Source organism: Sesamum indicum, linkage group LG8 (genome assembly GCF_026168435.1).
Source record: "Sesamum indicum cultivar Baizhima isolate 11 linkage group LG8, ASM2616843v1, whole genome shotgun sequence".
Lineage (NCBI taxonomy): Eukaryota > Viridiplantae > Streptophyta > Magnoliopsida > Lamiales > Pedaliaceae > Sesamum > Sesamum indicum.
The window spans coordinates 23,870,382-23,982,501 of NC_142664.1; the positions used below are offsets into that span (position 1 = coordinate 23,870,382).

The window sequence follows — 112,120 nt, forward strand, 5'->3', positions numbered from 1 at the left end:
TGATTGTTGATGAATATCGGTTTAATATGGGGCAAACTTTTATAACATTATTATATTAAGATCTAAGAGTTCGTGCCCATCACCATCATAAATTTTTATAATGTAAAGTGATAATTACATTTATAGTTCCTGACCTGTAGTCTATTTACACAAATTATTCGTGTCTTTTGAAAAATTATATATATACTCACAAAAATATTAACATTATTTAAACAAACTACTCATCATTATGTTTGTTTTTATTTTCAGTCCATCTTAGCGATGCGTCAAAAAATACTCAATGTTTGGGCTCGTTACGTGACACCTTATCTTTGTATTTTTAGCTCATTTGGCCCGTTCCCAAATGCAATCCAAACACTCACAAATATATATACAACTAGTACAAAACATGTGCCAAGGCACGGAGAATATTTTCAATTTTAATCGTGACTATAAAAATAAATATTTAAGAATGCATAATTATAAGGTTGAACAAAAATTAACTATATATAATAAAACTACGTTTATGTAGTGGTTCTAATTAAAATTAGATAAAATATCAATTTTTTTAAATTGAATGAGTTATTATAATTATTTATGAAATTGTCTAGAAAATCATAATAGATTCTTATACTTTTCTTAATTTAAATCATGGTTTGCTTATGTTATATTATTATTGGTGGAACATAACCGTGGTTCACTTTATATATTTTGTCTTTTATAGGTGTTGATACCTTGATGTGTGCTATTTATATGGTACTTTTCTAACTGCAGATACAAAATATCCCAATTTATTTCAAAACGATATTTTTTATTTTGTATTTTATTTCATTCAACGATTCATCCTTATTTTAAATATCACACAATTTACCATCAATATGTCCAACATATCATATAACTATTATTAAAAGAATGTGTCATTGGAACCAAAATTAAAGTTAGTTTATCCTTAACCTCAATGTGAGCTTATATCTAAAACAAAAAACAGATAAACATTACACATTGCAAGAGCATTATAATTCTGAACAATTGTAAAAACTCTCTTCCAGTTACACTGTTTCCCCACTCTAACATATTAGGATTTGTCCCTATTTGTTTTATATTAAATACTTATTATTTCGTTTATGCCAAGTCACAGAAGATATGTATTTTAAATTTATTAATAAAAAATTACAATGATTAAGAAATCCTGAACAACCAAGTACAAGTCACAGATGATATGTATTTTTTATAAAATAAACAAAATATATTTATGAATTTTATAAAATTTTGAAATATTAAAAATAAATTTACAATAAATAATCTAAAATTAAAGTTAAAGTTATTAATAAGTATAAAATTAGAAATTGTGTTGAATATAAAATTAAATTTAAACTTTTTACTAACTAATTATAAAATAATAATACTTTTTTGGATATAGAAATACATACTTTAAAATAATAATGAACATGTGCTTCAAAATAAAAATAAATAAGGTAAATAGTTACTAATAAAAAATAAAAAATCATTTCATTTCATTAAATAACAAAATAAAAGTTCCAAGAAGACTACTACAAAGAAAACATGTGTTTTAAGAATAAATAAATAAAACTTATAGATAATTTAAATTTTAAAACAGAATCAGTATTTAATAAATAATTCAAAGGTAAAATAATTGAATAAAAAAAAGAAGACGACAAATGTTAGGGATTTATTTTGAAATGTCATGACAATATCCTTTATTGGTACTTATTTTAATGCAGTGCTTCAACAAGTACAAAGAAAAATGTGAATGTGGAAAGAAAATTTATCATTATGTTTGTTTTTATTTTCAGTCCACCTTAAAGATGCGCCGAAACATGCTCAATGTTTGGGCTTGTTACGTGACACCTTGTCTTGGTATTTTTAGCTTATTTGGCTTGTTCCCAAATGCAATCCTAGCACTCACAAATATATATGCAATAATATATATAATTCAGTTCACCAACAAATATGTGGGATAAGGCGAGTGCGCCAATACACACAGTGATTCTCTGAGATGTAAATTATGACCCCAACACGTATTGCACCGATATTGAGAGGTAGTGTTTTTGAAGTTCACCTTGAGGAAGCCAGGAGGCGGACAAACCTAGTGAGACAAAGGAGCAACAGAGGTCATTGACCTCTGCGGATAGAACACAACGATGAACGACTGAAGAAAGTTGTAGGTAAAATGCCATAGCATGAAAGAATTTCATAGTGCAATCGCCCTCAGCCATCCTATTGACTTTACTCTTCTGTTTCTATTTGACTACCTCATCCCTCAACATAGCATTCAACTTCGTCCGCAGTTCATCATATATCTGCCTGGACCCCTCAATGCGACGACTTTATCTCATCCTCTCCAATTTTCGCTCAATCCATTATATACATTATCTAACACCAATGAAGGATCTAGTCTTCCAAGACATCAAACTGACCCGACAATTATCAATATTCCATAGTGCCATTTCTAGATCCGAGTCATCAAACAACCAAGCTTGTCATATCACCTTCTCACACTCATTCATTGAACCCAACATGCTTCAAAGTGAAATGGTCTGGAACGGGGTCCTGTACAACTAGTGCTTTGAGTGGATAGTATGACTAATGACTAAAACTAGAACGTGGTCCAAATATAGTGAACTGAAGTGGAATATTGCTGGTGTGGAAATATTAGGCCTAGAATTAGGGAACAAATGGCGTTTTGGTGGGTTTGGGGTTATAAGTAGGAATTTCTCTCTCTCTCTCTCTCTCTCTCTCTCTCTCTCTCCACATCACAATCCTATGTGTCATGAAAATTTTATTTTTTACTTAGTCAGACAAATCCACATATGAAAACCTTAAGAAACGCCACCTCAGCACGTTTCGACCACATTTGAGAACTCTAGTGGCCAGAGTCCTCAAAAGAATAAAAAATAATCTAATGTCACTAAATTGCCACCTTTGCATTTGTGTGTCCTCAAAGTGCCACCCTTACTATGTTGGACCAAAGTTGCAATTTAGCATGTTCATGCTTTTCACCAATCGAATTAAGTTCTATTAAAGTCTGCTTCATTGCATCAAAATTCCGTGTTGTATGTGACATAAGGCGACCAATTCCAGTGTGAGACCATGATGCGGGTTACTCTTACTTCAAGCCTTGTGCGAAATTATCACCCCTCTCATCCTCTTCAATTAGAGCCAAAACAATGTCTTTTTCAGTATTTCCCAATCTGTATACCCCTCTATTTAAACCAAAGAGATGAACTTTGAGTTTAGCCTAAAAGGGCAACACATAGAAAGGAAACAAAGTGTCTACAGGAAAAAAAAACAATTAGACTAGGAAAACGAATAATTTAAGTGTAAAACTATTCTTATTTCCAGTCCTCCTACAAACTTTCTTTATGAAATAGACGAAAAAAATTATGTGCAAATCATGTGGTCGTTTCCCTTATTTTAAGAAGATGATGGTTATGTAGCTTGTATTTGCTTTTTTCTATCAATTTCTTAATAAAAGTTGGCAGGAGGACAAAAAATGTGACTATTTTACTAATTCCATGAGCAATTGGGATTCAAATTGTGTTGTACCCAGTCTATAGAATGAGAAATATAATTTTCCAAAAAAAATCAAAAGAAAGGCAATTTATGTTTTCAATAATCAACAAAAAAAAATATTTTAAAAAATAAAAATTCAAGATGTAATTAATACAAATTTCTAATAATTTAAGTGAAAAAAAAAGATAGGAAAATATTAAAACAAAAAAGAAAAAGAAAAAATATCTAGAAAGGAAAAGGCTAACTCAACCATAGTTAAGTTAACAAAAAGAGCCGTAGCGGCCCCAGAGTCTTTCATTCATCCATTCTTCTCTCTCCTCCCATTTTCCCCTCTCTCTCTCTCTCTCCCCTCCGATCCCCTGTCGCCACCGCCACAGCTCGTCTTCGTTCCTACGATCGATCGGACGACGCCGTGAAACACTTCCTTCTCCGTCTCTGTCGTTTGTGTATATACATACTCTTTCTTCATATTTACATTTGTTCGAAATTGTAACTCCCCCAGATCGAAGCTTCGTGCAGATCCGTGTCCTGTCGCTTCCTCTCTTGGTTTGCTCGCTCTCTTTTGTTCTCAATCTTTGTGTTCTTTACGTCTTGCTAATGTTTGTTCGTTTCAGTCTGTGTGAAGATCTAATTTTGATTGGAAATTGGAAGCGAAAACCGAACTAGGGTTTCGATATTTGGCAACCGAGGTTTTGAAATGGCGGTTAACTGAACCGCACATGGACTTATATACACTGTTGAGAAGATATGTCCGCATGGATTCAATTTTTGTTCCCTCCTTCTCGAATACTGCATGCCGCTGAGCATGCAAGAATGTTATGTAGGTTTCATAATCTTTTGGACTCCATTCGGATTTGTGGAAAGAGCGAGTAGTTCGTTCACTGGCAATGGGAAAACTATTCCAGAGGCATGGGTAATACTTAATCTGTGTGCGTGTTGAGCACAGTTGAATTAAGCATAGTAGGATTAAATGTCCTCCAAGAGATTACTGGAGTCTGTTCAGTCCCTTTGAGTTAGCAAAAGAGTAGCTTAATGCAAGAGTTTCGGTGTGTATGGTAGCGTGATGTGGGAGAGAAGGGGATGAGTTGAGACCTATATAGTTTACCTATGTGATGCGTGAACAGGATATTGTTACCGCGTGGTATAGGGTTTGTCCAACTCCTTCAAAGTTGAATGGATATGAAATTCATGTCTAGGATTGAATTATCCTCACCTACCATTCTCTATCAGTAACTTGCTATGAAGTGTTGGAACTCCAAATCCTCCCCAAACTTCCCTACCAAATACATGCCTAAAGAGGTGGGAGTATGGATGGGTTCATGACCTTTGGAGTTAACACCTCATCAAAGCGTGCAATCAGTTCTCTATGCACTCGAGCTGTCTTATATGATATAATTGACCAAGTGGTGCTACTTCTCTACTGTAGTTGTTCTTATTACCTTGTTCTCTTCTTAGAAGAACAATGTTGGTTAGAAACTTAGAAATGGAACTTTTTATGTTAGTATATCTTTTTTAAAATATCCAAATTTGTGATGTGTAAAAAATTATTTAAAACTACGATGAAATGATATGAACAAAGAAAAAGAAAAAGAAATTATCAAAATGTATCTGATGATGGGACATGGTCTTCAACATTTAACTGATAATATGTTGCTCTAGAATTTTTAGATGAAATTGTTATGGGGTAGCACGCCAGGTTTTATTCACTTTTTTATAAGTTGTAATAATGAATAAGATTTGAGAGTTTGTAAAGTGTTGGGGCATTAAGTCTTATTTTGCTTTTGTTGTAGCCTAATCTTTGTGATTGATCCTTTCTAATTTATTGCCTGTAGAGTTTTCTGTCATTGCAATTTTCTTCTTGTCTTCTTTCAATTAGAATCTTTTTCCTGACCTAGATTTTGTCTTGACTTGACCTTTAGGCCACTTCATGCTGTTTGGATGACATTGGCACTTGTGTCAGACGATGAATTCAAGTATGCTGGCTGGAGAGCGAAGGTATGTAATGATCCTCAATAACAAGACCCCCTTTGATAAGTTAAGGAGGAGCCTTTCATTCTTCTTGCTTTACCAAAGAAAAGTTGGGTTAATATCCCCCAATTACTGCTGGTTGATCTGTGCATTCTCCTATTAATATAACATGCTGAAGCAATCCATACAACCCACGAGGAAAAAGAGCATTCTATAAGAGAAAACCTAAGAGTAATACTGATTACAAATGGGGCAGCACTTGAAGAAAGAAGTTTGAAAAAGACCACAAGTATTACTCTGATACCAACACCATCAACCTGTGATAATCCTATCATTTGGTACTTTTGGCTAGCAGCTAGCCAAATCAATTTTATGTTTGTTAATGAAGTATTTAGTAGAGTTGTGGTCTTCATCCCCCTTTCACCCCTGATGGGATGGGGTTTTTTTTTTTTTGGGATGGGGGGGGGGGGGGGAAGGGGTATTCATAAGGGTTTTATCTGTTAGGAGTTGCAGTTCTTTCCTTAAATGAGTTATTAATACTGATAAATACACGAAGTATAAGAAAAAAAAGGATGGAAAATCTCAACAAATTGCAGCTGCATTTATGTTCTGTATCTTGATGTTCCCGTTTGTCTTTGAAAACTGATGCCATAGTTAGGGCAACAAGATTTTTCTTTCTTCATTGTGATTCAGCTCATGAGGCTGTATGTAGAAAAATCTAGTAAAGAGGTCAAACATTATTTTGTCTCTCGTGTGCAGAAGGTTGTATGTATGTATTTATGCCTCTTTTTACATGTAAGATACTTGGGAGGTAATCCTTTTCTCGATATGAGAGGCTTGATTGATTTGACACCTTTGTTTAACTCAAATCAAATAATCATTGTGGAGAGGACATTTACAGAAGCAACTCTTTTGTGATACCAGGACCGCCTAGTTAGATATTTTGCCTTAAGTTAGAGGGCTCTGCGTTAATCTTCTGTGGAAAGAATTGACTATTGGGTAAATAAAATTTTGTATGATAATATCTTTTCTTTTCTAAATGTATGTGCTCCTATTTAAATTAGGATATCCTTGAGTTTGTTAACTCTCTTTGTGGGTATCCCGACTCTCTTTCTCTCCATTTCTCGTGTGTTTTGTCCTCTCCTTCATTTTGGCTTTATTCTTTTGAATGAGATAGATGGATTGGATTCCAATTTTTGTTATATACCTTGTATATAGTTTATTGTAAGACACCATTTTGTAATTCCTTAACTTGTTCTTTTACATCTGTGCAATATGCAGTCCCATTCAGTAGGGCTCTATGTTACTTTATGCACTTATTTCATGCTGTCAAGGATTTTTATGGTTGTACTGCTCCTTGATCCTTGTTCTTTTTCAGTATGAAATGATTGTATTGAGTTTTGATTCCATGTTGTATGGTATAGCACTTAAAAACCGTGTATTATATTCTACCTTTCCGGGTTATCTTCTGTAGGTAGCTGCCATTTTTAATTTTTTGTTGTTTCTTTTTTCAAGATTTGTGTGGAGATTTACTTTGTGTGTATTGCCTTGCTAGTTTATATGATATTGGAGAACATGTTGGTGCCCCTTTTTTCTTTTCTGTATCAGGATTGCTGATTTTAGTGGTATGACCCAGTGGTTTATGTTTACTTTCTTTCTTAGATGGGCTTCTGCAAGAAGGGGTGGCATGACTGTTTTAGGAAAAGTTGCTGTTCCAAAACCTCTGAATTTGCCGAGCCAAAGGTACTTGTATTCCTTCTTTCTCCTTTTCCCTCTGGCTTCTCCTGTCTTTCTAAGCTTTGTATTTTTGGGTGTTGCTTTCTGAAAATGTGTCATTTTATTTGAAGGTTGGAGAATCATGGTCTGGATCCCAATGTTGAAATTGTTCCCAAGTAAGTGCTGAGTGGTTCTTTATTGTCTGATGCAGCATCAATGTTACTTAGTTCTTTAAATTCATGCTGGTGCAATTTTATTCAAGAGAAGCTTCTCGATTGTCAGAAGCATCCGTCATGTGCTACTTTCAGTATGTTTTTTGTTTAAACTGATCTCGACTTTGTTCCTAAATAGGGGTACTCATAGTTGGGGAAGCCGCTCATCTTCCTCTAGTTCAAATCCGTGGATCTCTTCTTCGTTGTCACCAAATGCTGAAGGGGGTAATGTTTCACCCACTCATCTCAGTGGCCGCCCTTCATCAGGTGGAAGTGGTACTCGACCATCAACTGCAGGTAGTGATAGAACGTATGAACCTGCTGCCAGTGCTTGGGGTTCAAATTCGAGACCTTCATCAGCTTCTGGGTCACTGTCCTCAAATCAGACACCATCAGCATCATTGCGCCCTAGAAGTGCAGAAAACAGGCCTACTAGCTCCCAGCTTTCAAGGTTTGCGGAGCCTGTGCCCAAAAGTTCAGTAGCATGGGGTCCAAGTAATACTGCTGAAAGATTGGTAGGATTTGCTATCTTTGTCTTTAGTTTTCATCACTCTACACACTTGCATTGTATGCTAATAAAACTTACTCACTGAGTTATTCTCCTTAGGAATATATTGGATTTATTGTGGTTATCCATGTTCATGGTATATGTATCACCAATTGTAGTTTGTACAATTGCATGTTTATAAGCAAGGCATCTGAATACCCTGGTGGATCTATCCAAATTGTGCTGCTGCATGTTTTGTTTATGGGCTAAATGTGGGTAAACTTGCAGGGTGTAAAATCCTCCAAGGAAGATGGTTTCTCACTGAGTTCTGGAGATTTTCCAACTCTTGGTTCTGAGAAAGACAATTCAGTGAAGAATATTGAATCAGAAGGTGGTCATATGCACATTAATAACTATGCATCTTTCATGATTCACATTCAGTGTTGCATTCAAATTTGTCTCCATAGTTATCGTTTGTGTGCATTTACAGTGCCAATATCTTGCATTTCTGGTCCTAAATGACCTAAATTAATCATTTGCTTATGATGACATACTAAGTTTAGAGGCTGTTGACTCTGCTGTTTGATTGAGTTGGGAAATTCCTTTAAATTTGTGTAGCTTTTATGATGTGAAAGCCTGTTGCTGTAGCCTGGATCATTTCATCCGTGAACCCCAATTATACTTGAAAATGAGAATCGCCTTGATTATGCATGGCAAATGGGCAGGTCAGGTTGAACCACAGTGGTTTGGGTATGGCATGGGTTGGTAAAAAATTAGTTCAAGAACATGGGCCCAGGAACAGGTCCAATGCAAAAAAGAATAAAAGTAAAAGAAAATTATAGTGTTAATTTTACTGCTTAATCCATTTCTTATCTTGTAAGTATATCTTAATCATTTTTCTGTCTTAACATGATTAGAGATGTGAAACGTGTCTTAGAATTTTGTAAAAGTAAAAGAAAATCATAAGAATAACTCTTTTGAAAAAAATAAAAAAATATTAACTTTTACAAATTTCTGGGTTGACCCGATTTGTACCCATTTCAGATTCTAAACATAATAGGCCCGACTCAACCTAAAACATGTTGGGCTGGGTGTGACTGATGGTCCTTGCCCATCTTTCCATCACTGCTCTTGGTTATGTGACTGGTATTTGTGGTTTGCCTTTCCCTGTCATTTTGGTTGTTGCTAGTCTTGCTCATGCATGTAAATGAATTTTGAGGTTGATGCTTGAGAGCTAAATGTAAACATATGATATACTGATCATTGGCTGACTTTCGTGACAGATCATGGTCGTCCTAGCTCAGCTTCTGGTAGATTTGCTCAGTCAAAAGAGGATACAAAATCCCAGGCTGGTCTGTGCACATCTGGCTTCTGAATCTCTGCCACTAATTCACTTCTACAGAAATATGCTTAACAATGTGCTTCTTTGAGTGCAGATGTAAAGCGTGGAACTGTGAATACATGGAGGGCAGATGGTTCCCGCAGTGCAGAGGATGATATGCACCCTAGCATGGAGAAATGGCAGGGGGATCCCCATCAGTATTTTAATTCCAACACTGCTCCTCAGCATTTCGACGCATGGCGTGGCCCTCCTATGAATGGTCCAGCTGGTGTTTGGTATGGGGGCCGTCCCCGTGGTCCTGCATTTGGAGCTCCTGTTGCTCCTGGTGGCTTTCCGATGGAACCATTTCCTTATTATCATCCTCAAATTCCACATCCGCCTTTAGCAGGTTCACAGCCAGTTCCACCACCAGGGGGTGGTCCTAGAGGACCCCATCCCAAAAATGGAGATTTATACAGGCCACAGATGCCTGATGCCTATGCACGTCCAAGTATGCCATTTAGGCCTGGCTTCTACCCTGGCCCCCCTGGCCCAATGGCTTTTGAAGGTTATTATGGACCACCAATGGGGTATTGCAACAGTGAACGGGAAATCCCATATATGGGCATGCCAGGCCCCCATGTTTATAATGGTTATCCAGCCCCTGCTCCCGATATTGGTAATTCCCACGGCAGAGCTGCTGGACGTGGTCCTTCTGGGAAAGGATTGCCAGAACAAGTGGAAGCTGATTATTTGGAGGATGCTAAAGGACCAAAAAGAGTTCCTCTAAAGAACCATAACGAACGTGACCAGAGAGAGGAAGGAGATAATCGGGAACACAACATGCAATCTAGTGTTGCATATCCTGGAAAAAGCCGTCTTCCTATGATGCCCTCCAGAAAGAATGAGTGGGGGGCTGAAGAGGACACAGAAGAAGCTACATTTGCCAAGAGGATTGCACCAAATGAGAACTCTTCCCGCAGTTGTGAATATAGGGTTCATTCAGCAGATGGTATGAAAGTGAAGTCATATGAAGGCGTGGGCAATTTGAAAGCAGTTAATAATAATTGGACAAATAAATCTGAAAGTATGTCATCATTTCCTCCTGAAATGCCTCAACTGCTCCGAACTAGTGAAAGAGATTCATCAATACCAGCCACAACCAAAAATTCAGCTCTCATGCACAAAATTGATGGTTTAAATGCAAAAATCCGTGCTTCTGATGGACGGAATGATGCTCCAAATACTTCTCTCAGGGAAGAAGAAAGAGATGGGTCTCAAATGGTGGATAGGAAGATCAATAATTATAATGGTGATGATGGAGATACTGCTGGATCTTTTGAAAGCACTCCTATTTCTGCAAATCATGTCTCGGTCCAACGTGAAGTGATTGTTCCTGTTGGTGATAAGCCAATGCAGCCAACAACCATTGCATCTAGGTCTGCTAAGAAACATATGGTTATGCTATGTTTGAGATCTATGCACCCTTCCTTTCCCCCCATCTGGAATTACATCTGTGCCCATTGCTAAATTACTTTTTGATCTTACAGGAGATCATATTATGGTGGGCAGGGTCGAGTGGATCATCTTAGCAAAGGAAAGTTCAACAGCCAGGATGCTGATGGATGGCGTAGGAAGCCCCTGACGGTTGAATGCTCAAGTGGAGCTGCAGTCTCAGATGTGTCTGCACCTAATGACCCTGCACATGGCCCTAATATTGTTGTGGATGCTTCTGAAAATCCAATGGTCAATCCCACAGGGAAGATTGAAGGTGATTCAGTTGAAACATCTGATTCAACTGATATTCAGGCACAGGTTTGTACTATACCTTTGTTGCTTTTGTTCCGCACTTGGTGAGTGACTCTTTTAGTTTTCCTGTGGCTTATCTTTATGTACTCAAGCAGCGTGCCAAGATGAGAGAGTTGGCAAAGCAACGTGCCCTGCAACTACAGAAGGAAGAGGAAGAAAGAACAAGGGAGCAGAAGGCCAAGGCATTGGCCAAGTTGGAAGAACTGAACAGGCGAACAATAGCCGGTGAAGCTGCAAACGGAAAGGCTGAAAGAACCCAGTCCATTGCTGACAACCGAGAACAAGAAGAAACACATACACTTGGTGAACTGGTGACGGTTGCTCCCAAGTTCCAACAACCTGGCCATGATCTCATCACCATTCCTAATGTTATTGTTGTAGACAGAGACAGTAATGTAAATCAGGCTGGGGAGTCTGTTGAAGTGTGCAGAAACTTGCCCGGGGGTAAACAACAAATGGGTTCACTGGAATCTAATTTGTCTTCTCTCCCTGTGCATGAAGATGCTCATAATGGCAGTGCTAAAAAGGTAGCATCTCAATTGAATGATGGAGGCATCTCCAGGCACAAGCGAGCAGGCTATAAGCAGAAGCAGAATAGTTCTTTGCCGAAGAGTTTGAATGAAAAATCTGCATCAAATGTTACATCTGAGGTGCAGAAAGATGATACCCATGCAGCTACTGTTGATGTTACATTGTCTGAGGGTCCTTCAAGTGAAATCAAGCTAAGTGAGTCAAATCTGCCCAATTGCTCCACTACTGTGGTTGAGCCATCTGTGCTTCAAAAAAAGAAAAGTAATAAGAGTAGTAAAAATAAGCCAAAAATGGACGAGACCCCAGCTGTTCCTGTTTTACAGCCAGTGATGCCAAACATTAATCCTGGAAAGGAGTCAGTTGACAGTAGTGAGTCTAAGAATTCTGTGTCGAATTCGGATAGCTCTGTATCAGCAGTGATTGAGCCTGATAGAGGGGTGCAGGCTCAGGAGGTATGCTCACCCAATGAAGAATCCCAAAGCAGGGTATCAAATCAGTGGAAACCTCCTTCCCGCAGGATGCCAAGAAGTCAACAAGCTAATAGATTTGTCGAGAAGCCTCATGGCAGTGATGCTGTTGTATGGGCTCCTGTGCGCACGCAGAACAAGGCTAAGGGTTCTGTTGAAGCAAGTCAGAAATCTATCCAGGAATCAGCCAATCCAGCAAAGGGTGATAACTTGGCACAGAATAGTTCGAAAGGCAAGAGGGCTGAAATGGAGAGATATGTTCCGAAGCCTGTCGCAAAGGAGCTGGCTCAGCAAGGAAATGTACCTCCTGTGTCATCTTCAATTACCGTGTCCAGATCAACTGAGGGACCTGGAAGGGAACAATATGGGTCAGACACTTCTGCAGGTCCATTGCCTGTGAACTCTGCAACTGGACATCTCGGGTCCAGTGTTGAGATTGAGGGTGATGGCAGCCATAACAAGCATAAAAAAGATCATGGGATGTGGAGACAACGAGGTTCAACAGATGCATCTCATACAAAAGGTGCGCATCTTGGGCCATCTCCAGTGTCTGAGCCAAGCAAAGATGTTCAACAATCTAAGGAACATGTTCAACTAGTAAAGAGTGAAAAAGAATTAGGAAATGCTGAAACCAAGAATTCAAGCATAGCCAACACTAGTGATGGCTACAATATGTCCAATAATACGACCACGGCTACAGTGAGCAAATATCCCTCTGTGAAGGATCAGGGTGCCACAGGCAGAGGAAAGAGACATCTCCCTAGGGCCCCAAGAAGCACTGGAAATAATCCTGATCCTGAGAGCACATTTAGTGGTGAAATTGAAGGCAGTCATATGCACTCTGCAGCAAGTGACTTCAACCAGACAGATAGACCCCTAGTTTCAAAAGAGAATCGAAGTATTGGGGAGCGGACATCATCTCATTGGCAACCCAAGTCTCACTCAACTTCTGCAAATAATCAGCATGGAAACAGAACTCCTGGGAGTGAATTTGTGACCACAGAAACCAACAGGCTCACAAAAAAGGATCATCCTCAGCATAAGGTGCAAGTTTCCGCTCAACATGATAAGGATAGTGGCATCATTAGTCATAATGTGTCAACTCAATCCGCCAAAAGTAATTTGGCTGAGGATTCAGTTGGGGGCCATCAGCAAGAGTTTGACAGAGAAAAAAAGCCTGCTCCAGCAAGAGGAAGGCCCTATTCTCCGAACCAAGATCCACTTGGCTCTGGTGAATCACCTCCAACTGCTAACAGAGACGATCAGCTCGAGCGCAGTATTCCATCAGGATATAGGAGGAATGGAAGGCAAAACAATCGCTCTTTCAGAGGCCATGAATCCCGTGGAGATTGGTCATCAGGGCATGATAACAGGCCCCACAACGTACCTCCATTTCGGGATAATAGACCGAGACAGAACCTGCACTATGAGTACCACCCAGTTGGTGCCTTTAAGGGAAACAAGTCTGAGAAGGCTGAGGAACCAACTGATGGAGGTGATAGCATGGAGCAGAGGCACAGGGAAAGAGGCCAGAGCCATTCGAAACGTGGAGGAAATTTTTACAGGCGTGGTGGGGTCCATGTAGACCCTGGTCGGGATTGATCGAGAAGTCAGATTCGAGTACCTTTTCATCTGCTGAATCCAATCTTCCATATTCATTGTCTTTGCTTGATTAGGTGTATATCCAAGTATTCACCCGCTTAGATATGATCTATGTCTCAACTTTCAGCTAGTATCTGTTGACTGGTGACACGTGCATTGAGCAGGATTAGGGAGCCAGGTTAGGGCACACCATTGAGGGATGTGTTGTGTTAGATCAAAGATATCAGACGCGATAACCAATTCTATTATTGTAATTCATTTTGATAAAACTGTTACGCGGTTGCGATCTTTTAACTTTAGCAAGTGCTACAGTTTGTGCATCAGTTGGATGTGTGCCCCTGTATAGCAGGCAAAGATGGAAGTCGAATGTGCCGATCGTAGCTTCTATTCCATATTTTGTCTGGACCTTTGTGCTTGGTCTGTCTTTTTATTGTCCACTGATTTGCGGATTCTCTATGCCTTTTTGCAAAAGCTTTTTTTTTATTTACTGGTTTGCTCATAAAAATGAATTTGTTTATTGGTGTTGCTTAAGTTGAATTTGGATTAGAGGTTTGGGTGTAGGTATTGGTGGAGGTGAGTCGATTCGTGTAGATGATGCATTTAGGACTGTGTGGGTTGGGTTGGATTTAGGCTTGTCAATGACTAAGGTATTATTCTACCATACTCAAAACTTAACTTTGAGATCCATACTCCTATCCAATGTATGAAAGGCCCTCTCCTGATCTACACTCGTGAAATTAAATGAATGGATGAGTAGGATCTAATACTTTAAAATACTCGTTAGTATAAGTAATGGCTTAGTACTTTAAAATATTCATGGGTATTGATATAGTAAGTCCAAAGTTGTTTCTCTATTCTAGTTTAAAATTATTGCATCTGTAAATTTTTAGTAAATTGATCGGCTAAATTTATTTATCATTTAAAAAATTTAAATAGTATAAAATTATTTTCTTACATATTTTATTTATATTAGTTACTTATTGAAATTTTGACCAAATATGCTAGAGCTTTTCATGTTATTCCTTAATTGTTCAAAATTAATTTTAGTGATCAAATTAAGCAAACTTAACTTGACATTTAGAAACTTAATTTTAGTGATCAAATTAAGATAAATAAAATTTGTTTGAACTCAAATGATTAAATTCATCAAATCAAAGTTGAATGCAAATGTAAATTCAAATGATAATTAAGAGACCTAGATGAAAATAGATATATTATACTTAATTTCATTAACTTTTACCAAATCTTATGTCTTCATTTTTATTTTGAGCTTGTCTCGACTTCATAATAAATTAATATTATTACTTTATTATTTGGATATGTTTAAGATTCTTATTTAAAATTTTATTAATATCAATCCGTTATTAAGACAAAATCAAGTTCATTATCTAAATTTCTCAAATTGAACATATTGAAATTTAAGTAATTAGTTTTAGTTTATCGACGGACAGATCATGAAAATTCACTACTAATTAATTTAATAACATACATTATTTGACTTGAATGTAAATTTAGAATTCGAAAACTTTTAATTTTTTAAACATGTTGTAAAAGAAAATAAAAGAAAAAAAAATTATTGAGTCTCAAATGGGTTAGATCCAAGCCGTACCCAATTTTTTTTAGTATAATTTGAGTTTAAGTTCGGCCGACGATACACGCACAATATGATAAACGTATGGTATGATATGATGTGTTTAACATTTTGAGGTATTAGAAGATACATACATACATATAAAAATAAACAAAATATTACAACTCAAATACTGTATTAAGATAGACGTGAGGCAGAGCCACCAATATATACACAAATTTCTTTTCTTTTTGTTTTTTTTCTTCCCAGAATAAGAAACTTTTAAACATAATATTCTAAATAATTCTCCTCAAAAAGCCCTAATTTCACAGTTTTTGTTCCCTTCTCTTTATCCCAATCCTCTCTCTTTCTGCTGCTAAGTCTATCTCTCCACTCTGAAACCAGATATCCTCGTATTCATCATCATTTGCTGCAACGCCTCTCAGACTTCATGGTAAGCGACAATCACCAGCTCTCTCTCTCTCTCTCTCTCTGTAGGTATATTTATGCTGTCTGCGCATGTTTTTGTGTAATTTGGGTTTTCGGATGACTGGTGGTGGTGGTCTTGCTAATTTTGAGAATTATTGTTTGCCCCAAGTCGGAAAGGAACTGTGCTGAGTGATTTGCAGGAGGGAGCTTTTGGAAGTTGCTTTTGTTGTATTGGAATAGTAGTCTTGGGATTTTACCTTTTGAAGGAGGAATTGTTGTTTTATGAATTTATGCTTTTAATTTTATGAATGTCTTGATTCGATAAATTCTTCTCACCTGACAACAACAGGTTCAAGTTTTTCTTTTCTGGGTTCACTACTTTGGAGCAAATGTGAATTCAGTGGGAAATGTTAGTGTGCATTTGGTGTAGATGATGGCATTCGCAACAAACCACTTGAAGGTAATGATGACTGTCTGTCTCTTTATTTCAGTTATAAATGCTAAAGATGTGCAGCGCAAATATTTTCACTCCAAGAGTACGCAAATCATGGAGTTTGGTTATTTGGTATGTAAATGATTGTGGATGCAATAAGAGGTAGAGATTATCCTATTTGTAGAATTAGAAAGCTCACTTTAGGTTTTTGATTGAGGTGCTAGATGGTCTTAATCTTGACTTCATCTTGACCAACTTTGACCTTCCAAGATTTAACATATCTACTCATTACGATGGTAAACGGTATGTAACTTAAATTTTCTGGTATAGTTAGTAGCTTTATGTAATATTATATGACAATCGTCATAACTCTACCCTATGCTTTTCATGGGTAAGCAGCATTGATTTTCTTTCACCCACTCTATAAATGTAGATCTCTGAATTCATTTATTGAACACTCACATTTTCAATAACATTCTGCGTATTTCTTGGCTGCTTCTCTGTTTAGATTTTCATTTACATCAGTTGCTTTATTTCCTTCATTGTTCTGTCAACTATACCAAAATATTCACAAGCCAAAAACATTCACAAGCCATCTCAGACAATTCTCTTCCAGTGGCTGCTTCTTTAACTGACTCTTGAATATGCCACTGGTAACTCTACTTGTTTTTCTATGGTCTTTCTGAACCCACCCTCCTCAGAGAGAAGTTCCAGTCCTTGATGGATATTCCATGAAATTCCATGCTTCAGTTCTCTGCTGGCTTCAATTTCCAAAGAATACCGACCATTCTGAATTAGCTCCCTAGTTCTCTGATCCTCAATCTCTTACTTGCATCTGATGATTACTCAAATGGAGCTACATAGCTTGAGATAGAAGATCATAAAGTTTTGGTCTGTGAAATTTTAGAGGTTCTTCGACCTTCATATTTTCACTTGCACTTTCATCCTGTTTCTAATAGATATATGACAGATATCTTAATGACCTGATGATATCTTGTGTACAGTTTATGTCAAATATCTTATGGAGGATCCTAGTTCTTGATTAAAATCAAGACATACACAATAAATTCTGTCCCCCAGCTTCTTTTCATTTGTTCTTATTCTCTGAATCACCTAGTCCTTTCTGTTTTGTCGCCAAATTTAAATATGAAATAAATGTTCTTGGTGACTTCATTCAGGGTTGCTGTAGCTCTTTCCCTTCTGTGCCCTCATTGTGGAACACACGGAACAGGTTAAAACATTCTATACCAACATCCCACACAGTCGGGAGAAAAGATGGATTTATCTCTTTGAAATGCAGATCTTGTTCGAGGTGAGAGATTGTGCGTGTATAAATTTTAAGTTCATTTGTAATATATGTATCCTGTGTAAGTTTATATGTGCATTTAATCTATGTCTACGGGCATTTCCATTTCTAGAGAATCCAATAATTTGGAAGTTAAGTGCCTTTTAGGAGAATCTGCATTAATTGGCTGCTGTTTCTGGTGAAATTGGATGGGATTTCTTCCATGTTGCTGACCTCTGTGGAAATCATTGGGATAAGAACAACATGTGTTGCTCATTAATCCTTCTTGATGGATAGGATATTTATTTTTTAATTAATTTGAATAATATTTGACAAGTAGAGCAGACTATGTATAGAAAGTGATATTTAAACTATCGATACCAGCTTTGGTAGCATTATAACTTTCTAGAGGCTATGATGGTCGAAGTGCATCCATTTATTAGGATTTTGTCATGAAATTTGACTTCAAGTGTTCTGTTATTTAATTCTAGCACAAGTCATCATTTTTCTGGCTCAAAGTTTATGTTGGATAAAAAGAATGACTTGGGGCTTCTCTAGCATCTAGTGGGTTTATGAGTGGATTGACCAAATATTACTAAGCCTCCACCCATTAAGCTATATGTCAAGCTTTTGTTCCTAAAATTCTAATAATTTGCATTTTACACAATGCTATCTTGGAAGTTATATTACTTGTTAGTGATGTTTACTTTTTATGAAATTGAATGTTCATCTTGGATTTCAATGTTGATACTTCAATATGCTGTTTTTTAACTGAAACTGATTGAATATCTTGCTTCCAGTATAGGAGGTTCACTTTTCCTTGAACAGAAATCAAAGTTACTTAAAATATCAGCTTTCAAAGGCAGCAGTCTAAATGATGATTCTGGCGGCAGAGCTAATGGCTCAAAATCCCCAAAGAATGCGGTTAAAGTTTATTATTTGCAAAATAAGAGTGAAGAGTCCTCAGTGGAATCTTCTAAGGTACAGAATGTTGTTCCTGCTCCTTACACAGCAGAAGATGAGACTACAACCAGGTCTCTAGCTATACAGAATTTATTTAAAAACTGGTTGACGTTATTATGTACACCAACACAAACGCACACAATGGAGGAAGTTCTTGAAGAACCTTCTTCTGCGGAAACATCAGAAATGCCAAACACTTTACAAAAGCAAGAAAGAGGTGAAGTTTTGAAGGCAGTTTGGTGCTTCATTTGGGGTTTGGATGCATCAATAAAGATACCATTGTTACTGTTGTAAGTGTAATGATTCATCTCTCTTTCTCTTTGAGTGTGGCTGAGTAGGTGTACCCATTTGTAGACAAATGTGTTTGCATGGACACTGCTTTTGTTTTGAGGAAAAACCACGGAGAGTATTTAGAAGTGAAGGTAAAAAAAAGGTTGACTACTGAGGTTGATATTTATGTGTTAGTATGATTTGCAGTTACATCAAATCCACCAAAATGATCAGAAGAGTTACCGTCGTTTTTTTTATTGCATGAAATTGTTCGAGATTTTTGGGTGTGAATTATGTTGATATCCCTTGTCGAGTCTTTTGCTCACATTATTTCTTCCAGTGCTTTTCATGTGCTACTATGTTGTGGATTTTGTCATTTAATGTTCTAGGCCCTAATTGGACTTCATTTTTTGGTTGTGTTCACAAACTAAACAAGTTTTTCTGAGTTATTTTGCTTAATAATCGAGATGAGCAACAAAGGATCTTTACTTATGGTTGCTTTATACTAGCTTCCTCTTCCAAACTTGGTGTTAAATTTTAGCTGTAAAGCATTTGTCAAAGGTATAAACACATTTCTCGGTTACATAGGTAATGTTATTTCTGTCTTCAACCTGTCATTTTGCTCATATAGACGTACATTAACATTTTCTCTCTACATTACTCCACCGACACCTTGTGAAGATTTGTTGATGACTTGCTCCATGTTGTGTTTGCAGCACCCCTCTGTACCTCGCAGTGAACCTCGTATATGGGTCAAAAGTATCTAAAGAACTGACTCCCCTTTGGATTCTTGGGCCATTAGTGATTGCTCTTTACATAAAGATTTTTCGAGCAATATGTGTGCTCTATGCATTCAGCTTCAAGCAGACCATCAAAATAGCGAAGAGTCTTCCTGCCTACCACTTGCTGTTGCATGATTACATTTTCCATGGGAAGCTAAAAGAAGCCATGAAGAAGCACATATTGCAACCTGTGGAAGATATAAAAAGCATGGACTACATTTTGGTGATAAAGGATCTGCAACGGTGGTTGGTCGAGAGATACCTTGACTTTATCGAATTAATATGGCCGTTCTACTGCCGAACACTAAGGTTTCTGAAGAGGGCAAATCTAATATAGCGCCATGCCATCTCTACTGACGAAGGAGCAGGAAAACGTAGAAATCATTTCATTTTTTTTCCTCCTGTTATCTCTTTTCTTGGTTTAAGGTTGTTGTGTTTCGTGAATATTCATTCAGGGTCTACTGCTGAACCCCTTTTTGGACTGGGGTTCTTACCTCGAGCAGTTAGAGAGGATTGCAAACTGAAAAGACATGTTATAGTCAGCCATCTCCATTGAGTTCCAGGTTCTCTTATATCTTAAATTGTTCAATTCTTGTTTCAGTAGGGAGCAACTCAATTACATCCCCTCTGATCGTACTGTTCTAAATATGAAATACTTGCATATGCATATCTATTTTTCGTGGGAAATTGATTCTGTTTTCTACCAGTTGTTCTGTATGGTGTTTGAGGAGGATTGTGTTCCCCTCCTTCAATTCTTGCCATATATTTTTCTGTTTCCTTACTTAGAGATTGTTTGGCTTTACCTTATAATGATTGGGAGCCTATATAAGATGTTAAAACTTATTGATTAAAAATTTTAAAATGAGCTTATAATTTTTATTTTTTTTCAAAAAGATGTCGAGAGTTTATAAGTTTATAGAAAAATAAATAAAGTAAGCCATATCGAACGGAACAAAAAATTTTGTTTATCAAAATTTCAGTACGTCAAAATAACGTATTGAATTGAATTTCGTAGTTCGGTAAATAACCAAATTGTTGTGGTTTGATTATTTTACAATTATCAATATTAAATATCAGCATCCAACAAATACTAACAACAATAATAATCATAAATTATTTATTAATATCAGATATTATATCTAATTAACACTTACTATGAAAATAAAAATAACTCATATATTGATGGAATTCAAACTCACGATCTTAGAATCATAGGACCTCAATTTTAGCGATTGAATTAAGCTTATCATCAGCTTCATTTATATTGTATGTAGTATCTCACATGTGTCATCCAAATTCAAAAACGACCAACTAAAAAGCAAAATGACAATTTTTTCGTTTCATTTCGAGTCCAATTACAACGGGGAGAGAAACTTTGCAATGTAAAAATATACTTGTTGTGGGAATCAGTGTAATTTCGTAAATTGAAATTTTATTTTGTGATATAGCCAAATCTCAAGAAATTATTATGTAATTATTCCATATGCTATAAGTACTTGATCATTAGCACAACGATCTTGATTGATTTGTTATAACTTTTAGACTTTCACCTTCTATAAAAATTCATGATTTACACCTAAACCTCTTTTGTTAGTATTTTGACGGAAAATGCTAATATCAGCAAAAATATATATATATATATATATATATATATAAATCTACATTATATTTATATCCTAGCAGAAGGGAGTTAGGTCTAAATGAAAAATTTTCAGTGAGGATGCAAGTGTAATTCAAAACTTTTTGGGGAAAAAGTATAATTTTATATTTTCAAAGGGATTTAAGTGTAATTCACTCTAATTTTTACTATGTAATTGGTATTCTAAATGTTTCAATTCCTGAAAGGTTGTTAGTAGCTGAAAATATGACCAAATTTCTCACCACCCTCACCTACACACCTTTGTCAATATCATTAATGTGGGCAGCAAAAAATAACAATAATAAAAACAATATTAATTTGGAGGAAAAAGTAGTTGATAAAATTATTATTCACTATATTTAATAAATGGTCCGTAGATAATTTTAATTAATATAATTGTTTTACTAATTTTATTTAAAAAATAATATTTGTTACTCAATTTTTGAAATTATTTTTCAGTAATACTTTTGTAGAAAAAAAAAGAAGTGTAGACCTTATCTTCTCAAAAGATTGTGACTGCACATCATTTTCAGGAAAGATAAGTGAAGACATGTGTTTTATTTTACATTTAGGAATATGTAAATTGAATTTATTTTCTCACACAAATATATGAACTTAATTCATTACATTTGCTAATTTGAATTTCAATTTATTTCTACAAATGCTCAATTGAAAAGATTAGAGGGATGTTTGCAATAATTTTTATTTTTGTGGTGGAAATACGTTGTAAATAAAATCGTAAATTCAGATTTAATGAAAATTAAGAGTGTTCGAAAATAAAAATAAAAAGAGAACTGAAATTGGAATATTTGGGCAAGCAATTTCATATCTACAATTTTGCAATAAACTGCAGAGCTGATAGGGAGTCGTTTTTAATTTTTGGCTTAAATCAACTTAATTTGAGCACTTCACAAAAATATAATTCTCAATTTTATTTAGTAAAAAACTGATAAGCACTTAATAATTACAGAACCACATCTGATCTAACAACAAAAGAATTGGATAGTTTGTGTAATATTGTTGATATTTTGGTAGGAATATATGTGTAATTTTCTAAAAAGTAGGGTGGTTTATATAAATGATGTTGATGTTTTTTGTGGATGTATGTGTAGTTAAAAAAAATTATTGTGAATGTAGCTATTCCTAACAAAAAAATGTCTTTTTATGATGTAAATATATAAAATAAATATAATTAAAGTATTTAAAACCATTCCAACCCAAAATTAAGTAAAAATAAATTCAATTTCAATAAATTAAAAACAATAAGAAGTGTTTCCGTAGATAAAAATAAAAAATAAAACCAAAAGGCACAAGGAAAAAAGGTAAGCCAAAATGCACATGAAGCACTCGCACACTGTGGACGGTTATTTCCACACAGTCCCTCCCTCGTATCCTCCGCCCCTCTGCCCTTCCCCCCCATCATATAATTCTTGTTTCTTCCATCCAATTTCTCCCTTCATACACTTCCCTTCTCCCTTCGATCTCTCTGCTCTCCGGCTACCCAACCTGTTTCTGCAAGTTTCAGACACCCATTTACTTGTTATCTTCTTGAACCGAAATGGCTTGTTCTGCGACCGCCAAAATCATCCACAATCCTCTGTTACTCAGCTCTTCCAGATCTGCCGAGAAGTCTGATTCTTGCTGTAAAATGTTGGGGCCCTCCTCCTTTCTTGGCTCCACATCTATGAGCAAGAAGCTGGTTTCTGTTAACAAGGGTGCTTCTCGTGTCAGCCGCCGATCCGCCAATGTGGTTGCTGTCTCCTCCGATGTTGTCAAGGAGAAGAAGCTCAAATCCAGCTCTGCTGCTTCCAGCCTGGTATCTATCTTTTTTCCCCCAATTTCTTTTCTTTGTGCATTTTGCTGAGTGTTTGTGCTCTTTATTAGGTTGAGTACTTGTGATGGGCTTTTGTTGTCTTATTGATTTTCCTTATGTTTTTGTTGTTGCATTTGCTTGTGGTCTTTTAGTTAAAGTTTGGGAGGGAGGGAATTTTGTTGAGATCTTTCTTTTTCCGCCTGTTGTGTCTGGAATTTGTTCTTGTCTTCAGACGATTGTGATTGAATTGCTGCATTTCTCTTATATGAAGAAAAATTAGATTGGGCTTAAACGTTTTAAGCTATAAAGTGATAAATTGGGTGTTTTTGCATGTAGTTGATAACGAAAGAAGAGGGCCTGGTATTGTATGAGGACATGGTTCTGGGAAGAGCTTTTGAGGATATGTGTGCCCAGATGTACTACAGAGGCAAAATGTTTGGATTTGTTCATCTGTATAATGGCCAAGAAGCTGTATCCACTGGCTTCATCAAGCTCTTGAAGAAAGAAGATTGTGTGGTTAGTACTTACCGGGACCATGTACATGCATTGAGCAAAGGTGTCCCGGCTCGTGAGGTCATGAGTGAGCTCTTTGGCAAGACCACAGGTTGCTGCAGGGGCCAGGGTGGCTCGATGCACATGTTCTCCAAGGAGCACAACCTTCTAGGTGGCTTTGCTTTCATTGGTGAAGGCATACCTGTCGCAACAGGGGCTGCCTTCACTAGCAAATACAAGAGAGAAGTTTTGAAGGAGGACTGTGATGAGGTGACACTAGCGTTTTTTGGAGATGGGACTTGCAACAACGGTCAATTCTTTGAATGCTTGAACATGGCTGCTTTATGGAAGCTTCCCATTGTGTTTGTTGTTGAGAACAATTTGTGGGCAATTGGGATGTCCCATTTAAGGGCCACCTCTGATCCTCAAATTTGGAAGAAAGGTCCGGCTTTTGGAATGCCTGGGGTTCATGTTGATGGTATGGATGTGTTGAAGGTGAGGGAGGTTGCAAATGAGGCCATTGCCAGGGCTAGAAGAGGTGAAGGACCGACTTTGGTTGAATGTGAGACCTATAGGTTCAGAGGACACTCTTTGGCTGACCCTGATGAGCTACGTGACCCTGGTGAGCATTTCCGAATCACATTTACCTTTTTCATCCTCATTGTTATGGTTTCTCAATGTTACATGCGGTTTAGTATAAGTATTGGATTGTCCTTGACATTTATGCTTTCTGATCCGGCTTATAGGGAATTCTTCCTCATATATGGTGTATGAAAATTATTTCCCTGTTACATGCTAGTAAATGAACAACAAGCCTCCTGAGATAGCATGGGATGTGAATCTTTGTGTTCTGATATGTTGTGGCATATAGATGCACTATGGCCATTACAAGTATCTTCAGGGTTTATCTAATCTGTAGAGAACCTAATAGATGCTTGACAAATATCTTTGCACGATTTTGATTCAATGTAAGAATTATTGAGAGGCACCATAAACTTGGGACTACTTACATCATCAAGTACTTTACTTTCCACTCTAATTGGGTACAGAAGTTCAGAATGCCGTGTTATAACTAATAAATATTTGTTACTTTGGCAGCTGAGAAGGCCCATTATGCCACAAGAGATCCCATCACTGCGCTGAAGAAATATATACTGGAAAACAACTTAGCAAGTGAAGCAGAGTTGAAGGCCATAGAGAAGAAGATTGATGAGGTAGTTGAAGACGCTGTTGAGTTTGCTGATGAAAGCCCAGTTCCAGCCCGCAGTCAGTTGCTAGAGAACGTATTTGCTGATCCCAGGGGATTTGGAATCGGGCCTGATGGAAAGTACAGATGTGAGGATCCTAAATTTACCGAAGGCACTGCCCAGGTCTAAACTCAATTTGGAAGTGAAAACCGCCCGCACAAAGATAGTTCTTTCTTCTTCTTTTTAAATTTATGGTTGCCGGTTGCCTGCAGTAGATAGTTCAGTTAAGCTGCATTTAGTCAACATGGACAAGCTCTAGTGTTTGTCATCCGCGGTTTTGTTGTCCATCCATTTCAATGTTTTTAAATGTTGTCTCCTGTTTCTTTATGGTTCTCATAGTTAACTGTATGCTGAATGCTGCTTGATATATATCAGTTCTTGTGTTCAATTTCCTCTCAAAATCTCTACTTCCGTTCCATCCATGCATATGTTTATCAAACACAATTCGGTAATGATTTATATCAGTATTATAGTTCATATTTCATTTAATCTATACACATCGCTGTCTATACAAGAACAAGAAAACACATCAAAACAAAATATGTTCGACCAATTCTTACTAAAATATTCGGTTTTTGCAAGAATTAACAACACTTGAAAATATTTGCAATACTAACAATGATATATATAAATATGATGTTTCCCTCTAAAAAACATCATTTTTCCATTGAAAGTTTTGTCGTATGGACGCTCGAAACCAAAGAAAGAGATGAAAAATAAGTTCTTCGACTCGAGAAGAAATGGACGATTGTCAAATGTAGTAGTAATACCAAAAGGCACTGAATATGTATTTTCTGCCCAAGATTGCAGCTTTCAGACAGTCGACTGGTGTGGGTTTGTGAAAAAGAACAAGACAGAAAGAACAAAACAACTGCTTTCTTTGTTTCCCTCTCTCCCTATAACCCCCGTACCTCGGATTCTCCGAAATTCCACCGTTTTGGCAAATATTCCTTAAAATCAAATGGGTTTTTCTTTATATCATGAAAATTCTGTCTTTTTTGCTTCTCAATAGTAGTAGCAGTAGTTGATGCTGCTTCTTGTTTGTGTTTGTGAGTTGAGCTTCTATTTTTACAATGAGAATGAATTGTAAAGAAAGTCGTAAGTTTAGAAGACCAAGTAGATTAACTTTTAATTTCGTTGTTTCCTATTCATGTTTATGATTTATACACTAGAAGAATTATCACATTTAACTACGACTAGTTGTCATGATTAATAACAAATAGTCGCAACAAATAGTTATTGACCACGATCATGCAATAGTTGTTGGCCATAGTTTCTGAGATGGTGGCTAAAAACTATGACAAATATTTTGATCGTCACTCTTAGCTATAGCAAATAATTTTTTCATCATGGAAAAATTAATTTTTTAAATCGATTTTATTTAACCATAGTTAATAGTAGTCATTTATCATGATTTTCAACCATAGCCACTAATATTATAGCCAATAATAAACTTTTCTTTTAATAATAGTTCAACCACCCTAACACAAAACAACTGATTTTTAAAATAATTTCTAGCATTTGTTTCATAAAAAGGATTATTATCTTTGAATTACTTCTTTTATGCACTTTGAATTACGCCATGAACTGTACATATAAAGTGTAATACAAGATTTAATATTATTTTACAATAAATCTGGTTCGAATTATTTGTATAGTGGAGTTGTTTTTCCAATTGACAAAGGGAACTATTTTTTTTAAGAGATCTATTTAAAAAATACATCACAAGTGCCCGAAATTTTCTCCTCCTTAAGTTTTGAAATATCAAGAGAACTTGCGGAGTTATTTGCTTTACAGAATTTTTGAAATGGTCTCAAAATTAGGGAGTTCAACATTTTTGGTTATTTGTTTTACTGAATTTTCAAAATGTTCCCAGAATTAGAAAGATTCAACATATTTAATTCTATGCTTTACGAGATTTATGGGACTAAATATGTTGAATTTTTTCAATTTTGAAATTATTTTAAAAATAGAGGACTAAATGTGGCAAACCTCCTATTCTATAGGAGTAAAAGTATAATTTTACCTAAATAAGTCACTAATTCATATATATATTATAAAATACTTTGTAAGAGTTAAGAACTCCATAACTATTTTATAAAATTTAAGAGATCATTACAAGATCTTTTAAATAAAGCCATATGAAATTACTTTTGAGGAAAATTTGCAATTTAAACCGTAACTATAGGGAAGTGGCAATTTTAGTCCTATTGGACTTGAATAAGTCGTGCATTTTTAAAGAAAACGATACATTAAGAAAAAAAATTATAATTACATTGAAGCTAAAATTTGGGGCTCACGTGAGAGTACATGCTAAATTCCAAAAAGACTTACAATTTTCAACGAATTTTTTTCTTATAGTTGTCAATTTAATTTCAATAAGACTAAAATTACCACTCCTTATAATTGTAGAGCCAAGAGGACAATTTACCCTATTTTGGACTATATATATATATAATTCTCAATCTTTTGACATGATTCATTTGTGGTTTCTACATATGAACCCCAACTAAATACTAGAATTATAAATCATCATGTTCACAAGAGTAATACATAGTTTCCTACATACCAAATGTATGCTGCCAAATAAAATCTAAGAAAGGTCAAAATATGACAATATTTATGCAAATTCCGACCTCTTAGAAACAGCAAATCAATGGCACACTTTGAATAAAATGTACCCTTAATAATACTCAATTTGTGCAAAATATGGCCTTGCTGCTCATTCACATACATATCGCAGCCGGATGGAAGTTTTTTGCACATGATGAAATCTAACAAAAATTAAGGTTTTAAGTTCTTGCATTCTATCTTCGAATATATAACTCAAATTAACAACATCGACATGTCGAATACATGGTTTAAACAAACAACAACATATCATATATCGTGTAAAATATACCCTAAAACACAGGAAGAAAAGACATCATGAATTAGAGCATCTTTGTTAGAGACAACATCAAAATGTACAGTATCTTCTAGCATGTTGTAAAACTGAATCCAGTTCATGTAATATGTACATATATATAGCATAATTACAGCTGTTGTTGGAAGAAAGAGAGATGCAGAGGTCAAAGAAAACTGAAAAGGAAGCATATATGCTAAATGGGAAAGCAATTGAAATCAGAAAAAGGAAGAGGAGGCTGAGAAAAATGAATTGAAATGAGGGCTGATTTCTTGCTAGGGTTTTGGTCTTATTTATATACAGAAGAAAGAGAGTGCAAGTTGTCGGAATATACTTTAGTTGATGCTAAGGTTTGTGGGAAGACGGGCAAACGGGCAGCCAAGTTGGGGTACTGCCCCTACATTAATATTATTGAATAAACCAGCATACATTTACTATGGATACGTTTCGTTCATTTTATATACCGCGATCAAACAAAACTGATACGAAAGCTTAACTTTTAACTACGGTTAATCAACACTTGTCGCACTATCGTGGTTAATAAGTATTTGGCATCATATTTTACTTTTAACTATAATAATTAACCATAACAACAATTATATTTTTTCTAGTGCCCATTACTCTTGTCGCATAATCAGGGATAGAATTTGTTGCTTTATATTTTGAAATTAATCTTTTCTAGACACCATCCTCAACTGCATTTCTTTTCTTTAAGAAAGAAGTATAAGTTTTTGTTACGTTTAATGAATTTGTCTGCTGCTGAAAAAAAAGCCTAGAGAAATTTTAAGGTTATATATGTAATAGTTTGTTACGTTGTTGAAGATGCAAGAGATAAGGCTTTATTTGTTTTGATGTTCAGAAGGCTATAAATATCATCGTTTCTCTGTCCATAGATCATATGACTAAGAGCCCCAAAATGGCAACTCAAGGCACAATATTTGGGCATGCAAATTATCCCATCATTCTTTTTTCTTTTAATTATGACCCAAGAGTTGAAAGTTTGTTTTAAATTATGAATGTGTAATCTCCTATGAGATTATGAGAGTAAATTACGAGTGATCTTGAAATATAATATCAAGAATTTGATGAGTTAATGCCAAAAAAGAAGTGGAACCTTGTGGTTGCTTTTTCCATCTTGATAGAGAGTTTTGATTTTTGCTTTTAACTTGAGCTATTGTGGATTTGTTGTATGTATGCAATGTATTTTTCATCGTGACCTGAAGACTCCATTTATAGGTATAAGTTAGGATTCTTGTTGAGCTTTAATATGGATAAAATAAGCAAGGCCCAAAACAATAAAACTGACCCAAAGTATTTTAAGAATGATATGGGCCTACTAAAGTAAAAAGGCCTAAGGAAGCCCACCAACTGATCAGCAGAAAGTAAGGGATGAGAGATACGATGCAGCATCGCCTTGACAAATAAGTTATGTCCATACAACTAGTCTTAAGTATAAAGACCCATCATTTAAGATGGTCAATATAACAATTCAAGAACTTATATTTACTATTCACTACAATATACGACCTACTATATAAACGATGAGCACTCATGCTGATCAAGTCCAACACGTGCTGCTTTATGCAGGTCCCAAGCTCATTGTCGAGCCTAGACATCATATGATAGATGATCTTTGAAAATCGGACCCCATCAAACTTGAACATCATGGATCTTTTCGGATAAATTATTCTTCTTAACAGGCCACACGCCCAAACATATCTTGGCCCAATAGTCAATCCAAAATAAAAATATAATTTGTATTTTATCTAGGATCAATTCATCAAAATATATAAAAAATACTATAAAAAATTGGTACGAATTTATTCATTTTAAAATTATGTAAAACTTAGATTTATTATGATCTTTAATTTAAAATTTAATTATTAGTCAATTTATTAAATATCTAATTGATAATTTATTTTTTAAAAAAAAAAGTCAATGTCACACCAACAATATTATGATTACGTACGCTCAAATTTTATGCGGAGTGCAAATCTAACCAGTTTGTGTTCGCTGTCGAAAGGAAGATCCAAACAGTAATTAAAAATATATATTAAGGGCGCGTTTGTTTCAATCTCCAAATACTATAGATATCATCATTATGATGGCCCAAGATATTTGGGTTGAGCCCAGTTTACGAAATTTGGAGTTAAAGGTATTCCAATTAATGGGCCAGGCCCATTTAGCAAAAGCCTTATACAAATATAAGAGAATATGAGGTTAGGGTTTTCTTCTCCCAAACCCCGCAACTCTGTGGCGCTATCTTCATCTCTCCTCTTCACTCGCACGCTTGGCACCCAATCAGGTTTTGATCTATCTCTTCGTTTCTCTGTGTGAGTGTGGTTTTTTTGGCGTCTGTTGTTGAGTTTTGGTGGTCGAGTTCTGTCTATGAATCTATCTAGCAAAGTTAGGGTTTTGGATCTGAATTTATTGCGTTTATGGCTGCCATTATTTATAGGATTCGGTGTTTAGTTCTGGATTCATTTTTACGAGATTGCTTTTGAGGCAATTTGAATCTTTTGGTTTCGGTGTTTATTGGATGCAGGTTTTTTCTTTAGGAGAGTACCCGGAACTTTTGTGTCAATTTATTAGAGGCAATGGCGTCGAGATTTTGGACTCAGGTTTGTTCGGCTATGAGTTGAATATTAGTATCGTGTGTTTCTTAATTATGTTTCTATATTTGAGTTCTTGTTAGTTAAGTTTTGATTTTTTGAATTCCGACTTTCATCTGAATTCTGCTCTCGCCTATTTGCATTAACTTGGAGTTTTCGTCTAGACCTCAACTTTGGTCATGATTTTTGGTCTTATCAGAGATGATGCAGTTGTGGTTTATTCTACTTTTTTGCTGATACAGATGATTATAAATATGTTTCTATTGAAGTGAAATTCAGGCGTGGAGAAGGGATTATTGTATAAAATCCACAAGTCTTATACATGAAATTTTAGTTTTGCTATATAGTTATGTTCTTTTTTCTTTGGGGATCAATAGGGTGACAGTGAAACGGAAGAGGAAGAGAGTGATTACGATGAGGAGGAAGAGAGCGTGGCAGTGGAGACAACCACAGCCACAGCTGCAAGCAGATACTACTCTGGCAATGCTAGTGATAGCGATGATTCTGATGGGCAGAAGCGTGTTGTCCGACGTGTTAAGGACAAGCGGTTTGATGAGATGTCTGCAACTGTTGATCAGATGAAAAATGCAATGAAAATCAATGATTGGGTCAGTTTGCAAGAAAGTTTTGAGAAGATCAATAAGCAATTGGGGAAGGTCATGAGGGTTACTGAATCTGATAAACCTCCGAATCTCTACATTAAGGCTCTTGTGATGTTGGAGGATTTCTTGAATCAGGCTTTGGCCAATAAGGAGGCAAAGAAGAAAATGAGTAGCAGTAATGCAAAGGCCCTGAATTCAATGAAACAGAAGTTGAAGAAGAATAATAAGCTTTATGAGGACATGATCAACCAGTGTAGGGAGAAGCCTGACCTGTTTGAGGAAAAAGTCGAGGATGAGCAAGAACCTGAGGATGAAGATGAAGATGAGGATGAGGATGATGATTTTGACGAGGACCCAGCAACTCTGGAATCTGAGGAGAGTGAGGACGAAGAAGAAGCTGGAAAGGAGGCTGGTGAGAGTGGACCTGGATGGGAGAAGATGTTGAGCAAGAAAGATAAGATGATGGATAAGCAGTTCAAGGACCCCAGCCAAATTACATGGGACACTGTAAACAAGAAGTTTAAGGAGGTTATGGCTGCCAGGGGTAAGAAGGGGACAGGCAGAATTGAGTTGGTTGAGCAGCTCACTTTCTTAACGAGGGTCGCAAAGACCCCTGCCCAGAAGCTTGAAATCCTTTTCAGTGTTGTCTCTGCACAGTTTGATGTTAATCCAAGTCTTAGTGGACACATGCCAATCAATGTATGGAAACAGTGTGTGCAGAATTTGCTCAAGATACTTGATATTTTAACACAGTACCCAAATATTGTGGTTGATGATATGGTGGAGCCTGATGAGAATGAGACCCAGAAAGGAGCTGACCACAGTGGTACAATTAGGATCTGGGGTAATTTGGTTGCCTTCCTTGAAAGGGTTGATGTGGAATATTTTAAGAGCCTTCAAGTTATTGATCCACACACCCGTGAGTATGTTGAGAGGCTTAAGGATGAGCCCATGTTTGTAGTCCTTGCCCAGAATGTCCAGGAATATTTGGAACGGGTTGGGGATTACAAGGGTGCGTCAAAGGTTGCTCTTAAACGGGTTGAACTCATATATTATAAACCGCAGGAGGTCTATGATGCGATGAGGAAACTGGCTGAGCAGGAAATTGGAGAAACAGAAGAGTCTGGAGAGGAAAACAGAGCTGTGGAGGAAAGTAGGGGACCACCTGCCTTTGTTGCTACTCCTGAGCTGGTGCCTCGCAAGCCTACTTTTCCAGAGAACAGCAGAACCTTGATGGACATCCTTGTCTCACTTATATACAAGTATGGTGATGAAAGGACTAAGGCCCGTGCAATGCTCTGTGATATATACCACCATGCTATCTTGGATGAATTTTCAACATCACGCGACTTGTTGCTTATGAGTCACTTGCAGGATAGCATCCAGCATATGGATATATCAACACAAATACTTTTCAACAGAGCTATGGCGCAGCTTGGCTTATGTGCATTCAGAGTTGGGCTTGTCGTTGAAGGCCATAGTTGCCTTTCGGAACTGTATTCTGCTGGCAGGGTGAAGGAGTTGCTGGCACAAGGCGTGTCTCAGAGCCGATATCATGAGAAGACTCCAGAACAGGTACTGCATTTTTCTCATGCCCACTGCCCATTTCTTTATTTCTTATGGTATTGTAGCATGTTGAAGATCACTCACACTTGTTAATTATCAGTATATTTGTCCCCAATATCTTATTCAGAAGTAATGTAATATAATTGCCTCTATTTATGCATGTGCAAAACATGGATGAGTTTCTGATCTGTTATAAGCTATATATGCGTCTTGTTACCTTTTTGCAGTGTAGCTGAACTGTCCATGAGTAAAGTTGATGGATTTTTGTGCTGCTTTTAGAATTTTGAGTGATATGTTATGCAGAAGTTGGTTACCGTTCTATTAGTGGTGAAAAATGTTCCCATTCTTAAGATGCATCGAGACCTAGGTTATTATGTAACAATTCCATTTGTTTAGTTGTTATTTGGAAATAATGTAAAATAATTGCCTCTATTTTTATGCATGTCCAAGACATGGATGAGTTTCTGATCTGTTATAAGCTATGTATGCTTCTTGTTCCTTTTTGCAGTTTACCCGAACTATTCAAAAGTAAACTAGATTGAATTGCTGCTTTTAGAACTTTGATGGATATGTTACGAAGTTTTTTATCATACTATTAGTGGTGAAAAATGTTAGCATCTAGGTTATTGTGTAACATTTTCATCTGTTTAACAAGATTGTGCTTAATAATTTCCCAAACCTTTGCAGGAGCGCCTGGAGAGAAGGCGTCAGATGCCTTATCACATGCATATAAATCTTGAGCTTCTTGAAGCTGTACATCTGACTTGTGCCATGTTACTAGAGGTCCCTAACATGGCAGCTAATGCGCATGATGCCAAACGTAAGATCATAAGCAAAACTTTCCGAAGGTTACTTGAAGTGAGCGAGCGGCAAACGTTCACTGGGCCTCCTGAAAATGTTAGGGACCATGTAATGGCTGCCACTAGGGCCCTGAGGCAGGGAGATTATGAGAAGGCCTTTGCTGTTATCAAATCTCTTGACGTTTGGAAGCTGCTCCGCAACAAAGATAACGTTCTCGAGATGCTCAAGGCTAAAATCAAGGAAGAGGCTTTAAGGACCTACCTCTTTACATATTCCCCCTCTTATGATTCACTAAGCCTCGACCACCTCTCCAAGATGTTTGATCTATCAGATGCCCAGACTCACAGTATTGTCAGTAAGATGATGATCAATGAGGAACTCCATGCAAGTTGGGACCAACCAACACAGTGCATCGTTTTCCACGATGTTGAGCACACAAGACTACAGGCTTTGGCTTTCCAGTTGACAGAGAAGCTCACAATCCTGGCAGAAACCAATGAGAGAGCAATTGAGTCGCGGATTGGTGGTGGTGGATTGGAGGGCCTACCTCTTAGGCGGAAAGACGGGCAAGATTATGCTGCAGCAGCTGCTTCTGGCGGTGGCGGTAGGTGGCAGGAATTCTCTTTTTCGCAGGGCAGGCAAGGCAGCAGCGGTGGAAGAATGGGATATAATGTCGGTGGAAGATCCTCAGCATCAGGCCTTGTGGGTGGTTTCTCAAGGGATCGGCAGGCACGATCTGGCGGTTACCAGGGCTCACGAAATCAAGATGGGCCAGGTCGGATTTCAGGCACCAGGGGTACTCAGATGGATGCTTCAACCCGGATGGTTAACCTCAATAGAGGTATTCGTGCTTAGATAGAGTAAAACTAAGAGTTTTTGTATCTGGACTTGTAGTTTCATCATTTAAATCCATCATTTTGGTATTTCAATGAGAACTTTGACTGTACAACAGCAAATGACTTTTGAGTCTACCCTCTGTTTTAATTTATAAATTTCGGCGAGACACCTATTTTGTACTCCCTCAATTACCACCGATATTATCTCTGCAGTAATTTGACATAAATTTTTTGGTTATATTTAAAGATATTTTGTATCATCCACTTGAATGATGTTAGAAAGTGGATTATGCTAAGTAAAGAGTGGTTGCATTGGATGCTCTTACACTTTTCCTGAATCATTAGACGTTATTATGTGCAGCATCCTTTCATATCACTTGTGTTTGTTGAATCAATCACAAAAAATATATATTATGTTTCAGTCTGGATCGGACTTGAATTTGTTATGTTGCATCTCATATACCCCTTATGCTTCATTGAACCAAAAAAAAATAAAAGGAAAGGATAAATATGGGGTCATATTTTATATGCCTCAGCAATTATGTGCTGAGATTGGCTTCACCTTTGTTGTTATATCTTCCATAATTTTTGTATGATATATTTATACTAATACAAAAAAAAAAGTCGCTCCATACTCACAAACGGTGATTAATAATACCGTCGCATTAATTTTTAGTAAAGTCAAAAATACTTTTCATGATATAATAACTAACTTATTTAATTTTCAAATTTTACATTAATTGATAAATTATTATTATTTTCTTTTTTTCTTTTTATTAATATAATATATTGATTTATATATTTTACTCTTATTTATAATATATTTTAAAATATGAAGATTATTTATTATATGCACGTAGGAAAAATGTGTCAGAACGGCAAGTATAAATAAATTCAAAATGTATTACATGGGATGGTACATATGTTTTGTGGAATACCAAGATGAAAAACCAGATCAAGATAAAAAGAATACAAACTGCTACATTTCTGCTCTCAAAGTCAGAAGTTTCTCTCCGTTGCTTTGCATTAGATCCTTAAGAAGTTTCTCATCAATTGAAATGTGGAAATATATTACCTTCTGCTTTTCTTTCTCAACTACATGAAATATAGATTAAAATTGCCTTTTATCCTTGTATTATTTGGATCTTTCGAAAAGTTGCAATGATCAACAATCCTGCAACAGAATTTTGAAAGATGTCAGTCAGATCGTTTCTGAATTTTATATTTAATTTTTGAAAAATCAAAATGTTTGTTAGATTCATCGTTACTTCTTAATATACGATAGAAGTATCAGTTAAATAGTGTAGAAGTACTAAAAATGTGACCTTTAACATCTGTACCTGCTAATGCAACCTCTGAAGACCATTTTCTCCTGTATGAAAATGCACCTGAATGGACTGCATTACAGACAACTTCAGCTGTTAGGATTCAGGAACACATGACAACCTTAAACAAGAGAAATACAACAAGTACTTAACATTAAAATACATTGTATTACCAGAATCACAATTAGAAGTGGAGTTCCAGCTCCCACACATGCACAGATCACTGTTTCCATCAATGTCATAACCACATGTTCCACCGGTGGCTTCGCAGGCCCGACAGAAGTCCTCACTTCCTTGCAAAGAGTACTTCACTTGAATCCCATAGGCCCATTCGTCTGGGCCGCTTACTTTTATGGGAGCCAAGCTGTATGCACTGCTGTATCCCTGGCAGTCAAGCCTGGAGAGGTTCACACTCCTTATGGTCTCATATGGCATTGCACAACAATCAGGAGGGCCCGAACTGTATACCGGGCCTACTCGTCTCGGGCTGATTATCTCCCAGGCCGGGCACCCATAGTACTCCTCACACCCTAGGCCCGAGACATTTCTACATGGCAAGTGCTTCCCCGGGAAGCCTTGGAAGAGCGGTGATTGGGCCGAGCAACCTAATAGCATGAACACATTGTCAGGGGTTGGGTTCAAGTATGGAGCCCGCCAGGGCTCGACCACGAATCCGTTGCCCCGGCCTCCTAGAACGATGGCGTCACAAGTGGACATATGGGGGTCATGTAACACGAGGGAATTGTATGCATAGTCTATGTCCAGAATGCGATATGAGCCAGAGCTAATGTGGAGCATGAGTACGTCATTGATGCAAAACAAGAGTTCTCGAAAACCATGGTGGCCGCAACCCGGTTGGAGGGCGAAAGGATAGTCAACTGTGAGGTTTCCGCAGAATGACCGACACATGTTGCCGTGGTGGCCATAGCCGTGTACTAGGGATACTAGTACATGCAATGTAATAAATAGAGTGGGCAAGAGGAGGCAAGCCATGGGTGGAAGTGAACGACTTGGGAAATGAAATGGAGGATTTTGAGATGGGGATTGGAGGAAGTAATGATACTTTGCTTGGGATGTTGTAGAAATGTTTTAAGGTCAAGGGGATCTGCAAGATTTAAGGCTTTATTGGCATGTTGTGGGGAAGAATCTGAGTGAATTGTTTATGGGTTTTCGCTGGTCTTTATGAGGTTTCTCTTGCAAGATTCTGCTGACTTTTGTCTGTATGTTTGCTTTAATTTGCTTTTGAGGGCTGTCTGAAGATTTTGAACGAAAGTTAAAATGCTGCAGAATTGCTTTCTGGTGAAGCAGAAAATGTTCGTCTACTGGAAGTGGGCCACTCTTATTTAGGCATTATGCTAACAAGATACTCAGATTTGAAAGGAAAGAAACCTGCAAATTTGTCGTCTGAATCTACAGATTTTGGTAATAAAATGCAGGTTTCGAAAATTTTGGGTTTCATGTTTCAAAAGAAACCAATTCATTGATGAGAAGCATTCTAACGGGCCCAAAAATATAGAGTTGTCCGTAGATAAACGTGGAAAGAACACAGTACCCTGTTTACTTCAACAAGCAAACGTAGGACAAATAAAAGCAACATAGGAGAAACATCACAATTAAACTTGCTTCAAACATCTGCTCAATCAATCAATGCCCCTTATAACATATATTACTATCTTATATTTTGTATTGCCAAACAACAGACACAGGGAATCAGTTGTCCAAGGGCTCGAGTTATATTAAATAGTACAAAGAGAACCAAGGGCAATAAGGAATTAGATGCGTATAGCATTACTAAGTCAAAGGTCGGAACTGCTGCCCCATCTTGTTCACAGGATCACAGTTCCATTTCTGACGTATCAATTTGCAAAACATAGCCGCAATACCATAAACTCAGCGAGTCAAAATTCATATTTGGCAGGCGACTAGTGGCTGCTTATCAGTATAAAAAACTTTATCCCTTCACCCTCAGCTTCACAGCCAATTCTCCATTCTAAACTCTTTCTTCTTCCTGTTGAATACTTCAGGAGAGGCAGTGGAAGTTGAGAGTCAATCACAGCTGGTGGAAGGCAAGGAAAAATCTTGTTTGAGAAATTGTTGCATTCATGACTCCTCATTGCCTGTCGTATTATACAGCAATAGCACTTAGATTTTGCTTACAAAGTCCAAAACTATATCTTAAAAGACTTCAAAAAGGAAATGAAAATGAAAATATCATGAAATGACAAAATTACCATTGCCATGTTTTGTAGATGTGTTCAGCTGTACCTTCATGGCCATTCGTTTGACAGCTTGAGCTGTAATTGATTCAAACAATGGTAATGTTTCTCAAAGGAAAAGCAAAAAAGAAAAAAAAAAATTGAACATATAGTGCATTAAGTAAATATGTTTCTGTTATAATTTCTTCTGACCAAAGTCCATCAATGAAATTGAGGATTGCGTACTGACTGAGGACGGGAAATCTACTCAGAGAGAAGCATAGTACCAAAAGGATTATTCAACAAAATAAACTGTTTGTTTTATGCCCCATTTTTCTAGTAGCATATATAAATCTAGCAAATACTTGGCATACTCATTGAGAGTGATCAAAATTAGTCATAAGCTTAAATATTTAAGAAACAACTAACAACTCAGCTTTTCTTTCATGGGATTATTTAGGGAACTTCACAGAATGCACATATTTATCGGATGATTGAGAACAATGGCCTTATCTTTTCTGTAAAACTACAAAACAAATAGTGCAATTTACTCTTCATGATAAATTTTTTTCAATTTGAACTCATTTTCACCTTTAAACTTTCTTTTCTTATTTGCTCTTCTCCTCTTCCTCTCCGCCTTTGTTAGCTCTGTTTCTTCTTTAATGTCTCCTTTGCCAGAAAATACTTCTTCAGGAGCGAGCATAGTTGCATCAGACACCGCCAGAGGTGCAATCTGTAAACCAAAAATGTTGTTACAAACTATTGATTGGATATATTGATTAATACAACTTTTTTTAGAAAAGAAAAAAAACTGACTAGCAGAATATTTACCTCTTCCATTGCTAGGGCAGGAACATTTGCTTGTATTGACATATCTTCAATAACCTGTTCAAGTTGATAACATACCAATAAAAATTCAATATGATGCTCTGGATGCCGAGCAAATTCTAGCATAAGATATAAAAAGCATTACTGGTTTTGGAGTAAAGTGGAAATGAGATAGAGCATCCAACTTCACACACAGTTTCTTGAAGAGCATACTAGCCTGAAAATGTAAAGAAAGTAGAAGTCGTTACATCACTTGCTAAATTTATACAAAGAGTCAAACAGTTTCAGTGAAAATATTGGGAAAATCATCAATGTACATACTTCTTTCTTTTGTTCATCGGAGAAAGATAATGCGGTAGACACGAGGCCAGTTTTCTGAGCATACTCATCCTGTATGAAAGTAGGGGAAGAGAAGTTGCTCAGTCTCCATAAAATACAGATGACAAGGAAACCTGGTCAAGTGGTTAGAAGAAATCTCTATATTCCAAACAAAAGCAAAAAAGTTATACAAAATTTATTCATATCCCTTTTGAACTATAAAAACTCACCTCATAAAGTTCAGCAAGGCCCTTTTTGCTCTTATTTTCATCCTGCAAATTTTGTAGTTGATTTGATTAGGAACAAACTTAACTGGATAAGAGAAAGTCATCACTCAGAGGTAGATGATTACCAACTCCTTTTTCTCTCTTGGTGCCTTGCTTAATAAAGTAGGTGGCTTCTGGACATCATCGAATCGGCCCTAACAAACGGTCAGTAGGATGTAATTAATGTTCATTCCCTCGGAAATAATAAGAGAGAGAGAGAGAGGGAGAGCCATAAGTACACTTATTTATTTTCTAAAGTTAACAAGAAAAATTAAAGATCACAGAAAAATCATAACACAGAAACGTCTGATACCATAAAATTTGTCGAAAATGCAATAGGCCGAACATCTTGCAAAATATGCATTAATAACAAAAGACGAACACACAAGAAGAGATGCTGCAAAACACATAACCAACATCTCCCCCTGCCCCTCTCCCTGCCAGAAAAAGGACAATGATGCGCCTTGAAAAATCAATTCCAAAAATTTATTTTGATAACGAAGCCAAATGATGTGGTATTGGCAAGCACCCCCAAAAACAAAAGAGTAAAAGATTTTTCCATCCACTTTTAACCCAATACTCCTGAGTGCATTTATTGGTGGATGTTGGGGGCTGGTTGTTTGGTGCACTCTCTTCTGATCATTCAGCCCTTACCACAGTCATTCAAGTTAATCTCATGAAAAGAAGCTAATAATGACTGGCAATGATTCTGAGAGAGACATGAGGTAACATGGAGAAAAACAGTTTCTGAGACGCCAAAATAACGAAATGTAGAATGCTGCAAAATCATTTAATATACCTCAATTACACGTTTCTTTATTAAATCTTCAAGAGATGCAGTGACCTCTTCTGTGATTACTGGAGCTGGTCTCACATTGTGCTCAAAATCTAGATCAACTTCCAGAGCACTATTTTTTGGTCTTTTAGCAGCAGTGACCTGACATCATACAAAGCAATGAATATCCAAAAAAACCCCTATGTCCTAAAGCTTAAGCTGATAGCGTAGAAAACATACATAGAAGTTGAAAAGTTTACCTCGCCTTGCATAGTCCATGTCTTTGGTTCCAGATTTGCTTTCTCCATTTCCTCTATCTCAGAACGGAGTCTCTCTAGCTCTTTTTCATGTGTAGAAAGACTTTGTTTCTTCTGTAGAAAATTAAAAGAAAAGGAAAAAGAAAGAATAAGTACATGAATTAACACAAACAAAAAGAAACAATACAGCAAACAGCTACATGTAGATCATCAAAATTGTTCCTGTCCCATACCACCATGCAGACATGAAGTAATACAAATGGACAGAGGTGGGGATGCTGAGAAAACATGGATAACCTGATTGGCATTGTCATCATTAGGTTCATCCATATCCGAGTCATCTGATCCACCAAAATGTTTAGGCTTTTTCTTTGGGCCAGTTCTTTTACCGCCAAAGAAGTCTTCATATCTGAATCCACAAACAGATTGGTATTATATCTCTAGATATGTAAGCATACAACGAAAAATCAGACACGGCACACATTCAATCAAAATTCTGCAAATCCTTGAGTGCATTAAATGGCACCACATCTAACCAAAAAAATAGCTAATAGGTAATGGTCACTGTGGGAATTTACATCTCTAAATAAAGAGAAATAGGGCTATTGGTCAAGTATGAAGAACACCATCACTAACCTCCACAGCCAGGCACATAGGTAAGAAGTAATAGGCTCTCCTCATCTCAAACCTTTACATGCAAATTCTTTACAGACTCATTTCATTATTATTTGTTTTTCTCAACCAATCCTGATGACATGCTTACAAATTCGATATCATATCACAGAGAGTGTAATCAAAAGAGAGCAAGAAAGGAAATGTATGACCTTGCAGTTTCCATCTTCTTCCCATCTTCATCATCATCATCTTCGTCGTCATCAAGCCCCATAAGTCCAAGCTGTCATGGTAATCAAAAAAATAAAAAGTTCAGTCCAAGATTCCATGCAATTACATGACACTAGAACAATCTCACAGCCCACCAAGCAAAATCAAACCCGATTAACAATCTGAAAGAAACTCATCGTCTGACCCTTATAATTTGCTAGAATTGCAACTTACCTCATCATCCTCTTCTTCACCATCCTCATCCTCCTCGTCTTCACCACCATCTTCATCTTCACCCTCCTCATCCTCATCCGCAGTTTCACCTCTCTTCCTCTGATTTTTCTTCTCCTTCTTTAGTCCATATTCTCTTGCCTCATCTTCCACCAGATACTTCTCCAATTCCTTTATCTTCAAAAACTCATCCTCCACTCCATTCACATTTTCTCTCTCAACATTCTCCATCTGTTCGTCTTCGTCGTCATGTTCATCCCCTTCTTCTTCTTCTTCTTCTTCCTCCTCCTCCTCCTCCTCATCATCATCATCATCATCATCATCATCTTCATCCAAACCCTCACTTTCACTTTCTTCACCCTTTATTTCTTTATGTTCTCCATCCTCCTTCACATTCTCCTCCTTTCCATCAGCTCTATCCAAATTGAATTGCTTCCCGATTTCCTCCGGATTCTTCTCGAAATTCCTGACGTGACGTCGGAGCGAGGACAGCAAAGGCTGCGCCTGGAGGTCGATTTGCTGCCATATCTGCTCAGCGTCGAAGCCTTCAGTTAAGAGTTGACCGAATGGGCATTTAGGAGCGTAAGGATTGAGAGATGAGAATAAGTATTTCGAGGCTAATCGAGCCGCCTTGGAGAGCTCCGGCGACGGTGTAAGGTAGAGCGGCGGCTCCGTCGACTTCAACCGGTGAAGCGCGTCCAAGCCAACGGCTTTCGCACCGTCGTCAGCGGCTGAGGGCATGGCGGTGGTAGTAGTAAAGGGGGAGTCTTTAGGGGTTAGGGTTTAAGGAGGAAAGAAGAATGAATGACTACTAATGGCAGACCGGTGCGCGTGTGTGTAATATGTCCGATGTGAAAAGGGCCAAATTGGAAACAACAAAAAATAAATATTTGGTTTCTTGAAAAAATGAAATCAAATAAATAAATTTATATAATTAGTGAAATTTTGGGTTAAATTTAAATTTTCTAACCAAATCTTGTTTTAAAACCCTTTTATTTATTTATTTTAAGTGCTACCATAAATAAATTTGAGAACATCTTAAAATAGAGTAAGAAATAAAATAGTCGATTTATAATAAATAAAAAGCAATATATTATTTTATTGTTCTAATTTGAGTAAATAAAAGTAGAAGCATCTCATGGCGAGTATAAAGATAATCAATTTATTAAAATTGTATTTGGATTGATGAGATTGAACTACGAATTTCAAATTCATAATAACAAATTATTTAAAGGGTGTTTGGCTTATTTAAAAATTAAAATTTATAAAGTTCAAATAACTTATAAAATATTTCTACAGCTTATTATACTAAAATAAATTCACGAAATATTTAGATAAGATATTATTATAAAGTTTACAAAGTGTTATTGATGTCAAAAAATTTATAATTAATTTAAAAGAATTTGTTAAGGTGTTACTTTTTTTTAAAGAGTTTATAAGTTCCTAATATTTTATTTTCAAAGCTTATAAAGTTATTTTTAAAAATAAATAAAATAAAATTATCTCACACTTTATAATATATTATAGGGTAAATTACAGTAGACTCTCATGAGATTTATCATAATCATAAATACCTTATCGATATTTATAAAATTACAAATATCCCCTGAAATTACTAGTATCATAACAAATACTTCCATAGGATAGTTCATTGTAAGAGTACTTGTTAAAATATTTGTAACTTAATGGAGGTCATTGTGATTTTGTAATATTTTTAATAACACTTTCATGAAAAATTGGGAATATGATTGGCGACTTCGATAACTTTTTATATTTTATTTTTTTAAATAAAAGGAAGCAAGGTCCGTGACTCGAATTCTTATATTTTTTTAAAATAATATATACTCTCCCCTTCTATTAAGTAGGGTTAACAACGTTAAAATAATAAAAGAACTATTAAATTTTTATTTTTAAAATATGATAATTGTAATTAAATATTATTTATATATAATATAACTAAAAACGGTTTATATACTTTTTTAGTGATTGATACTTACTTGATATATTCTATAACTAAATATAATTTATTAAAACATATTTAAATTAAATAATAATTTAATTTTGTTATTAATATATTTGTTACAATAGATTTTTATTTATATTTATATAAATATTTGAACCTGAAAAGTTAATTTTAGCATATTAAATTTTGTATTGTGATTTGTTAATTTAAAACTTAAATTAAAAATTATATATATATATTAGATATTTCAATGTTTAGTTAATATACTTTACAAATAAATACAATTCATTAAATATCATAAAACTAAACAATAAATAAAATTAATCAATAATATATAACTTATTAAAATATATTTAAACTAAAATAGTGCTTTTTTTTCCTTATATATCAAATAAAGGGGTAAAGTAGACATTTGAAAATATAAATAATGTCAAAAAATGTTAAAAATAAAATTCATTATCATTTTAGACGTGTAAAATGCACCCTCCATTAATTTCTAATATAAAGATAATTTTTTGCCTATAAACATAACACATGGGGTATTGCACTAATTTCTTAAAACACAATGGGGTATTATGCAATTTATCTAAAATAATATTGGTAACTCTTTTCAATACGAAAAGAAGGTATGGAGGCGGCCCACTCCGGTCCATCGCTTTCCCCATTAATCGTGTGACCTGCCGAAACAAAGTCATCTGTGGCCCACGTGGTGCCGCCCAGCCGTTTTTACTACTAAACAGTCCGCCTCACATGTAGATCATGTGCAATAATAAAACTTTAGGATGATTACATTTTTTTTTAAATAAATTGATGTAAATATACATAGATTTATGGTAGTCTGAGAAGTTAAATTTAATGTTTTTTAAATTTATTTTTTTCAATAAATATATTTATTCAGCTTTTTTATAATGCCGGTAAATTTCATTAATTTTACTATCGAAATTGGTCTATTAATTGATTGACGACAATATAAATATTTTAGTTTAAAAGTATTTAAAGAAAAGCAAAGTTAAAAAATGACAGTTTTTATTACAAAAGGAAAAAAATAAAAATGAAAATTGGATATTGACTGCTCTCCATCTCCCTACCATAGGTGTAGTCATCCATCCATCAAATTTTTCTCCCCAACTAGAATATAACGTGATCAGTTATACAAAAAATGTATTATACTTATTATATACATAATGTATATTTTAATAATAAAATTAATAATATGATAAATATAAATATATCATATTTGTTGTGATTAGTTCTTTGAGTGGGAACGATGTCGACAAACAAAATAATATATTAAATATATTTGAATTATCTTTGGGATACAACAGTCCGATAATGTTGTACGATTCTAATTCACTTTGAACAAGTTGTGGAGTCCAAAAACCTGCCAGCAAAGACACCATCCTACACTTAATATAACTAGGATAATTGCATGTAAAATATTTTGTATATGTGTGTCAACAAGAAAAATGATCCCCTTTTATAAACGTAGAAATCATCCACTATTTTAATATGAATTAATGAACAATAATATAATAAGTTAAAGAGATAGTGGGTATATATAAAATATGTGTAAATATGATGTAATATGGAAAGATTGATTATATTGAAAAAGAAATATTACAAATAAGATGGTTTGGGCACAAACATCCACTAGCACTGTTAACCTCAATGCAATTATGTTACCAGGTCATAATTATGGGACTAAAAATACGATTAAATCAAGTAATGAATTGTAAAAATTGGTAGGGCTGAAGCCTGTTTTGGTTATATTGTTATTTTTCAATTTATAATTTTTGAAATAATAATTAAATTGAAAATATGTTTGTTTATACATATTCTTGTTGAAAATGTATTGATTTGACACAATAATCCAATATAAAATGCAATCTTATTAATTAATACAAACATAATATCATTTCACCCGAAAATTTGTACAAAATTGAAAACTGAAAATAAAAACATAAATAAACATATTAAATAATTAAGTGTTTAAGAGCCTATAATCTCCTATAATATTTTATTAAATGTTTAAGAGCCTATAAGCTCCAAAAAATCATTTGACATTTTTTTTAAAGAGTTTATAAGATAAAAAAATAAGATACTTTCGATCTTATAAACTATTTCAAAAAGTTAAGTCATCGAACTTTTTTCAAACATCTTATATATAAATTCTATAAAATTAATATTTCACAAAATAAAAATATTCTCATTATTTTTTCTACATTAAATTTCTCTTTTTTTTTTGGTAAATTTATTATTAATTTATATATTTTATTTTTATTGATAATATAATTTAAAATATAAAATGTCATGTTAATGTAAATTTTCTGAAAAAATCAAGAGAATCCAACTAAAGCAAAATCTAGAAAAGGAAAAATGAGAAAGCAAGATTTACCAGTTTGGTGAAAACGAGAAGAAAGCTGACAGACAGACAGACAGACCGACCAACAGAGAGCGAGTGAATGAGTGAGAGAAAGAAAGAAAGAGAGACTTAGAGAGAGAGAGAGAGAGAAACCAAAAAAAAAGATTGGAGAATATGATGATTTCTTCAACAACGACGAGAAGTCATCTTCTCACTCTCCCTCCATTCCTTCTCACATCAACAACACCAATACCAACGAATGGAATCCTTCTTTTCCCTATTCGAAACGACAATCACAACTCCGACCCTCCTACTGACACCATCCCCTTTCATTACTGTTGTTATTATTGTGGTTGGCACCATCAATTTCGCCCTTTTCTGTTGAAACAAGGGCTGAATTTTTTTTAGGTGTAGTAGTCGAGATTCTTTGTGGGTTATCTGAATTTGAGGTGATTGTCGTGTGTTATTTATTTACCGGTTTTTCTTGAGTCATATGATTTGTGTGAAATCATGGGCCTTCTCATATGTAATCAGTTCATTTCTGGTTAGGATGTTGGAGTTGATTTTTGAGGATGTTGATCTGTTTCTTTTTGTGGGGTGTTCTATTGGGTTCTTGAAATTTGTTTAAAAACATAGAGGGTTATGTTGATTTCTTGATGATTGTAAAAGTTCCAAGGAGAAAAATCCAAGTCAAATCAGGACCCTGCTGGGATTATTACTTTGATCGTATCTCTTGATCTGAATAAGCTTATAAGTAAGATTGCATTTTTGGATATTGCTGGGATTGGCACTTGGATTGTATTTCTCATGTGATTGTAGTACTTATTCTTATACCAGTTAAATAAGATTACCTGTCATAGAGAGATCGTGGAGATTGTTTTCTAAGTACTATTTCAGCTTTTCGCATGCTGAAAATCTCATTTTTCACCATCAAGATTTATGTTTTATTGCTTAAATGCGTCTGAATTTGATGGATTAGGCTATGATTTTCAGGAAGATGTTAGGGGGACGAGCAGGAGGAGGTAATGAAAACATGATATTCCCTGGGTTTGTCGAGGAAAATCGTGTCCATGCTGATACCAATACGTTGCCTCAGTTCCACTTATTTGGAAATGGTGAGGACGTTTAAAGCTATGTTAGAACCATAAGATCGTGATGCTAAATCTCTAAATGCTATTGATGCAGCTGTTCTTGATATTATTGCTTGAATGCTCACATCGTAAATAGTCTGTGATTATTTGAAAGCACAAATACATGATTTTTTATCAGTAAATGCGCTCTTCCTCTCATCAATACCTTGTAACTCTAAAAGAATGTTTGATCGCTGCCTTTCCCATCATTGTGGTTACCAGAAAAAGCTGATAACTCACTAGTTTGTATACTTGTTAGTGGTAATATGATCAAAATGTCTCTGTTACCACAAATTAAAGCCAGTTGTGCCTGTGTGGCAAATGGGTTTAAGTTAACTATTTGCAATTTCTGTTAGAAATCAAATTCTTCTTGTAATCTTGACTTGATCAAAAACATCTTGAGCGACCTTGTCCTTTTTCTCTGAGTTTTGCAAAATAAACCACCAGAAAACATGAAACCTATACTCTTCTTATTGTAAATTAATTTCACTATGGGTGTAAAAGATTCGAGCCTCTTAAAATTTACTAGCTCAAGCTCGTTACTGACCAATTGAATATGAGCTAGGCCTCATCTCAAGCTCAAAGCAGAGAATTCAACTTGAGTTCAATTTATTTGCCGTAATTTGCCAATTTGTTAGTTTGTTTAACAACTGGTTTCATGCTGCAATTGAGGATGCTTGAAGAATTTACTATCTGTTGGGAGTATGAGAATGCTTGAAGAATTTCATTATCTACCTCAACTTACATGTAGCCCTCGGGAGTATCTGATTCTTAAACGTAATGTTTGATGAGAGTTGAGACATTAAGAAGGAAGTAAAACTTGAAAATAGTCTCCCACTTTTGAACTTTTCATGTAATGCTTATCTCCTTCTTTGCCCTTTTCTGTTTCTCCTTTTGATTATTGTAGACTGTTAATATCTTACTTCCAAAAATATATGGCAATAGAGTATAGGAAAAAGAAACTGGAGAAAAGAACTTGGATGTTAGGCGACAATGAAATTGAATTACTGGTTCCATATTTCTATTTGTTTCAATTAATAATACATGAGATCCGACGACAATTATTTATGTTACAATTTCATATGTTTTACTTCCATATTCTCTCATTCTTGTCCTTTCATTCCTTATAGTTTTCTTTCAATGTTCTAGAATCTTATGCAGTTCCAATTCAGTGCGGTGGTGGCATTAGCATCCTAAACGGTATGGGAAACGAGCATACACCCACTGACAATCGGCCCACCAAAAGAGTAAGGGAAGAGGAACCTGTATATAGAAAGCAGAAGCTTGGCATGTCATTGGATTGCAACGTTCATCGAGACGATGCTGGCCATATTGGAAACTTTTTAAATCCTAATCCTGTATCAACTGGGCTCAGACTTTCTTGTGAGAAAGAAGAGCGTAGTTCCTCCATTACTTCGACCTGTGAGAACATGACGAACACCCTTCCTGGTGTTCTTTCACTTGGTAATGCTGTAAAATTGGAGATAGATCGACAGATGGAAGAATTTGGCCAATATATTACACTTCAGGTATGGTAGTAATGTTCAATGAATAATGCATCCTACTATTACCGTTGAGATAGTTACTAGTGATATTTTCACTGTCATCTCCTGGGTTAGGCATATTATAGAAGTATCCTTCAGATTTGCAAAATTATTCCCCATCTCTTAGATCATGTTTACATTACAGATTCCCTCTAGATATAAGATAAGCAACTCGGAATGTTTAAAGTAAAACATGTCTGCAGGGGGGGCATGTGTAATATTTCCAAATTTGAGGGTCTCTTTATTAAATATATCTCAGGGTTGTCAGTAAATTATCTTACTTGAATTGTGACTATCAAATGATGTTCATCTCAAGATCCGAAGATTCAATAGTGTATTCTATTCGTTTTATGTTGGCACCGTCTCTGTTCTCAATCACTATCTCCACCTATATGAGTAGGAAGATAACATCTGGAAGAGTGTAAGCGAGTTAAACAAACGGCATACAATTTCTTTGTTGCATGCTCTGGAAAAACGAGTCAGCACAAAGCTGCACGAGAAGGAGCTCGAAATAGAGAATATAAGCTGCAAGAACAAGGAGTTAGAGGACAGAATAAAGCAAGCGTCAATGGAAGCTCAGTCGTGGCAATACAGAGCAAAGCACAATGAATCAGTGGCCAATATCCTCAAAAGCAATATTCAGCAGCTCATGGCACAGGGGACGGCCCAAGATCGTGAAGGAACCGGTGACAGTGAGGTAGAAGATGCTGTTTCTTGCACAAATCACCCCGAAAATCAACAACTCCAGGACCATCGGCTACGATGCCGAGCTTGCAATGGTAAACGAGTCTCGATTCTATTGTTGCCTTGCAGACACTTGTGCCTGTGTGCCGATTGTGAAGGATTCGTCAACGTATGCCCCGTCTGCCAGGTGAGGAAGTCTGCTAGCGTTCCTGTATACATGTGATGGTGAAAATATCAGAAGGTCATTGATTTCTTCTGTGCATTTTAAGTATAAAAATTACAGAAAATATCAGCACCGCGAAATCGAAAATGTATTAAATAAGTATTAACATTGTGCAACTATTCTTGAGGATAATTATATTTACATCCTTTGAGTTATGTTCAAATTATAGAAATGATTTCATTTCCTGGATGCATTATTGATGTAGGACATTAATGTAATTGTTCAAATAATATGAATCATAGTTAAGGGGTAGGGGTGTTAAAAGTAATTATTTCTTATTCCTGTTCAACAGGTTATGATTCTTGTCTAATATTTTACCAGCTATTGATGCAGAATGCTGAAACCAAATTTGTGATTCATTACATCATCGTTCAATACCGTTATTATATCATCTATAAAAAAAATATTCATATTTATAATGCCTCATCCTCCCAATTAAGCAAAGGGTTCTTGAGTGGTTTTCAATTTGGTTTTGTATGTTACTTTTTGCATTTCACCTAACTTTCACATCCACTTCTCTTTCTCACTTCCACCAACCCCCCACCCCCCTCATACTCAAATTATGCATTATTTAAAATTTTAATTCAGTTCTTGATTTTATTTAATTGATATTTGAAAAAACAATTTAATATTTATAATTTTATTAATAAGTTGCAAAGTCTATAAAATATTGCTTATAGTATTTGGTTTAAATCAATTTAATATATAACCAGTTCAAAGACATAAATTGTAAATAAAAAATATATTTTTTCTTAATTTATTTTCAATATGAAGAGAATAATGTTTCAAATAAGCTCGCGCAAACACGTCTTCTATATTAGATTTAAAAAGATAAAAATGGTATAAATCAATTCGTGTCACACACAATACGAATTCTACAGCATGAATCAATAGGAAATGAGAACTCAAAACACATTTTTTTTCTTTTATTAGAATTAGATTCGACAATACCAAATCAATTATATTATATATACTATTATACTTGTTATATAATTATTTATATTTTTAAAAAAATTACGATCATATATTACGTTCTGTGCACAACTAATTTAATTTTGATACTATGAATTTTAAAAATTATTCTATGTTTGTCTTCATTTTCTCCCTATTCAAAAATAGCTAAAAGCATTTAGAATGTTTTAGAAAATACATTGTTCATTGAGTTTTAACTTAGCTTTGTTTATTTTATATTAATTACAAAATACAAAATCAAATCTATTAAAAACATCAACAGAACAATACATTTATATTTATTCATTTTCTATATTTTTCAAAATAAAAAAGTATTTAAAATTAAAGTAAGGATAAATCAGAACAATACTTTTAAGATTTATTATAATTATAAATACCTCTGTAAAATTAACAACGATTCTAACAAATATTTTTCACAATAACTCATTATAGATAATTATTTATTGGATTGTTTTTAATTTTGTAAGAATATTTATAATTTTTTAAATAATAAAAATATATTTATAATTATAATAAATTTAGGAGTGCATGTATTAATTTGACTTAAAAAGCAAACATAATGATTTGAGACAGAAAGAAAACACCCTTAACAACCTACAAAATTCCGAGAATATCCCCACATATACATACAAATTTGTGACTCTAATACCCTCCGCCACCAACTCTTCACAGTCCTTCACATTTCTGCTCTCCTTGCTTCTTGGCGGAGCCTCCAACGTTCCTCACCCCACACCCCCCCCACCACAATATATACGTACAGCTTTTACATACATTCTTCTCTCTCTAGCTTCTCTTCTTGATCTGAGAACAAGATGCAGAGCTCGGCGATTGCATTCTCGCCTTCTCTCTCTCTTTCTACTAGTCCTCGCAAGCTCTCCGCTCGTGGGTTCAACCCCCTCCCTGTCTCGCCCCCGGCTCAGCATCGTTTCAGCAATGGGCCTGCTTTGTTTGCGTCGACCCGGAGAGTGAGCCCGATTACCTGCTCGCTGAAGCAGAGTGGGTGGATTTCCGGCCCGAATCCTGCGGTCCCGGAGCCTGAATCTGATGGAGTTGTCGTCAGGGCTACAGCGGAGAGTGCTGGCGCGGCGGAGACACCGGGATCGAAGAGCTTCGCTGATACGTTGGTGCTTGGGACGCTGTTCGGGCTTTGGTACCTTTTCAATATCTACTTTAATATCTACAACAAGCAGGTAGTTATCTTGTTTTTTCTTTCCATGGTTTTTTTTTGTGAACTGTTTTTTCTTTGAGCTGTTGCTTTTGTAAATATGAACGATATAGTTATGGTTGTTTGTTGCTTATTTCAGCCAGTGTAAATATGTGTCATTTCTGTAGTGATTGGTAGTCTGTTTTCGCTTGAATCTTCGATTACGTAAATATTTGGAGAACTGGGACAAGAACTTTACCTCATATCTGCGATCTGTTGTTGTTTTTCTTTCCAATGGTACTAGTTCTTGCGGCTTTCACAGTTTCAGAGTTTGGAATGTTGTGAAGTTCTTTCTGTGATGTGAAGAATTGTATTATTACTACTCTAATTTATAAACAACTGGAGTTTGTAAAAGCAAAATGGCCTTTTCGGAGGTTTTAGCATCCTGCTTTATGTTGATAAGAAGTTGCTCCAGTATCTGTTTGGTGCCACATTATAACTTTGTGCAAGAAGATGGTTTTGGGCGGAATAGTTTCCATTTTAGGAGATGAAATGATATTTTGGGATGTCCAGAAAAGGGAAAGGAACTAAAACTTTTGGGATAAAAGGAGTATTTGGTAAAACTGAATATACGTTGGAGTCGGATATGATTTCAAATTCAAATTGACAATTCCATGCCAACAATGAGTTAAGTGTGACATTCCTTGAATATTGATGTGTTATGATGATGCTTGTTTGTAATAGGTTCTCAAAGCTTTTCACTACCCAATGACGGTCACCCTTGTTCAATTTGCTGTTGGAACTGTGCTTGTTGTTTTCATGTGGACCTTCAATCTCTACAAGCGGCCTAAAATCAGCGGTGGCCAGGTATGCAAGACCATCCTGGAACACTTTTTTATTGTTTTCACATTTAGTTTAATAATCATGAAGATGAATTACGAACCGTTTGTCCAATATTGGCAGCTTGCCGCAATTCTTCCACTGGCATTGGTGCATACCTTAGGCAACCTGTTCACCAATATGAGTCTCGGGAAAGTTGCTGTTTCATTCACCCACACAATTAAAGCTATGGAGCCTTTCTTCTCAGTTGTTCTCTCTGCTATGTTTCTAGGGGAGGTGAACTATCCATTTGCCCTAAAGTCTTTTCTATATTGTTTAATAAGCTAAATGACAGGATGGCTATATGGAGCCTCAATCACATGGGAAAACTCATCTGTTGAAGCAGGCGCAAGAATATAATTTCTTAATTGTTAAAACTATAGATCTCTAAAAAAATTGACATTGGTCCTGTTATGCTGTTGAAACTTTGTTATTTAATTTCCAGTACAATTTGGGTGATATGATATTTATTATCCTTCTGTCCTGATTTGTCCTGTGAAAGTTTTGAAATGGACCTATCATCTTGTGAATGTTATTTTTCTATTCGTGGGAAAGAATGACGTTAAGTTTGGTTGGCTACTTTGCTTCGATTATATTATGTTGGTTGATTTATGCTATTGTTGTTATCTTATTTTTCCTTTTGACCCCTTCTTTTGCCAGTTTCCCACGCCATGGGTAGTTTCCTCTCTTTTACCAATTGTTGGTGGAGTAGCTTTGGCATCAATGACTGAGGCCTCCTTTAATTGGTAAAAAACCAACATGCATTGCTGGCAGGCAATTACTGTTTGCCATTATCTTAAATTATTTGATAATAAGCGTTCATTCTATATTTTCACGTGGAGCTTATATTATTTTCATTTTCTGAAGGGCTGGGTTTTGGAGTGCTATGGCATCAAATCTAACAAATCAATCTCGCAATGTGCTTAGCAAAAAGTTTATGGTTAAGAAGGAGGTATATTTTGGACTGGCTTTTATGTATCTGAGTCCAGGAGAATATTATACTTTACAAGAAATATTTCCGGGCAATCTCTTAGGGTTTTTCAATTTTTTCTTGGTTTCAATCGCTTTACTGGAGTAGATTATTGCAAAATCTGTTTGTAGCACTCAGGAAAGAAAAGAGGAAGAGACCAGCTATTTTTATAATGGAATTTAGAGAAATGGTGCTCCGCTTATGTTTCTCTTCGTGCAGGAATCCCTGGACAACATTACTCTTTTCTCAATAATTACTATTATGTCCTTCTTCTTGATGGCGCCTGTTGCCATTTTCGTGGAAGGCGTCAAGTTTACACCTTCACACCTTCAGGCTGCTGTAAGTAAATTTTGAGAAAGAATCATAACTTATTTGCTACTCACCTTTAATGAAAGAGATCTTTTCTGTGGCTGAATTCTTTACATCTTTTCTGTTGGCAGGGGTTGAATGTCAAGCAGCTTTACACTAGGTCTCTCCTAGCAGCTCTCTGCTTTCATGCATATCAGCAGGTACCTGTCAGAGGATTTCTTTTTGTTGTATTAATCATAGCATAATTTCTAGTGGATAGCAGCATCCATTTAGCAATACCAAGCCTTCATCATAGTATATAAGCTAAATACTCGTAACAAAGTGCAAACCATTATTTATCTGGTGTACATCTGATACACTACATGTGCATCCAGAGTTTCAAGATTCAAGGTAACTTTCTTTGCATTACTGAGAATTTTTTTTCACTAACATTATGAAGGAATTTCTAAAAACCGAAGTTTTAGATTGAAGCAACTATGACCGTAATTCGACTTTTCAAATGCTGTTCAATTTGACAAAATCGGGAAGTCTCTGAAGATATTTGAACTTCTGTGAAGACTAAAATTTTGGTTTCTTTTAGAGGTTTGTTATTGTGCAGAGGAGGACTAGGTTTAGGCTTTAGACCAAATTCTGATGCCAAATTCTTTCATTGCTTAATGATTATTTATGCATTTATTTTTTGCTTGCTGATTGATTAGACAACAATTTATAATTATTGTAATCCTCTATATATGCATTGCATGTTTTTGCTAATGGGAGAGGAATAGCAGAACTTGATTTAGTTCGAGTTCATTAACTTGCATGCTATGATGAGTCATCTATCTTTTCGTACAGTCAAAATAACATGAAATTGTTCTCTGATCCAACTGGAATAAAACATTTAGAGGTTGCACTTGAAAAGACTCTCTAGCTAACTTGATGTTTCCAGTATTCTTGATTTATCATGCAAATTTAAACGTGAATAACCACGAAATAATGCTTCTCATCGCAATGGAAATCCTGATAACAGTTGTTTTATGCAGGTCTCTTACATGATATTGCAGCGCGTATCTCCTGTAACCCATTCCGTCGGCAACTGTGTTAAGAGGGTGGTCGTGATTGTCACCTCTGTCCTCTTCTTCCGCACACCCGTTTCACCTATCAACTCTCTAGGTACACCAGATTCACCTTTCCTTCTATGAATGTGAATAGTTTGCTTAGAGTCTTAAATCCCATCTCAGTTCTCGACTCGTATGTTTCTTTGATCCAGGTACTGGAATAGCCCTTGCTGGAGTGTTCTTGTACTCCAGAGTCAAGCGGATTAAGCCAAAGCCAAAGACGGCTTGAAGTTCTTAATGTTTAGAACAAAATTTTGTTGATGATCTTATGTTGTTAGACTAGAAAAAAACCATTGTTGTTAAAACTTCTTGTTGTATGTTAGCTCAGAACATGGGATTTTTCTGGGATTGTTGCCTGTCTTGGTTATTACTTGTCCTCTCAAACATTCTTTCATGGATACCCATAAATTTGTAGTTGCAAGGTTGATGATCTCATGATGTTGTCTTCTATAGTGATTGTGCTTATGCCTATGCATATTAAGAAAGGTTTTAGTTTCAAAACAACTTTTTCTTTCATAAATTTTAAAATAATTATTCATTTAATATGATTCTCTGATATCACTAATCTTCAGTTAATTTTGTCAATTTATAATTTCATCTAAAATTTTAAAAGTTTGGACAAAAAGATAAACTTAGGTTTCAAGAAAAAGTTTATTATTTTACCTAATTTTTCTTTTCTAGTTGTTTGGGAGACAAGAAAAAATAATTAAGAATGTTTCAATTTCTGTAAAACATTTGGGGTGTTGTATATTATTTTTATTCATATTATATTATACTAATACAAAATCAAACATATTCAGAACTTCTCAAAACAAGCATATTCATATGGCTTTCTAAAACACTACATACATTCCAAAAAATATTAATGCTTAATTTCTGTTGAATTATGTAAATTGACATATTTGCATCAATTGATATATCGACCACCTCCGACTCGAATAGATTTTCTATTCCAAATTTTATTGCATGTTATACTTCATTTAATATATATATATACTGTGTGAATACTTTTTTTAAATAAAATATATAATATTATTTTTATAAACATGGCGTGTATATATTGAATATAATAGAAGATGCAATATGATTTGAAATTGAAAATCGAAATTTAGAATTTGAGTGGGTTAATACAAAGTAAATTCTTCATCTTATTGGTAAAATTATAAATATTAAGTTGTTTTCTCAAATACCCAAAATTTTGATTTTTTTTTTACTTTTTATTTTTGTTTCCAAATGCTTCAAACTTTTACCATTATTTAACTTATAACTTTCTTTACAACTTATTTTTTTCGGAAAAGTAGAAGCTATTGCAAATACCCCTTTAATAACATCGTTTCTGAGAATTTTGTGAAGTTCATATAATGTCTATGATTGGATTAAATGCAATTTACCCCTTGTGATGGCGCAATTGAGTAATCTACTGATATAAAGAAAAAATAGCAATTGATCTTCCTATTTTTTCAAAATGAAGCCAAAACAACCCCCCACCCAAATGTGATTTTATATGTTTCACGTGCTTTTTTTTTTTTAATTATAAAATAATATTTATATCTTTATTTTAAAACCATGGATTCGTATTTGAATTTGAGGTCAAAATTTGATCAACATATCAATGGTTTAAATTTTAGTTAATTCGAATCAATTGTATGAATTTAAACAAAATTTTATTCTTAAAAATTATACAAAAATTGCAAAAAATGCACATGCATTACACGGTCTCCGTAAGAGTGTGTTTTCTGCTTATTTGAAAAAGATAAAGAATTATTTTCTAAATGCACATGCGATTGCAATTTGCTCATTGATGATGTCACATATTTTTATTACATAATAAAATATATAATTCAAACCACGACCATCCACCGAAATGTGATATTTTTGTAATTTTAAAATTAAAATAAATCTATAATAATAGGGGAGGATGGTATATTATTAACCCATGATAGTTTGTAATATTGTTCCAAGAACTTCATCATAACAAGTTTGCAAAATAAGAAGACAAACACATCAACAAACATCAACTCCTTAAACGATCTCACTCTCCTCGCCACTCACTTTAGATTTCATTCTCAGACATCCTAAAACACCATCAAAGACCAAACTAGTACATTATTATTTCTTCCAAGATTTTGCTTTTTCAAATGCTCAGACCATCCCACCAAAGAAATCAACCTCTCTCCTCACTTCACACTGCATCAATGGAGGCATATCAGGCAGCAAACCCACATCAAAATGATCATCATCATCATCATCAAATGTGAACTCAGGAACCTGATCATCAAACTCAAATTCTTGCGCCATATTGTCATCTGGGAAAACCTCGATTTCTGCATGCTGTGGCGCAGTCACTGCATCAGCAGCCGGAGTTGGCTCCACATTTTTGGACCGACTATTGCTCGTTTTCTCCAAGTTAAGGCTCTTGATGTAGTTCTGGAGGACAGAGCTCGGCTTAGGCCACTTGGTTCTGCATTTCCGCCTGGCGAACTGTCGCCTCTTGGTCGCATTCCAGTGGTTCTTGATTGAGTTCTCAGTCCTTCCAGGCAGGCTTTTCGCGATTTCTGCCCATTTGTTTCCCACTTTTGCATGAACGTCGATCAAAATCCTGTCTTCCTCCTCCGTCCACATCTCCTTCTGAACAAACCAATTCAAAGCAAAAAGAGAAAAACGTATTCATTAACCGGATACTTTGCATACATACACACAATCTTGAAAAAAACGTTATGTACGTGAGAGAATAAAAGCTAAGCCATAGAAATTTCAGCCTGTTAAAGGATGCTAAAAATCATGCGCGACTTGCGGTAAAAGTTGGTTGATGCGTTTGTCCGTATTCAAGAAAAGGTTCGAAAGAGAACGTCTCTATAGTAAAAAAAACGTTGTTGTCCAACATGGAACTGGCGTGTCAATTTTTCCCTATTCGTGTAATATCATATCTAAGTGACAGAATCTAGTGCTTGATATTTGAATCCTCTTTAATTTTTCTTGAAATATTAGAATGAATGCAGTTCTTGAATCAGCAAAAACATAATAGCACGAGAAATTAAGAGAATTCAGAGCCAAACTTTGATGTTAGGCCTAAGATGGTTGTGCCATCTCTCCCTGCACTGCTTGCCGATCCTCCCCTTCATCATTTGAGCGATGTTAGACCATTTTCTCTCACCGTATTTCTCCACCAGAAGGACTAAGACTCTGCACGTCACAACATAAATCACTCAGACTTTAAACCAACAACAAATGATTGAAAAATTAAAATATTCGAATAAATTTAATCCCATGTTCTTTTGTTTTGTTTCATTTCCTTACCTGTCTTCTTCAGCAGTCCACTGCCCTTTAGCTGCTTTGGGGTTCTTCCGGCCCTTACCACCCTTTTTCGCCGTTGCAGATGCAGTCACACTGTTGTTACTGTTTTTGCTTCTTTTCTTGCCATCTTCTTTGTGACCGCCTATGTTGTCAGCAGTCACACAGGAGCCCTCATCAGGAACAGTAAACCTTAAAGGCCTTGCATCATTGTACTTCAAGGCCCTCTCCATTTCCATCAACGACTCATTCCTGTCTGAAAAGTTCAAGAATCCACCACCTTGAAGATCATGCATGGCTGCACCAATGCTGTAGTTCTCATCATACGGCTTGAAATCATATACACCAAAATCCGTAGTACAGCCATGGAAAAAGGGATCAAAGGGATCATAGCCGTTGGTTTGTACACCAATGTCTGGAATGAACGACGAAGCTGTCATGGGAAAATGGACATGGTTTTGGAAATCTTGAAGGTTGTAACCTTTTGAGGATAAGAGATTGTCTATGTAGAAGTCATCATCTAGTGTTTCTAGTTTCAAGTTGATGCTGGAAGGATGAAGGGTATTTTGGTCATTTCCGGGGTTCGTGTCCGACTCCATGGGAGGAGCTTGGGAGCACAAGAAAGAAGGAAATAATGTTGAAGGATGTAAGAATTTGCAGTGATGCAAATCTTTGTTGGAGGCTCTTCACATTTCAGTTAAATTTTGTATTTATTGAGGATGTAAAAGGCATTCAATGTGTTGAAAATTGTCACGGGCCGTCGATCCTTGGGTAGATCTAACGGTTGATATTGCAAGCGACTCTAATTGTCAGTAAACTTTTAGGGCTTATCTGGACGTGCTCGTATACACACCTCAAATTCATATTTACATAATGTACACATCGACTTCAGATAATTTTTTTACAAAATCAACAGATGTTGTTTTTCGATCCTAAAAGTTATTGATATTAATTTTAATTAATCAACAAATCGAGAAAAAAAAACACTAACTTACCAAAATTGAATAAATTAATATTGATAATCCAAGTACAGAGTACAAAGTATGGTAACAATTGAAAACCTATACCAGAATTGAGCTACATAGGAACAAATTTTAGGCATATTGCTGTGATTTTATTGCTTGAACTGTATAGGGCTATTAGCCTCTTAATTTGATTTTTGGAGTATGAAAATTAAAGAATTGATTTAAATAAGTAATTAAATATGTTACCTAAATAACATTTATTCAGATTGCTAGTCAACAAAGTTAAATTCGAGTAATATATTATACAGATAATGTAAATTTTTAAATCTTATAAACACTTTTCATTAGGAGATACATGTAATATGATCAAGCATGCATAAATTTCATTTTCACACTCATAAAAAGATCATATTACAATAAAAAATATCAAGAAATATTATTTTCTTAACCAATATTATTAATTTCGTCGAGTTTTTGTAAAATAAACCATGGTTTGTGATTAAATTATCCAACCTATGATCTGCATCTGTACATCGGATATTATTTTCAAAAATAATATTCGAATTCTTTTTTGTTTTTTGCTCAAAGATATTATCTGAGAACAGTTGTTGCAAGATTTATGGTATTACTATTACTTGTCCAGGTAAGTAAGCTGTGAAATAGAAATAAAACTATATATATATATATATATATTTCATTTTTGAATAATTTAAATAAAGGATACTATCAATTTAATTTGATTGATTAATTTGAATTGTGTGATTCAAATAGAAGTATAAACATACTAATTAGTAGTAATTAAATATCGTAACTGTAGCACTATCTTTGGTCATCTCTCTTTTTTATTGTGATACATTAATTTCACAATTACTTATTACTATTCAAAGTGGTATTAATGCAAATATTAATTGCAAATTTAGAATTAATTCATTAAATTTGTTAAATTTTGTCATTCAAGTAGCTACTCATGAGCCATATGGAGTGTCAAATATATCAAAAAGTGAAAAAGATGAAACAAGAAAATCATGTCAAGTTAGTACAAGTTTTAACTATTAGCATGGCATCAGTGGAAATACCACATGCAAGCACTCTTGAATTCTTAGTATAAACGAATGTACCAGGGCTCGGTCAATGCGTGTGCATAATTTAAATTATTATACTTACTTAATTGAACGGAAGAGAATGAAAATAAAATGAATAGTTGATCAAAGCTATAAAATAAATAAAGATTAAATGTGTACGAATAAAAAATATTAATAGAACTTATTAATAAAAGATAATATTTGTGGAAAAAAATACATATAGTTTAGGGTATTATAGTTAATCTACATACTATTAGCATGGCACTGTTGTGGAAATACCATATGCAGGCAAGATTTGAATTCTTAGTAGAAATGTAAAATCTGTTAAACCAGGATATATAAATTTAACTATGTAGGTTTCAGTATGATTCATCAACTCTCACCAACATGGACCAGGTTCTGACAATCTCAAGTACCTGGTTATTTATGTTCCTTAATGACAACAAAAGGTGTGGTATGAAAAGATAAGAACCATACTTCAAAGGATGTGAGGGTAAATTTAGTACAAAGCACAGTCGCAATCTTAGACAACATACACAGGAGATACCTGTAAAAAACATAACAACATCAAGGTATTTGTGTTCAAAGAGTATAGAATTTGCTCTTGCCAAGTCCTGAAGAGGCCTAACCTTCACAAGTATTTTGCTTTGTGTTGAGATATCAAGCTTCAGACTCCATAGCTGCAATGGCTACATCAAGGAACTCTTGGTTTGCTGTCCCAGGCCTCTCTTGCCTCAAGAAGATGTGGGCAATACCGTTGAGCCAATACTTCGACTTGTTCAGCAAATGACTTGTTTCCATGTTTACCTATATGCAGAACCATTTGGTTCCAACGTTTCCTACATATCTCTCCAGATCTATTGTCAACAAGATTGTCCCAATCCACATCTTCCATGCATGTTGCGTCTAAGCTATATAGTGCACTTATCAGGCGATAGTCATCAGTGTCAGCCCATATACCTTCAGCTACCATAGGTGAAGTTAACTGTTTGTACCACTTAAGACAGCAAGTTGCTTGAGGTCGAGTTGACAACTGATCACTGATTGCTGTCCAACAGATATTGTCCCGCAACATCCCATGCTTGGATCTCTTCTCTTCAAAAACTTTTGATTGTAGGTCAGTATTTACCAGATCAAATAATTCCTGATACTCTCCCTGAGACCAATTTCCTTTTTTTCTGTTGGTCAATTTTATTCTCCGCCAAGTATCCTTCACATGCCATCTATGTTTCCCAAGTTCATCTGCCAATGCCCTCCACTGGTTACCGTGCTCCTCCTGGTACTTCAGAATCTCATCATACTCTTCTTGAGTCCATTTCCGGCTCTCTGACCTTCGAAATAAAACTTGGGCACGGTAATAGATAGCAGTATATGGTCTGTATGGTATGGCGGACCCTATTTCTTTCCAGCAGCCTTTCAACTGAGGGTGCTTCTTACAGTTCAAAACCATGTCTAGACCTTCGTCCCCCAAGTCATGGTCGGCTATGTACTTAAAAACAGCCTCTTTAACAATCTCATCCTCTTCACGCGTGAACCGCTTGCCTCTGACAAGATCGTCTTCTTCATAATTCCCCCTATTGGTATCCAAATCACCAGGTACAGGGAAAACCTCATCCTGGCCAGAAAATCTAACTTTCTTATTACTTTTGTTAGGTGTAGGATCATTTGAACCATTTTCTACTAATTTGGTCTTTTTCTTCTTTTTTTTGTTGCCAGATTCTAATCCATTATCTCTTATGTCATCAGGACCATTTTCCGCTGATTTTGTCTGTTTCTTCTTTCCTTTGTTGGCATGTTCCACCTCATTACCTCCTATCGCACCAGATCCATTTTCAACTAATTCAATCTTTTTCTTCTTTCCTTTGTTGGCATCTACAACTTCATTATTTTGTCTCTCATCAGTACACATAAGACAATTGCTGTCATTATCTGCAGAATATTGTTGATCAGCAGTTTTGCTCTTCTTCTTTCTTTCGTGTTCCTTTGTGACACTTCCATCATAGTTATTTGACAGGGTATTGCCCTCAACATCTTCTGGCATGTGTTGCTGCTGCAGCGAAGATGAATTACCTTCATCATATTCTTTCCCTGCCCTTTTCTTCTTCCCTTTCATGCCAGCCTTCACACAGGAATCCGCTACGTGCCCCTCATTGAATATTCCAAGCACTTTTACACTGTCATTTTCATTGTCCACCGTCCTCCTTGAATCGTCCCCAGTTCCAGAATCCAGCTTAGCCTCACTTTTCTTGTCATACTTACTCTTTTCTTTCTCCCTTTTCCTTTTCTTCCTTTCAACCAGATCCATATCATTAACTTTGCAATGCTCACTGCCTGTTCCCTCTCCTTTCCCATATTTTCCTCCCTCCTTCTCAATATCACCATCTCCACGGTTTCTTAATGCTTTCTGGTTCTTCCTCTCTTTTTTAGCTTCTTTGTGACTCTTCTTTCTAGAAATACTTTCTCCTTCAGGCAGTTTTTCACTCTCATTACCCTCAACATGTACAGTATTACCCCTCTCAAATCTCTCATCCTTAATCTTCTTCTTCTCTCTTTTCTTCGTCTTCCTTTCAACATTACCCATTGCATCTCCACTACCATCCTCACTATAAGTACCAGCGAATTCACCTTCTCTTGCACCCTTCTTCTTGATTTCTGCCTCAGCATCTGTAGTTTCTTTATTTTTGTTCTTCTTCCTTTTGTCCCTTTTATGATCCCCCTTCAATTCAGCAACGTCTTGCTTCTCAGACATTTGAACATCCTCAATTGCCTTCATCGTACTAATACTCTGGGCATCCTCTATCCCCATGGTTCTATTCTCTTCATTCTTTTCAACTTTCTTAGCCTTTGCTTTCTTCCACTTCTCCGTTTTCCGGGTCAAATTCTCGACTGCCCCTTCTTCATCCATGCCTAGCCACCACGCATATAATTACTATAAATTCAGGAGTACAGAAACAAAAGAAACCAAAGAACTCAAATGAAATGCTGAAGGTCTCTCCTTAGAGAAATCAATCCTTTTACAGGAATAAAACATATTCAAGTTCCAATACATCTTCCAGAATTTGTAAAGCAGCCAAGAACTAAGATAGATAATTCTAGCACAGCAAATTATAACATTGATATCGCCAACTCCAAAACCCTATAAGACTACAAGAACAACAACTCACACTAACTACACGTCAAAACCACAGAAACAGAGAAAAGGCACCAAACTGCAAATCCAAATCAATACAAGAAAAGCCTAACAAATACTAATAGGGAGAAAATTAAGGAAAACTCAGGGAAATATGTTTCAATTACATACCATGTGCTGTGAGGGCGGAGGGTTGGGGGGGGGGGGGGGACCTCAGTCTCACAAGAGAAGAGATTCAGACGAAGTATCACAAATATACTTAATAATTTTTTCACCTCTGGAACCGGAGATGATGGCTGCCGGAAGAGAGCAGTTCTCACTCGTCGTAGACGGCGCACGGAGGAGATTGTAATCCAGCAGCGGGCGGCGGTCGGCAGAAGCGAGCAAGAGACGTCTCACTGTCTCAATCTAATTTGATCGGATTGGGCCCATCTTCTATTTGGGCCCAAACAATTTTTATTCTGTAAATAAAGCTTGGCCCATTGGATTTATTATTGGGCTAAACTTCAAATTGAAATTCCAAATTTATAATATTATCTAATTTAGAAAATAAAGCTGGGTGTTCACCCTTCCCTAAACTAATAAAAAATATGATTTCATATTCATTTTTTATCTTTTTTTTTTTTTTTTGGGAATTTAGTATTTGATTCGATTTTACTTTTTCATGTTGACTTATCAAAATCGTATAGAACCCCGCATATCATCTTTTTATTTTATTACTTAATTGTATATATTAATTACTTTTAAGGCTATATTTTGTTATTTTCTCATTAAAAATTAAAATATACATAAATAATTAGTATGATTAATTTTTAATATTTAATATCTAACTGTTTTGTATTACTATTAACTACAAACATTGAGACGGGTTTCAATATATCGTTTTTAATATTTTTAATATTTTTTTGTGCATGCGCACTAAACGATAATGTTTTGAAGTACAGTTATTTTGATTATTTCGCCCATTATGGTGGTAGACACTGGGTACAGTATTTTTTTTAATATTTTATATATTTATTTATTTTTATCATGTGCACATGAAAAGACAATGTTTTCAATTTTGTTAGTTTGAAGTGCGGTCGTTTTGGTTGCTTCTGTCCTTGTGGCGATAGCCGTTTACTACAGTATTATTTTGTGGTACAATGATACTTATTATTTATTTTTTTCTATCATTGTCCATAAAAATTAACGTCATTTTCTACTTGGTTGAATTGAAGTGTAGTCGTTCTGATTATTTCGTCCCTTTTCACGATTACCATTTTCATAAATCAAATACATTACTTGGTTTAATATTTGATACAATATTTTGGTGTTCAAAATCTTTAATTATTTGGTTTCATTCAACCTTTTTTTTAAATAAAAGGCCAATTTTCAATCCTATATTAAAAAGAAAAATCGACACATCTAATATTAAATCGAAAAAAAATAAATAAATATTGAATGGAAAGATTTAAAGTTATTGAAATTGAATAAATTAATTGGATCAATGATAATATTTGATATACTAAAGTTTTAATTATTAAAAATTCATTTCAATTTTACCTGATAAATGGACCCTATTTTCAGGCCCAATAGAAAATGGGAACATTGGAAGCCCAATCCTATGAACCAATCACATTCCTCCAATCACCCAATCAACCTACAGCCACGTAACTCAGCCACCGGCTCACACACATCGCGATAAGCTTGAAATAGACCCCGATTCCCAACATACGGGGCAGAAGACTATCGATTGGATTCTCGGAATCAATTCAAAATGCTGAGGCACCTGACGAATTCGACTGTAGGACGGCGTCTGCGGTCGTCTGCGGCCGCCGGCGGTGCTGGACTCCGGCGGATGTACCACGAGAGAGTAGTGGATCACTACAATAACCCGAGGAACGTCGGGTCATTCGACAAGAACGACCCGAGTGTTGGGACGGGACTCGTCGGGGCGCCGGCGTGTGGTGACGTCATGAAATTGCAGATTAAGGTTGATGAGGAGAGCGGTAAAATTGTTGATGCTTGTTTTAAGACTTTCGGCTGTGGTTCCGCGATCGCCTCTTCCTCTGTTGGTATGTTGAGTGCTTGTTCTAATATAAGCGTTTTGGTTTTTCTGAGTTTCAAACTTTTGTTCATGTGTTGCCGATTGGTCAATTAAAATCTGGAGGTTAGGTGAGGGGGATTGTGTTTGCTTCTGGTGGTATACAGTTTGTAAGGAAAATTGAGCTGCAAGTCTGATATATTGGTGAGCTCATTGATGAATTTTTGCTTCGTAGACTTGAGTGATTAAGTGGAGAGGTGATTCAGGGGATTGTATTCTTATTTGGTTGATTTAGCTGTGATGAAATTGTTGAGCTTAAGGTTATGGTCTTTTGAAAAATAATGTTGTAGTGGTGATGGGTTGTAAAAGCTTTATGAGTTTATGTAATTTTATCTCAATTCGAGTGTTAGGTATGATTAAGGGGAAAACATTTTTTGATTGCTTTTCCTTGCAGTAACTGGATGCAGAGTAGTTGATGGTTTTGATTATTATGTGTTTATTAGTTAACGGCATTGCTAAAAGATGCACATGACATGGACGTGGTCTTGCCTTGGTCCATGGATTTTGCTTCTTTCCAGGGGAGAAAAAATAAATGAAAGATGTCATTAGTTTGATTTCTCTGGTTTTTGGTATAAAAATGGAACTTTGCCTGTTTCTTGGGGCTACTGTTGCCTCAGCTAATTCTTTCTTCTTTTCTTTCCATCTGGCATCTGGTGCCATATGAGTTGATTGTACGTGTGTCACTGTGTCTATAGTTTGCTATTAGTTTACTGCATTTTCAACTGTATCTGATCCTCTGAAAGATGTACTTACAGTTGCAAAGAATCCATATTTTGTTGTAGTGTAACATAACTTGCTTCTGAGTCATGTTAGACAGGCATGGTCTTTCGTGCATCAACTGCAGATTTTTATATTATTCTCTTATTGCTGTTCTCACTTTGTGTCAAACTAGTCTTGCTAAGACAATGTTTTTTTCCACTTTCAGCAACCGAATGGGTGAAAGGTAAACAAATGGAGGAAGTCCTGTCAATTAAGAATACGTAAGTCATACTCCTTCCTGATTCCTTTTGATGAATACTTAGTTATTGTTGTATTTGAGGTATCCTTTAATTATTGTGTTGTTGCTTCATTTGTCCCCTCTGGTAATGAGAAGCTTCACTCTATAGTTCTGTTTGCCTTTAAGTTTGTGTTTCAAATTTCATGTTGGGGGTAGGGATTCTGGATATTAATAGAGAGATACAGTTAACCGTGTTCTCTTTGCGGAGTTTACAATTTGGGAAGTGGGTTTTGGGACTGTGATAGTTAAAAAGTTGGTTTTGTTTCTAAAATCTACATGGCTATTATAACTTTCTTAAGGGATAGAAGACAAATGTTATTGTTCAGATTTTACTTATGTAAACACGTCATCGACACTATAAAGACTTGCTCAAAATTTTCATCGCATGAAACGCGTTATGTAGAAATAACCCTTTGACCACATAAGGGGGATAATCCTAGTATTGCAAGTTTTCCCAAGTTTCAGAATCCATTAAAGGGAATATCTGTTTTAATGGTTTATCCTATCGGTATTCTTCAGGGATCTACATGTGTTCTGCTTGTTCCTAAGAAATCTGAAACAAATTTATTAGGATTACAGTTTAGCAGAAAATTTTAGTTTGTAGTTCTTATGATTTCCTGTACCTATCCCTCTGAACGATAATGGCTATGCAGGGAAATCGCAAAACATCTGTCTCTTCCACCAGTGAAATTACACTGCAGCATGCTTGCTGAGGATGCAATTAAGGCCGCCGTGAAAGATTATGAGGCAAAGCGATCTATATCAAATAGGAGCCAAGAGGCTGCACCTGCGGAGAAAGCTGCTGATGCTTGAGAATGTGCTTTAGATATTTTCAAGCGGTGTTGCTAATCACGTCACAACAATATTTGTATTTTGAAATGTGTTAATGTACTCATCCTTACTCATCCTTGTCCCTTCCTCATGTAATATTTCAAGTAACATCAGTTAATACATATGATTTTGCATTCCTTTTTTCTTTCGTTGTTGAGCTGCTACTCCGGAGCTGTATTTTCTCCATGTTACATGGTACAAGCAGGCTAGATTACTTTGAATATGTTTTTATGAGACTTTTTCTCTCCACTCTGAGAGGTCTTTTGGATTTTACATTGTTTAAAGTCTGGTGCAAGCAAACCCTTAAACGATGCTCGTGCTGAATAATTTTACACTCTGAATCTTGTTATTTGTTTTGTTGTACAGATAAACTGGTCAATTTCTCGACAAAGTGAGGACTGACTCACTGTTCATAGATGTACAATCAAACAGATTCCGCTATCACGGGGTCTTTTACTTTCTCCCAGGTGCTGAGCAGCTGAGGTAAAATTGCGACTCTTCATTATTGCTTCTTGAAGTCTTAATGAAAGAATCAGCTACAAGCCTACAATCTACATTGTCAAAGTGTTCGATTTTGCACTATTTAAAGAACGGTTAATAAAAGAATCATCTAGTCTAGAAATGGGGTCACCAAACTGTTCGATCAGAAGAATAAAAGAATCAGCTAATCTTGAAATCGGGTCACCAACTGTTCGATGAGAAGTATTAGATTAGAATTGGACTATATCACCAGCTTCCAGCTGCAGCTTTAGATTAGTGCTCCATGAGAGCTAACTGTTAACAGAAGCGTCCCAGTTGGATGAGCATCACACTGATATCATCTTTGGAGCCCCTGGAAACTGAGAGATCAACGAGCTTTCTACAGGCGGACAGCGGCTGAGGCTTATCAATGTTTATGCACAACTGCCGGGCTATGTCTACTGCTTCCTGATTACTTACCTGCAAAGCATCACAAGTGCATTCAGGATAACAAAAGATGCTTGTTTTGCCCTACTGAAAGCAATTAATTAGGTAGAGAATGTTGGAGCATTTAGTAAAAATATCGAAAAGGGTGGAAAGTGTATACAAATGAATCTGTAATTACTAATCGTTTTTGACTAAAATCTCAAAAGCATTTGATTTTATTGTTTGTGTGAACTTTTCTTAGTAAAAGAGTCCCGAGGAATTTTTCTGTAGTAGAGTTGAATTACCTTATCCCATAATCCATCAGAAGCAAGCAGAAGAAACTCATGTTCTTGTTCAAGTCTGAGGACTTTAGTCTCTGGTTCAGCGGTAACCCATTGTTTAAGGTACTGATCTCCAATGCCTCTAGACACAGCCAAAGATCCCAGTACTCTCCAAACACCATTCCGGCATTCCACAAAACCTCCCTACACGTGAATATAGCATCAGAATCTGCTTATCTTTCGGAAAAAACTGTGCAAAACAAGCAAGCAGAAGATGCAACAACAACGTAGTAATAATACTAGGATGTAGCTGCTCACCAATGTCTCGATCCTGTCCCTCTCATCCTCCCGAGATGGGCGGTGATCGGAAGTGAGCGCCTCGGCCACCCCTCCTCGGCTAGAGACAGCCCGGCAGTCGCCAGCATTGGATACCACTAGGTTGCCTCTTATAATGAGTGCTGTCACGCAGCACGCCCCGCCTCGTTGATCTCTCTTGAGAAACTCGGAGTCTGTGGTCAAGTAACCACTCCTTACAGCCTGCTGTATTTCGTCATCAGCAGCAGCATCGTTTTCCCTTCTTTTGATTTCATCTATGATGTTCTTGTTTAAGTTGTCTGCTGCAAACTCAGCAGCTTTTGAACCTCCATGCCCATCGAAAACACCAAAGCATGCCTACAATATGACACTGAGTATCAATATCATCTCTTCCATAGTTCTTTCATGAAAAAACATTAATTAACTCTAAGGTCAGCTGTAAGATCCAACTTCCAGAGTTTCTGTCAAAATATACAAGAGAAACACATGTTTCCTTAAACATTAGTTTACCACTACTAGCCTACTAGCCCACTGTAGTTATTGTCTCAAAGACACACACACACACACACACACACACACACACACACACATATATATATATATATGAAGAAGCTCTAATTTGAGCTGGACTTAATCAGCCCAAATTCAAATATATGCATATATTAATTATGAAGTTACTCGGCTCAACTCCCAAATTCATGTATAACTTAAAAACTTGACAGCGACAGAAACCAAATTTGAACAACATTTGTGTCCAGATGGACTCGGTTTATTTACAATCCTACCAACTGGAAATAAAACCTTAAGAAAATTCGAGAAAAAGAAAAACAGACAAGAATAAGAGAAAGATTACCTGGTTGGGATCACCATGAAGCCCAACAAGAGCAGAGTACCTATCCTCCATCACATCCCTCCTTCCCTTTTTGCAACACACAGAATACCCATCTCCCTCCACCTCCAGCACCTCCTCCGCCACATCCTTCGCCTCCTTCTCCTCCAAGAAAACAACCGGAATATCCAGTCTCAGCGGCCTCTTCCTCTTCAAGACCGCCGAGGAGGAGTCTCCGCCGCCAGCTAGAGCCTTGATGAGGCCACTTGGCTTGTGGAGGCGAATAAGGCGGGGAGAAGAAGAGGAGTTGGGGGAGCATAGTGAAGATGAGGAGGAAGATGGGGAAAAGACCGGTGAGCTCGATATTGCAACTGTGCAAGACGACATCTCTTCTAACGTTTGTTTGTTGGTTTGATTTGAGTTTGGAGAGGAAATCTTGTTCCTCTCTAACGTTCGAATTTTGGTGGGTTGGGGTGGGGGGAGGTGGGTGGTTTTATAGTCGGAGCGGACCAATAGTTGAGAAATGATAACATTTTTCATTACCTTTGTACTGAATTAATATATACAAATTTTTATGTTAAATAAAACAAATAATTATATATAGACTTCCTAACCTATAACTTGTTTACACAAACTAACAATATTTTTTAATAATTGTTTATACATCTACTAAAAATGTCAATATCATTCACATATATTTTATATTTTTTAAAAAATTACACATACATCCCACAAAATGTCAATATCGTCGTATAAACTACTCTATTTTTTTACTATCATAGATGGTTTTTTGTAATTATGCAAAAAAATGAGTAATTTGTATAAATAAATTATATATTAGATGTTGTAAATATAATTATTCCTAAATCAAATAGAAGACATAATAATTTTTTTCTTGAATCGTTGAGGAATAATTTGATTTTTCTTTTATGAATTGCACTTTCATTATATTAAACACATACAATTTTTTAAAAATAAAATAGTTGATATAATATATATCTTTTTAAATAAAACATATTCCTAATAAGATTTTTTTGATATATTAGAATATTAAGTCCATAGTAAATACAATAGGATTTGTAATATTGAAAAAGTCGTGTATTATTGAGTAGTAAGCCGTAGTTTATCATATTCTTGTCTCTTTCTTTTTTGTTTTTGTGGAAAAGAAAAAAGATATATACATTTCATGTTGTACTCTTGACGAAGTCTAAACCTTTTACCTTTTTATTTATTTAATATACTTTTTCGAAATTGATTAAAGAATTAAGTTGATGAAGTCAAATTAGGTTTTTGATTTATTAAATTGAATAAAAAGCAGCGAGTAGTTGATTCTCTGTTTGATTATATTAATTTATAGTAGTTTGGAGGTTATGATCTTAATTTTTTCAAAATAATAATAATAATAATAATAAAATCCAATAAATCCCAAAAAAAAAAAAACATGTCCTCCCGAATCAGGACAAACACACATATTGAACCGAAATTGAAAGGAATGTTAGTTCTAACAATTCACAGTATTTATTTGCAGGCAGTATGGTCACATCACACTCACAGGCACAATTTGTTGCAATCATCAGACCAATAAACAAATTCACCTGAAGAGAACTACTTCTGTTTGCAGAAACAACTGCTGAGGCTACAGTTTTCAATAACATGATAAAGACAAAAGTCAGAAATTTACATTTTACACAATAATAATCATTCTCCCATGAATGAGAATTTTCAAGCAACAGATGATGGAAACACAGAAGGGCCGCCACCTCCAGAATCGTTGCTGAAGTGATTTTCTAGATACCTTGCGCTGCTTGGAAGCAAGGGTGGGCTTGAAAAGAAGATGAAGTAGAGACGAAGGTCATCCCTATGATTTTCGGCTGCTCTTTTCTTCAATACCAGATTGTGTGAACCTCAGTCTTAGGACTTGAAGAACATCCTCGACTTTTACTCCTTTCCGGGCCAGCAAAACCATGGCATGGTAGAGCACGTCTGCCATTTCTGAGGCTGTTCTAGATGGATCCTCATTCTCCTCCAGCGTTCGGCATAACTCATCCGCCTCCTCCCTACCAGATAGGCATGTACTAAATGTTTAGCCAACTTTTTAGCTATTTCCATATCATTCTTTGTGTATGCAACATACATCAACTCTTTAGCTTAGCAAAGTACATCAAAGCAGAGAAACAAAGAAATGAAACTATCCAAGTTAGAAGTCCAAATACAACAAAATTTGACAGAACTGTTATTTACTTGTCAATAACCAGGAGCATTTTTCATCGATAAACACACATGAAAAACGCATTAATAAAGCAAACCATACCTTATCTTTGAGCATAGTAACTTTTCGTCAAGCAATAAGCGCTTCGTCCAGGATGGTTTGCCTTCTGAGTTTCCTGATAATTCTTCTTTTCTTTTGGATATTGTTGATTCTAACGAGTATAAAGTTGTTAACACAAGTCTATTGCCATCAACCTACAAAAATAAAGAAATTAGAATATGTATAGTTCCACATACTTGCACTCTCCAGAAGGATATAATTGTTCAAATCTGACAGTAAGAATCAGTAGTAAACCGACCAAAGTGGACTTGAAATGCATTACCTCTGGATCTTTAAGGGAATCATCAACTGAAGTGTAATAGCAAGTCTCAGCTCCAGTGTGACAAGTTGGCCCGTCAGGCTTCCCAAGATAAATTATCTGGCAGGCAAATCAGATTATTAGTTTATTTGATAATAACAGACAATACCGTTTTAATGGTTCTAGGTTTGGGGAAATGGCATGAAACTCACAGAATCGCAATCACAGTCAAGGAAGATATCATGAACATTGATAAAATTCATTGAGGTCTCTCCCTTTGTCCACAAACTTGATCTCGACCTGCTGTAGAATGTTGCCTTTCGCGAGGAAATGGTCTTTAAAAGGGCCTCCCTGTTGGCAAACCCTTGCATTAAGACAGCCCCCGTGTCAACATTTTGAGCTATTGCCACCGCCAGACCTTTGTCATCCCATTTGACACTATCCAACAATGGATCAACCTATATTAATATAGTTCGACAGAAATGTAAAGATCAAAAACAAGAAATAAGTATTGTTTAATGATCATTTTAAGATCTCCAACATCACTCCACATCTCTGTAGGGGAGTGTTTATAATATAACCAATCATACAGGTGGAGAGAAAGTTCACATGATATTACACTATAAAACGGATAGAAATAATGCCTAATAGAACATTTCATATGTCAAATAAGCGGCACCAATAACTCTTAAGCCTTCTGCTAAACATGTATGTGTCTTCTTTAAATGTTGTGTCCAGATGTAGCTCATATAATCATTTGATTTGATCATCGAGCAACGATGAACACTTCTTCTATACCAGACATTCAACGGTCCACGCAACCAAGACACAGTAGACACCTGCCTATGTCTGGTAAAATTTACAGAGTAGCACTATCCGGAAGTTACAAGTAGGGACAAGTCAGGCAATGTAACATGCTTACAAAAAAAGAAAAACTCGAAGCTGAGCAAAGTGCGAACCCAGTCAAGTAGTAAGTGAAGTAAGCTCAAGCTCACAAGTTAAGAGCTAATATCCCAAGAGACCTACACTGACATGTCTCAAACAAATAGTAAATAAAAACAATGCACATTCTTTTCCACTAAAAAATGTTTGTTTGCCAAAAATGAAAGAGTGTAAACTTCATAAATATGGTGTTCAGATGTAGCTCAAGTAATCATGAAGTATGATTATCAAGCAACGATGAACACTTTCTTTTCTATACCAGACATTCAACGGTCTCCGCAACCAAGACAACGTAGACACCTGCCTATGTCTGGAGAAATTCACAGTATTCAAAGGTTCAGTATGGATTTGGAAAGGCCAGACAACACAAACAAGCTTCTCATCACAAATAAACCCACACTGAATCATTTTCAAGCTACATTCAGGAGCAGGTCCACTCAAACATTACTTGAAGCAAACTCAAGCTAACAAGACGGAACAATTGATCTTGGTAATAATTGTTTTCAATCAATTTGTCCAATTATGTGAAAATATTTTCACAAATATAACATTAAAAACCCATGAAAAAAAATCAGTTTTTAAAGCCAGAAAAATGTAGCAACACTGCCAGCTCAATTTGGGGTGGTAAGGTTGGAATAAATCTCAAATCCAAAAAAATAATTCAACCGAGTCCATCTCAAGCCTCAACATGCTGTACTGGTTAAGGACCTTGAGGTTGGGTGTGAGCTTGAGCCACGACTGACTCCAGCACATAGACTCAAGCTTAAACATGAAACATTTTAGCTATTATTAAGCATAAACGATTGTCTTCAATAACCTGTAAAAAGAAAAAATAAGAAGAAACACATCCCTTACAGAGAATAATTCTTTAAGTAAACTAGACATTCTAATACAAGGAATATGGGGTCCAGATGGAGCTCAAGTAATTATGAATCTAATTCATTGAGAAACGATGGACACCTCCAAGGGAAAGCACAATGACAGATGAGAAGCTCATCTGTCATCTGCCTTCCCTATCTTCTATTTCCCAGATATGTAACAGCATTCACCATAACAAACTGGTGAACACCTGACAAACATCTGGTGTTTGAACCCAACATGCGAGTGTGAAGAATGACAACATGCGAGTGTGAAGAATGACAGAAACAGAGAAAAAATGCATACAGGAGAACTAGGAACACCAGGCTTAATAAAAAGATCCCAACCAAACATTTTGTCCATCACCAAGCAAATACAAATGCACCAACAGCCCAACATATAAAAATGTACAAGTATCCCTGAAACAATCAATAATATAAATACAAATTGTAGATGTTGCTCAATACCGATAACAAATAAGTGACAGTGTAACTTGATTATGGACACAGCACACGCACATGAAACTGAGAAGAGATATATGTGATTTATGAGCGGATAAACAATAGGTTGAACCATCCTAAGATCATAACCAGAGATAACGGCTTCAGAATGAAGGTCAAACACTCCTAGAAAAAAAAGATATTGCATCCCAAAAAATGCAAACATTACAACTAATATACCTTAGCTTCTAAACACAAAGCTGGTTCAGAAGTTCCAAGGGAAACATGTATAGGAGAAAACCGGGCACAGAGCCGGGTAGAAGAGCAAAGGAGGCGACATTTTGAAGAAACTTTTGGGAGCTGAAAGCAGTTGGTGTATGGAACTGCCATCAATCACGAGCTTCCCTGAAATGAAAAACAAATAAATTAACGTGAATAACAAAAGATAAACGAATATTCATTAACATATGCACCACACATTGCATCTCGCTGCAGTATTATGATTACACTGATAATACTTCAAATGCAATAATGTCAGGCTCGCAGAACTGGGACCGTAAAAGAAAACCAATCGGCGACGACCCAAAATATCAAAATGACAGCACAGTATTCAGCCCGACATTCTCAGATCTGGGCCCGTAAATCTTCGCATTGCACATATTAGAATCCTTATCAGCTACACATATACAACAATCAAATAAACTGAAAAAGAACCCAGCAATTGATATCAGCTCCCATTCTTTTTTCTTGACAACAATAACACAAAGGACATTTCTTCAAACCTAAGAAACAAAGCCCACCATGCTCAAAGCTAACTCTGTACGAGAGCACACTATACCAAAATGATCATCCATGAAAAGCAAGAAACGACAATTTTCTGCAGAAAAAGCTACCTTTCTGCCTAGAAATAATAGGCCTTTGCCGACGCTCTTTCTCTGATTGTTGCTTTGCAGCAAACCTGTAGAGAATGAGACTGGAGGGATTCTAGGGTTTGAAATTATATACAATCCAGTCACTCTGAGTTGGTTCCTGCCAGTAGGATTTGCGGCATATATATACACCAGAATTAGGGTTGCGGAAGGTGATCTTTTGACCTAACCCTGCGGAAAAGGGCATTTAAGTAATTCTCCCTACCAAGGTTACCACCTCCAAATTAAATTCTTAAAAATATAAAATTACAATTATTTATTAAATTATGTTGCCAAATTATCTTTTTAAAGTTATGCAATTTATTGTCAAGTTCATTATAAATACAAATAATAAAATAAATAATATAAATATATAATTTAAATGATGTTATATAAAAATAAATGGACGACAAATAATGTAAAACTTAAAATTAAATTTATCAATAAATATAAAAATAAATATAAAACTTCTTTTACTAACTACATACCTAAAAAAATGAGCGAATCATATGATTAAACATAAGTAATGATACAAAATTTAAATATGAATTAAATAAAAACTAAAAACTATGATTTTATTAACTGGCAAAATAAATTTAAAAGATATAGATAATCCTTTTTCCATTAATACACTATGTAATTGGATTGCTATCATATGTTTAAGATTTGGGACCATCCCGGGCATTTGGTCTAGTGGTATGATTCTCGCTTTGGGTGCGAGAGGTCCCGAGTTCGATTCTCGGAATGCCCCTTTTCAATTTTTTTATATTATTTTTTTGTTATCGACTTTGATTCTTTACCATTAATCATAACATGACTTAAACATCATATACTCAAGTATTTATAAACTATTCATTGGTACAACCTTCGTATTAATAAATAGAATTAACCCCATAATTATATCAATAGCAATGTCTTTATCTATTAGACAATATTAATCTTTTTTAAATTGAATGTTGTTACTTATTGAACCAACAAATACTGGGCTTTTTGAAATTGTATTGAAAGTTGTATTAAAAATCAATGAACAAAAGTTATTTATACGATCATATTCATTTATGTTTTGATGTACTAATTAATTATCCACTACTTACTATTTTACTCTATTGTAGAAACAAAAATTACAGTTGAAAAAATATACAAAATATCTTCAAATTGGGCGCGAGTATCTCACTCTCTTTAAGGAGATTTTAGGCCTCTGCGCCAAATACTCTCACTAGTCTAATAAGAGTAATCTCGACTCGTCCCCTTCAGGAAACAGCAGTCCGATAACGTCATATGACTCTAACTCACTTTGAACAAGTTGTAGAATCCAAACAAAACTCGACAAGAAAATAACACTTTCCTATATATAATACAACTCTCTCTTGTAGGATAATTGCGTATAGTAATCTTTTATATATGTGTCTGAAAAAAGTATAATGATGCCCCCTTTTCATAAAAATAATCCACTATTTTAATATAAATTAGTAGACAATAATATAATAAGTTACTAGAGATAAAGGGCGTAAATAATTAGTAAATGAGTATAATACTATGGACGAATATGATGTAGTAGAAAGATGATAATGAAGGGATAATGTTACAAATATCAAGGCTGTAATCATCCACCAACACCACTGACCTCAACATCAGTATCAAAAAAATAGAGGAATATTAGGTATAATTTAAATATTAATTATTCAATTGATATTATTAATGCGTTTTGATTGGATATTTATGGATCATATGGGATTTTCTAATTCGAGATACCTTCTTCATTCCCTCTGCGTAAAACCATAATTAAACTATCATTATAAGGGGAAAATACATTTTCAAATGCTTCAGCGTGTAAAAATATATAATGGTAATTTGATTAGTAAATATTTGTTTCATCTACAACAAGTTAGTAACAAATTAATCGGAATAAATATAATTTAATATATATATATTTTTTAGCATCAGTAAATTCGATGAATTTTAACTAAAAAAATGATCTATTTATTAAACGGAGACAATCATAAAGGGTATAATATATAATTTTTCAAATCACGTGAGATCTACGTAATGTTATGTGAAACAAAATATATTATGAAAAAAGAATCAAGATAAAGAAGAGGGAAAGAAAATAACTAACCCAATATTATTTTGAAAAACTAGTATTGTCAATGTATAATATAGATAAATATAAAATTTGAAGTAAGTTATTAATATTTTATTATAAATATAAAATAAAATTTAAAATTCGTCTAGCTAATATTGACATAAGCAGTATAATTTTATTTTAATTTTTTTGAAAAAGTGATGAGCCTACCTAGTTTTTCTCTTTTCTCTTTTTTCCTAACCAACAATTTATAGCACAATACAGAAAAATTATAGCTAAAATTCAATTCTATTTTAGTCAGATATCTTAGTATGTTAAAGAAAATCTCTCTGAATCGAATGTGGGACCGGGGAAGCCAGCCAGCCAAGATACTAGTTAATATGGTTGTACTGATAAATCAACGTGGGCATTTGGTCTAGTGGTATGATTCTCGCTTTGGGTGCGAGAGGTCCCGAGTTCGATTCTCGGAATGCCCCCAACTTCGTTTTATGCTTTTATTTTTGACCTTTTTGTTATAAAAAATTTCGACTCGATCATACCACGGACCAGAGCATGCCCCAGATAGGTCAGAGTGTACAAATTACTCGCCGATATAGATAGTAAGAACATAGCTAGGGCCAGATTTGTACGAGAGCGCGGTGGTGGAGGAGTACAGCCCCCATCTTTGCTTTCTTCGTGTTTCTTGTCTTTTCAAAGGTAAAAATTATGTTTGGAAGTGAAGATTGAGTTTTTTCTTTCGTTTTTTTACTTGATTGAGCGTGTGAAACTGAATTCTTATTTTGAGGTGGGTTTCGGTGTAAATCTACTCTGGGTTATGGGATTGAGCGGGTGAAAGGAATGGATGGGGTGTTCGCGTGTTAATTAGTGTGGGAGGTTGTAGTGCTCAAGAAAGGTGTTTGTTAAAAGGACAAGCTGAATAGTTGAAGTCAAATAAACATTTTCTTTTTTCAAGCACTGGAAATTCTTGGTATTGAGTTCATCTTGAGGGCTTAATGTCTATACTTTTTATTGCAAGTGCGGAGGTTAGACTGGCAAAATTCTGGAAATTGGAAATTCTTTGTCACCGCTGTTTGGCAGAGTTTCTCATTTTCTGGGATCTCTAAGCATCTTCTTCTTCTTCTTCTTCTTCTTTTTTTATAAGTATTTGAAGGTTAGGAGCATTGTCTTGACTATTTATGCTTGGAATATTAGTCAATTTGTACATTTCATATGTCAACTCTTTTGTTCATACAAAATTATGGATATGGATTGGTGTTCTGGTAAATTATAAGTTCTAATACCCTATTAATGCATTTTTTGCATGAATTTCCCAATCTAATTAACATTGTTAGACATTCTTGACTTAGAACTTCATTAGTTATACTTGTTCCTATAACACTGGTTCTCAGTCATTGCATAGTAAGCGGGAATGATGAATTTCACGGCTTCGGTATGTAGAAGGTTAAGTATCAGGGATCTGATGGCGAGTACGGCTGTCTACAATTCTGCCAGTGGTAAAACTTATTTTGCTTTTACTTAAAAGACTATGATTTTGACAGGATAGTTTAAATTGTTAAGTTTTTAATTACCAGTTTAAACATTATAGATGTATCCGGGGAAGGATTGAGCTTAATTTTCAGGCGCTGGGCTACCAAGAAAACAGCAGGTTCCACAAAAAATGGCCGGGACTCACTACCAAAGAACCTTGGGGTTAAAAAATTCGGTGGAGAGGTGAGATAGCACGAAACTGAAGAGTGAAAGATTTTGTTAATTGTACATATGAGTCTTCACAACCAGACACCCTTCCCAGTTCCCCTTAATGATTCAGACAAAATTCTCTTATTTAATGCAGTGATATATGATTGTGTAATCATGCAGAGAGTGATACCTGGAAACATCATTGTTCGTCAAAGGGGAACCCGTTTCCACCCAGGAAATTATGTTGGAATGGGGAAAGATCACACTCTTTATGCTTTAAAGGAAGGCTGTGTCAAGTTTGAGCGCCACAAGTTGACTGGCCGCAAGTGGGTTCATGTTGAGCCAAAGGAAGGTTATGAAATCCACCCTGTCTACACCAGCTCCGCTGCAGCTCCTAAGGTGCAGACAGCAGCTTGAGTTTGTTTTATATAGATGTAAGCTTACTCCTAATGGCAATTTTTTGTTTTGTCCCTGACGCTAGCAACTAAATTGTGAGGCAGATTTATATGCGGAAAAATAAACATATCATTTTTCCTTTTGGTTTATATCTGCAGTCTACTGTTAAAATTACTTTAATGGCAGTTGAGTCATAGAATAACTTTTATTGATATGACGAGTTGGCTGCCAAATTTGCATATGCTTTAGAGAGACTGGAAACATCATTTTGTCAAAGAGGATCTCCAGGTTTGCATCAACAGTGTCATCAAACTAACATGGCTTTTGTTAAGACTGTTATAGTGATGTCTTTGTAAGTTCATGCGACTACTAGTCATTTGATGGTTCACACTGTTGTGTCTTGGATTTGTTAAGGCATTGAATGTTTGGTTACTACTCTAGTTAGGACAGTGATATGCCATGAACTAAGTTTGGATCATTCGGAATGAGTCAATAAGCAGCGACTCCGTTCTCAAGTAAGAAAAGGGAATAATTAGACTAGTTCTTGGTGAAGTGTAGGCATATTAGAAAGGACAGAAGATTGATAATTTCTGAAAATTATATTGTACCTCCACAATCATGTTGTGCATTACATATTTACCTAATGGCCTGCAGAAAATCTGTAATGTAAAAGTTTAATGTTTTAAAATTGAAAACTTAATCTTATTGTCTGATTAAATCTCATGAGCAATCTGTAATAATACGTCTGGTAAATGTTTCTTCTTCAAATAAGTGGTAAAAAACAGCTGAAAATGAAGAATTCAGGTCATTTAGAAGGAAGGAGAAAGAATGCTCTCTCCTCTCTCTCTCATTGTAATTTTATTTATTTTTTATTTTTTTTAATTTTTTATGGACTAAATGAATATTTTTTTATTTTTTTTTTCAAATTTTGTATCTATCTATTCGATATTTTAAAATAATTTTCACACTTCTAGTCCGTTTTTTCAATTTTTCATTTTCTTAAAAACAAGAAGAAAAAATTACAAATGCAAAATTGTGAATTTTAAATGGATCGCAAATGAGTCGAGCTGGATGCGAGTTCAACCGAATCGAGTTTGAATTTCTTTTTTTCCTCTTAAACAAAATTTGGACAATAAAAAAAAAGGGCTATTTGACTATTTAGAATATACTATTCAGAAATCTAAATAAGAGAACAAGCACTAGAAACAAAATATTTATAAGAAGCTCAGGAAGCAATGTGATGAATTATATTAGATCATTATTTATAAAAGAATATTAAAATATACTACATTGTTGATTAAGCTATTTTTATATAATATAAATAAAATATCATATTTCATTATTATCTAACATTACAATATGAGATATTAACTAATAATTCTAATATATGGTGAATTTTGAAACATTTTTCTTGTAGTGGATATTGAAATATAACAATAAATTGCATATGCATTGTATAAGGGACAATTACACCGCTCCCATCTAAAATAATTACACGTAAACTTCATTTGGTCTGAAAATTACATCTAATAGACCTGAGATTTGATCACGTCTAACAAATAAATTTTTTTATTCGTCAAAATTCACTAAATTTATAGATATTAATAAAAGTTGAATGAAAATTGATAATTATCTTCATTGACTTATTACTGATTTATTGCAAGTCAAATAATTTTTTATGACTAATAATATTAATATATACTAGAATTTGAATATGAAATTAATATGATATTGAGTGTTTAATTAACTATATAAAAATACTTAAAAACATAAAAAAGTATTAAAAAAAAAAAACTCATGATTTGGCTTGGGAGCTCACAAACACAAACTATAAAGCTCCACCTCGAATTAAAGTCTGATTCGATTCGTCTTGCACTCCAATTCTACGTTTTTATCCAAAAATTATATAATTTATCAAATATCAAGAATATTAATAATTTTCAAAAATTATGTAGAGTATTCATAATTATACCATATTTTATAAGAGCTCGTCGTAATTTATCCAATAAAAAAATATTTTTATTCAAGATAAGAAACCCAATCCTCTTATGCCGATAAAGGTGGTATTTTTATCTTTATTCTTCTATTAGTATTCTACTATTAATTATTTTTATAATTTGATTTATTTACACTTTCTTTATCCCTAAGCATCGGAATTAGGCAAGTAGCAAAGCATTAATTATTATCATTAAATTATAAATAAAGAGGTCTACAAAAGTAGAATACAATTGTACGCGTATCCATACACGTATATACTCTCCTTATCTCAATTTAGCCGACAATATTTATTTATGCATATTTACCTCCTTACGTACATCTTACGACTTAAGATATGTAGTAAGATTTAATTAATAATCCTCATCGCCTCAAAATTTTAAATACTTTATATATATATATATATTGATGAACAATTATATTATATCATGTAACATAATATATTTAAATTATAATACATACTTTAATATTAGATCGCACGTGAAGAAGTTGGCGTTCGTTATTTATTCTAGTTTATTATTTAAATATGCGTGCATATTATATTTGATATTAGCAGTATTTGCATATGATTTTTGAATAGATATAATAAATAATCTTCACATTTTAAGATATATTATAAATAAGAATAAAATATATAAATTAATACATTATATTTATATATATATTTTTGAAAAATTATAAATAAAAAGTGTATATATATTTTTTTATATTAAAATAAACATTATTTATATTCTTATTGTAATATTTTTTTATTTGATTTTTCAAAAATACCCTTACTACTTCGAGTTAGCTTGCTATATAATTTAATAACTATTATTTTAAAAAATGTTCTTTCTTTTATAAACATATAATATAATATAATTATAAACGAATAAATGAATATATATTTTTTTATTTTGTATATGTATTAAGAGTGTTGGACTACTAGTTATTTATAAAACAACAAGTTCCATATAGTATATTTTTTATGTTTTCTTATTAAAATATCCTATAACATATATGTGAAATAATTACCCATTTGAGGTCATTTCACTTATCACGACGAAGTCCAAACGCCATCGTTTAATGTCCACACAAAAGTAAAACAAAAAGAAATTAATATAAAGTAAAGAATTAATGAAATTTAAAATAGAAAATCCGGTTAGCGTGCGACCCAAATTGCGTATGTCATGACGGAACGTGAACTACTTGTTGCATCCCATTTGCACTTTACAGACGTGTCTGGAAATACGTCAAAGGGCAGAACCGTCATTGCACCTCGTTCAAGATGTGCCACCCACGGGAAACTCTACACTCATCATATCCAACGTTACAAGATAACCGCCCTATACGCCCCCCCCCCCCCCCCACCTTAAACTATAAAATTAAAACCGTCGGCTCATCGAAACAGACTGCCAAAATCCACCCAACACCACCAAAAATATACACACACACACACACAGCACCGCCCACAAAAACCTTTCCAAGAAAACCTGAGGCGGTCTTTTCCGTTGGGCTTTTTCTTGTGATCCCTTTTTATAGTAAAGAAGAAGAAAGTCGGGTCTTCTCACAATCCCACCGCCGTTCCTTAATAACTACACACATACACACACCCCTTCTTCTCCAAGAAAACAAGATTGTTTCTTTCTTAATGTACATGAACTTGGGTTAGGATTCTGTCACACGATCACCAACAGTTGTTATTACTACATGTATTAGGCAAACTTCTCTTTTGTTTGGTATATATTGCTAGTTGAAGTAAGCTTCTTTCTCGACTTGGTTTTGTAAGTTCTTGCTTTTCTTCCTTCCACAATGAGCTTTTTTTTTACTTCTTTGTAGTTTCCTCTCCTTTGATCATACACTTGGAGGTATTTGTTCTTTAGAATCCGTTCTTTCTGTTTGTGGGCTTTGATTTTTTTCCTCTTTGCACAAGTTCTTTTCTTTGTTCGTCCCTTTTCTTGGCTTCAAGAATCATAATCCGAATATCTTGATTTCCTTCCATTAGATAGATTTTTTGCGGCTGTCTTTTTCAGAATCTAGCTATGGGTTTCTTCTTCTTGTTGTTGTTATGAGGACAAAGTCTTAGAGAGTAATTTATTAGTTTTCTGACTATTTTTCCTTTCAAATTAGACCTTTCCCATTTGGCTGGTAAACCTTGTAGTTCCTTCCGCAGTTGGTATTTTCTTTATTGTGGACAAGTTAACTTTCAGCGCAAGGTTCTGTGTTTCTGATATTCCATGTACAGCAAGAAACAAGACTGCGAGTTCTTCTCTCCCTCAATGGGATCAATCGATGGCCATTCTCAAAGATTTCAGTCTTCAGCTCAGAAGAAGAGCACAAAACTCACACTATTTGAAGATCTTCTTCACGGTTCAGACACCGGGAATTCGCATTATGGGCGTAATGCTGAAGATCAGAATCAGGGAGATTCTTGCCCTTCTGATTGTGAAAGTGGGATTTCCGGGGCCGAAAACGAGCAACAAATTGGACTGTCTGGTAATGGTTTGATTAGAGTTGATGATGGGGAGGTGGTTTATGAGATTATCAAGAAAAAGTTGGTTTCAAGCTTGAGTTGTTATGGATTTGATGCTCAAGTTGAGGCTATTCAAAGGAATGATTTCTCCGGAATCACGTGCCGAGCAAAGCTTCAATCTTTTTGTATATATTCAAGAGCCATGGAAATCAAGTGTGGTGGCAATGCCAATGTGAAGTATGCTTGGTTTGGTGCTTCCAAGGATGAGATTAGCAAAATTCTTGATCATGGTTTTGGCCTTCCTATGAATGCTCGAACTCATGGACATGGTGTCCATCTCTCCCCAGTTGATCACCCTGTTGAAAGGTACTATAATTTTTCGTGAAGTAATAGGAATCATGTCTTCGTTAGCATAGTTGGTCTTTTTTTCTGATGTGAATTTACTTGTTATACAGTATGGAATTGGCTTCTCCTGATGAGGATGGGCTAAGACATATGTTGCTATGCCGCGTGATCTTGGGAAAGACTGAGGTTGTTTGTCCTGGTTCCGAGCAATATCATCCGAGTTGTGAAGAATTTGATTCTGGGATTGACAATTTGGCGTCTCCGCAGAAATATATCGTCTGGAGTTCGAGTATGAACACTCATATCCTGCCAGAATTTGTTGTTAGTTTCAGGGCTTCCTCTTCTTGCAGAGGTGAAGACTAGTTTCTAAGTTAGTTTTTGGTTTCTTGATTGTTGTCTTTTATCTGCTAATCTTATGTTAATCCGCAACTTTGTGTTTGCAGGATCTCAAAAGGGCCGGCAACCAACACGACAAGCTAATTCAGATTGGATGCCATTTTCGAGTCTAATCACCACTCTTTCCAAGTTCTTACCTCCTGATGCGATCGAACTGATCTCCAAGAACTACGGTGACTACAAAGTATGTTTTCTTGCATCCTGTCTGATTTAGGATTTACAAAAATTGGAAATATTGTCGACTATGAAGGACATCTGTTTCTAACTTATTGATCTTCGATATACAGAAGCAGAAGATGTCGAGACACGAAATGATTCAGCTGGTGAGACAAGTAGCAGGGGACAAGTTGCTGATGACAATCATCAAATCATACAGGGGAAAGGTATAATGCTTGTTTCTTGCATAAATGAAAGTCTCATTTCTCTTACAATTCCGTTATGTTGTCTTTCATAGAAAAGAAGTTGGTCGAGTAGTTCAAGCCATTGGATAATGCTTTCAGTGGTCGAACAGTTTCGGATTCCACTTTTATCGTCTTATGATTCTTATCTTATTATAGTTACCAATAATCAAAACCTTTGCCATTACTTGCTGTAACAACAACTTGTTCGAAAATCTTCTGTTACAGTAGTGTACCTTGTCTGGGCATCCATCCGAGCTCGAATTTTCATATTCACTTCCATGCAATATGTGTTCTCCCACCAGTCTCATTAAGTATCAAACCAAGAACCAAGTTTCAAAGCGACATGATAATGTTGACGAGTATTGTTCATCTTCGTATTCTTGGACTATGTTTCCAGTTTTATGCCTGATCTTAATCTCAACTCTCAGTTTCCAGATGTTCTTACCGTTCTCCCCTCAAACATGCTGTTTATTATCTGCAAACTCTTTTCACTTGATTTAGGCAACTGATGAGTTCATTTTTGTGTTGGTGTAGATGAATGCATCCAGGAGCGGTAGTTCAAGCACAAGAAATTGAGTTCTCTGCAAGAATGGCTGAGTCGATTGCAACGTTTTCTGAACAGTTGATGACACAAACTAACACAGACAGCATCTCAGTACGTATCGACATTGTAGACGTAGTTGGATCCTATACTGAACAGAGAGAGATCAAGACATCGGAGTATTTCTTTCTTTGTAGCATGTTCCTTTTTCTTGCCATTTTCCATGTCTCTTTGTTTGTTTCTTCTTAATGGACCCATCTCGAGGTATTGCAGATATTGTTGGGAACTTTTGGTCCACGTGTCTATCATACTTGAATTAACTATACGGCAAGTCTGATTAGACTAATTCAATCAAATTTGATTTAAATTAAAAAAAATTATCGTGTAAGACCTCTGTGATGTAAAATTATATAAATGTTAGAAGCGTCCATTTACATTATTTCATATATTATGATATGAAATTATTAAAATTAATGAAATAGGGATATCAATAGTGTTCATAGTAGCACATAGATAGAAATGAAAATATATAAAACCAAGAAGTTCAGGGCCAAAATGTTAACTGGCCCAAAAGGTCCAAATAGTCGGGGGGGGGGGGGGGGGGGTGAAGAAAAAAGGACTGCAAGACCGGTTCGTTGGGAGGGGAGGTGAGAGTGGAAGAACGAAAACAATAATAGCTTTTTTAAAAGTTATTTGGTAGGATTGGTATAGAAGTAAATTTTAAATATTTCTTTTTATTTGGTGTGGGAATAACAAATTGAGAAGAAAAGATTATTTGTTGTAAATTGAATAACTATTATTTGTATTTTGTATTAAAGAATAAATAAATTAATATTATATAAATATAATTTTAATATATTAAATTTAAAATCTTATTAATAAAAATATTTATCAAACAAGAATAAGAATATTTTTTATTAATAAAAATATTCATTGTTGGCTTCGATGCAGTAGTTTTTTAGCGATTTTGTTATTTTTTCTCCTGTGGCTATGGCAACAAAGTAAATAAAAACAGAATAAATTTCTTTTCTTTTTTTTCGGCTTTATACATTTTTCTGCCCAATTTCGAATGGAAACAAATTGACTTTTGAGGGGTTTCATATATATCGAATTTGCTTCTCTCACATCAGCTAAAAATCACTAGAACAATTAAGTGTCAGTCGTCAAAATTAAGACGTGTGACAACCGAAAGAGATGGACTATGAGAATTGTAGAGGAGGGCTACAATTCATCCCTCAACATGAGGGATCGCTTATTAATAGAAAGCTCTAAACTTGCACTCTCTTACATCTATCTATTTTATTACTTCCCAAGTTCACTCATATAAATGCTAGAGCGACCTAAGTGCTAATGATTTTCTTACAAGTTGTTGTTCCTAGAACTTGTGAACCAAGATAAAAGATAAAAATAAAATCAAATGAAAATCGATATCATGTTCTAGAAAATGAAAATTAAATGAGAGCAGTAGATGATTTCTTAATAGCCTCTCCCATTATATGCTACTCTATAATGCTGAAATCATTTTGCAATAATAGTGTTTGTATTGTAGTAGTTAGGAGAACCATTGCTTTCAATACTATCACAATCCCTTTATTGTTCTTGGATTGATGATGAAAAGTGAACTAATTCATCAAGCTGCTTGCTTCGAAAATTATAAATATTCTCCAATTTTAATGTTTGTATAATAATAAGTTAATTTCATTAGTTTTCATTCAATTTTTATGGTGAATTATCCAAATTTCATTTTAGATTATAAATTATAATTTTACATATTTCTTAAAATTTTATAGAGTATTTTACGAACTAATATGTTCTATGAATCACTTAATTACTTTCCACCTTCGTATTTTTTTAACTATTATGGTTTTTTAAAAAAAAAAATCAACAAGGTTAAAATACTAATTTCTACCTCATTGTTTAGATGTTATATAATTATTTTTAATTTGAGAGGGACCTTGTAATTTTCAAACAACTGGAGATATTCGTAATTATTATAAACTTTAGAGAAGGTAGCTGAAATTTATCCTAAAAAAACCAAAACCATCAAGCCATAACTTAAATATTTAATTCATATATACACATAGATAGTATATATATGTAATTATGCAAAACACATAGATAGTTTGTGTAAACATACCATAAATTAGAGAGTACAAATATTATTAGTCGTTATATATCACATAAAGCAACACACAATCTGATCTTTGCAAGTTATGTTATTTAAATGATCGAGCACATATAAAAAAAGATCATAGTCGTGGATGATCACGTTACTTATGTATCTCTACGACGAGTTCAAATAAAACTATAAACAGTTAAATTATACATGATAATATCAGTATTTTATTTTATGACATTATCGTATTTCTATTTAAAAATTTTCCACTTAAATCTATTCAAACGAGTAGTGTAATTTTTTTTTAAAAACCTAAGATAGTAGGATTTGAATGCAAGAAATGGGTGAATTATGGTCACTATTATTAACTTTGGTAGGCCATTTAATGTGTGCCTAGCAAATATATCCAAAGAAAGGAAATTAAGCTTTATTTCCACTATTATGCTCAACCACATTTAATTGTTTTCAACATCATCATCACCTAACCATCAATTTTCCTTGAGGATGTTGAGGCCAACATGAGTAGCATCATAACATGTTTGATTTTTCTTATTTCCACATAAAATAAGTAGAAAAAATTAAAATTTATATATTTATATATATTACGTATCAATAAATATACAAACGTCTAAAAAAATAGTAGTATTTTCTATTGTGAGTTATAAAAAGAAATACGCTTTTTATTCATATTATCGCATATGAGAATCAACAAATTCGACCGTATATTACTTTTGGAATTTTGTTTTCCTTTTTCTTAATTCTTTAAATTGTTTCATAATTTTCATAAGCACAAATTGCAATTATCCCATGAATGGCTACGGTTAATTTGTTTAAACCCTCGAATAATAGAGGAAAATAGCATAAAAGCTTGTAATAATTGGAAAAAATAATTTGAAAAATGAGTTTTTTTAATAGAAAATGTAAAAATATTAGATAGTTGTGAATGATTATTCATTTTCTAATTATGTAATTTTTTTAATGAACAAGTAACCTAAAATAGAGTAATTTTGGTATTGCGAGCGTGTCGAATAACATTTTTCTTAAGCAATCCCGATATTTCTTTTTGAAATTAAGATATACGCTAAAATAGAATAAATAGTAAAAAAAATTCAAATATGTATAACTTAAATTGAATAAGAGTAATCTTAAAACAATAAAATTTAGTTGTTAATTCAAGAAAAAATAGAAAAGATATGTATGCACTACAGTCATTATAAGCTGATCCAAAGAGTAGACAAACCCCTTCCCCCAATACTCAAAACCCCATCAATTGCCCCTTTACTTCCTCACAAAGTTCACTTGATTGAGTGATCACATGAAATTCACCTGTACTTAATTAAAGGGATAATTACATTTACATCCCTAAATTATAATTTGTTTATACAAATTATTTATATTTTTTGAATAATTACACATACACCTACTAAATATTCGACTTCATTTATACAAATCACCCTATTTTTAAAAAGAATTCCACATACACCCCTAAAAAAGTCAACATTATTATACAAACGATCCATTTATGTAATTATACAAAAGACATGAGTGATTTATGTAAATAAATTATAGATCAGAGGGTTTACATGTGATTATCCTTCGATTTAATATATATTTACACGCCAATGAGACCTAATTAGTTGGCAAAGTTGAAACTTTAAAATTATAACATCATAGATTCGGATCTTACTATTGCATGGGTGTTGGTCTATTGGAATAGTAGTTATTGATCAGTTCACTAGAAGAAATATGACATTTCGTTATTGTTAAATAATTACCATGGCTGAATGAAAAAATCGTAGCGAATACTAAAGTAACCACGGCCGCACAATGTCGACAATTAGTAGTTGTTTCGACAAGGAATGCCAAAACATTAGCTACAACTAATATCTATATATGAAAAATGTTTTACCATAAAGTATACCACGAAAAATTTAAGTTTTCGCATCGATTTTGTTTGACTATAGTATGTAGTATTAATTTACCATAATTTCAAGCTTAGTGATTTATTTTGTAAGAAATAAGATTCTTTTTTTTTAGTAGTGGTTATAGATAATTGGTATATTTATTGTCAATATATAATTAAAATTTATGATATAATTATAATCGATTATATATATATATGCATTTTTCAACAATGACATAGTTTAACGCGATATTAATTATTTAACAACTTAATTAGGCAGTACGTCAACTCAAAAATCATGCAAGAAAATGAAATTATTTAATTTTGTCAGTTTGTAAACAATTAAAGTTTGGTTGGCTTGTTGTTGCTTCAAAAATTATTAACTCCATGATTTTCTCTACCTATTTATTAGGTAGACTGACTTAGGCTTGGAAGCAAAAACAATTATTTGTTATATAATCAGGCCAATTTTGAAAAAAAAAATATTTATATGTATCGAATATTTTTCTCATCGCTTAATAGTTAAGATTATACTACATTAACAATGGGGTTTAATTTTTATATATTAGCCGTCATGGCAAGAGCCCCTGTTTATATATAATAAATAATTTTTTATATTTTAAAATATATTTATCAATAAGAATTTGCAAAATTAAAATATAAAAACGATTCGATGTTTAATTTATCCTTTCATTATATATAAACAACAAAAAAATACATTTGTAAGTAATATTTCTTTAATAATACTATTTTCTCATGTTTAAAAAATTTAGAAAAAGAAAACTATAAAACATACCACGATTAAGGAAGACTCTTGTTACAACTTACATCATCAACTCTTCAGATAAAGAATTTGGAAAAAACACACGACCTTATTTCTACGCACAATCCTAAATAACACAGACAATATTTATATAAGGACTCCGATCGCGATGCAAGATCCACACCCAATCATTTATCCTTAAATTTGTTAGAAATATTACGTATTATATGATTTTTCTCCCTAATAATTTAAGTTTTTAAATAAAATGATTATTCAATATGGTATTACAAGAGTAGTTTAGTTCAAAAAAAAATTATTTGACTTGCAATAAGTTGTAATAATTTAATTGATATAAATTATTCAAAAAGAAATTTTGGTTAATATCAGTAAATTTAATTAATTTTGACCGATAGAGGGACTATTTGCTAGACGAAAGTAAAATTCGAAATTATTAAATATAATTTTCTAAATCATAAAAAATTTACATATAATTATATTAAATTTCAAAAAAAGAGAATATAATCATACCAAACTTTAAAAAGGTAAAGGGATTTGGGTAATTAGAAGACAAAAGTAGAGTAACCAAACAATTCTAGAAGCTGCCATGGAAATCATCAATAAACCCTCAAGCTACTTTTTATTATTAATTTATTAGATGCGAAAACAGCAATTTCTAATTTCAGAGATTGGGAAATAAGTAAATTGATTTGTGCGTGTGAACCACACAGCATGCGTTACGTATAAACCAAGCAAACTCATTCTTTTCCTTTTCTCTTATTTTTCTTTTTATAAGAATTGACATTAATTATCGATATTTAATTGGTTCAATCGATAAAAACGAATCAATTCAATTCAATAATCATGTGTTCGATTTTGAATATAACTAAAAATATGTGCTTGTTGGTAAGGCATAAGCAATTTTGTAAATGATTTACGATTCTAAAAATTGTGGTGAAATCAGATTGCTTCAACTTTAGTTTAAGCGGCTGTTTTAGACCAATATATATTTTAGCAAGGGTGTTTGCACATAATAAAATAAGTGCTAATCAATTTATTATTGACAAAAAGGGCAAGAAGAGTAATTTTTATTTTTAAGTTGTTTACATTAAATTAATTTAAACTAAAATTATATACAAATTTTTATCAATTTCTACTATTTGCTAATTAAATTAACTATTAAGTTATTCTTTTAAAAGCTCTAACTTTTAATATTTTTTATATTTATTTTCAAATACGTTGGATGTTACACCAATTACATTCTAATTTTTACCTCACTTGCCCAAAACGCCACCAATTTTGGTTTCCGACTCCAATTATTCCTTTAAAAATAATTAAAAAAGAAAATGTGAACATATGTGAAAGGTGCACCTACAGGCTACAACCATCCCATAAACCCAACCGTTGAGTTAGCCCAAAAAGTCAAAAGTCATAGTCTCCACAGCCCCCCAAGCCACCGACTTCTGTTGCTGATTATCAATTCTACGGTGCCAAGTTCCGCACCTACAAGTCTGCGCCTACACCTTAGCTCACCCAATCACACACCCCTCTTGTTTTTTTTTATTAATATTATTCACTCCAGTCTTTTTGTCTCTGTTACCTTTTCCAAACAGTGAAGATTCAGTACAATTTCCAGAGCCATTTGCATTTTGCAGGCTATAAATTCTCCTCCCCTCATCCCCACACTTTCGATTCCTTTCTTTCTACCAAACACACACAGTACACGCACTGACGATTTCCCCGCCATTGTTGAACTGTAATTTGTTCTTGAATAGGTGTTGTAGCTTGTAGAGATAATGCAGGCGGGTCCAGTAGTCTCGCTCTCCCCCAGTTTCAACAGCTATTCCAACAGTAAACTCGCCGAAATTGCTGCCCGGGTCGCCGGGGAATTCGATCCCGATGAGCTCTACGGTGAGTTTTGCTTCGAGAGGCGACGGAATTCAGCAGCCCAACGAGGTGAAGGAGGGGGGATTTCGGAAAACCGAGTGGCAGAAGGAGAGGAAGGCGAAGACGAGGAGGAATTTGAGTTCGCGTTCGTGACGAGGGAATCGGAACTGTTGTCTCCGATTTCGGCTGATGAAATCTTCCATGACGGTAAGATCCGACCCGTTTACCCGGTTTTCAATAGAGATGTGTTGCTCCGGCGTGTGGAATTTAGGAATGAGAATGAAAAGGAGAATGGCGTCCGGGATTCGGTTTCTTCCAAGGGTCCCCGGGTTCGGCTTCCGTTGAGGAAGCTGTTCATTGAGGAAAGGGAAACGACGGTGACGACGTCGTCGAGCTCGTCGTCGTCGGAGGCCGACGAGCTGGACAGCGTGGCGGCTGAAACGTACTGCGTGTGGCGGCCCAAGGAGGCGGCAGCCTTGACGGAGGCTGAGGAGGAGGAAGAAGATGGGCGGTGCAAGAAGAGCGGCTCCACTGGCTCTAGTTCTAAGCGATGGAAGTTGAGAGACCTTCTGCACAGGAGCCACAGCGATGGAACCAAGGACAACTTTGTTACTTTATCTCACAGCAGCAGCGGGAGAAAGAAGGAAAACGAAACGGGAGGTAAAGAAACGCCGGCGAGTGGCGGGAAAGTGAAACCGGCGGCGCCTCCTCCTCCTCACAATCGGGACGGCGGTGAGAAACAGCGGTCGTACTTGCCGTACAGACAGGACATAGTGGGGATTTTTGGTAATGTAAATGGGTTGAGTAAAAATTTAAAACCCTTCTGAGAATTTTGCCATGTTTTTTTTTATTTCTTTTTTAATGAGTTCTTTTTTTTTTAATGTTAATGTATATGTTTAAAGATTTTTATTTGTATGGTTTTTTTGATAAATATCTGTTACGCAGAAATGGTTTCATATTTCGTAATTTTATACATAATTTTTTTATTTGGAAAAGGAATATTTTGCAAAAACTCAATTTTTACTGTGGCTTAAAGGTTAAGGTCGAATGTTAAGCATCCATGATATGAAGCTTGAATATTTGTCAAGATATTTGGTGAGACTAAACGTGCGTCTTGACCTGTGCATAGATTCCAGCATACCTAAACAACTATGACCAACACATATGATGCATGCACAATCTTTTATGATGGGTTTATCGGTTGTCATCCTTACTTATCTATTTATATAAAAGGAAAAAAAAAGAATAGGTAGAAGTAAAGATACATTGGATAATTTTATCTTTTATGATAGGCTTAATTGTTGGGGTTAGGTGTGTTGTGGTTGAAGAAGCTTCAACTTTACAACAATCTAAATGAAATAATATGATATGGTAGTGACATATCTTATAAGCTAATATTACATACCCAATTTTTAAATTATATGTTAGTTCTATTGCTTTTGAATCTTCAACATTACAACAATATGGATGAAATCATAGCTTTATGGTATTTATATCTTCTAGAGTTGATCATAAACATGAATTATTTTTTCAATTTCTTTTTTAAAGGATTTTATTTGCAACAAAGTGAGATGAATTTACATATGGTACAAGTGATTTCTTTTATAATTTTTCAAGTTAAATTAATATTAGGACAAATTACGTTCATACTTTTAGAGTTATGTTTAATTATACAAATATTAAATAATTTTTATAAAATTATAAATTCACTCGATGATGATGTACTTATAATTTAAGTGGACAGCCCGTGAGATATCGAAACTTATAAGTAAAATTGTGGGATCAAATGTTAAGTTTTTCTCCCTCCTCATCTCAAACTTTGTGCTTTCAATGTCCCAAGCACTAAAATCTGGTCATCACCTAAACACTTTAATTAAAAAGATGATTAGACAGCATAATATAATTCCTCCGTTTTCTAACAATTCAACATAACTATTCGGATTTATCTATCCATATATTGATCATAGGCTGAAAATTTAAAACGTTCTTAAGCTCCAAATTCCGTTTTTCCTTATGAGACGTATTATAAAAAATAAATCTCCACACCATTGACATGGGTATGTGAAACGAGGCCATATATTCATTCTAAACCTTTGTTTATGGACTGATAATATTGATAGATGTCATATATAAGTTCTAAATGAAAAATACATTAATATAGGAAAATTGGGCTGGAATTTCAAAAAGGGTGTACCAAACAATGAGGGTCATACTTTTAGCCGAAATAAATAAATTAAAAAAAATATAGTTATATAATTAAATAAATAAATTAGTTTTTAATATGAGAAGGTGAACTGATTACTTAAAAAGTGGTAGTCTAAAATCAACAGGCGCGTAATGAATTGAAATTTTAGACGTGTGAGTCCAAATAATTGGCTGCATGCCTTCTCTAGCTAATACCACTATAAAATTTTCACTTAAAGCGCTTTTTGTTCATCCACATTTTTCTTTTTTCATTTTCATTATACTAATAGAATAATATTGAATTTAAGTTGCCTTTTTTTTTTTTATGTCTAAATTTTAAAAAAATCTTATTTTTCGTCCAATAAATTAAGTAAAATTCCATACCAGTATACCACATTTATGATTTTGGTCCTATTGTTTATGAAATTATCACATGTAAGTCATTATATTAATATTTTTGTCACGTTTCATTCTTTCGCCTGAGTAATCATGGGGAAACTCAAATAAAAGTCGCGCAGCCATGACAAGTTAATATTAATTGTTACCCATAATTTAAAAAAATCAATACGAAAGCTTAAGACTCGAGCACGGTTAATCAACACTTGCCATGGTTTATATCTAATATTTTAATGCATCAGGAAAAAAAATTACTATTGACTACAATATTGATGACTATGACTAAAAATCCTGGTAAATAACTAATATTAACCACGATTTAATTAACTGATCCTAATAACTAGTTATTTTACCATGGAAAAAAATTATTTTCTACAACTAAGAGCCACGATATATGTTTTAGCCACCATCGCAAAAAATACAGCCAACAACAGTTACATGGCCGTGGTTAATAACTATTTGTCCCAACCATTTATTATTAACCATAACAATTAATCGTAATTAAATATTATATTTTCTATAAGCCGTTGCACATTCATAATTAATTCCTATTTACCATAGTGCTTCACTTTTCGTCACGACAATAAGGTATGGCAAAAAACAATGTTCAATATCTTATATTACTTTTCTTTAATAATATTTCGTTATTTTTTTTAAAAAAATTGTGAATATTTTAGGGTTGAATAGTATAATATGAAATGACTATTTTTGTAAAGGAAAAAAAAAAAAATCATGAATAAGACGCCTCTCTAAGTCTTGGTAAAGTGGCTACTGTATAAGTCATGAAAACCCAAAAACAATAAATAAATAAAGGATTTATTACGTTTAGACCTGTAAAAATATAAAATTATACTTTTCTCTAAAAAAAATTAAAATTATATTTACACCTCTAAAAAATTTTGTATTTATAATTGTACCTTTTTGTCGGAATTTAAAAAAAAAATTACATAATTGGTCTAGTCTTAGTCTTGGTCCTTTTCCCACCAAAATCCAATTGCAAAAGCTTTTAATTGAGGTTGCCTTTTTCATCAAAATAAAATCAAATATTATTTTGAAAAAAATTGCCTTGAAATTTGGGAAAAGTGAAAGTGGCTCCTATGCTTTTCTTCACTATTATCAGTGCCAAATTAGATCTTATTTCTAGTTTTGGTTTGGAAAAAAATTAGTATAGACTGCCCCTACATTCATAGTTTTTATATGAATATAATATAAAAATATCAAATGACATAAGACATAAGTCATACTATCTTCATAGGGAAATTTATACTGTAATACATATTATTTGATTCTAAGAAATTCACCTCATATTAAAAAGGAAAGCCTCATGTATTGGAAAAGGTAAAATTGGTATAATTATACTTTCCTCTCCTGACGTTCGATATAATTACATATAGATTTTATGTGGTTTGAGAAATCAAATCTAGTATTCTTGACGTTTGTTTCTGTCTTACAAATAGATCCCTCCATTATTCAAAATTCACTAAATTTGATGTTATTAACAAAAAAAATGAATAAAAATTCATATTTATCCTCAATTGACTAATTAATGACTTATTGCAGAATAATAATTTTTTTTTTATCAAATTACCCTTATAAAGGTGAAAGTATCCTCCTCATGTGCATTAGGTGTGAAAATGTATAAAAATAATTTGATTAAAAAAATTATTTAACTTGCAATAACTTAGTACAGATTAATCGGAATAAATATAAATTTGTATGCAATTTTTTTTTCTTTATGGTAATATATATATTTTAGGTGTGTTTTATAGTGAAGATTCTTGAATGTTGGAAGGGCATGTGAAGTATGTATAGGATTTTCTCTTTTTGCTTCTTTTGTAGAGTGGAAGCTGAGCACAATTGTTCCCCACATATATACTCCATATCTCTTGAAAACCTAACCAAATCTTTATGAGAGGACCTCTCTCTTTTCTTCATAAATCATATTATATCCACATCAAACACTTTTTTCTTTGATACATATCTATCTATACATATATATATATATGTCGTCATCCATATAGTTTAACTAAAATTTTGAATTTTAGATTTTGATTTCGACGTTACTACCCTCGTCCCATATCCATATTACTTAAAAAATCAAAGAAAATTGATTAACCAAACAAAAAGAATTTCGTCTTTATTGAAAAATTGAAGAAAAAGCTCTTTTCCTAAAAAAAGAAAAAAGAAATAAAAAATTGTTCGAGTATTAGATCATATGTGAAATTCTTGTTCGGACGCAAATTGGTTAAATTTAATTAATCATATGGTAAGTGTAAGCATGATATTCTTGTCGTATGATTGATGTATAGTTTAATGAAAATGATCAATTATAAAATAAGTGTATCCTACTTGCTATATATATATCAATAGTGATGCCCATGTCAAATATTTTTCAAACCCAAAGTTCAAATGTGGCCTGAATCCAAGTAAAAAAAGTAGGCTCCATTCACTCAGCCTAAGAGGCCCTGAACTCTACTGGTCATAACACAATTCTTAGATAGCAAAGGGGTCAGGCTCCTTCTTGGCACGATGAGGCGGAGTCTACAAACAAAGCCCAATTAGCAAGCCCAAACACCAAATAGTACGACAGTTACTGTACTTGAATTCTACACATCAAGACCCATGTCACCTTAAAAGGACTCCAGTTGGGACTAGCTGTTGCAAGTAGCAAGTAACAGATCATGGTTGACTGGATAAGGTTCATTCAAAAGGTTATATCTCTTAAAAAATAACTCCAAATCGTGGATAAATACTATGATGATAACCAACTTGCTAACTTGGGAATCTCTTCCAAATTTCACTGTTAATAGACACTTGAGGCTAGTCAATAGAAGGTGATTTTTTCATTCAAAACACTTTGTCTCTCGGACAACAAGGACACATGCATGCATCTTGCTGTTTTCTGTATTCTATGCTCATAACTCAGCTTCCATTTTCATATTCAAACATTCCATACTCTGTTACACCAATTATTTCATTATTATCTCACATTTTTTAAATTTTATTTATTTTATTTTATTAAAGTTATTTACTGATTTAAACTTTAAAGTGCTAACTATTATTTTGCAAGTTAGTCTTTAAATAAATCTAAAATCTTTTGTAAAGATCCTTTTACCATATTGGACTAGGGTACACTTGAATAATATTATTTTTAGGATAAATTACAACAATTTCCCCTGTGGTTTGGCATAATGACGAATGTTCCCTCGTTGTTTGAAAAATTATAAAATAACCCCCCTGATGTTGATGAAATTATGTAATCCTTGGATGGAGGTATGAAATTATCAACTTTGCCCGTATTGTATTTTTGTTAGATAATTAAATAATTGAATGAGATGGATGAATTTTTTTAGAAAATTATAAAAAAAATTATCCAGTTAGTCCAAAAAAATTAAAAAATAAATAAAATTATAATTTTTAATCTATAAAAGCGTTTTGGTCAGTTCACTATAAAAAATAAATGAAAACTTAACGGATATGGCTAATTGTTAGACGACCATTAAAATATAGGGGATATTGATAATTTTTTAAACAATGATGGAGTATTCAGAATTTTATCAAATTTTAGAAAAAATCATTGTAATTTATCCTATATTTTATATCTATGGATAAGTGGTGCAAAACTTATTTTCAAGTATGGTCCAAAGGGACAAAATATCAAATTTACTATAAACATTTTCGACCCAACAAAACTTTGAAAAGTTAAGCCCAATACATTCTGTATTCTAGCCCCAAATATTTTACTTCAATCTATCTATATATAATAAAATAAAAATATCGATATCATTAACCGCTGTATTTCTATGTATTTGAATACACTTTTAACATTTTAGTTTTCCACATAAAAATTAAGATAAATTATGATTGTATATCTCTATGTAAAAGATCATCAGATTCTTTTTATAAATTATATTTTACTTTAATTTAAAAATTTAGATATATGTATAACTATTTTCTCTTTATCCAAAAGATCTACGAAATCTATGAAAGAAATTAGTTAGTATTTAGTAATATGATTTAAATTTATTTTTTAATCTCATGACATATTTTTATTATTGATTATCATCATATATAATTTTAGATTATTTATCAATTACTCATTTAGGTTATAAAGTTTGAATTACTTATAAATTTTTATTCATTAACTTTTCTAAAAATATAATAGCTTTCGAAAATTTATATAAGTGCATAATTGTTTATCCCCATCCCAGAAAATTATTTACAAAAATTAGTTAGTACCATGAATTAAATTCAATTTTATATCCAAGAATACTTTTAAGTTCATATACTCAATGATCACTTCAATTTTAAATTTTACATTATTTATTAATTACTTAATTTTATATTTTAAAGTTTAAATCATTTATTTTTATTACAAACATTTTTAGTATATATCGTAAAACAAAAGCATTGAACCCATCATATAAGCATAACAATGTAAACATGATTTATACTATTTCTTACATGTCACTAAAAATTTTGGAAAAAATCACTTTTCATCAAATTAATTACTTACTTTAGGAAATGGGAAACTTTAAATTTAAAAAAAAGAAAAAAAGAAATTTGCAAATTCCCCCCCAAGATTTACCGAAATCACAAAGCAACCACCTGAATGTAGCTACAAACTCAAAATCTCAAACTTCATCCGCTGGAAATTACACATTCTTTTCCCCCTTTACCTTCCTAAATGTAAAGCCTAGACCTATATTGCAATAACTAAGGCAACAGTACAGAAATCAATGTGATCATGTGACCTATACAGTTAGGACCATATACAAATGCTAACATGTTTCAACTTTCTTGACAACCTTAAAACAACATCTACTCTAATCTCCTCACTAACTTAAGACCAGCCCCATGAGCCATCTCATACAAGAACATGTCTCAAACCAGCCGACGGCAGCAAACTGGCTGCAAAGTCCCGTGCCCACAAGTCATAGTGCATAATTTCCTCAAGCGAAGGCGAGGACAACGATTCCGACTGATGCCTGTCGCATGTTAGCTCCACAACTTTGAATATGTCCAAGTAACTAATTCTGCAAAAGAGAAACGGGTCGTTGAGAAGTGGTTCAAACTCCAGAGGCGCTAGCATGATGGGATTCTATTACATATGGGCTAAGGACTTGGCAACCAATGGTTTCTAACGAGGTGAAAATGATGTTGTAATCTAGTATTTATAACATTAGAAGTAAAACTAATGTTGTGGAGGAAATCGACTTAGTATTCTGCAGTTGTTACCTAGTTATTGTGTGGTGTGTTTTCCCTATCACTATTATTGCGAACCAAGGATTTGCTTAAAAGGATCAGTTTCTTTCTAGGGTTAATTATGCTGACACCCTGATTAGGTATATTCCATAAGCATTTAAAGAACAAGAACGGCTTACTTCTCGTCGATAAACATTTCCACGGCTTTCTCGTTTGCGGCACTAAGAACCCCCGTCATGGTTCCTCCGGCTCGACCGGCAGCATAAGCCAGATCTATGGACGGATACTTCACATGGTCGGGATTCTTGAACGTAAGAGACCCAAGCCTGAATAGACAATAGATTTTTGGACTTTTACTTAAACAACAAAGCAAATTAAGCATTATCAAGTTGTAATCTCTACACAAAGGTATGGTAATTACTTGCAAAGATCAAGACGAGGCCAAGTGAGCTGGGAGCAGTAAATCCTGTCCGGCCAAGACAAGGTGTATAGAATAGGCAAACGCATGTCAGGCCACCCCAGTTGAGCCAACACGGATGAGTCCTAGAAACAATAAAAAAAAAATGGATGAAATGTTCGTGATGTTCAATTCGGGTATTAAGCGAAAAAGAAATCAAATGCAGCTAATTTTGAAGTATATACACATATTCCAAAGAGCACCCAGAGAATTTAAGGGGTGTAAATAAATCGAGTTGAGCTGGATACATTATTGTTCAAGCATGTTTGAACTTTCATGAGCTATTTGCAAAGTCATGTTTGAGTTTAGTTTGATTATTAGTCAAGTCGAGCTTCAACGGACTTAACCAAATACTTCATACATACTTTATCATTCTTTCAGGTAGAGCTCCAAGGTTAATCAGACACCGAGGTTCGATGACTTTATCAATCAATCTCAGTCAAGTATCCAGGAAGTTGATTTATTTTTGGGCCCTAAAGAATCAAGGGAAGAAGAATATGGATTTACCTGTGTCTCAACCATTGAATGTATGATAGATTGGGGATGAATAACGATATCAATGTCATCGTAGTCAGCACCAAAGAGATAGTGTGCTTCAATAACTTCTAGCCCCTGTAGAACAAAATGAATCACGTAATCTCGATAAAAGATTTCTAGCTCTGCATATCTCTGTGGAATATTAGTGGTGTCTAGAGACTAGACAGGTTACTCGGCATTTAATCAAATAGTTGGGATTAAAGATTGAAATTTACCTTGTTGAAGAGTGTGGCTGAGTCCACCGTAATCTTTTTTCCCATATTCCAGTTTGGGTGCTTCAAAGCATCCGCTACTTTCACTTCTTTTAATTTATCAACAGGCCAATCCCTATTGTCGATAACAATGCCAATGTTAAAGTCTAATTTTGTATGCATCCCTTAAGGGGTTTTTGTAATAGCTTCTTTTTTGTGGTGCAAATAAGTTGTAGAAATCTTTTTCAGTTAAGCAGTAGTAAAAGTTGAAAGTAATTGTATACAAAAGTTAAAAGTGAAATAAAGGTTGAAATTAGAGCGTTGGAAAACTTAATATTTACATTTTACCAAAGTTGGTAATAACATTTTACTTAATTAGAGTAACTTAATTTAAGCGGTCAAAAGCAAAAGTTGAAAAACGAAACCACTCTTTTTCAGCTTATTGCTGACAATAAGATGATAAATGCATTTGCATACACCACCTTAATCTTATGTAAAGATGCAAACAATTCTGGATAATTACATCGGCTCTCCTTGGGAATTAGGCATATCGCCAAAAACTCCTTGGTTTTGCAAAAATAACACTATACTTCTTTAATCACGTTTTTACATTACAGATTCCCATTTAAAGACCATATGGAACAGAAAACATGATTGCAGGGGGTGTTAGCATAATTTTCCAAAATCGATGGGTTTCTAGTAATATAACCAAATCTTAGGGCTATCTATGTAATTATCCTAGATGTTATTGTTGCTACTTTAAAACAACATGTAATATCTAAGTTATCCAAATCTGGCTTCACGGAACGGCATATCTTAAGTCTGACGCAATATGTTTTTTGCTCATTACTAAGATCACATAAAACATGTAGCATATACTGCAGGTCAATAAATGTTAGAATCTTAACGATTTATCTAACATATTCCTGTACCTGAAAGCACCCCCTGAGGCAGTCAAAATGATGCGCCCAAGAGCACCTTCTGGCAATCCTTGTATGCACTAAAGAAACAACTTTCTCTCAGCCCAGAGAATCAGCAAAGGTGGCAAAACTATGAGAAAGAAATTCTAGACAAGAGAATAGTTCCTAGATATATTGAATCTTTGTGCTTAAGATAACTTAGTTCAGACATTATATGCTAGTTATAAACGTACCTGAAATATAGCAGAATGTTCAGAATCTGCAGGAAGAATCTTAACTTTGTGCTTGTGTGCAAGAGGGAGGACAAAGGGACCTCCGGCAATTAGTGTCTCTTTATTGGCCAACGCAATGTCTTTTCCGGCTTCTATGGCAGCCACTGTAGGCTAACAAATCAAGATTAGATGTTAGGTTTCAGATGCATTAAATCATTTTAAAAAGAGCGAGGGTACAACATATGTTTTATAATGTACGATGTACTTGTGTGTTGGAATTCATGGTGACAGATCCTCGTTTCTTGTCAGATTCTAGCAAAGTGAACTATAGACGGGGACAAACTTTTGGAGAAAAGCGTTAGAGTTTACCTTCAGACCGGCACAGCCAACAATTCCTGTAACTACAGTAACGGCATCTGGATGGCGGGCAACCTGTAACGAAATCATTGAGAAAGACCTTAGGTATAGACCGACATCCATCAACGAGAAAAATGCTAATTGTTGGTGAAAGCTAACCTCGATGACTCCTTGCTCTCCTGGAATAATTTCGGGCTTGTCTTCCACATCAGCCAGAGCCTCTTTGAGCTTGTCCAGGAAGGACTCGTTTCGGACAGCAACTAGTTGAGGTTTAAATAACTTTACCTGCAAGAAGAAGTGTCTCAATTGGAAAAATACAGATTACAGACAGCAGCGACGCTGTTGGATTGCTCTTGAGTTAGATTCATCTTGTTCTTCTAACACCATAGTTTCAAGACATATTCCCGACTCTTTTAGATGGTTGTTAGACCACATAATACGGTAACCACAAATGATAAACATTTTCAACTCCCAAAAGGTACGCACTGTAGCAGGAATTAATTATCAAAAACTAATCACCTGATCAGCAAGAAGGGTCACGTTCGAACCAGCAGCAAGTGCGACAACCTTAAACTTGTCGGGATTTTCAGCAACTATTTCCAATGTCTGCAGGACAAAAATTTGTACCAATCAAAAGAATGTCATAGTATAAACATGGTTGTATTCTTGTATGGACCCAATGGCCTAAAGATGATACAAAGAAGAACACAAACAAAAAATTTACTGAGTTTTAGGTTCTTATATCCTTGATCACACACACAGAGACAAAGGAAAAAGCATGTACATACATAGGCTACAAAAGGGATGATGATATTGGAGTGTGGAGCTTGAATCCAACACTACACCAGGGGCAAACTTTACACGTGCTTGAGATGATCTTCTATATAATTCACACAAAAAGTGTACTAGTAAAACCAATCTTGATCGATCGTAGATGCAGGAGAATTCTCCAAACTATGTAAGTTTGCCAACCGATTCTCTAACAATGGAAGTATTATAACTGCAAGATCTTAATCAATAATGTATTTCACCTGAGTTCCAATGGAGCCAGTTGATCCGACAATGGATATGGGCTTCGCGCCCTCCCGACTTTTCCTACTAGGCTCAGCCACAGCCCGGCCAGGCCAAGCTGGAGGAGGCGACTGCCCTGAACAACGGACTCTCTTCACTGCGGCACCACCATTTTGCTTCCTCCTCAGACAAAATTGATCACCTAAAAAATATCCACCAAATTTACATAATCTTCAAAAATTGAGCATATTGAAATGAATAATAATAAATATTCCCATTTTAAGCTCCCCAAATTTAGCATATGTTAAAAAATCAAAGTTTTCACTATAATTATAACTCAAAATTGCACCAGTGAAAATGTAAAATTCATAGCTCCACATATGAACCAAAGTAGAAAAATTGAAGAAAATAGAATTAAACCCTGCACATATTTAATAGAAAATTCCTACAGAATCACACATCAAGAAGATTCTACTTCACAATTCCACATAAATAGCCCTCAGGTTTTCACTGTTCAAGAATTCTTGAAAACCCACGAAAAATAAAACTGAAAAATTAAATTAAACAAACATATATACTTGTAAATCAGCATTGGACAAACCTTGGAGCTTGAGAAGATTAAGGCTGGAACTTGATTTTGAGGAATCCAGGAAATAGAGGGACTTGATTTGAACTGGGTACAACACATTCAGAGCCATTACAGGCCCAGAAACTTTGTGAAAATCTGGTAAGAATTGAACAAGTTTATCTCTTTTCTGTTATTCCAAGAACCAAATATGGTCGCGAGCAAGAATGTATGTTTTCTTATTTGCTCAAGATGACAGTTTAGATAGAGGTAGAGGAAGAGATGAAAGGAGTATTACATGTAGCTAACGTGGGAATGAGCTGTCTGTCTCTATGTCTTGTGGGAAGTAGGCGCTTCAAACTACAAACTGAAAATGACAGCAACCAACTGGTCTGGTTATTAGTTAGGGATAATTACGTTTAAACCCCCAATCCTTGGTATAATTATATAAATCACTCTTATCTTTTATAGAATTATATAAATAATCCTTATTAGTATTTTTAGGCCAAGAAAATGGACTGAATGTGTGAAATATCAATAATACCCCTGTCGATAGAGCCTTTAATTAAAAAAATAAGATAAAAATATCTTTGTTGTGTGACAGACTTGCCCCTAGAGGTATTTATGTAATTACTAAATATTAAAGGGGTGTCAGGGTAATGTTATGAAAAAGACTAATATGGCATAAGTTATTTATTTATTTTATCAATTTTTAGTTTAAATATAAATTACATAACACCATACTTTTTCATCTTTAAGGAATTTCTAATTAAACTCTTCACATTAATTATTAAACTTAAAATGAGCATAACTATCCTATTTTACCACCTTTATTTAATGGAACCTCTATAACAAATTACACCTTTTAATAATTAAAATATAAATTATATTTTTAAATGGTAATAAAATTAATTACTAGATCATAAGTTTCAAATAAAAAATTATCTCAACTTGTAAAAATATAAGTTTATAACTTGAAGAAATTGTCTCCTTTTTTAAATTAGTATCTATTTATTATTCATATCCTCTTTTATTTATAATAAACATTTATTAAACTTAATAAAGTACAGTTTAAAATAAATATTTAAGAGCACATTATTATAATTGATTAAGTTTAGTAAAAGTTAGCTATAAATAAAAATACAGGATAATAAATAATTAATAAGAAAATTTTAAAAATTTTAATTAACACTTAATATGAAAATTTTTAATGATTAAAAAGTGCAATGTTAACTATTCGTATAAAAAATAAAAATTTATATTGCTCTCCCCAAGAAATATTAGTCTGATACTCCCTTTGAAGTTTGGTAATGACAAACACATTCTTGGAGGCATTACAGTCAATGAGAAATCAACTAAATATTTGATCGAGTCAATATGGGTATTTTAATTGACATCACTTTTTTATGGGTCGAAAAATAAGAGAGGGGGAGTCTGTTAACATTTTTATGTAGATGTATGTATAATTATGCAAAAGATAAAAAAAATTTGTATAATTACACAATAAACTAGGAGGTGTAATTATCCTTATTAGTTATGAGATTTTCAAACTTTTTTATAAAAACAACAATTTGTTTCTCTCTTGTTTTTCTGTTTTTGAGTTTTTTGGTAATTTTATGTTCCATGGATATGAATTTTTTCATTTATAAAAAAGGGGAAGATCAAATCCCCACAGATCCATCAGGAAGGATTGCGCCTGTGCTATGTGGCACACCCAAAGTCCCTATACTTGACTTATTGACACCAAGAACCACGGGGCAACCATGTGGAAATCAAACACATAGGTTAAGACGTACATTTAGCCCCATCAAACACTTTGATTATGATATGAATCCACATTGTAGGTATGACAACGTTCAAAATTAGGCCACAATGGTGGGTAGGAATAGCAACGGACTAGGTAAGCTAAGGCCGAATTCGGGTTCAAAAAATTTTAAGCCAACGGGGCTCAATTTTTTGTGTGGATCCACTCTAAATCTATCCCAAACCCTTCCCGGATATTTTTTCGTTAATATAATTTTTAATATACTTATATATAAATGTAGTGTAGGAATTTATTTCATTGGAATGAAAAATAAATATATTAGAAATTTACATGGACGGTAAACTAAATAAAATATAATCAAAATACATACACAACTTTTTCTTGCAATCAATATTTAGTGTTTAAATAATCATGATATGTAAATATGTAGGTTTAAAAAATTTAAATATATATCACGCTGTTACTAGAAACTTGAACTAAAAGTAAACTTAAATTTTCAATACAAAAAATACAAGAAAATGAAATATTTATTTAATTATTTAAAGTGAATAGCTGGTTAGGATCGGGCCCGACACAAATTTTTCATAGGATAGGGAAGTGTACGGGTCTTGTATTTTTTAATCAAATTGGGTCTTCAGTTTGGATAGACCTGTGTCAAATTTATTTTATTATCACGTTCAACAGTTGATGTTATTTTTTGGACATTATTACTGTGACACAAAAAAAACACAATACAAATAAAGAAATAGAACCTTTCAACTTTTTAAACACAGTACAATCTCAACATTGTAGTTATCATACTTAAAGATTTTTACACCTATATTTATATAAGTATTCATATAATACAAACATATATACAAATGATAATATATTTACGGAGATATTGATCTAATTATAACCAAAAAAATACTTTTCTACACAAACATTTTCGGAGAAAAAAAAACGAGAATATATGTAAATAAACCCTTCTTAAAGATTATGGCATTGTTGCAAGTCCAAAACCAAGAAAGATCGGATTCCTTTTGTTTTTTTTTTTTTTTTTTTGTCCTGATTTATAAATACACTTGTTGAGGAGATATTCATATAATTGAGATAAATGTGGGGGAAATTGCAGAAAGAAAAGAGTTGGTGAAATTCAAATTGAAAAGGACGTGAATTACATACACCAACCAAACGTGAAACATGCACTGAATAAATACATAGGAGAATTGTGGGCCTAATAATTTTGGTTTCATGTCTAATTCACATCAATTGATGTACCAATTCATTTAATGTTTTGTGTCAATTTTAAATGCAAAGTAGGGACTATATCAATTGTATAAATAAATAAATAGACAGAGTATTTAAGTTAGAATAAAACGGCTATGGTTTTTATTTAAATTAGAGAGTGATGCCATGAAAAAATTTGTATCGTATGGGTAGATGATAATTTTAATCCTGTAACTTAGGTGAATTAGTATTTTTAGTCCTGTACAAATTGATTTACAGGACTAAAATTATTAATTGATTCATGTGCAAGCCAAATGTAATTTTCTAGTCAAATTAATCGAAAAATGACTAAAATTATTAAGATTATAAAATTATAGTACTAAATTATGAAAATCATTTTGTCGAGGACCAAACATACTATTTCTCTTAAATTATAAATTTCTAATATTTATTTCTTTTAATTTTATAAGCTTATTTTTTGAAAATTTTAACAAACACTTTATAACAGCTTATAAATTATTTTAAAATTTTATAAACTCACACAAACATCCACTCAATCTATTGTTAGATTATACCAGAATCAGAATCAATAGGAAGTGTCTGAAGTCGTGTGATTTGGAGTACTCTACAAAAGACAATTTGATTTATGACAGTACAATCAATGACAAAACATGGGATACAATCATATCATTGCAACCATACTGCAACAAATGTGATCCAGTACTACACAATCTCACATCAGGTGAATAGCTAATGGCAGAATCTCCCTACATAATGGATCACCAACCACTGGTTGTTACAATTCTGTCCAATTCATACAACTGTCGTTGGACTTGTACTGATATAGACGATAATTAGCCAACGGATAGTCCTGCAAGTATATACCTTCGCCTGTTTTCATGTGAAAATGTCAACTGTAAGAGTGTGATATTGGTCGTCTAATACCGACTGTTCTCTTCTGCTTGTATCTCATCACTAGAGGAAAGCACAGAAGTTTTGCCATTAGCCTCCGTGCTGCCACCTGCCTCAGGGATTCTTGTGATCCTTGGCAACTCATCAGTTACATCTGGGGAAGGAGCTAGTAATTGGTTGTCAGTGGTCTGTTCTTTCTGATAAGATGGCTTCTTTGGTTGCCGTATCACTGCAGCTGCTTCAGGCATCACAACAGGAGGTGGCTGGGGAGGTACCCACGACCGCTTAGCAGATTGTTCATTACCCAACACATTGGAAGATCCAGGTTTTTTTTCATTGCCAGCTTCAAGTTCAGTGATTCTGACATTCTTTCGTTGCCACCAAAGAGCAGCATCACCACCACTTAACGGGTTACTTGGGAATTTGTAATTTGAGCTTTTGCTGCTCTCTTGAGTCTGAAGAATGTTGGTGGAGTTGGTCTGAGGTTGACTAACCTCCCAAGGCTGATTGCAATGAGCAGCAGTATCAGTAATCTATTGGGTTTAGATGATTAAGATAACATGTCTTTGTTTTGAACACTTTATGAGATGTTCTTGGGAATTAACAATATTCCAAGTTCCAGAAATGCAGTACTTTGCTAGAGATTCAAAGTAATATGGTTAATAACTCCGAATCATCATTTTTCACTTACTGCAGATGAATATTTGCAGTAGAAGTATGTTACACTATTAATTGGTCAATCTCACAACTAACGACGTAATAGGACCACCTATGCGTTTAATGTCTATATAATAGTAATTTATTGAATTATTTGGAAAAGGTGAGAGATAGGAAATGCTTCTGGGCGAACCTTTGGCCTTGGTGCTAGACGGGGATTTGATAGTGGTTGATTGGGATTTGGTGGCGTATCATTGATCTCCTGATACATTAAAACATGGAAAATGTTTACATGCTAAAGGAGGCAAATTGTTAAACTTCATAGTGCATGTAACAACATTACTGGGGCTGGACTAACCTTGATATTTGATGGTCTCTCTCCTCTTTGTATCATAGTCATGATCTGCAAACAATTCCCACATTAAGGTCAAAAGGAGAAAGAAGAGAAAGGCAAGAATAGAAGATACATCATAGTTCTGATCTGTTCTTTCTTAATGAATAGAAAGTGGAAAGCATATATTTCCAACATAGAGCTCATTAAGATATGATATATTCATATGCCTAATACATTGCTAATAATATTCCCCAGGACCTCAATAGAATCAAAATTAGTTTCCACATTTCCAAATTGAAAGCAATAGGTCAAGGGAACAAGGCATTTTACAACTATCAGCAGGTGTAGTTAATCACTGTGAAAAATTCGAAATCAAAATCCAAGAAAGAAATAGTAAGTGGATAATTTGAGCAAATGCATCTGAGAGCACTGAGCAATACACAAAGTCTTGTGCTTCTGGCTTCTGTTATGGACCAAAAACAGCGAGAAGCTAGATTGCGTATGGAACCATGAAGGTGCAGTCCAGGATTGAGAAGAAAAAAGTGTGAAAGAAATACCTCCATATATGACTTAGGATGAGGAGCAACAGAAGGATCAGCAGGTGCAGGGCGAGACGAAGATCTCACTGCACAGAAAACTCCAATAAATCATGATACAAAAGCTCAACAGAGAATCTAGCAATAGGAGATAGGAAAATGGATGCAAAACTACCTGAATGTGAACCTAAGACCGTCTTTCCATTCGCATAAGGTTGCTGGAAATCATGAAGACAAGTTAGACAATTAACAGTTAACAGCCAAAGAAATTCCAGATCGGACGGAGACTAGAATGTATCTGCCTATACTGGAAAAATAGTGATAATAGCTCACCTTTGAACTGGTCCCTAGAAACCTTTCATCATCGTGTTGCTCTACAACAAGTTTTCCATTTCTACTTCGTCCTGATTTTTATGGAAAAAGGAATTAATTCAAAGAAAGTCCTATATGAGAGGCTCAGCACACTAATGTTAAGTGAAGAAGCTTGACGAGCACAATCTTAAAAAACAGCTAGAGAATGATCACTGGAGGTATTTAAATAGGCACTATTCATTGAAAACCTCACAAAAAGTAAAGTGGGTTCTAAAAATAAAGGTAAAAGTTAGAAAAACTAAACATTCAAACAGAGCGGATATACATCTTGTCCGGAGATATTTTGTTGGCAAAATATGATCTGCCAAATAAGAAATCAGAAATATAAAGAAATTCAGCTGCTTTATCAATTGTGTCCCTGTCTTGCACTCTTTCGCTTTCTAGTAGCATGAGGAAGAACCTCAAGGAAACTTATCTGTGTCAGAATGTACTCGGATATGGATACTACAAGATGAAGCACACAGCAAATAAACTATACACTAAAGGCACCCCTAAAAGAAATAAAAACTTATAATTATAAACATAAAGATGATACTGCTAATAGTACTAATGATAACAATGATGATGATGATGAATAAATATATAAATAAATCAATCAGAAAGTTTAGGATCATATCTACGACAAGAAAAGTGGAAGAAAAACAATGTCTCAAGCAACTGAAGAAAGTGCTACTCCTTACCACCTTCCAACATCTTTATAGCAGTCATCATTGACCTCAGCTCATGTACTTGTGCATTTAACAAGCCCATAAGTTCCTCAAAGCATTTCTTCTCTGCAAAAACCAGAATCAATAACAATCATGGAAGGTGCAAGTCAACAAAAGACAATAATAAACCACATAATATGAGCTAACAAATACTAAGTCAGCAAATACATGGAGTAGAGTCTAGAGCCCGCCCATTAAAAGTCTACCTTCACTTTTTATCATTAACATCTGTCGGCTTGCCTCAGCTACATCAGAAGCTGCGGCAGCGGCGACTTTCGCGGCAGTTGCAGCTTCTTCTGCTATACTTGGTTTTCCATTGTTCTTCTTTAGCAGACCTTCTTCATCTTCTGATGCAACCTTGCAAATCCATGACTTCAACCTGGGAATGATTGCATTCTGCCACAAGCATGTCCACCAAAAATGACACATCAAACTAGAAATATGAGACCATCTGATGGATGTAACTCCTAAAGAAATGCGAAGTGGAAAAAGTCAAAGTCTTTCCAGTTTTATGAGTTCAGGATGGAACTTATAGAGCGACCATCATCAAAGGGGAACTTCCTATAAGTTATACCTTGAAAAGTACTACTGTTCCAGCCCCCGATACAGCCAGGAAGCCAACAGCAAGAATGGCATAAGACCAGTGGAATCGAGAGTCTGTCTCTAGTTTCAAAGTGTTACCCCCAGGTAAAACTGGATTAGACTGCACTACTTGTGTTGGAGCTTGTGTCTGAACATCTGCTGAAGATTTAATCTTCCCATCTTTATAAGGTAAATTCGACAAGATCGGATATAATTAGTGCTTTGATTAGCCAAACAAGGTCAAGTTTTTTCCTTATTATGGCATGCAGACAATCTTCAGCAAACAACAACATGAATTACCTTGATTGGTGACAACTGGCTCAGTCGTTTGAACAGATGGAGTTGGGTCCTATCATTTTTCCGCACCAATTAGAATGTCAGTGCACACTTAGTCCTCTAAGGCCAAGTAGATGCCTTCATATTCAAATTATGAAAGAATGCAGTTAAACAAACAGTTCTACACCAAATTGGAAAAGAGGATCAAAACTCACTGGTAGACGCCGGAAGGCTTCATCTATCTCCTCTTTCGTGAGTCCCTTCCTCTCAAGAAATGACCTTCGATGAATGACTGGTGATCCCCTAACCTTAGGATGTGAAAGAAACTTCACAGCATTTTGCACTTGCTCTTCTCGAATCGGTTCTGAGTTCACAAAAACAGAAGAGGGATAACTCTCTTTTACAACCTCCACCTTAGAACCCCGGCGATCATCAACAGTCGTTTGTTCCACCGCTGGAAATGTAATCCAGGATGGAAGTACATCAGAACGAGCAAGGTTTTGTGCTAGAAAAATGAATGAAGATAAATTCTCTCTTCATATTCATTCTCTAACGGCTCATAACTAAAATGGATCAATAGGCTGCAAAATAAGGTGATAAATAACAAAATACGGCAGATATTCAGATCACCCTACAAACATTACAATGCTAATTTTCATAACATCATACATGATTTAACAAACCTACCGAAGTTCCATACCAAGAAATGCAGCAAACTAAGCAATTAAGCTACCGATCAGAAGTTTGATCGTCCATTCTTAACTAGATTCCGTAAGATGGCTCTAGGAGAGAGAATACATAGATAAATCAAACAAAAAAATTCAGCCAAAATCAAAAGAACTCAACCTGGGGTTTGTGGGTTTTGGTCGGCTGAGCTCGGCGTAGGGTCAGCCGGAGCTGCCATAGCAGTGATTGTTCCTGTCACTTTCGCTCAACTGAATCCTCCCAAAATAGACTAGCATAAAAGAGTCAACTATTTATTAGGAAAAGAAAATATCACTGATAGTCCTTTAAGTTTGGGTTTCATATTACTTTAGTCCCTCCTCCATGTTTGATTTGTACTTTATCAATGTAGCCAATTGTAATATTTCAAAATTCATATGTAAACATAAATAAATATAAGTATTTAATATATATATATATATGTAAAGGAAGAGAGTAATATGATGTTAAATAGAATTAAACAAAATAAATGTCTATGAGTTTAGTAACAA

The 112,120-nt window shown here is 34.5% G+C and overlaps 18 protein-coding genes and 2 non-coding genes across 31 annotated transcripts; 12 read left to right on the top strand and 8 right to left on the bottom strand.

Moving 5' to 3' along the window:
• The first annotated feature begins 3,800 nt into the window (after nt 1-3,800).
• Nucleotides 3,801-14,082, top strand: MOS1 (modifier of snc1). 2 transcript variants are annotated; one of them, XM_011103041.3, is made up of 10 exons: nt 3,801-4,059; nt 5,433-5,508; nt 7,144-7,224; nt 7,329-7,373; nt 7,549-7,924; nt 8,185-8,287; nt 9,180-9,248; nt 9,333-10,656; nt 10,768-11,032; nt 11,122-14,082. In XM_011103041.3, the coding sequence occupies exons 2-10, from the start codon at nt 5,477-5,479 to the stop codon at nt 13,624-13,626; spliced, it is 4,800 nt and encodes a 1,599-aa protein (XP_011101343.2). In that variant the 5' UTR covers nt 3,801-4,059; nt 5,433-5,476; the 3' UTR covers nt 13,627-14,082. The 2 variants fall into 2 exon arrangements, with proteins under 2 accessions (XP_011101343.2, XP_088739471.1); XM_088883345.1 differs by lacking the exon at nt 3,801-4,059 and adding an exon at nt 4,102-4,426.
• Nucleotides 14,083-15,487: 1,405 nt separating this feature from the next.
• LOC105179393 (uncharacterized) lies at nt 15,488-20,064 on the top strand. Its single transcript, XM_088883040.1, has 5 exons — nt 15,488-15,650; nt 15,975-16,085; nt 17,237-17,370; nt 18,144-18,596; nt 19,293-20,064. The coding sequence occupies exons 2-5, from the start codon at nt 16,056-16,058 to the stop codon at nt 19,693-19,695; spliced, it is 1,020 nt and encodes a 339-aa protein (XP_088739166.1). The 5' UTR covers nt 15,488-15,650; nt 15,975-16,055; the 3' UTR covers nt 19,696-20,064.
• A 2,289-nt stretch (nt 20,065-22,353) lies between these two features.
• Nucleotides 22,354-24,937, top strand: LOC105179394 (pyruvate dehydrogenase E1 alpha). The gene is made up of 3 exons (XM_011103006.3): nt 22,354-22,813; nt 23,147-23,924; nt 24,401-24,937. Exons 1-3 carry the CDS (start codon nt 22,556-22,558, stop codon nt 24,676-24,678), a joined length of 1,314 nt encoding a protein of 437 aa, XP_011101308.1. The 5' UTR covers nt 22,354-22,555; the 3' UTR covers nt 24,679-24,937.
• A 4,686-nt stretch (nt 24,938-29,623) lies between these two features.
• On the top strand, nt 29,624-34,060 carry LOC105179395 (eukaryotic translation initiation factor 3 subunit C). The gene is made up of 4 exons (XM_088883756.1): nt 29,624-29,759; nt 30,000-30,075; nt 30,444-32,243; nt 32,922-34,060. The coding sequence occupies exons 2-4, from the start codon at nt 30,052-30,054 to the stop codon at nt 33,888-33,890; spliced, it is 2,793 nt and encodes a 930-aa protein (XP_088739882.1). The 5' UTR covers nt 29,624-29,759; nt 30,000-30,051; the 3' UTR covers nt 33,891-34,060.
• A 696-nt stretch (nt 34,061-34,756) lies between these two features.
• LOC105179396 (wall-associated receptor kinase galacturonan-binding protein) lies at nt 34,757-36,555 on the bottom strand. Its single transcript, XM_088883074.1, has 3 exons — nt 35,370-36,555; nt 35,212-35,268; nt 34,757-35,045 (listed from the first exon to the last, which is right to left on the bottom strand). The coding sequence occupies exons 1-3, from the start codon at nt 36,187-36,189 to the stop codon at nt 34,996-34,998; spliced, it is 927 nt and encodes a 308-aa protein (XP_088739200.1). The 5' UTR covers nt 36,190-36,555; the 3' UTR covers nt 34,757-34,995.
• Nucleotides 36,556-36,829: 274 nt separating this feature from the next.
• Nucleotides 36,830-41,696, bottom strand: LOC105179397 (U3 small nucleolar ribonucleoprotein). The gene is made up of 13 exons (XM_011103010.3): nt 40,892-41,696; nt 40,660-40,730; nt 40,133-40,244; nt 39,839-39,949; nt 39,603-39,740; nt 38,890-38,958; nt 38,768-38,809; nt 38,541-38,609; nt 38,365-38,436; nt 38,223-38,276; nt 37,983-38,124; nt 37,428-37,490; nt 36,830-37,313 (listed from the first exon to the last, which is right to left on the bottom strand). Exons 1-13 carry the CDS (start codon nt 41,627-41,629, stop codon nt 37,297-37,299), a joined length of 1,698 nt encoding a protein of 565 aa, XP_011101312.1. The 5' UTR covers nt 41,630-41,696; the 3' UTR covers nt 36,830-37,296.
• A 3,575-nt stretch (nt 41,697-45,271) lies between these two features.
• Nucleotides 45,272-48,949, top strand: LOC105179398 (E3 ubiquitin-protein ligase BOI). Of its 4 annotated transcripts, none has more exons than XM_011103013.3 (4): nt 45,272-45,662; nt 46,207-46,328; nt 47,505-47,872; nt 48,288-48,949. In XM_011103013.3, exons 2-4 carry the CDS (start codon nt 46,211-46,213, stop codon nt 48,792-48,794), a joined length of 993 nt encoding a protein of 330 aa, XP_011101315.1. In that variant the 5' UTR covers nt 45,272-45,662; nt 46,207-46,210; the 3' UTR covers nt 48,795-48,949. The 4 variants fall into 4 exon arrangements, with proteins under 4 accessions (XP_011101315.1, XP_011101313.1, XP_011101314.1 ...); XM_011103011.3 differs by having other exon boundaries at nt 45,276-45,662; nt 47,493-47,872; XM_011103012.3 differs by lacking the exon at nt 45,272-45,662 and adding an exon at nt 45,669-45,967 and having other exon boundaries at nt 47,493-47,872.
• A 1,484-nt stretch (nt 48,950-50,433) lies between these two features.
• Nucleotides 50,434-54,600, top strand: LOC105179399 (triose phosphate/phosphate translocator, non-green plastid, chloroplastic). The gene is made up of 9 exons (XM_011103014.3): nt 50,434-50,956; nt 51,655-51,777; nt 51,874-52,026; nt 52,450-52,535; nt 52,657-52,741; nt 52,979-53,098; nt 53,200-53,268; nt 54,091-54,220; nt 54,318-54,600. The coding sequence occupies exons 1-9, from the start codon at nt 50,579-50,581 to the stop codon at nt 54,392-54,394; spliced, it is 1,221 nt and encodes a 406-aa protein (XP_011101316.1). The 5' UTR covers nt 50,434-50,578; the 3' UTR covers nt 54,395-54,600.
• Nucleotides 54,601-56,107: 1,507 nt separating this feature from the next.
• LOC105179400 (uncharacterized) lies at nt 56,108-58,322 on the bottom strand. The gene is made up of 3 exons (XM_011103015.3): nt 57,463-58,322; nt 57,222-57,348; nt 56,108-56,793 (listed from the first exon to the last, which is right to left on the bottom strand). Exons 1-3 carry the CDS (start codon nt 58,053-58,055, stop codon nt 56,308-56,310), a joined length of 1,206 nt encoding a protein of 401 aa, XP_011101317.1. The 5' UTR covers nt 58,056-58,322; the 3' UTR covers nt 56,108-56,307.
• Nucleotides 58,323-59,955: 1,633 nt separating this feature from the next.
• On the bottom strand, nt 59,956-63,054 carry LOC105179401 (myb family transcription factor). 2 transcript variants are annotated; one of them, XM_011103016.3, is made up of 2 exons: nt 62,909-63,054; nt 59,956-62,410 (listed from the first exon to the last, which is right to left on the bottom strand). In XM_011103016.3, exon 2 carries the CDS (start codon nt 62,406-62,408, stop codon nt 60,198-60,200), a length of 2,211 nt encoding a protein of 736 aa, XP_011101318.1. In that variant the 5' UTR covers nt 62,409-62,410; nt 62,909-63,054; the 3' UTR covers nt 59,956-60,197. The 2 variants fall into 2 exon arrangements, with proteins under 2 accessions (XP_011101318.1, XP_088740378.1); XM_088884252.1 differs by having other exon boundaries at nt 62,805-63,023.
• Nucleotides 63,055-64,293: 1,239 nt separating this feature from the next.
• Nucleotides 64,294-66,681, top strand: LOC105179403 (uncharacterized). Its single transcript, XM_011103017.3, has 3 exons — nt 64,294-64,687; nt 65,642-65,696; nt 66,367-66,681. Exons 1-3 carry the CDS (start codon nt 64,390-64,392, stop codon nt 66,524-66,526), a joined length of 513 nt encoding a protein of 170 aa, XP_011101319.3. The 5' UTR covers nt 64,294-64,389; the 3' UTR covers nt 66,527-66,681.
• A 242-nt stretch (nt 66,682-66,923) lies between these two features.
• Nucleotides 66,924-69,374, bottom strand: LOC105179404 (putative protein phosphatase 2C 25). The gene is made up of 4 exons (XM_011103018.3): nt 68,879-69,374; nt 68,029-68,382; nt 67,735-67,914; nt 66,924-67,483 (listed from the first exon to the last, which is right to left on the bottom strand). The coding sequence occupies exons 1-4, from the start codon at nt 69,239-69,241 to the stop codon at nt 67,322-67,324; spliced, it is 1,059 nt and encodes a 352-aa protein (XP_011101320.2). The 5' UTR covers nt 69,242-69,374; the 3' UTR covers nt 66,924-67,321.
• Nucleotides 69,375-70,349: 975 nt separating this feature from the next.
• AT-IE (histidine biosynthesis bifunctional protein (HISIE)) lies at nt 70,350-74,714 on the bottom strand. The gene is made up of 6 exons (XM_011103019.3): nt 74,555-74,714; nt 73,902-74,066; nt 71,634-71,879; nt 71,446-71,541; nt 71,166-71,317; nt 70,350-70,911 (listed from the first exon to the last, which is right to left on the bottom strand). The coding sequence occupies exons 2-6, from the start codon at nt 74,049-74,051 to the stop codon at nt 70,713-70,715; spliced, it is 843 nt and encodes a 280-aa protein (XP_011101321.1). The 5' UTR covers nt 74,052-74,066; nt 74,555-74,714; the 3' UTR covers nt 70,350-70,712.
• A 534-nt stretch (nt 74,715-75,248) lies between these two features.
• On the top strand, nt 75,249-75,320 carry TRNAP-UGG (transfer RNA proline (anticodon UGG)). The gene has a single exon. It is a non-coding gene; the product is annotated as a tRNA-Pro (tRNA).
• A 1,736-nt stretch (nt 75,321-77,056) lies between these two features.
• Nucleotides 77,057-77,128, top strand: TRNAP-UGG (transfer RNA proline (anticodon UGG)). The gene has a single exon. It is a non-coding gene; the product is annotated as a tRNA-Pro (tRNA).
• Nucleotides 77,129-77,166: 38 nt separating this feature from the next.
• Nucleotides 77,167-78,874, top strand: LOC105179406 (uncharacterized). 3 transcript variants are annotated; one of them, XM_011103023.3, is made up of 4 exons: nt 77,167-77,348; nt 78,090-78,145; nt 78,238-78,362; nt 78,510-78,874. In XM_011103023.3, exons 2-4 carry the CDS (start codon nt 78,112-78,114, stop codon nt 78,744-78,746), a joined length of 396 nt encoding a protein of 131 aa, XP_011101325.1. In that variant the 5' UTR covers nt 77,167-77,348; nt 78,090-78,111; the 3' UTR covers nt 78,747-78,874. The 3 variants fall into 3 exon arrangements, with proteins under 3 accessions (XP_011101325.1, XP_011101323.1, XP_011101324.1); XM_011103021.3 differs by having other exon boundaries at nt 77,168-77,348; nt 78,041-78,145; XM_011103022.3 differs by having other exon boundaries at nt 77,168-77,348; nt 78,052-78,145.
• Nucleotides 78,875-82,095: 3,221 nt separating this feature from the next.
• On the top strand, nt 82,096-85,141 carry LOC105179407 (putative inactive poly [ADP-ribose] polymerase SRO5). The gene is made up of 5 exons (XM_088883054.1): nt 82,096-83,538; nt 83,628-83,869; nt 83,961-84,097; nt 84,201-84,296; nt 84,849-85,141. Exons 1-5 carry the CDS (start codon nt 82,937-82,939, stop codon nt 84,888-84,890), a joined length of 1,119 nt encoding a protein of 372 aa, XP_088739180.1. The 5' UTR covers nt 82,096-82,936; the 3' UTR covers nt 84,891-85,141.
• Nucleotides 85,142-91,228: 6,087 nt separating this feature from the next.
• Nucleotides 91,229-92,452, top strand: LOC105179408 (uncharacterized). The gene has a single exon (XM_011103025.3). It carries the CDS (start codon nt 91,431-91,433, stop codon nt 92,346-92,348), a length of 918 nt encoding a protein of 305 aa, XP_011101327.1. The 5' UTR covers nt 91,229-91,430; the 3' UTR covers nt 92,349-92,452.
• A 6,211-nt stretch (nt 92,453-98,663) lies between these two features.
• Nucleotides 98,664-103,888, bottom strand: LOC105179409 (1-deoxy-D-xylulose 5-phosphate reductoisomerase, chloroplastic). The gene is made up of 12 exons (XM_011103026.3): nt 103,593-103,888; nt 103,012-103,193; nt 102,500-102,586; nt 102,140-102,265; nt 101,993-102,055; nt 101,645-101,794; nt 101,424-101,491; nt 100,516-100,627; nt 100,271-100,375; nt 99,728-99,849; nt 99,486-99,632; nt 98,664-99,137 (listed from the first exon to the last, which is right to left on the bottom strand). The coding sequence occupies exons 1-12, from the start codon at nt 103,687-103,689 to the stop codon at nt 98,969-98,971; spliced, it is 1,428 nt and encodes a 475-aa protein (XP_011101328.1). The 5' UTR covers nt 103,690-103,888; the 3' UTR covers nt 98,664-98,968.
• A 3,256-nt stretch (nt 103,889-107,144) lies between these two features.
• On the bottom strand, nt 107,145-111,905 carry LOC105179410 (peroxisomal membrane protein PEX14). Of its 5 annotated transcripts, none has more exons than XM_011103030.3 (12): nt 111,753-111,905; nt 111,122-111,360; nt 110,931-110,979; nt 110,623-110,786; nt 110,255-110,444; nt 110,022-110,114; nt 109,303-109,373; nt 109,145-109,187; nt 108,991-109,058; nt 108,458-108,502; nt 108,293-108,361; nt 107,145-107,945 (listed from the first exon to the last, which is right to left on the bottom strand). In XM_011103030.3, exons 1-12 carry the CDS (start codon nt 111,808-111,810, stop codon nt 107,469-107,471), a joined length of 1,566 nt encoding a protein of 521 aa, XP_011101332.1. In that variant the 5' UTR covers nt 111,811-111,905; the 3' UTR covers nt 107,145-107,468. The 5 variants fall into 5 exon arrangements, with proteins under 5 accessions (XP_011101332.1, XP_011101331.1, XP_011101330.1 ...); XM_011103029.3 differs by having other exon boundaries at nt 110,623-110,789; XM_011103028.3 differs by having other exon boundaries at nt 110,025-110,114; nt 110,623-110,810.
• Between the last annotated feature and the right edge of the window lie 215 nt (nt 111,906-112,120).

Coding starts and splice junctions, on each gene's coding strand:
- MOS1 (XM_011103041.3), top strand. CDS start 5,477: ATGAATTCAAGTATGCTGGCTGGAGAGCGAAG. Junction 5,509..7,143: donor ATGCTGGCTGGAGAGCGAAG/GTATGTAATGAT, acceptor TTTCTTTCTTAG/ATGGGCTTCTGCAAGAAGGG. Junction 10,657..10,767: donor CCAACAACCATTGCATCTAG/GTCTGCTAAGAA, acceptor TTGATCTTACAG/GAGATCATATTATGGTGGGC.
- LOC105179393 (XM_088883040.1), top strand. CDS start 16,056: ATGATGGCATTCGCAACAAACCACTTGAAG. Junction 16,086..17,236: donor TCGCAACAAACCACTTGAAG/GTAATGATGACT, acceptor GACTTCATTCAG/GGTTGCTGTAGCTCTTTCCC. Junction 17,371..18,143: donor AAATGCAGATCTTGTTCGAG/GTGAGAGATTGT, acceptor TCTTGCTTCCAG/TATAGGAGGTTCACTTTTCC.
- LOC105179394 (XM_011103006.3), top strand. CDS start 22,556: ATGGCTTGTTCTGCGACCGCCAAAATCATCCACAATCCTCTGTTACTC. Junction 22,814..23,146: donor GCTCTGCTGCTTCCAGCCTG/GTATCTATCTTT, acceptor TTTTGCATGTAG/TTGATAACGAAAGAAGAGGG. Junction 23,925..24,400: donor TGATGAGCTACGTGACCCTG/GTGAGCATTTCC, acceptor TTACTTTGGCAG/CTGAGAAGGCCCATTATGCC.
- LOC105179395 (XM_088883756.1), top strand. CDS start 30,052: ATGGCGTCGAGATTTTGGACTCAG. Junction 30,076..30,443: donor CGTCGAGATTTTGGACTCAG/GTTTGTTCGGCT, acceptor GGGGATCAATAG/GGTGACAGTGAAACGGAAGA. Junction 32,244..32,921: donor ATGAGAAGACTCCAGAACAG/GTACTGCATTTT, acceptor AAACCTTTGCAG/GAGCGCCTGGAGAGAAGGCG.
- LOC105179396 (XM_088883074.1), bottom strand. CDS start 36,189: ATGGCTTGCCTCCTCTTGCCCACTCTATTTATTACATTGCATGTACTA. Junction 35,269..35,369: donor CACTTCTAATTGTGATTCTG/GTAATACAATGT, acceptor TCTGTAATGCAG/TCCATTCAGGTGCATTTTCA. Junction 35,046..35,211: donor TTCAGAGGTTGCATTAGCAG/GTACAGATGTTA, acceptor ATTCTGTTGCAG/GATTGTTGATCATTGCAACT.
- LOC105179397 (XM_011103010.3), bottom strand. CDS start 41,629: ATGCCCTCAGCCGCTGACGACGGTGCGAAAGCCGTTGGCTTGGACGCG. Junction 38,610..38,767: donor GCCTTGCTGAACTTTATGAG/GTGAGTTTTTAT, acceptor ACTTTCATACAG/GATGAGTATGCTCAGAAAAC. Junction 38,437..38,540: donor CCGATGAACAAAAGAAAGAA/GTATGTACATTG, acceptor TTACATTTTCAG/GCTAGTATGCTCTTCAAGAA.
- LOC105179398 (XM_011103011.3), top strand. CDS start 46,211: ATGTTAGGGGGACGAGCAGGAGGAGGTAATGAAAACATGATATTCCCT. Junction 46,329..47,492: donor GTTCCACTTATTTGGAAATG/GTGAGGACGTTT, acceptor TCAATGTTCTAG/AATCTTATGCAGTTCCAATT. Junction 47,873..48,287: donor GCCAATATATTACACTTCAG/GTATGGTAGTAA, acceptor CTATATGAGTAG/GAAGATAACATCTGGAAGAG.
- LOC105179399 (XM_011103014.3), top strand. CDS start 50,579: ATGCAGAGCTCGGCGATTGCATTCTCGCCTTCTCTCTCTCTTTCTACT. Junction 52,536..52,656: donor ACTGAGGCCTCCTTTAATTG/GTAAAAAACCAA, acceptor CATTTTCTGAAG/GGCTGGGTTTTGGAGTGCTA. Junction 53,269..54,090: donor GCTTTCATGCATATCAGCAG/GTACCTGTCAGA, acceptor TGTTTTATGCAG/GTCTCTTACATGATATTGCA.
- LOC105179400 (XM_011103015.3), bottom strand. CDS start 58,055: ATGGAGTCGGACACGAACCCCGGAAATGACCAAAATACCCTTCATCCT. Junction 57,349..57,462: donor TGGACTGCTGAAGAAGACAG/GTAAGGAAATGA, acceptor TGTGACGTGCAG/AGTCTTAGTCCTTCTGGTGG. Junction 56,794..57,221: donor ATCTTAGGCCTAACATCAAA/GTTTGGCTCTGA, acceptor TGGTTTGTTCAG/AAGGAGATGTGGACGGAGGA.
- LOC105179401 (XM_011103016.3), bottom strand. CDS start 62,408: ATGGATGAAGAAGGGGCAGTCGAGAATTTGACCCGGAAAACGGAGAAG.
- LOC105179403 (XM_011103017.3), top strand. CDS start 64,390: ATGCTGAGGCACCTGACGAATTCGACTGTAGGACGGCGTCTGCGGTCG. Junction 64,688..65,641: donor GATCGCCTCTTCCTCTGTTG/GTATGTTGAGTG, acceptor TTCCACTTTCAG/CAACCGAATGGGTGAAAGGT. Junction 65,697..66,366: donor GTCCTGTCAATTAAGAATAC/GTAAGTCATACT, acceptor ATGGCTATGCAG/GGAAATCGCAAAACATCTGT.
- LOC105179404 (XM_011103018.3), bottom strand. CDS start 69,241: ATGTCGTCTTGCACAGTTGCAATATCGAGCTCACCGGTCTTTTCCCCA. Junction 67,915..68,028: donor GGGACAGGATCGAGACATTG/GTGAGCAGCTAC, acceptor ATTCACGTGTAG/GGAGGTTTTGTGGAATGCCG. Junction 67,484..67,734: donor CTGATGGATTATGGGATAAG/GTAATTCAACTC, acceptor GATGCTTTGCAG/GTAAGTAATCAGGAAGCAGT.
- AT-IE (XM_011103019.3), bottom strand. CDS start 74,051: ATGGCAGTTCCATACACCAACTGCTTTCAGCTCCCAAAAGTTTCTTCA. Junction 71,542..71,633: donor TTGACTGTGATTGCGATTCT/GTGAGTTTCATG, acceptor TTTGCCTGCCAG/ATAATTTATCTTGGGAAGCC. Junction 70,912..71,165: donor TTACTATGCTCAAAGATAAG/GTATGGTTTGCT, acceptor CCTATCTGGTAG/GGAGGAGGCGGATGAGTTAT.
- LOC105179406 (XM_011103021.3), top strand. CDS start 78,061: ATGATGAATTTCACGGCTTCGGTATGTAGAAGGTTAAGTATCAGGGAT. Junction 78,146..78,237: donor TGTCTACAATTCTGCCAGTG/GTAAAACTTATT, acceptor TAAACATTATAG/ATGTATCCGGGGAAGGATTG. Junction 78,363..78,509: donor TTAAAAAATTCGGTGGAGAG/GTGAGATAGCAC, acceptor GTAATCATGCAG/AGAGTGATACCTGGAAACAT.
- LOC105179407 (XM_088883054.1), top strand. CDS start 82,937: ATGTACAGCAAGAAACAAGACTGCGAGTTCTTCTCTCCCTCAATGGGA. Junction 83,539..83,627: donor GTTGATCACCCTGTTGAAAG/GTACTATAATTT, acceptor CTTGTTATACAG/TATGGAATTGGCTTCTCCTG. Junction 83,870..83,960: donor GGCTTCCTCTTCTTGCAGAG/GTGAAGACTAGT, acceptor TTGTGTTTGCAG/GATCTCAAAAGGGCCGGCAA.
- LOC105179408 (XM_011103025.3), top strand. CDS start 91,431: ATGCAGGCGGGTCCAGTAGTCTCGCTCTCCCCCAGTTTCAACAGCTAT.
- LOC105179409 (XM_011103026.3), bottom strand. CDS start 103,689: ATGGCTCTGAATGTGTTGTACCCAGTTCAAATCAAGTCCCTCTATTTC. Junction 101,492..101,644: donor AACATTCTGCTATATTTCAG/GTACGTTTATAA, acceptor TTGTTTCTTTAG/TGCATACAAGGATTGCCAGA. Junction 100,376..100,515: donor CAGCCACACTCTTCAACAAG/GTAAATTTCAAT, acceptor TTTGTTCTACAG/GGGCTAGAAGTTATTGAAGC.
- LOC105179410 (XM_011103027.3), bottom strand. CDS start 111,810: ATGGCAGCTCCGGCTGACCCTACGCCGAGCTCAGCCGACCAAAACCCA. Junction 110,115..110,254: donor GTTAATGATAAAAAGTGAAG/GTAGACTTTTAA, acceptor TGGTTTTTGCAG/AGAAGAAATGCTTTGAGGAA. Junction 108,362..108,457: donor AGAGACCATCAAATATCAAG/GTTAGTCCAGCC, acceptor TTAATGTATCAG/GAGATCAATGATACGCCACC.